The 144,179-nt window shown below is 35.6% G+C and overlaps 2 protein-coding genes across 5 annotated transcripts in view; both read left to right on the top strand.

The window, feature by feature from the left end:
- The first annotated feature begins 46,845 nt into the window (after positions 1 to 46,845).
- LOC110453029 (tyrosine-protein kinase receptor torso-like) lies at positions 46,846 to 108,115 on the top strand. Of its 3 annotated transcripts, none has more exons than XM_021501843.1 (22): positions 46,846 to 46,986; positions 60,548 to 60,796; positions 71,666 to 71,749; positions 73,043 to 73,105; positions 74,998 to 75,085; positions 78,929 to 79,143; positions 79,342 to 79,471; positions 83,929 to 84,027; positions 86,391 to 86,473; positions 90,068 to 90,239; positions 94,011 to 94,225; positions 94,682 to 94,796; positions 96,375 to 96,437; positions 96,612 to 96,739; positions 97,508 to 97,721; positions 98,176 to 98,363; positions 99,582 to 99,657; positions 100,486 to 100,553; positions 100,815 to 101,029; positions 101,268 to 101,405; positions 102,413 to 102,571; positions 104,598 to 108,115. In XM_021501843.1, exons 2-22 carry the CDS (start codon positions 60,659 to 60,661, stop codon positions 104,929 to 104,931), a joined length of 2,985 nt encoding a protein of 994 aa, XP_021357518.1. In that variant the 5' UTR covers positions 46,846 to 46,986; positions 60,548 to 60,658; the 3' UTR covers positions 104,932 to 108,115. The 3 variants fall into 3 exon arrangements, with proteins under 3 accessions (XP_021357518.1, XP_021357517.1, XP_021357519.1); XM_021501842.1 differs by lacking the exon at positions 46,846 to 46,986 and adding an exon at positions 47,634 to 47,869; XM_021501844.1 differs by lacking the exon at positions 46,846 to 46,986 and adding an exon at positions 47,634 to 47,869 and having other exon boundaries at positions 104,601 to 108,115.
- An 18,011-nt stretch (positions 108,116 to 126,126) lies between these two features.
- Positions 126,127 to 144,179, top strand: part of LOC110453032 (glycine receptor subunit alpha-1-like) — a 21,158-nt gene continuing 3,105 nt past the window's right edge. The window contains exons 1-7 of one of the 2 annotated variants that reach the window (XM_021501848.1): positions 126,127 to 126,187; positions 135,403 to 135,473; positions 136,413 to 136,474; positions 137,401 to 137,636; positions 138,711 to 138,793; positions 140,764 to 140,892; positions 143,685 to 144,037. In XM_021501848.1, the coding sequence (XP_021357523.1) occupies positions 126,159 to 126,187; positions 135,403 to 135,473; positions 136,413 to 136,474; positions 137,401 to 137,636; positions 138,711 to 138,793; positions 140,764 to 140,892; positions 143,685 to 144,037 (963 nt within the window). In that variant the 5' untranslated portion in view covers positions 126,127 to 126,158. Of the gene's footprint in view, positions 126,188 to 127,841; positions 127,997 to 135,402; positions 135,474 to 136,412; positions 136,475 to 137,400; positions 137,637 to 138,710; positions 138,794 to 140,763; positions 140,893 to 143,684; positions 144,038 to 144,179 lie in introns of those variants that run through there. The other variant, XM_021501847.1, reaches the window with a different exon arrangement.

A 144,179-nucleotide genomic window follows, 5' to 3' on the forward strand; every position in this document is an offset into this window, starting at 1 on the left:
ATGTCGTACATTTTTAAGAGTGTGATTACAATGTTGCTTAAATACTAGAACATTTTAGTTGTATAAAATTAGAAGGTGGCAGATATGAAGACGAAGTATATCTGGGTCGAAAGTCGATCGGTATTAAAACATTGATACTATGATTCACTGTCACTACATATTCCGTCTTTGCGTATTGCAGAGTTATCTTCTCTTGGGAGCAGGGATTGATTGTTACGTCACTTGTTTGTGAGAGTAACGTCATCAGTTTTTGATAAAACGACGTAACTTTCTCACACAAACCAATGATGTACCAATCAATACCTGCTCCCAAGAGAAGATAACTCTGCAATACGCAAAGACGGAATATACCATCTGCATTTTACTTGGCTAGAAAATTGCTGTTAGAGGCCCTGCATGGGTTTTTGTTTTTACTCAGGAGGTATGTTTTTTACAGTTACTATAGTAAATAGCATAACTTACACGACACAAGCAACCATATTTCTCTTAGAGGCCCTGTGTGGAAAGGTATTTTGTTCACAACAATTGCTGTTTCACAATGACAGATGGTACAGGTGTGAATGATTACATGTTAGCGTTCAAGGCATACTTATCCCAAACAGAAAGTCATTTATGTTTCAGTCAATGACCTCTATCCTACTCAGACATTGTGCTAGCTTGCAGACCTGCTCCCACTTGATGAAAAAACATAAATATCAAAATACCTCCTGTCATTATCAAAACAGGAACAACATATTAAGCTGACAATGCTGATAACCGACTCTCTCTTCTCCCCTTCACTGTCAACTTTTTTAATTAATTGCTTTATCTCTACCAAGCTTATAAGCTCGCCCTTTCAGTTCACAAAGTAAAGGGGACACTCTTAGTCAACTTAACACATAGTAGATCTATATAATATAGTATCACTCCATGTCTACTGCAATGCACAGTCCATCAATTATTACAAAGCAGTCGCAAATAATTGACGATTATATCCCGAAAAAGCTTAATATTGTATATACATGTATGTTTTCACACCGGAGCTTAATAATCCAACCAGTCCAATCTACTAAGTAAAGGTAATATAAATAACATTTAAGTTACAATGTAATTACCAGAGTACCACTTAGCAAAAGGTATTTTTGAATACAAAAAGAAATACACAACAATTGTATCAGACCTTTGCAATTATAAGCTAAACGTCGACAAAATGTTTGATTCTTTGCTTTAGTCTCTGGGCTATAACCATTACAATGAGGCTTATCTTCATTTCGGCCCAGTGCGTGTATATAGGCGATAAACTAAGCACACTTGTAAGATACGTCTTTCTCTGCCATCTTCTCTACTAATTTAACATACATTTACGTAATGTTAATAGGTGTTTTCGATCCATTTGAATAAAATTAGCTATGTATGAAACATGTTAAATGAAATGAAATCAAACGAACGTAAAGGTAAAAGACAACGTCAACCAGAAAAGTGACCAGACCAGTTTTAGGTACAACTGAAGGCCAGAATTGCAGAGATATTGACTGTTTCGAAAAGAGATTTGATATCTGTTATATTATCATATATTTTTTTTTTATCTTGTTTGCTCAAGGTCACCGCAATATAACAATAAGTGGGGTTTTTTTTGCAAATGGCTCGTGGCATACTATGCATTGAGGCTTTTCAATGACCAATCCGGAGACGGCAAGGACAAACTCGTATTGGCGGGTTTCTCTATAGCTTGGCTTCCGTTCACCGAATTGAGGTTTTACAGAGTGTAATTTGTTGTCTGTATTGATTCAAATTATTTTGTCTCTTTGACCTTACACAAATTTGTATTAACTTTGGAAACATTAAAAGCGGAGAAAGGCAATTAAATATATCACTTAGGTAAAGTGCAGCTTTAAAAACAAGATATTCTCTCCTATTTCTACGTATTTCGACATGACACGAAATCCAAGTACAGATAAGTAGTCAGCATTTTAATATCCTGTTTAAACCAAATTGTGTGTTCCGGCTTTTTAATACTTGATGTACTACGATGTATGAGGTGTACTGACAATTTATCAGTCTAGACTATGTTAATTTCACGATGTTTTATTTTTATTTTTTTTTATTTTATCTGAAGCCAATTGAAATACACGTTTAAATGCATCAGTTGTCAAAATTAAGGAATTTTCGATAAACGTCAGAAAGCAGGTATTTTACTTCACCGTTCTAAAAGCAGCGCTTATAAATAAACTCCGATTATTCCAGGACACCAAATTAGTCGTCTTATAAGATATCTATTTTTTTCAATCATTGCATGGAGGACAATCTTTGTTTTAAACTTGGTAATAGATAGTATGTGCCAAAAATAATTACATTCATTTGACCTTTAGTTCCTCAGATGAGTTGTTAAAGAACGACACGGCCATAAAGTGCCTGCTTTTCTGTTTACACTGCTTTGCCTTTTTTATCGATCTACCATATGTTCATACCCATAAATCGTAGCACTACATCACACTAATCAAATAGCATCAGCATATCGATTCCGAAAAATTAGAATCACATTATGCAAATTGCTAATCATTTGAAACGAAATGTTTAAAAAATGGTAGAAATCACTTCATATATTTAAATGAGAGGTTTTTTTGGTAAGTCACTGTATATACTAAGGAGTCAGTACCAACATATAAATTGTAAGAAAAATAAGTATGTACAACCCTGTACTTACCTCACTATTATACGACGATCCAAAATGAAGTGACTTGTTACAAATACATACACACCTCTTTAAAGTCTATTAGTTTTGTCAAAAATAAACTGTAACCGATAAAAGACTTCCAAAAGTATTGACTGTAAACCTGGCATGAGCTATCCTAGCACACAAGCATCAGTCAAAAGTTTAAGTGTAACACATACACGACTCTTAAAATATTGACGTTTATTCAAGCATGAGTTACCCTACCACACAAACATCTGAAATAGAACTAGTTTACTACGATAACTTTAGTTCGCAGTTCCAATGTTTTGAATACATGTATGGTACACACATGACAAAACGAAACGTTCTCATTCAGGCACTGTTTCATGAAGAGCAAGTTACATATTAAATTATTTATTGCAGCCATAAGAATTTTTGCAAGTACAGGCGTATTCCAGCTTTTGCTAAATGTCTTTACATCGTTTGGAACATATTCGACATGAACTCCGTTCTTTTGACTTTAAGTTCAATAGTTACTGAATCTTTTCAATTGCCACATAGTACAGCATCAATATTTATTTTGGATTTTTGCTTCGACAAATCATTTTTCTATTGAATATTGGAGCAAATACGTCACTGAATAATCCGCAGTGTTAGCTCAAAGTATCATGATAGTCATTCTTAAGTTTGGTTTTCAAACCAATCGACAGCTTAAAAACGTTTGTATAACACTAAAAATGTCGTGACACTAAAAGTTTCAGGGTAAACAAATCGCTAGATTGCGAACACGATGGTTGTATTTATATATATCAAATATCGTGGCAAAAAAAGATTTATTTAATAAATATAGTAAAAGAAGAAATTAATGATAAATTAGTTGATCAAATCTTTTTTACGATTTTTTTTAATAGGATTTTGTTTTGTTTAAATGGGTATGTCGTCCTATCTTTTTTACGATTTTTTTAATAGGATTTTGTTTTGTTTAAATGGGTATGTCGTCCTATCTTTTTTACGATTTTTTTAATAGGATTTTGTTTTGTTTAAATGGGTATGTCGTCCTATCTTTTTTACGATTTTTTTAATAGGATTTTGTTTTGTTTAAATGGGTATGTCGTCCTATCTTTTTTACGATTTTTTTAATAGGATTTTGTTTTGTTTAAATGGGTATGTCGTCCTATCTTTTTTACGATTTTTTTAATAGGATTTTGTTTTGTTTAAATGGGTATGTCGTCCTACTTACAGCTAAAGTTATTTGAGGGCGTGCCTCTCTGCGTGTTATGTTTGCATGTATGTGTATAATGCTGGAGGGAGGCGGTATGATTGTTGTTTTCGCCGCCTAGCTATTCCCATTCCGGTCCTTATCGCTCACCTGTATCACAAATGCTGCCAATATGTTTAAATAATCCATATTACTTTGTTTGAGCTTAGCGTCCTCACTAAGGCCGACTGGAGACTGCTGCTACGCTGGTAGCACAGTAAGAAACCTACAAAGGGTAGGGGGAACACATCAGTCCAATCGTTTCCCAAAACTTGCACGGCTACGCTAACATTTACTACATGTTGGTACAATAATTCCGGTTATTTCAGACCATCAAATATTCATTTTTATTACATTATTACCAGCGAAATAGTACCATTTTAAGGACTTTGATAAGTCCTGGCATATGGACAGAACACACTGCATTCCGCCAAATCACATAACACTGACAACGAGTGTACCAATTTTTGTCGTTACCCTTAAAGGGAAAAACGGCATGGGGACAGCGCCCATTACCTTCCTCGCCTGGGCTGTAAAGTAAAATTCATCACGAAATAAAACAAACGAAAAAGAGGTCACTGGGATCAATGATAATTGATGATAATGTCAACATTATATTAAGTATTATTATACTTGTATATACCGCTCAATGGATAATTGGAAAACAGGAAACAACAACTTTGAAAACTAACTCCCGAATATTATGATGATGTACAGACAGATAAGGAATCATTCTAAACCGATAGGAGAGAAAAGAAAAGTAATAGTACACTTTTTGATTCATCAACATATAATTTGAAAAAGAAGCGCTGCACCTGCAAGTATTATATGTACTTGTCCCTGTCCCAACTACAACCACTCTAATGGACTATATCGGCGAGAAAAAGGTCGAATATGGAGGGGGNACCACTTAGCCATTGCGGCCCCTCCAATCATTTTATTAATAAAATATGTTGTCAATCAGATTGTCAATGAAATATGTTCTAAATGAGATATGTAATCAGTGAGTCATGTTGCCCATCAGATTGTCAATGAAATATATTTCAGCTGGATTGTCAATGAAATATGCTTTCAGTCAGATTGTCAATGACGTATGTTTCCAATGATATATGTAGTCAAGAAGTCATGTTGCCCATCAGAGTGTCAATGAAAAACGTTTTAAATCAATTTGTCATTGAAATATGTTGACAATCAGATTGTCTATGAAATACCTTTCCAATCAGAGTGTCAACAAAATATGTTCTCAATGAGAAATGCAGTCAAGCAGTCACTCATGTTGTCAATCAGAAATGTTGACACTCAGGTTTTCAATCAAATGTGATGTCAATCGCATACATGTATGTAAACAATTAGCCATGTTCTTATTCAGCTTTATATTTGATCAAGAGATCATTCTAAAAGATAGGCACACAGTAGCTAGAAGTATAGTAGTAGGGATTAACTTAAGCACTCGTCTCTAATACAAATACAGGCCAGCAACGCCATACGGCCAGGTGTGATATAGCCAACGCAAAGAATGCGGAGATCAGGTTTTAAATATTACAGATATGGGTTTGATAAACGAACGGCGTTACCGGCATACACGTGTACAAACAAATAAAAGCTATCTCTGAAATTAGGTTACACTGATTCATTTTACTTCCAAATTATTCAACGGAGACATATAAGTTTCGATGTTGTACGTGTATAATTGTGAAAATATTTGTGTCATAGTAAGTTTATATGTATATACTCCGGGCTGTTTATCGAAAGGAAAACGGGTCCTCTCCCCCATATTTTTCTACACATTTTAGATAACTACGTGTACCGTAATTTCTATACGAATTAGTCATATATTTAAGGGCAAATACACCACCTAAATATGTTACACTAGTTCAAAGTGTAAGTAGAAATTTCATGTTTTTAATTTAGCGAATTGCCTTGTTTTAAGAACTTCATGAAACGAGAGTACCGCAGGGCGAAACATTATACACTCGTCCCTTGCCATTCTGACATATAAAATCTTTCTGATGCATTTTTTGTATCTGAATGTATGAAAATATGAAATCAACTTCGAGCTTAGACTCGGTCTTTGTTTAACGTACTTGCATACTAAGTCTCATATATGCGCAATAATGTAAAATATATATCAACAGTGAACTAATTAATGGTACATGTAAAACATATCAGAATTATAGAATTTGTCACAATTTTGTTTGAAATCAGCGCATTTTATCACAAAATGTGTTTCTGTAAATAGCTGATCACATGCGGGACAATAAGGTTGGTCTGTTAATGTTAAATGTTATATGTATGACGTAGCTATGGCCTATGTGCAGTCGCGAGAAGGCAACGTCCTCTCTCCGGTCTGCTCTACTTCGTTTTTGCACATGTCGCATAACTTCCTGTTAATTTTTTCCAGACCATTTTCTTTGCCTATTTGTTTTGATAAAATAATAAAATTAAATTAAAGGTTAAAAATGGCAATAATACAGTTTAATATCTATTGAATGTAGGTAAAGAGCTGCGCTGCTTTGGCAGCCCTATCGACTTTCTCATTTTCACTTGTTTCGACATAATGAACGGGTATCCGTATGATTGCCAGCTGGCAGAACACTAAAATCCTGTTAATATGAAGAGCATTGTTAACGTTTCGATTTTTAGTACTTAGTGATAACGGAGATCTTCACATGATTGACTGTAACATGCATACATACCAGGTATATTGTGTAGTTTGTTATAAGGGTTTGTGTTCATTTACAACCTTCTACAGCTGCCTGCAAATATTCAAGTCATGTTCAATGATATGGACTAGTTTTGTTTGGTTTCATTAAGTTTGGTGTACTATTAACAGCAATGGTCATTTCCGGACGTGACTCCATGTTTACAATGCATGTGTTCTTTTGTGCTCGTGACGGTGTGCTGGTGTATTTGCCCTCTTGTGATAGCACAGATCACCATCAATATTGAACGATTAGCAAGGAATTGCCCCATAACTAGTTGACACTATCTTGATAGAACTCAACTGTTACGAGGATCTAAAACTTCAACCATTTTCCCTGGTCGCTTTGACAAAAGTGTATGGTATCAAAGTCCATACAACAGCAAAGATCATTTAAGGACTGTGTCTATGATGATATCAAGTGATAACGTTCTAGTAAAACCGCAGCTAGAAACGGTAACACAAGAAATATCATGATCGAGCAAACCGTTCCTTTTCCCTGTCCATTTCAAGCAGAATGATAAGGAATCAAGCGGTTCTTGACTGTATATCTCGATTCGAGAACGGAATATGTAACCTTTCCCGCGTGGTTTCAGTATTTGTTTGGAGTGTAAGGTCCTCGCAATAGCAGAGTAGGCAGGTGACTAGGAAGACACCGCCGAAATGAAAGACTAAAGATGAAGGAGAGAAAGGTATTATGTCCGAAGTGTAGCAGCGGGGACAGATAATCTTTTTTTTTTTTTTTTCAATGTCGAAACAGTAAAATCATGATTCGGTATTGGGCTACTCATTAGTCGCCTATTACGAAATGTAGCGGGTTACAGCAAGCCTATTTTTTTCGCTAATCTGTATGCTGATGTCTCCCACTAGGATGAACGCATAACACCAATGTCGAAATCCTGCCATGTCAGACGTTTGAAAACAACGTCAGATAGGAGAAGAAAATAAAAAGATAAAACAGGGTTTTACCTGTTGTAAATGTGTCGTTTGTACAAAATGTATATGCATCAAAGAAGCTCGCTCGCTTATCAGTATGTGATCACAGAATCTTTGAACCGCTACAACTATTTACATAACGGTTTCAAATCGTCGTTTTTTAAACAAAAATCCGTAGCTTAAGTGTAAACTAGTATTACGCTTCAAACTATGAACATGTACGAGCGATGAATGAAGGGAAGTAACTCTCACAACTTCAACTAATTTACATACAAACTAAAAATGATAATGTTATGCATAAACAATTTTTCATCTGACATGATAGCATCATTAAGCATAATTATTCAACATGGTCATATTTCACTTTAAACTTTTACATATTCTGGTAATTAATGAATTAATGTGACACGTCTATCATTGCATTGAACAATTTATGAATCAGATTGAAATAGAATAAATTTCATGAAATATATTTCGTAGAAAGGAGGTTGAATTTACTTGACAGAGAGAGACAACAACGTTAAGAAAGTGTATGAAAGTGGGAAAGAAAAAGAGATAAATCAAGGAATTACGATAGTTTCAGTAGAGCAGTTTTGATCTCTAAGCCGAAGGCACTGAAGAAACTCCATATTCTGCAAGACATTCCCTCCTCGAGGTTACAGGAGGAATTATTGGTGAAAAACCTCGTCAAAATACCGTAAACGATGTTAACTGTTGCTTTATTTAGACGAATTTGCGTTCCATGTGGTGAGTAGAACATGAAGTTACGAATTCACATATAAAACATATGTATCTGTATAATACGGAAACCGGTTCGGGTCACCGAGAAAAACATATTATGGCGTTATAACGACAAATAATCTTGTAATTAAGTCGTTATAACGACTTATTACAATTTGTCTATAACGACGTCGTTATTACAACAAAATATGTCGTTATAAGAGCGCAGCTCTCGGGCAGCGAAGGCCCCCGAGCGGAGCTCTTTAATCGTAACACTTGCTTGCGTAAACAGAGTTGCTTCCCCTTTCTACACATTGGTTTTTTTATTTTTCGTCCGGAAGTAGACGTCCAGTGGGGAAACAGGAAGTATATCCTTGAAGCAAAGACAAGAATTGTGTTTCAACCCATACATGAATATCTTCATATAGTGAAAACAATCTTCATGTTTTATTACTTATTTATTACGATAAAACTAATATACATTCTGAGTGAAAAAGAGTCTATCTCATAAAAGATACTAACAGGCATGTAGCTTCGTTTAGAGATTATCATACTATGAAGTCACAAGCACGTCACAAGCTCGTCACAACCAATCGGCCTTCATCGGTTATTTCCGGAAGGATGAAAAATAACCGGAAAATCCTGAAACTGATGACCGTTGCAGACTTTTTTTATTTCAGTTTTTGCCACATGCACAAAAAGTAAAAATGCGGATATTTTCTGAAGATCCTTTTTGTTATCAACCCGATTCTGTTAACATTTTTGAAAGTCTGGTTATAGTCTTTACATTATTTATTTATACATCACAACTCATAAAAGAAACAATGGAAAATGCATTTATGTCGAAATCAACAATAATTTTCCAGACAACCAACCCAAGCGTAACGCCCTTTTTCAGCAACGTATTACTTTTTCACAACGCGTGCCGATTTCCAACGAGTTACAGACAGAAACTGTTTAATTTTATTTGGCATCATCACCTGTCAAACCTTGGTGACAGTTACAAAGTTTGAAATTCAAACTGGTGTTTTAGGATGGAACAATAATTGATACTACATAATGATATAACGACAATCTCAGTTACATCAAAGTATAACAATGTTTTCTTTTTTTCAATTTTATTTTTGCAACTAACCAGTCAGCTTATCTCAATCATTCTGTTTGTGCCCTGACGGTAGTACGCAGAGGATTTAATTCTTAACATGGGATGAAGCTAGAGTATCCTGAGAAACCCGCGGGGTCGGGCAGGTGACCGGAATTAAATCCGCCATCTTGGTGAAGACGAGCGCACTATCCACTGCGCTATACCCGACCTATCATATACAAGAACAAGAACAAATATCTACTTTAGCTTTGTCTGGAAGAAAATTGCGTCATTGATACAAATATTGTATTGTGAATACATTTTTATCAATCAGCAATGATACAAAAAGTCTACATACGGGAGACTGGGGCGAGTTCGGCCACTACTGATATTTTTGTTTTTGAGCTTATATTTACAACTTTAAGGATCTTAGCAGTTTAGTTGGCTAGGTATTGAACGAAAAAATGGTGATGAAAACTCAAATGTAAAATCACTAAACAGGAGGGTAGAAAGATAATCATGATCTCGCTTCTATTTAATGTGTTACACACTGACAGCTTCAAATGATATACATATAAGCCAAGCCAATCACTGAATGATAATTTGATATTTGAATATTAAATTATAGTTTATATACAACAAGTTTTCCTTGCTGCCTTTGTTTGCTGTTTCCATGTAACGTAGGTTGTGTATGTGTATATATGTAGCTGCCAATTAGCATGTATATGTAAATGTTAATGAGATAAGAGGGATGCCGCTGATCGGCCAATCAGCGTCCGCCTGAGAGAATGCGCTGTTAGGGATTTCTGAGCCCCACAGCATAGTTTTCTGAGTCATTGAAGGAGATTGTTGTGCATTAAGCTAACGAACAACCTTGGATTACCTTTGTGATAATGTTTATAACGATATTTGGCTAAAAAGGACACCCTATTTTGGTTGCCTTAACCGCTTTTGCCTTTTTCGAAGTTCCTCCCGAGGAGTTGGAAGTGGTATCGCCATCTTGGAACGTAATTTGTAACAGGATTTCTCAAGTGTTTCTGTTCGTACTAGCCTCCCCACAACTGTTTATGTGACGTGTTTCCTTTATACCACGCTGAGTGCTTCGTATAGCGCTACACTAAGCTAGTGGCGATGTGTACGCTGTGCCCTTGTGATTAAACTTGATGCTGTTTACTGAACTGTCTACTTTATAAAATAATCGTAGACGTTTTTATTACTATGGGGCCAAAACGCAGGAATACGAGGCCTGTGTCGCACGACCCTGAATTACTAGAGAATTGGACTATTGCTAGGCTCCAGGAAGAATTGCGTTCTCTCAACGTTCCGTTTAGGCCTGGATCTAAGAACGGACTTAAATAAAATAAAAAATAGTCGAACTTGCCCCGGTCTCCCCTATTGTTATGTCCGTCTTAATATCATTAGAGTTTGTGTTTTTATTGTTATTCCTCGATTTGCCGACTTTAAAAAAAGGGTAATTTTATCTCATTCTGAAAGCAGTATTCTGAATCAGTACATATCAGAGATTAACAAAAGATGCGCTCTTTTAAGGCTTTGCCTTTTCATATTAACATATGTTGCTATTACGAGATATAGTTATTACGAGAAAGTAAGTCGTTACTACGACTTGATATTGTTTCCGGGTGACACCTACCGGCTTCCATAGTAAAAAGCTTGAATAATTTAAATGACGACATTATGCAAGTCGGTCAATCTTAGCATAGGAGCATTTCATTGTTTGGTCATAATTAAATCTGTTTGGGGATTGCATTCAAATTAATTTTCAACATTCTGTTGCGTCTCCGACGGCTGTACACACTTACTATACAGGGTTTCCATATATGCAGGCTGATGACGACTATGGAAACGTTTATGGTGGTCATCAGGATCTCACAGGGAAGCAATGCAGGTCAAAGTGTTTGTTTATGGGAAACCTGAGTCGTTTATCGATCATTGAGTAACTGTTAGTGACTTTTTTACATGCAAAAGAAGTAAAGTAGTTCTGAACAAGTTTACGTAAGTATATTAACTAAATTATAATTAATAAAATATTCTAGAGATAAATTTATTCATACTAATGAATATTCAATTGAACAAATACTTGTCAATGTGCTTGAAGTTACAACCTTACGCAAAATAAATTAAAAAATAATGAGTACATTTTTGAATAATAACATTAAAATTCAACAAGAGTACCGCGGGACGGAACAATATGCGCCCGTCGAATGCCAGATAGTGTCATATACTTTCTTACATTGAAATAAGATCTGCATCATTCAAAGAGTGCTTAGCTGAGAAAATCTCGGGATAAAATAAATCAATACTGAAATAAACAAAGGGCAATATTTTTGGAATAATTGTCGAATCGAAATTCTTTTAGGGGAGACACAACTACATATCATGATTATAATATATACCAAGTTTCAAAGAAATCGGTCAAAAAATGAAGGAGGAGATTGCCGGACAAAAATCAAATACCGAAATGAACAAAGGGCAATAACTTTTGGAATAATTGTCGAATCAAATTTCTTTTAAGGGAGACACAACTTCATATCATGATTAGAATGGATACCACATTTCAAAGAGATCGGTGGAAAACGAAAAATGATGGAGGAGATTGCCGGACAAACAAAAGTCAACCCCGGCCGGATGGAAGGACAACGCCATACAATAATACTCTCGTCAAATTTGACGGGCGTATAAAAAGCAGACATGATGGTAGACATTAGGTTTAATTACGTATAATGTGTTATGTCCACGGTTATACAGTATAATGTGTAATGTCCACAGTTATATAGTATAATGGGGTATGTCTTCGGTTACACAGTATAATGTGGTATGCCCAAGTTTATACATTATAATGTGGTATGTCCAAGGTTATACAGTATAATGTGGTATATCCACGGTAATACAGTATAATGTGGTATGTCAACGGTTATACAGTATAATGTGGTATGTCCTCGGTTATACAGTATAATGTGGAATGTCCACGGTTATACAGTATAATGTGGTATATCCTAGGTTATACAGTATAATGTGGTATGTCCAAGGTTATACAGTATACTGTGGTATGTACACGGTTATACAGTATAATGTGGTATGTCCACGGCTATACAGTATAATGTTGTTTGTCCACGGTTTTACAGTATAATGTGGGATGTCCTCGGTTATACAGTATAATTTGTTATATCCTCTGTTATACTGATAATGTGGTATGTATACGGTTATACAGTAGAATGTGGTATGTCCAGTTATACAGTATAATATGGTATGTCCACGGTTCTACAGTATGATGTGGCATGTCCACGGGTATACTGATAATGTGGTATATTCACGGTTATATAGCATGATTCGGTATGTACACGGTTATATAGTATAATGTGGAATGTCCACGGTTATAGAGTGTGATGTGGTATGTCCCCGATTATACAGTATAATGTGTAATGTCCTCAGTTATATAGTATAATGGGGTATGTCTTCGGTTACACAGTATAATGTGGTACGTACACGGTTATATAGTATGATGTGGTATCTCCACGGTTATATAGTATGATGTGGTATCTCCACGGTTATATAGTATAATGTGGAATGTCCACGGTTATACATTATAATGTGGTATGTTCACGGTTATTCAGTATAATGTGGTAGGTCAACGGTTATACAGTATACTGTGTTATGTCCACGGTTATGCAGTATAATGTGGTAGGTCAACGGTTATACAGTATTATGTGGTCTATCCGTTATACAGTATACTGTGTTATGTCCACGGTTATATAGTATAATGGGGTATGTCTTCGGTTACACAGTATAATGTGGAATGTCCACGGTTATAAAGTGTGCTGTGGTATGTCCAAGGTTATACCGTATACTGTGGTATGTCCACGGCTATACAGTATAATGTTGTATGTCCAAGGTTATACCGTATACTGTGGTATGGCCACGGTTATACAGTGTAATGTGGTGTTTCCACGGTTATACAGTAAAATGTTGTTTGAGTATACTGTGGTATCTACACGGTTATACAGTTTGATGTGGTATGTCCAATGTTAGACAGTATACTGTGGTATGGCCACGGTTATACAGTGTGATGTGGTATGTCCCCGATTATACAGTATAATGTTGTTTGTCCATGGTTATACAGTATAATGCCAGTATACTGTGGTATGTCCACGGTTATACAGTATAATGTGGTATGTCCACGATTATACAGTATGATGTGGTATGTCCACGGTTATACAGTATGATGTGGTATGTCCACGGTTATATAGTATAATGTGGTATGCTCACGGTTATACAGTATAATGTGGTATGTCCACAGTTATACAGTTTAATGTGGTATGTTTACGGTTGTACAGTATAATGTGTTATGTACACGGTTATACAGTAAAATGTTGTTTGTCCACGGTTTTACAGTATAATGTGGTGTGTCCACGGTTATACAGTATAATGTGGTATGTCCTAGGTTATACAGTATAATGCGGTATGTCCACGGTTATACAGTTTAATGTGGTATGTTTACGGTTGTACAGTATACTGTGGTATGTACACGGTTATACAGTATAATGCTGTTTGTCCACGGTTTTACAGTATAATGTGGTATATCCACGGTTATAAAGTGTGATGTGGTATGTCCAAGGTTATACAGTATACTGTGGTATGGCCACGGTTATACAGTACAATGTGGTATGTCCATGGTTATACAGTATAATGTGGTATGTCCACGGTTAGACAGTATACAGTGGTATGTCCATAGTTACACAGTATAATGTGGTATGCCGAAGGTTATACAGTATAATGTGGTATGTCCACGGTTATATAGTATAATGTGGTATGCTCACGGTTATACAGTATAATGTGTTATGTACACGGTTATACAGTAAAATGTTGTTTGAGTATACTGTGGTATGTACACGGTTATACAGTATAATGTTGTTTGTCCACGGTTTTACAGTATAATGTGGTATATCCACGGTTATAAAGTGTGATGTGGTATGTCCAAGGTTATACAGTATACTGTGGTATGGCCACGGTTATACAGTACAATGTGGTATGTCCATGGTTATACAGTATAATGTGGTATGTCCACGGTTATATAGTATAATGTGGTATGCTCACGGTTATACAGTATAATGTGTTATGTACACGGTTATACAGTAAAATGTTGTTTGAGTATACTGTGGTATGTACACGGTTATACAGTATAATGTTGTTTGTCCACGGTTTTACAGTATAATGTGGTGTGTCCACGGTTATACAGTATAATGTGGTATGTCCTAGGTTATACAGTATAATGCGGTATGTCCACGGTTATACAGTTTAATGTGGTATGTTTACGGTTGTACAGTATAATGTGTTATGTACACGGTTATACAGTAAAATGTTGTTTGTCCACGGTTTTACAGTATAATGTGGTATATCCACGGTTATAAAGTGTGATGTGGTATGTCCAAGGTTATACAGTATACTGTGGTATGGCCACGGTTATACAGTACAATGTGGTATGTCCATGGTTATACAGTATAATGTGGTATGTCCACGGTTATATAGTATAATGTGGTATGCTCACGGTTATACAGTATAATGTGGTATGTCCACAGTTATACAGTTTAATGTGGTATGTTTACGGTTGTACAGTATAATGTGGTATGTACACGGTTATACAGTTTAATGTGGTATGTTTACGGTTGTACAGTATAATGTGGTATGTACACGGTTATACAGTATAATGTGGTATGTTCACGGTTATACAGTATAATGTGGTATGTCCACGGTTATACAGTTTAATGTGGTATGTTTACGGTTGTACAGTATAATGTGTTATGTACACGGTTATACAGTAAAATGTTGTTTGTCCACGGTTTTACAGTATAATGTGGTGTGTCCACGGTTAAACAGTATATTGTGGTATGTCCACGGTTATACAGTATTATGTGGTATATCCACAGTTTATACAGTTTAATGTGGCATGTCCACGGTTATACAGTATAATGTGGTATGTCCACGGTTATACGGTATAATGTGGTATGTCAACGATTATACAGTTTAATGTGGCATGTCCACGGTTATACAGTATAATGTGGTATGTCCACGGTTATACAGTATAATATGGTATGTCCACGGTTATACAGTTTGATGTGGTATGTCCACGGTTATATAGTATAATGTGGTATGTTCACGGTTATACAGTATAATGTGGTATGTACACGGTTATACAGTAATATGTTGTTTGTCCACGGTTTTACAGTATAATGTGGTGTGTCCACGGTTATACAGTATAATGTGGTATGTCCACGGTTATACAGTTTGATGTGGTATGTACATGGTTATATAGTATAATGTGGTATATTCACGATTATACAGTATAATGTGTTATGTCCACGGTTATACAGTATAATGTGGTATGTACACGGTTATACAGTAATATGTTGTTTGTCCACGGTTTTACAGTATAATGTGGTGTGTCCACGGTTATACAGTATGATGTGGTATGTCCCCGATTAGTATGATGTGGTATGTACACGGTTATTCAGTATAATGTGGTATGTTCACGGTTATACAGTATAATGTGATATGTACACGGTTATACAGTAATATGTTGTTTGTCCACGGTTATACAGTATAATGTGGTGTGTCCACGGTTATACAGTATAATGTTGTATGTCCACGGTTATACAGTTTGATGTGGTATGTACATGGCTATATAGTATAATGTGGTATATTCACGATTATACAGTATAATGTGTTATGTCCACGGTTAGACAGTATAATGTGGTATGTCCACGGTTATACAGTATAATGTGGTATGCACACGAATTATACAATATAATGTGGTATGTCCTAGGTTATACAATATAATGTGGTATGTCCACGGTTAGACAGTATAATGTGGTATGTCCACGGTTATACAGGATAATTTAGTATGTCCACGGTTATACAGTACTATGAAGCACAAGTGTTTGACAAATCTCGATCTGGATATTAGATTCATACAATAACAATCTAATTAGCAAGGCGGTTATACAGTATAATGTGGTATGTACACGGTTATACAGTAATATGTTGTTTGTCCACGGTTATACAGTATAATGTGGTGTGTCCACGGTTATACAGTATGATGTGGTATGTCCACGGTTATACAGTTTGATGTGGTATGTACATGGTTATATAGTATAATGTGGCATATTCACGATTATACAGTATAATGTGTTATGTCCACGGTTAGACAGTATAATGTGGTATGACCACGGTTATACAGTATGATGTGGTATGTCCACGGTTATACAGTTTGATGTGGTATGTACATGGTTATATAGTATAATGTGGCATATTCACGATTATACAGTATAATGTGTTATGTCCACGGTTATACAGTATAATGTGGTGTGTCCACGGTTATACAGTATAATGTTGTATGTCCACGGTTATACAGTTTGATGTGGTATGTACATGGTTATATAGTATAATGTGGCATATTCACGATTATACAGTATAATGTGTTATGTCCACGGTTAGACAGTATAATGTGGTATGACCACGGTTATACAGTATGATGTGGTATGTCCCCGATTATACAGTATAATGTGTTATGTCCACGGTTATACAGTATAATGTGGTGTGTCCACGGTTATACAGTATAATGTTGTATGTCCACGGTTATACAGTATGATGTGGTATGTCCCCGATTATACAGTATAATGTGTTATGTCCACGGTTATACAGTATAATGTGGTATGTCCACGGTTATACAGTATAATTTAGTATGTCCACGGTTATACAGTACTATGAAGCACAAGTGTTTGACAAATCTCGATCTGGATATTAGATTCATACAATAACAATCTAATTAGCAAGGCAATCCAGTGTCCCCCACCGGTAATATTATGTCAGGAAGAATAGGTCACAATGAGGCCATAGTGACCTACTTCTTGCATTCCGCCGTCCTTAGATGTCATTGTACACCAAATTTCGTTATTCCAGGTGAAAACGTATATAAGATATGCCCCGCACAAACTTTTTCAAATATTAAGGTCAGAACATAAGTCACAGTGAGGACATAATCACCTTCTTCTTGCACTCTGCTATCCCAAGATGTCCCTGTACAACGTATCTGATTACTCCAGGTGAAATATTGTATACATGTGAGATAAGCCCCGGACAAACTATATTGGCACCGGAAATTATTAAATAACGGTATAATAATATTTCGTGACTTTTTGGTTTTCAGCTGTTTTCATACAATCAACGGTTTGACGTGTTTGAGTCCTGTTCAACTGTTGACTTTGCTAAAATATGGAGCCATTTGACAATAAGCTTGATCGCGTTTGGTTTAATTATGTGTTGCGTCATATTAATAGCTTGTGTGCTGGAATGGTGTAATTGATATATGCATTAGATCAAAGAGAAAAGCAACGTCAGACCGGGGTTCAAACCAGTGAACTTCCTAACTCTAGACGGACGCTCTACCAATTGAGCTAACTGGCCACTGACGCTCTAACCCGCCAATCTCCGCTTCATATATTTGCAATGTATATATATACAGGATATACTAATAGACCAATCACTACCTTTCTAATACCCATGCAACTTTTACAAAGAAAGTGAATATTGTACAGCTGGTAAAATACGGATGATGTTTTTAATTTGTATTTCTCTATGATATTTTTTTTCCAGGTAATGTAGACATGTACAGATATTCATTATTTCAAAAAGGAATCAAAATGCCTGTTCCATTTGTCAAGTAATGTACAGGGTGACATAAAGTTATTGCTCTCAATATGTATGTATATCGCAAAATAAAAATAGTCGTATTTCTTCCTTATTTTAGAACATCGCATGTTTCTTTCCTTTTTGACACTGATAATTTACTTTACACTTTACAAGCCATCGGTCAAAAGGTGCACTTGGAATGTGTTAAGTATGGTAATATGTGTCAATGACAATATCTCTCTGCAAATCAACTTGTGATCTTTTTCATTATGCAAATGACATGGTTACTTCGGAATTATATTTGAACGAATGCGGGATAGATTAACGTTCCTTTCTCATGAAAGTATGACATCTGCCACGTGTCAGAATTCAGCACTTTAACTCATTTTATGGCTATTTTACGTTGTAAAAAAACATTTTTTATGGAATTGCAATTTGATATATCTTTACAAAGCTCTGTTTCATGCAAATATATAACCCATTGGTCTGTCTCACTCTATATGTTAGAAAAATTTAATTTTAATTTTAGTTACTCTGGAAATTTGCATCTGTTACCTTCTTAATATACAGCTGATTTGATTTTTAAAACCTTTCTTAGAAATGAATATAATGGAATTTGATTGTCGAAAGAATATTTTATCAAGGCCGTGTGACTTTTTCTAACAAAATCGCTTTTAATAACATGTGTCTTTTCGTTCCAACAATGAAAAGTCCTATTGCGGGTGCATTCCAACGTCTTTTTTTTGTTTCTACATAGTTTAAATTGCAACTAAAAGCCAAGGCAATTGAAGGACATGCCTCCATTTGTGTAATATATACCAACATGTGTGTTTGGGTGTTGGAAGAAGGGTATGTTGATGAAACTGCCTCTTTGAGCGCTGATCTGGTTCTAACATTCGCAGTATATGGCTTTCATATGGTTGCTCTACAAAAACGAGAAGGTACAAGACATTAGCTCACAAGAGTAGCATTCTTGTTTTCTTTTTCAAATAAACCACTTGTACAATTAGCTGTTTCACGGCTTAGGAGAAGTAGTCATATAAAGGATAGGCGCCCATTAGGCATTCTGTTGGCTTTAATTGATAACTTTTTTTTTTGTATATACATACATGTACCTTGAAATTATGCCATGATGATATGACATGGAAACCATTCCGAGATAGCTAAGTATTTGACCAACATCACAAATAGTCTCTTTTTGACAAAACTACCGGATATTTTTGAAAGTTTAATAGTAATTTTGATCTATTGTGTAACACTGGTGCTGCAAATATTAAAATTGGCCGCAAAAAGTAGCACATTATTATAGTTGATAAGTAAGTCCCTGTAACCTTGTTATATATCGCCTTAATAACTATATCAACCCTTCTTCCTATTTCGTGCTTTAATACACATTAGAACCATACAATAATTTACCAAATGATGTGTGTTAGTATACCTACCAAATCTCAATAAATGGGGCTCGAAAAGAGCAGGGGGGTGTATGTGCTTTATACTTTTGCACAGAACTGTTATCTTTTGTTTTTGACATCCATCCTTCATTCCAAAAAAAATATGTATATAAATACTTAATTTGAAATACTGAAAAGTCGGATGCAAAGAAATAATGAGCTTTAGTTACGATACTTTTAAAAATAGTTTAATGTATTTAATATTACTGCAAAACCGTTAGTACCAACGCTTGATGGAACGTGCATAGCTTGATGACTAGATTTGATAAAGACAGATTGCAAATGATGTAAGAAAAAAAACATATGAAGAAAAGATATCATAGCCTCCTTATTACAATAACTTTGCGAAACTTGCGAAATGCGGCATGGGATATTATTGTTCATTTCCTAAATGTAAAGTTTAACATCAGTATCGTTTTAATTGACATATACTGTCACATGTTGCCAGGCAAATGTGCCAAAATAAACCAAATCAGTATCTCAAAGAATGTCCTTCTAGTTAAAGAAACAGTTAAATGACGATACCCACATTCGTAATCCTGGACAAAAACCCTGTGCTCATCTAGAATTAGCTGTTGCAATGACTTAAAACAGTAAGATTATTATATACAAAACTAACTTGTCATATCATTTCTCAAGTCACGATACAACTATTTCAGAGTGCTTCATACATTTTTTAACGAAAAATATTCAATTTCAAAAACATATTGTCAGATTTTATTCTTCTTTGTGTTAATTCCTCTCTGCTTACGAGAAAATTCACTTCTTTTATTTAATTAAGGCATTGTTAAATATTTCATGTTGACGTGAAATGACACCCAGCAGACAGCATGTAAACGACCCATATAGAACAATACCTGTTTTTCGTTACTAATTAATTGGACACCTGTAGATGTTATGGCCGTCTAGAAGTGGGTTAGTGTATCTCTGCAAAATAATATAGGTCATTTACAGCTATGGAATGGCAATACATTTATACGTTAATTAATCAAAATAGCCATATCATATTTATATTCATGTATTTTGTATAATATAAATAAAAAACCACTTAGCCTCACTTTACGTATAACAGAGAGATCTATTGTACCGTCAAGATTATTTCGTAGTGAATTCCACATTTTAGGAATATTTTCATTTCCTGTAGATTGACTGTCTAAGGTTATTCAGGGGAATGTTAATGCATATGAAATCGTAAAAGCCGGAACAAAAAAAATATATCTTCATTAGGGCAGCAACGATAGATTAACATGACGATACTTAGCAGATACATAAAGTAAAAGTAGAAGCAAAGAGAAAAGATATGTTGCAAATTTTTAACTGGCAAAAAATTGGTCCTAAATTATTTATGATTATTAATAAAGACATTAATATAATAAATTATCAAAATAAACAAAGAGTAATCATACCTCCTCCTGCCCGCAAATACCTTCAGTTCTCAGATAAGTAGGATTTTCTACTGGCCTCTCCAACCCAGATGTATGCAATTTTAATCCAAAGTTACCATCAGATGCATTTTCTGTTGACAAGGCTACACGTACAAAGCCAACAGATACTTTTGAAGGGATTAGAAGAGAATTATTATTAGTATTTGATTCTTTACGGCCGATCAACACAAAAGAGGTAATTAAGGACAAAAAAGTAGATAAAACATGTTAAACGAAAAACATTAAAAGACAAACGTCAACTTGCAAAATTGTTAAAGTGGCTATGATTTAGTTATATCGTTTTTAACAGACCAACAGTTTTGAAGGAAGATGAGAATTGTAGATATTTTGACTGTTTCGAAAAGTGATTTGAGATCTGTTATATTATTATAAAAACAATTTTATTGTTGGCTGAAGGTCAATAAAATATAATAAAAAGTATTTTACTGTAAATGATCCGTGACACGGTTTGCATTGAGGCTGGTCTTCGCTTGTCATTAAATACGAATGGGTTAGGCATGAATGACCGACCTGGAGACGGGCAAGGCCAACCTCGTCTCGGTGGATTTCTCTATAGCTTTAATATTTTTCACCAATTTTCTGTTTAACACAGTGTAATTTGTTGTCTAGGCGTTGACTCCAATTACTCTGCCACTTTAACCCTACAGAAGTTGCCACTAACGGTTTAAAATCAGCAAAATGAAGATTAAAATCAACAGGTTGCAGCAATAAAGCCGTTCTGATGGCGCGATGTGCCCTTTCATTACCTGGAAATCCCACATGTCCGGGAACACAGCATAATAGAATGTGACATTTTGTGGTAATACTATGTAATAGTGATTATGTTTTTCTAATTGAAATACCCATCGAAGATTTGTTGCTACATTGTAATGCTCTCAAGAACAGGAAAATAATCAGAATAGATTATTGACTTTGGTACATTATTTCGATTTAATTTGTTAAAAGGGCAAGATATATAGCGTTGGCTTCTGCAGAAAATATTGGGTTATCGATGGATAGCCGACATCCAATAACGGTTGATGGAAGACCTTATATTTCAACTGCAATTTCGAAAAGGATGAGTGAAACGTGCAAGATTCAGTTTCAGATTTTACTATTTCGCGGAGTGAAAAGTCAACCTCGGGCAAAGTCAAAAGCCATGGAGGAACGTCAATTGTTTCAAATGGTTTGATAGCGTCAACATTAATGTTGGCGTTTTCGAAGAGGGGTGAAATGCGAATACCAAAGGTTGGAATACAATTCGGTTTATTTCTTTAATAAAGTTTCGTAATTTGGATTGAATACTGATGAATAGGGTGGATTTGAAGGATTTGATTTGTATTGCATTGTATAAGGCAATGACAGTTTCTCTCGAGATGATATGACGATGGTTTGTTTCCTTCCACGTAGTTTTGAATGCTTCAAGTGCAAGTCTTAGACCCTGGTGATGTACGGTATCCAATTAATTAAGATACGACTCACTTGCGGATCCATAATCAAGTCTAGATGCTATAAGTGCTCTATAAATTCTTAGCAATACTTTCCGATTAGCACTCCAGTCAGTATGATGATCAGACATAAAACAACCAGAGATCTTACAACAGTGGGTGTATAAAGGTCCATGTAGGATATATGCAGTTTTAGACACATTAAATGCCGGATCTAGTCTTTGTTTTGGAAGAGAAGCAAATGAAACATTGATTAAATGTAACTGGTGTTTCAATCCACATGCGAGAAAACCAAAACCAAAACCAAAACCTCTTTTCGCATTTCAACTAATTTATAGCCAAACAAAATATTTTGCTTCATAGACCCACTATTTTCAAGTTTTTACCAATTGCTTTTCTTTTTATTCGAAGTTTGGTTTGACATCAATTCATTGAAAGGGTTTTCGAATTTATTTTATTTACTTTTAAAACCTTTCTTTAAAATTATTATTTCATCGAATCAGAAAACCCTCCTGTTCATTTTTCGATAAAGCCAAAGTGCCTCAGTGAAATATAGTACATATGTACTTCCTTTTCAGACATCTTACTTGAATATAATATGCCAGAAAAATGACATGAAATTTGCTTTGCATTTACTATTCATAAGAGCCTCGCATCGAAGATGCGGTTACCCTATATTAATCACGGTGTCTGTCCGATCACAATTTTGTTTCTGGAATTTCTCTCAGAATATAAAAGATCTATATTGAGATAGTTATAAAACGTTTAATGTCAGGGTCGCTTACCAAACATAAACAACAGAGTGGGGTATGTACAGACACACGGCGGGGCCTGTTCCTGTCAAAGGCAAAGACCACTGATACTGTAAATAGAAAATCTGTTTCAAACAAATCATACTTGGCTTAGCCTGCCACAAACTTAATCTGCTCTCATACAGAAAGAACTTGCTCGGGATTGCTTTCAGACCCAATTTGCCCTGTGATATTACATGTACACTGTATCTTGGTTGTGGGTTTAGTGGCTCTTCATTTATACGATCTTCTGTCCTGCGTAGATCCATATTGAGATCAGGCGACAAAAATTAAACAAAAACAAAACAAAGTCTGACAATATGCCAGCTCTATAGACTATGTGCAGAAACAGTAAGCCCACTTAAGCAGGGGCCAACCCTGTTAGACCATGACAGATAAGAGACCGTACAACGTGACTCCAATGTATATGTATGTTTTTTTTATGGTTTATTGTAAAGAATATCTTAAACAGGACAATCCTATTTACATAGAATTTATAGATAGAGGAAAACTTAGAAGCCGACATTTATTAAAAACCTTCTTATCTAAGAGTTCACGTATTAATTCGTTAAGACAAGTATGCCCCGCGGTAACGTAGTGACAGGACATGATACATATACGTGTAATGGAAATTGTCCGTTAGGGCATCTGACGCAACATCATAAAAACCGTTCGTCAGATAGATTTTCAAGGTGGAACACTTACACCGAACGCTACGAAGGCAGAGTTCAGATGATCATTATATTTTCCAACAACCTTTTTGTTTCCTGGTGCCTTGCTTGGCAATCCTTCATGTATGGCAAACGACAAAGCGTGGAAGTCAGTAAGAGTTGTCCAATTGCCGGGACATACCAAATTAATTAAAAATGGTAGTTGTTATTCCCTGCTTAATGTTCAGCATTAAGGGTGTAATGTCTGTTTATTTATTTTTGGGTTAACGTCCTAGCAACACTCAGGTTCATAATAGGACGGATGCGAAGGGAGACATCACCGTAAAGAGGAAGTAGGTCGAAAAGAAAGTAGTCAGGAAAGATAGGAAACAAACAGGATCTGAAGTGCTACAATAGGGGTAGCAGATCAGTTTTGGTCCATGTCCTCATAGTATAAGACAATTGAGAAACCCCCTGATCGTGAATGGGGCCCATCAATAGTTATAAGAATAATATACAACATTTGATATAGCGTCCTATCTAGCTAAAATAAGCTACTCTAAAGCGCTTTACTGTACATAGATATGAAATTTATACAATCATTACAATTAGCATATACATTAATCAATACAATTTTTAGAAATGTGCAGGAGCTTCCTTATCGGGCACTAAATATTGTAGTCCTATGCCACCTGGCTAATACTTCCCTATGTGTGTATGCCTGTGTGTGTGCTGGAGATGTTATTGTGTTCTGTCTGCAGCGAGACCATGATTAAAGCGGTATAATTTTTAGTGCCACCTAACTTGAATACTACATCAAAGATACCGCTTCATCCATTACAGACCATTGTATAATCCACCTGGGTTGTTGGAGTTGTGTGGACACTTTCTCTGAATATTCCATGCGTGCGACGACTTCGGGGATGGCCTGCGTCGAAGTCCGTTGTGTTAACCACTCGACCAATCCGCCCATTGGTTGTCTTTTACTATACACATGCAGTATGATACAACAGTTCTAGTTTTGGCTTCTTCGATGTTCAGAATATAAGGAAGAAGAAAACCTGATTCCACAAAGGGCTTAGGGCTATGACAGCAATTGGTTTACCCGTTGTCCGTATATATGACCGGATGGAATACTGTCCTGGAAGCCTTCGGTATGGTATTTCAGTAAGATAGCATCATAAATTAAGCATCAGATCCGTGCTATCGCAAGGAGGCAAATACACAAACATGAAACCTTAACTAGCCTCACGTTCGGTAAGCAGACCAGCGTGTCTTATTCGTTGTTACTGGTCGGCATGTTAATTACGCAAAAAACAATGTAGTCAATCGGGACGGCCAATGATGGAACAATAGCAAAGGCTCGCCTATTTCTTTTGATTTTTACCTGACCTTAACTACATTGTAACCTGTTTGTTTCAATATCACTGTTTTTTTACTGTGTAGATTACATCAACTATTGAATATAGATGACGGCGTTATTTCAATGGTAGAGTTTATACTAAATTTACCTGTACTTTCACCAATGTTTAAATACATGTTTTCACAAAAAGGGTTATGCATCCTTTGAAAAGTTTACGTGCTCGTTTGTATATGTGCTCGAGGGTATGTTGGTCAAATTGTTTCTGAGATAGCGAATATTATTTCACTGAAATGCCATGCAGAAGGCTCCCATGATAGCGCTCCTCTCGGTCTCACGATACTGACATCGGGTGAAGCAGTTGTTGCCTTTTCCCGTTATGCTGCACGTTAAGCATAGACAAACAACTACACAATTTAAGGACTTTTGGTATAACCCGGCATGGGGTTAGAACAGGAATAATCATTTCCCGATCCCCGACCTGCAGTGTATATGTGTAAAAGTCATTCATTTGAACAAAGTTGGTACACGTAGCCCTTTATCCAAACATGCTTCTGTCCAAATATCATTACCCTGGACCTTTAGGTTATCCAGAAGAGGTTATTTAAATTTGAAATATATATATAACCCCGTGACCTTAGATATACCTAAACATCATTCATTTCAAAAGAAAATGTTGGCCAGGCCTTCATCCAATCATACTACTGACCAACTACATGTATCGTCACCCTGGTCCTTCTTGTTATTAAGACAAGAGGCCCATGGACCTTAACGGTCACCTGACATCCGATTCAAATTAGGACTGTCATCGACTGGCCAATTCATACTTTTCGTCGGTCCGAGTGATCTTGCTGCATCGTCCATTAATTTTTCAGTAAATATGAATCGATTTTGATGAAACGTTGTATGCAGCTTTGTACGAATAAGATCTTGGATGAGTTAGAATACCGGACCAATGTGACCATAACTTACATAGTTATTCCCCTTGATAATTCTATTATTGTTGGACCCTGTAAACACGATAACTGAAATAAATGGGTGTGACTCCAATTTTGACTCAAGGGGTCTGTTTTGAACAAACTTGGTAACTGTATGTCTTCTGTTCTTGGTTAAAAGAAACAAGTAAAAGCGTAAATCAATGATTTATTAAATAAGGCACAACATTTTAATAGCACCTTGTTAGTAGCAAAAATGCGTTTGCTTATGTTTAAATTGAATCATTTGATGATTTTCTGTCATCAGTGACCTTTGGCTTGTTCTTAGAATCCTGAAACACAACGAAGTATACCCATGCTTGACCTTTTCATAAAGTGTGACCAAAATCTGTTAACAAGAGATCTTAAAGGATCTTGACGCCCACCATCAATGATATCTATGTTAATTCTTAGTGAATGTCGATTCTTTTCCCTTCTTTTCTCTTCTGATCTATGATCAGTAACGTAACATGCCATGTCGTTTGATAATCTTTTTGAGGAGAATCAGTCCAAAAAAGGTACAATGGACAGTACCGAAAACTTACATACAAAATTTGATTAGGATCCATCCAGTACTGGTCAAGAAACAGTGATAACAAACTATTTCCACAAAATCAAAGTTGGCCACCTCTCATGTTGATTTTTGAATCAGTTCAAAAATGGTTCAAAGTACAACTATTGACTAAGGGGAACCTACTTAAAAAAATTGAGGAAGATCTATCCAGAAATAGCTACAAGATAAAGCAATAACAAACAATTACTGTCAAAATCCAAGATGACCACCTGGCAGCCATGTATTTTTTAAGAATAGGTCTGAAAAAAGGCACAATGCAAAACAAGGGACGGGCCGACCAAGAGGAACCAACATATGGAAATTGAGAAAAATGATCCATGGAGTACTTCTCCAAAAATAGCGATAACAAACTTTGACTACTGAAATCCTAGATGGCTGCCTTTCGGCCATTTTTATTTTTATGTTGGCGATCAGTCCCAAATTATACTATGCACAAATAGGGACCAAGAGGAACCTGCATATGAAATTTGAGAAAGATCCATTTAGTACTTCTCCAGGAATAACGATAACAAACTTTGACTTGTAAAATCCAAGATGGCTGCCTGTCGGCCATTTTGTTTTCCAATCAGCACCAAATTGGACTTTGCACAAATAGGGATCAAGAGGAACCCACATATTGAATTTGAGAAAGATCCATCAAGTACTTCTCCAGAAATATCGATAACAAACTTTGACTTGTAAAATTCAAGATGGCTGCCTGTCGGCCATTTTGTTTTCCAATCAGTACCAAATTAGTCTTTGCACAAATAGGGACCAAGAGGAACCTACATATGGAATTTGAGAAAGATCCATCTAGTTCTTCTCCAGAAATGGCGATAACAAACTTTGACTTGTAAAATCCAAGACGGCTGCCTGTCGGCCATTTTGTTTTCCAATCAGTACCAAATTGGACTTTGCACAAATAGGTACCAAGAGGAACCTAAATATGGAATTTGAGAAAGATCCATCTAGTTCTTCTCAAGAAATAGCGATAACAAACTTTGACTTGTAAAATCCAAGATGGCTGCCTGTCGGCCATTTTTTTCCAATCAGTACCAAAATGGACTATGCACAACAAGGGGCCAAAGGGACCCTACATATAAAATTTGAGAAAGATCCATGAACTACTTCTCAAACAATAGCTATAAATAGAATCGTTTAAGGACGGACACACAATGGTCGAAGGGTTATTTGAATAGCCCAACATCTTATGTTTTACAGGAAAGAGTTGGAGTGAAATTGATGGCAATCTGATGGTCTGATTAGCAAGACTGGCTTCATTGCCACGAACCATCATCGCCTTTGTACTCGCAATTGAGGTAGTATACCGAAAAAACTGAACTGCTTTCACACAGCAGACCAAATGTTCAAAACTTAGCCCATGGATGTTGAAACTGGCCCTAACCAATTTATAAACACTGATAAAACACAATACTTAAGCAGTTACCGATGGGATAATATGTGGGCAGTAAGCCATTATGTATTTTTGTTGATGAAATTGTGATTAATAATTTTGATTACATAACAAATTAAACTCTATTTTCTAAAAATTAAAGTATCGATATGAACCGTATCATGGACTGAAAATTGATTCACCGATTCAACGATGAATTGCTACAACCTTAATGGTGTCATATATGTTGCAACTAGTTCAAATTAAACTGTTTTAATGATTGAAAAAAAAGAGCCCAATGGGCTCGTAGCTCGATGGGTCGTGTTATTATTGTCCTACACCTAAATCAAAAACCAGTATTAGAGAAAATATAATTATTTCAACAAGAGATCTCAGTGCCCACCATACAATGTACATGTACAATATTTAATGGTTTTTTGTATGCAAGTTCAAACTCCTTTACTCTTAATTATTTGTTCCATCAACATGTTTTTGACCCCAGACAACCCTTATATATATCTGTTTTGTTAGGCCTGCTGGTGAAGTTTGTGCATGGGTACACCTGTTCAGGAAAGGTATGAAAACAGGCCTTAACTTTCCAATTAAGCATTGGGTATTTGATCATTGATATGGGTTGCTGATGTTTGATAGGTTGTGGATCATTGATTAAGTATTAATTAAACAGGTATTGATTATTGATTTTGGTATTGATTATTGATCAATAATTGATCACTGATTGAAATTTCGTTATTGATTGGTCATCGATTATTGATTGATCAATTATCAATTGATTAGTTACCAATTATTGATCAGTTATCGATTATTAATCAATTATTAATTATTGATCAATTACTGATTGCACTAGTGATATCAAAGTGCTGAATATGCTCATTTTTCTCTTAACTATTCAAAAACCATTGGATAAGTTAGGGAAACCTGATGTATTCAGCACTTCTCAGAGTATGTCTACTAGTCCTCTGATTATTAAAGGAAACTTTGAAATTTGCCTTGAAAGTAAGCGTTGCGCATGCGCGAAGTGTTGAGGAAAGCCACTGTTGTAATCATTAATGGCGGATGAAATGTTATACACGCCTCGCGCAATAATGTGACCCATGTTTATTGCTGTATTTACTTCAAATTACACTAATGTGTATTATTTAATTTTTTCCAGGGCTTTTGAGATGTAAGCTAATACTTAGATTATCTAGGATTGTTTTTAAACCGACGACCACGATAGCAGTACAGTACGGAGCTTACTGTAGGCTGACCATCATCATATCACGTGTGATCATTTGTCACTTCAAGAACAATTCACGTGAAAAAGATATGGTTCAAAAATGAATAAACAGATAATGAATAAACTCTGTATCAAAAAGATTGGAAATGAACCATTTAAAAGCAATCAAGCAAGTGTTATATGTGTTTTTCTCTCTGAAATTTAAACAATGGTGGCCTCTCCTCACCTCTGTTTTACCGAAACTCCACATTAGCGCTCTCGACGACAGGGTCTTTTAAAAGCTTGAAATTGACTTACGATTCAAACGCAGACGAGACTGCCAGACTTGCACAAGTCCTCCAGTTGTTCCGTACTCATAATGTATAGACACCTTCTAAATCAGAATACGTTTCAAGCACAAACACGAATACACTACATGGCAAGGGAACAGGATTCAAAACTCTAAGATTGAAGACATAACAAACAAAACTCCACAGAATGCCACAAAAGAAATAACATTTTATTATATTACACCATAGGTGTCTGTAGTTATAAATAGAATAATGAAGAACTAACTAATAAAGGATTTTATTCGCGGAGCAGTTGCCAAGTACAGACTGCAGGTCCGTGGTTTTTGTCCTTGTATTCAGGCTTTCCTCCGCCATCTAAACTTAAGCTGGCACATCCTTAAATGACCATGGCTGTTAATAAGACATACTGTACACTGAACAGTAATAAATCACACCTTCATGTACATAATGACCCCATGGCTAAATTGGGACAGAACGTAAAATGGTGCACTTAACTCTGATTCAGCTTTTCAATCAAGCTTACAGCATACCCAGTACCAAATTCCATCAAAATCTATTCATATTTAGTAAACTAAAACTATGAATGGGCAATAACTCCATAAATTTCTATTGAATTTATGTCATTTTCAAACTCATCCAGAATTTTAAATTAATTGATAGAAGACTGCATACATTATATGGAATGAAGATCATATTTATTAAAGCTATCATATTCAAAAGGTTCGATAAAAATAAAATTACAAAGGGCAATAATTCTAAGTACCAGTTAAATAAGTCTTATTTTTGAATTTGTCTTATTGATATGAGGTCACATACAAAGTTTCCTCAAACTTGGTTGATATTCACTCAAGTTATCCTGTTCACAAGGTCCAATAATGATAATATTTATTACAAAGGGACATAACTCTGAAGTTACTGTCGAATAATTTCGATTTTCCAACTCCTCCAATATCTTTCTGATATAAGGCTGCACACAAAGTTTCATTAATCTTGGTAAACATTTAGTTAAGTTACCATCTTCACAGTGACAAATAATAATTTAATGACAAAGGGCAATACCTCTGCAGGTTAAAGTCGAAAAATTAGCGTTTCTGAACTTGTGCGAGATCTTTTTGATAAAGGCTGCATTCAAAGTTTCATCAATCTTTGTTTACATTTACTCAAGTTATCGTCTTTACAGGGACAAATAATAATATAATGACAAAGGGCGATAACTCTGCAGGTTACCGTCAAATAATTACCGTTGTCAACTTGTCCGAGATCTTTTAGATGTAACACTGCGGACAAAGTTTCATTGAACTCCGTCAACATTTATTCAAGTTATCGTGTTTACAAGGTCCAATAATAATATTATTACAAAGGGCAATTACTCTGTTAGCTACTGTCGAATAATTCCCATTTTCCAACTCATCAAAGATCTTATTGATATATGGCTGCATACAAAGTTTCATCAAACTTGGTTAACATTTACTCAAGTTCTCGTGTTCACAAGGTCCAATAATAATATTATTACAATGTTCAATTACTCTGTTAGCTACTGTCGAATAATTCCCATTTTCGAACTCGTCCGAGATCTTATTGAGATATGGCTGCATACAAAGTTTCATCAAACTCGGTTAACCTTTACTGAAGTTGTCGTGTTTACAAGGAACAATTAACGCATGACGCACGACGGACAAAAGGCTATCACAATAGGTCACCATGACCTATGGTCAGGTAACCTAAACAGTTGATAAAAGGTTTATTAATACTTTGTCTTATGTGACCTTGAATATTGGTGAAAGTCAATTCATTTGAATACACTTGATGGCGAGTCATCCAAGCACGCTACTTGCAAAATATCATCACCCTGGTCCTTCTTGTTACTGAGAAGAAAGTTTTTTGTAAAGACAACTGACCCCTGTGACAGTGAGTATGGGTAAAAGTCCTTCGAGCCAGGTGAGCTAACAAGCTTAAGGTCCTTGTCAAAGCCGAATCCGATTCTGTTCATATTTCAAAAGAATTTACAGTTTGTTTAACATTCATACAGTTATCATTATTAAACAGAAATTATCAAACAATAACTTGTAATCTCAGCAGGATGCCTCATTGTAGGGTGATTCATACAAGATTTTATAGCTGTGTAATGTGGGGATATTCGTTTCGTTTAGGCGTTTTAATATGCATTCAACCAATCCTAATTAGCGTCATCCGTAACCATTGCGTAGCACTTGTAGTTATTGTTATCTTGATGCAAAATGCAAGAAGTTTTATGTATCTGTCATCAACAATTGAAACGCAGTACAAGCTCCGAAGTTGCAATCTTGATCAACCTATTCCACGGGTTTATGTATTTACTTGTTTATATTTTGTCATTTCCTTTTTTTATGTGGAAAAAATGTTGTCAGTGAATATTATGACACTATAGCTGAATATGTAGTTATTTTTAAGAAATACAAATTATCATAGATTGATGAATAATATTGTAATAATACGATGGAGTCATTCTTTATGCGAGGAATGTCAAATTTTATAGGGATTTTGGATTTCGTACATGACTTTCAGTACAGCTGTCCATCAGTCTTCTATCAGGAAATGAATTGCTCATATTTTCTAGAGCAATTGTAATATTCGCTACAAATTGTCTTGATTATCAGAGTTAAAAAATAATGCATTAATGCATGATGTGTAACGAGACTAGACACAGACATAAGATATATTTATTAGTGTTATTGTAACTATGACACACGCTCATATCATTTCAGTTTTCTGACAACTATCTAACACCAAACTGACACATTGTGTAATAAATGTAATTGTTTTTCAGTGTATATATCATCACTGCAAAACGGCACAAGAAATGTGCAATGTACTTATAAAGAGAAACCAGGTAAGTATGCAAATTGAACATTAATCGCATCTTTGTTTCTCATTGTAGAATCTTCCACATCTCACAATGCATACAACTTTGAATTGTTCATAAACAAAACGCTTTATTTACCCATCTTTCATTGAAAAAATAACTAATGTGTTTTTTCTTGTCAATTAATTTACTCTCGATATTTCTGTAGTACCGTAATCGAGGATAGACGTACGAACAAGGAGGCACGTCCCCAAATGACATTAATTATCAATAGTTTGGTTTGGTTTTAATCGATTAAATATCATACTAACAGCTAGATGTAAGGTTGGTTCGTTGTAAATGTTTAACGTCTTCCCAATAGCTAAGGTAATTTAAGAACGTTTCTTAATGTGTGTTACGTATGCGTATATGTGTGTAAGTGTGCTGGAGGCAGGATATAATTGTGAATTTGCCTCAGACCTTATAGTGTTATTTCAGTAAATTACTATACCGAAGGCACCCAACAAAGCATTTTGCCCGGTCACAATATACCGACAATGGGTGAACCAATTGTTGTCATTTCCCTAAATGCCAAACGTTTAGGAGGGAATAACCACTACCATTGAAAGGGACTTCGGCATGTCCCGGCCTTGGGATAGAACCCATTGCCTTCCTAACATGGGCGAACGCTTAACACGAAAACCAAAAGTTAGGCACTGCAAAACATAGCGCCAGGAAATAAAAAGTAGTAAAAAGTAGCGAGAAATATCAAAAAGCCAAATATTGCAATGGGAGTAATATTCTTTAGTCGGGTTGTGTCCCCAAATAGAGTGAAAGAAAGATAATCCTCCTCTGCATCGTGTTCCCACATTAGTCGTCTCATACGATATGCAGTAGGTAACATCAGTTGTACTTTTTTCTCGATACCCAACCTGTAGGGATGCAGATGTAAGGTCTTTTTAGGAAGTGTCCGTGTTTGTAACGTATGCGTGTGTGCTAGAGACAGTTTGTTTGTGTATTTGTCTCTGAGATAGCGCAGATATGATGCCAGTTTTAGAGCGATACTCTACCTCACTGATATATACCGAAAGCACCCAGCACAGTATTCAATTCGCTCATAGGACGCTTAACCTACACTAAAATTACAACAACAAAATGTATTTACTATAAATTGTTCTTCAGTTTTATTTTTGTATGTTGTACATGCAATCAATTATACACCATAAGAAGGAAACATTGTAATGATAAACGTCCACAAAAACAATACATTAAACCTTAACTCAAAAGTTGCTAGGTTTAAGATAAAACACAATAGGAAAAGAACTAAACATTTTCTTACACTTTCACCTTATTGTCGAGATTAATTGATTGTTAGTAGTTATACAATAATGCTTACTATACACAAAGCACCCCATCATAACATTGTGCATGTACAATAACTGTGAAAAGTTTTACGCATGAAGGACAATAAGGCTAGTTCTTCTTATTGACTTCATGAAATTTTAGCGTCTAGAAGTGGAATGACTGAATTGCATAATAGCGGGCACGTGCACCGTTCCTCAGTCCGCCATCCCCCATATAACCGAAAAATATTTTTCGAGAAAAAAAAAAACCGAAGCAGTCGTTCCACTCCTAAATCGCAGAGCGTTAAGCAGAAGTAGAAACTACCATTTTTACAGAATCTGGTATGTCTCGGCCAGGGGACAGAACCTCAAGTCTTCCTCACAGGGACGAACGCTCAACTTAACGCCAAAAGTGAGGCATTGTCAAGGGAGACATTAGGAAGAAGAAAGTTGTTTAGAAAGAAGAGAAAAGATAAGATCCCAAACGTAGTCGCCTCTTACGATCATGCAATGGGGGCAACAGGTACAATTCTTACGCCCTACCTGGGGGAAAGGAAAACCTTATGTGCGACTTTATTGCAAAGTATTCTTTGGAACAACGATAAAACAGTTAATATGTGGATATCATATGGATATCCCAAAGCAAAAGCATTTACAATAATCTTCTGACACAACCTGCATTCCAAACATATTTGTAAGGAATATTTCACGAGCATTACTTATGTAATAAACTCATATATATTGTAAATTTCAGTATTCAGGTATTAATTAATTACAGCAGCAGTTTAAATGCAACAGTCTGTCAACTCATAATAATCTATTTTGATGTTACTGTCTGTTTCGTAGGTGCGTTGCATGTCACACTCATGGTATGAAATAATTGATATAAAGGTCCAGCATTATTCAAATGTACTATCATTAATCAGTGTCAGACCGTTTCAGATGATTAATTTCATTATATGTCATGTGGTAATAGTGTAATGTGATTGGCTGTGATGCCCTAGTCAATTTACACACTAATGTGACGCGTCATGCAGAATCAGAGATTTTCTTCCGTGATTCCTGTTTTGGGGACATCGTAGAAATCAAGAATAAACCTGTCGTATTCCTATGTATATAACCGTTTGGACAACAGGGAACATAAGAAGCCAAAGATTATATGCTGCCAAAGTTGAGTAACTTGGGATTTCTGACATTTATTTTTCTCTTCTACAAAGCTCTTTTTTTTCTTTCATTGAAGTAACTAAATGACCTTGACCGTAGATAGGACCATCAAGCTAGAAAAAATAAATATAAAGAATGGAATTATAACAACTTTCCTATATACGTCTGTTTGTAGTTTAAGGTCCTCGTACCAGCTAGTTTGGTTTGATTGTATTTTTGTTTAACGTCCTATTAAGAAGTAAGATCGTTTTATTTTGACCACGGGTTAGCCAGTTGTTGCAAATTCCCGAAATGTGAACATTGGGCAGTGAAAAAACAACTAAAATTCTGAAAGACTTTGGTATGTCGCAGACTTGGGACAGAAAGTATCAACTTGGGCGAACTGAGATTTATTCAATGTTAGAAAGGGTAGAGAAAATGTAAATGTACACAGTGTGACGCCCAATCAACAGCTGAAGTAATTTCAGGACGAATGTATGTTACAGAGGGAGTGGCAACTTAATTTGGTGTCTTTTGTGTACCCAAGAGGAAAACACGTACGCCAATCCCCAATTTTGCAGGGGTTCCACGTTAGTTGCCTCTAATAGCATGCCTTGGGTTGGTTGTTTGTTCATGGTTAAACCTTCTACGTGTATGAACATTTAATGTGTAACGATGCATCGATTAATTGTATATTATCTTCAGTGTCGATGCATAGCGGCATGCAATACTTTAAAACAGTTGTATAGAGCCAGTAACCTTTCTTTTACAGTGTCTACCATTCCTGGGTTGTGATCGATTATTGTTAATATTTCAGGCAATTTCGGAAATATTAAGAAAGGTATTTGAGGCAAAAAAACTGGTATAACGTCACGTAATAGTTCCAAAATGCATTACTTATTTTACCATAACAAGTAAAATTCAAATCCATATTACATGGAAAAATCAGAAAAAAATCACTGATGTGGACCCACATTTCAGGTCTCTCTGGCAATTTGAACTGATAGGTACATCGATTGGGAAAATATGCTGACGAATTTCATGGTTTTTAATCCTCTGAGATGGAAAATGTCGTTCTTGTGTAAACTTTTTCAATCGTTTTCGTTCGAACACGTGGAAAGTCGCGAAGTTCGCCAGTTTTGTGTACTGCAAAGAGTCAGGGTCGCGCTGTACAAGTGACCAGCAGGAACTCGCATGAGACATAATTGCGGATTGAACCGGTAGTGATGTCAAAAGAGTTTTAAAAATAAATATGTAGAGACTGAAAACAGTCAAATACATATCATTTATGTCTTTAAAAAGAAGGAAATGCTGAAATCATAAGAGTTGTTGTGTATGTCTCCATAATTCAGCTGTTAGCTATCCTATTCGGTATCTGTTTGAGTGAGTGCCATAACTTAAACATACTCTTCCAATATCGCTGTCTGATTCAGTCGGATTTGCAGACGCTCAGAAAACAACAACGAATTATGTATTTTTAAAAAAGTGGTAAATGTACCCATCGATAGGATCGAAGTTTCTCTGAAACATTTTTTTGGTAAAAACAACATTTTATATTACAGATAGCACCTGCTCTGCCAATACCAGGTGTCAACATATCTCCTCCTACACGAAGTGATAATCCCAAACTAAGATAAGGCGTTAGTTTGATTAGGTTTCCGAACTAACTCATCACCAGAGTTATTTTTTGGTTAACCTAAGTGAAGGTTTAGTGAAGAACCCCCCGGAAAACATCTCAATATCCCCCACCCCGGCATACATATGGTTGCGCACAATATGCAAATATATTAACAGTATTAACAAAGCAAACAAACCCATTCAACATATATTTAACATATATTTAAAGGTGCTGATCGGGGAAAAAAATAAAAAATAAATGGGTCTAAATGCGTTCTCTGGCCTTCCAAAAGTTATACCACGGCAATATGATGGTCGAGTTCTGCTTGCATTGTCCAGTTTTGACCACGGAAATCTCGGGGAAGCCCCGCGTAAATTTCGCGCAGATCTATTTATAATATGTCACGTGGTTGTTTCGAAAGTGAGGCAGTGAAAATAACAACAAAAGCACGCCGTCATGTGCCATGTCGGACTCAACTAGCGGACAAGACAGCAATACTATACGTAAATAATAGTTTTAAAAGGTCATGTATGATGCAAGTGTAGTATTCCGACCTATATGTTGTTTTTATATATAACGGTATTGATACCACGTGCCTGTCATGATTTTTGCATGCATCTTTTTCTTTCGCCGCGATGTTTACATTTTGCCTTGTTGATGACGCGCGTGCGGTAAAATTACATCACTGATCTGGGTCAATTGAGAGTTTTAGGCTGTCAGGTGACGATTTAGGATTTCTTTAATATAATTATAATTTTTACTCTTAGGGAGTGAATTTCAGCAAAATTTGAATCGGTATATTTCATAAGTAGGTATTTGTGTAGGTATTTTGTATTCATGTGTATGCCATTTTAGCAAATATGACACTTTTTCCCCGACCAGCCCCTTTAAAGTATTAACAAATCACACAAAATTCATTTCAACATGCATTCTTCTTATTCAATCACCGAAAAGAAATATAATTTCAAAAATAAATATGCTATGCCATTTATGCGTTAAATCACTTCAAAACAAATTATTACAGCATGGAATACAAACACTTTCGATTTGCTTCATATCAAGTAATGGTTGTTTCGAATGTACAAAAAGTATCGTGATACGTATCGTATCATCACAACAACCCTTATATATAATAATAATAATAATAATAATAATAATAATGATAATTCGAGGTTCTTATATACCGCTTTATTACAACCTAGTTCGTAGGTCATCTCCAAGCGGTTCCCAAATTATTATCCGTGGTTATACGGCCTTTGCAACCTGACAATATCTTTCTCAACTCCCTGGGGAGCATGCAGTCGGTGCTGCCATTTCGGCGCTCCAGGCTACAATGTAGCATTCAACAATGATATCACTGTCCAACCACGTCTTCATTTACAGCTAAATAGACTGGAACAAGCGTAGTAAAGTATCTTGCTCAAAGATACAACACAGTATCGCACCACGACTCGAACCCACAACCCTTCGGTCACGAGCCCTGCGTCCTACCACTAGACTACCGTACCTCCTTAATACACACCTCTAATAAACAGCTAAGGTCAACAAAGGACGTGCATCCAAGTGTAAGTGTGCTGGAGGCAAGTATATTGGTGTATTAGCCTCCTTATGATAACGCGGATCTGGTGCCGACTTTATAGTGCAACCTTACTGAAATACTATTACAGCACATCATTCTCATTATACTGACAACGGATGGACCAGTTGTAGCCATCACCCTTACAGCTGAACGTTAAACAGGGAATGACAACTTCCATTTTAAAACATTTTGTCCCGGCCTCTTCCTTTCTTCACCCGGCCGAACATTAAACATCGTAGCCAAAAGTGAGGTATTGACAAGCAAGGCGATAGGAAACAAAAGGTATAGAGAGAAATACAAAGACCAAAAGTATTGGAATATGTGCAGTAGATTTTTGTCCTTTTTTCCCCTCAAGTAAATGACAGAAATGCAAATTCCAACGTTAGTTACATGTACCGGGTACCTCTTGATAATATGTATTTGAAAACAGCAATGGCATTTTTCTCTAAACCCCGGACAAGCAGGGGACCACTTTTAAGAAATTTAGTGGTACTTCATCGACATAGCTCTGTAAAGATGGTATCAGATCCGTTACCGTTTTGTGTCAGATCCGTGGTATTGCAAGGATGGTGTTACCAGAACGCTACCAGTAAACACAAATAAACAGATAAAATTCTTAGAATAGTGCCATCGTGGTTATATTGTAATTTCAAAATGGCTCCCAAATAAGATTTTCAGGACGATGCAGCGATCACTTTATTTGGGATTTTGCTTTTTTTATAGTCACGGTAGAATTCGTGTGTATTTTATAAAAATATATATATTTTACCTCTGTTAGTTCAACTTTATTTGATTAAAAGAGAGAAATGTAACTCCTTGTCACTTTACTCTTGAAAATAAAATTATTATTATGTTTCAGGTTAAATATATAGTTGCACTAATAAATGGACACACATGGACTCAACATATTTACCACTTTGACTGCGTGTCTTCTCTCAGCCCCCCCCCCCCCCCCCCCCCCTCAATTTCTATTTCTGTAAAAGCTCTTTTGCTCCTTCCCTCCCCTCCGAAAAATTACAAAATTTGAATTACATATTGGTTGAAGAATGAACAAATGAGTGTGAGTATTTTGTAATGCTGAAAATGTTTCAAAAAATATAATAATGATAAAAAAAAAGAATATTGTAATTTCAAAATAGCTTCCAATTTAGTTTTTCAGGACGATGCAGCGATCATTTTAATAGGGATTTTGCTTTTTATATAGTTAACGGGCTTTGACGAATAGCGCCGTATAAAAACAGCTCTGAATATCAGATGCTCAGGTTGGATTGATTTTTTTATTTAAATGTCTCAATCCTGAAAACTCATTCATTAACTCTTTCGGTATTCGCTAATAGATATATAATGTTTTCAGCGTGAACACTTCTTTAATTTTATTTTATTATTCCCGATGTTCCTACTTCTCGTCGACAGGGGCATACATAAATCGGGTTCTCGTTATGGCTTCCTCTGTTGTGATTTTCGTTAATGGTATCATATGACAGAAGACGAAACTCACAAATGGAAAGTTGTAGTAATGATTACCTGAGGGTGTCGCATCACCAAGGACGCCTCCGTTGAGACCGCCCTATTAACGGATTAGCCTGGCCGTGCTGTCATCGGAAAACTGTTTAAATCTTGCGGAATGATCGTAGAAACAGAGGACACGACTGCAGAGTCTTGTCTTGTCTGATGACATTATAAGGAACTTGTTAAAGCGACCGAAAGGATCAAATAATTTACGTTATCGGCACATGTTTGTCTAGACAAAACTACTTATCAATGATGTTTTGTTAGAGGGGAAGTAATTTACCATACGTCCAACTTCTTGCTAAAAGAATGACATTTTAAGGCGGTAAATGCTTAATAAGTACATGTAGTTCCCCTCATCAGTAAATGGGTAATAAGAAGAAATCGGAAATGGGAGTTGTTCCGTTGGCTGCTTTTGAGACATTATCAGTCATCTGCTGCTTATCTGCAGCTAATGCTGCCTTCTGTTTGGGAGCGCCTCCCTAGAATCGCAATGGTATGACCTTCGCTGTGGCAAGGAGGTTTACATGTAACTGTGACAAAGGAAGGGACCGGACGCCTGGCATCATACACCAGTTACATGTATATAGATCTAGAGCGTTTGATGGTATAATGACAATTATATGAGAACAAAGTTAAGACACATTGAAAAATGGGACATTTTTCATTCTAATGCGTTTTGATGCCGCCAGTGAATTACCCAGTTATATTCCAGAGCTTTCTGTTTTTCTAAATTTTGAAATTTCTTGACATCCCGCCGCCTTTTACAAGCTTTTGTTAAAAGATACACGTAACGCAAACCACAAGACGATAGCGCCTTCTACAATTAGTTAAGATACATTATACCAAGAATGAGTTACATGTAAACTGTGTCATACAAAGGTTTCGCCCTTCAAGAACTCAATGCCAGATCAATTTTATTGTATTCAAAAAAAAAAACACAATTGGATTAGGCACAGGCATTGCCTATAAAAGCCCTTTCCAGAGAAAATACACACATTTCATACATTCATATATACATATATATATAGAGAGAGAGTATTATAGAGAAGATGTAGTATATGTTCGAATTAATAGGAGAATACTAGAACCATTTAATACATGTTCACAGAAAATAATACATGTAACTAGAATATCATAGATTTTACCATTTCAATTAATATAGTCTATTTACTTCAATTATTAATAGCCTAGTGTTTGGTTGGAGGCACTTCAAAGACGCTGTCACTATACACAGTGCCATCCTTCCCAATTACACCAGAGTTATTGTTATAACATAGCAAATACAAACACATTGTAATATAATTTTTAGTATAGTTTAAGTTAAGATCTTCCAGATTTGTCAATAAACTCCAGAACACATGAGAGAATGAATTTATTTGATTCACTGCTAAGGTTCATATCACCCTTAGTGAAAGTAACAGTATTTAAGATGATGTTGTCAATTTCGTTGTAATTAGATAACGTATTGAATAAAACTTGTCTTTCATCTATATATTTGGGGCAATTGAGGAAGAAGTGATTTGCATATTCAATAATAAAACCACAGTCACGCTTAGGGTTATCTGTAAGATGATCATTATATAAATCTGATTTTAATTGGGTGACTTTATTCCGTAGTTGACATAATGTTATATTCAACTTCCTGGAGCCACCGTATTTAAAAATATCCGTACAGTTAGATGGTTGCAAAACGTATGCGCTTTCCTTAAGTAATTCCAGTTTTAACTGACTCAATGAAGTGAGTTTTGGAAAAATACAGTCTGGCCTATTCCATAGAGACATCATTCTAGGAAAAAGCTATTTTTATACAAGTTGATTCTGCACAAGGGAACAATAAAGTTTCTATGATGTCTAAGGCGAGGATTAATATCATTATTAAAATATGGTAAGATACAATCATAAAGATGGTCAGGACAGTCATGCTGCAGTATCTTGAAAAATAATATACATTGGTAATTATCACGTCTTATTTTTAGTTTATCTACACCAACCTCCTTATATATTAAGTTATGACTTGTACCTCTTCTCAAACCTGATATAATTCTGAGACATTCTAATTGGACTGATTCCAATAAGTCACTTTCACCCTGGGTGCAATTATTCCACACAGCACAAGCATATTCAAGTGTTGGTCTTATAAAAGATTTATAAATTATTTCAAGAGATTTTCTATCTAGCTTGTGTTTGAGCATTCGCATTATTTGTAGTTTTGTACAGCTTTTTCCATATATATAATTAACTTGATCAGACCATGATCCACGACTATTAAAAAGCAGACCAAGATGTTTATGATTTTTGACATTTATAACGACACTATTTGAGAATACCAAATCTGGATGAGATGTCTCAGAATTATTTTTATTAGACATTAGTAATGATTCAGTTTTACTTGGATTAAATGATATTCCCCATTTATCAGCCCAGAGAGACATTCTCCTTACATCATCATTAAGAATATCTGCAGCATGTCTGCCATAACCATCTATCAAAAGGTAAAGAGAAGTGTCATCAGCAAAGAGTTCGACATGGGATTGGAGTTCATCTTCTAGGTCATTAATAAATTTTTTCAATTTGTAAATCAATCCACCGTGCCAAACCCTGTCAAAAGCTTTGCTGATGTCACAAAATACTATCCTTGCCTCTTTTCCTTGATCAAGTTGTTTTGAAGCTTCATCATATGAATATATTAATTGGTTAACTGTGGAGTCATTGGGAAGGAAGCCAGACTGATTTTTTGATATAACATTATTCTCAGATAGAAAATTAAAGAGATGTTTAAAAACTATTTTTTCAAGAAGTTTATTAAGTAATGATGTGACAGAGATTGGTCTATAGTTACTGGGGTCACCTCTTCCTCCCTTGCCCTTATATATTGAGGTAACATTAGCACACTTCCAAATATTAGGTATGCAACCAGTGGATATGGATTTGTTAAAAATTAACAGCAAGGGCTTTACAAGAGAGTCAGCAATACCTTTAATAAAATAAGGGGGAAGTGCATCTGGACCAGCAGGTTTTTTTACATTAATAAGTTGGAATGAAAATGAAATACATACAGCCATTCATTTTAATGTGAATGTTATGCCGCGTGCTTTCGGCATGTAATATCAGTGATATCAAAGAGGGCAACAGATTCACATACATATCATATCTCCAGCATACACTCACACATAAACGGATACATAAATATATAGAGCAGTCAGTACCATTTAGAAGTAGAAGTAGAAGTAGAAGAGCACGATGTTAAAAATTCTAGGCTGCTAAGAGGACCAGCATACTAAAACCACAACCGGTCACACTAAAATCCTTAAAAAGGCAGTGTATTCCAAGCTAAATGTTTAGTACTCAGGCTTGAAGGCAACAACTGGCTAACCCTTGTCAGTATAGTTTGACTGGTTGGAATACTCTACTGAACGCATTAGCCATGGCATTTCAGTGAGGTAGCTCTAAAAAGTCGGCATCGCAAGGTTTATACACTCCGATACCCTAGCTCCATTTCACTTGCTTGCATTTATAACACACAACAAGGCCAGTCCTGGAATAGCCTTAGTTATTTATCGTAATGAACCCCATAAAGCCAAATCACATCATATTAAGGTATCCGTCTTCATTCGACCATGAATGTTGCAAAGATATTAAACAAGAGGTCCAATGGGCCTGCATCGCTCATCTCGTATTAATCTCACAATTGTAAACTTAAAAATGGACTAAAATAAAACTACATACAAAATATCAGTGTCTTGACTCAAAAGTCTTTCGAAAGAAAATGTTAAAAACTTTAAACACAATTGACCCCGTGTGACCGTGAAAGTCAACAATGACATTAAGTTGAACAAACGCTATAGCCCTTCATCCTAGAATGCATCTTGCCAAATAACACCACCTTTGTTTATTGAGAAGATTTCTTCTAAAGATTTCCACACAATTGACCACATGTTACCTTGAAAATGGGTCAAGGTCATGCACATGCATTTAGTTGATAGTTCTTCATTTGAGCATGCTATTGTCCATCATCACTACCCTTTGTATTTTGATTATTCAGAAGTCGTTTAAGTTTTGAACATATTTGACCCCTGTGACATTAAATATGATTCAAGGTCATTATTTTAAAAACTTTTCATTACCGTAGCTAGGGGTTAAATGTCATCATCCTAGCCCGGTAGTCTAGTTATAGGACGCCGGGTTCGTGACCGAAGTGTTGCGTGTTCGAGTCACGGCACGGCACTGTGTTATATCTTTGAGCAGGATACTTTACTCCGCTTGTTCCAGTCTATTTAGCTGTAAATGAGTACGTGCTTGGGCAGTGCTGAAATTGTTGAATGCTAGCTGTCAGCGCCGAAATGGCAGCACCGGCTGTATGCTCCCCAGGGAGTTGAGAAAGGTATTGGCTGGTTGCAAAGGCCCTATAAGCTAGGATAATAATTTGTGAACCGCTTTGAGACGACCTATGAACTAGGTTGTGATAAAGCGGTATATAAGAACCTCGAATTATTATTATTAATTATCATTTTTTTAAAAATGAGAAGTCGTTAAGCTGTTTACATATTTGACTCCTGTGACCGTGAATATGGATGAAGTTGATTTATTTAAAGAAAGTAAGTAACCCTACATGTCTGCATGTTACTAGCCAAATATCGCCACCCTGGACCTTTTGTTTATTCAGAAGAAGTCATTTAAATAATTCCACCTATTTGACCCCTTTGACTTAGAATACTGCTGCAGGATATTCATTTGAACAACTTGGTAACCCTTTATTCCAGCCAGCTTCTGGCCAAATATCACCACCCTGGTCCTCTTGCTTATTAAGGGGTTTAAATATTCCAACATATTTGACCCCTGCGACCTTGGATATGGGCGAAGGTCATTTATTTTAATCCAACTTGGTAGCACTTCATCCCAGTATGCTTTTGGCCAAGTATAGCCACCTTGGTCCTTTTGCCTATTAAGAAGTCGTTTAAAATTTAAAAAAACTTAACACTGGGTGTCACGTCGCGCCATGTCATATGCTCAATTGGCCTTTCGTTCCAGGTGAGCTAAAAACCAACAAAAGATATCACACGCATTATCTTTAGTTTCTTTTTTAAATTGATTATGAGGAAATTTTCTGAAAGATGATTATGATACAAATATTTTGATATTCACATTTTGAATGACAAAGATGATGCAATTCGATGCTGGAAACCAAATGATCCATCAATATTCCCTGTATAAGCCTATGCCATCTATAATCAACCTTGAACATACAAAATCAAATATTGTGCCAACATTAATTATCCATTGTGATTCCATGTCGTTTCAACAGAGCATTTGCAACAGAAATTCGAAGTACATTTGAACCATCAAAATATTCATATTATTGAACAACATTATCTCGAATGTCTTTTGTATTAAGCTGCTTACCCTGACATGTTGAAAGATGATCGCAAGAACAGGCTTTTGAGTTTCCCTCAAGTTGATCTTTTACTTCATGATAAAGTAAAATCTGACACTGAATCCTACGCCTTTCATTCGTCTTTTTTAAAACTACAGCAGAACTGTAAAGACTGTCGGTAGTTTAATACTGATGGTTCGATAGCCATGGTTATGAAAGATGCTGCTATTGGAATCCGGTTACCAAATGATGCATGAATACTCTCTACAAAAGCCCATGGTGTTTATGTTACTGCTGAATACATTTAATCAAATAATATACCGAAATCAATTATATATTCTGATTCCTGAGCCTTCGCAACAGAATTTTGAAATGTATCAATTAGCAAAATATTAACCTTACAGCATATTACTACCTCAGAAAGTCATATTGCATTATCCTAGATTCGCTGAAATGTGTGAATATCTGATAATGAAACCCATAAACGGCTTTATTTTTACGTTTTATTGATCTTAAAGTTAATTTTATATATTTTAGCCCGCAAGTAAACAATTAGTAGTGTCGAAGTGGCAAAATAATTAGAATCAAACCGTACACAACATTCTCCCGGTGTGGTTTGCCTAATCATTGCACTGTTTGCACCGTAAATCATGATGTTCGTCGTGTGTTCTCAATCCGAAATGCATGCATCATAAACACAGCGCACTGCAAGAGTTCTAGAGTATTGTCACCAAACACTCAGTCAGGCCTCCTTCAATTTTTCCCTCATCTTCAGGCAAAATTGACAGTGCGTGTATCGTTGTCGTCCCTTTCATTCACTACTTTCCTTGTACCAACCGAACACTATATTTTTAGGATAGTACATTGATTTGTGCATCACATTAGTGTCCTCATATGTCGGAGAAGTCCACACGAGATGAGATAGACGACCGTGGCAGGTAATGGGTCCCGTCCTGTTCCAGTGATCTATCTAAATGGATGTCATCTCCGTTAACATCGGCATTATTTCAATCATATACTTGTTTCAATTACTTTGCCATGTTCCTGGGTCCTGCATTCACACACGCAGGCACGCATACACTACACACATGGAGGCACGTCCTTAAAGGACATTAGCTGTTAATAGATTTTACACAAAATTCAACCAAACCACACCCAAATTACCATGTTACCAAAGACTCGAACTGCCCACGTTGGGTATTGGTTGTGTTATCGTTTCCTCGGCTCTCAACTAGTTCCTTCATTTGCGACTCAGATATAACTTCTTCAAATCGATTATTTTCGATTTTCGGGAACTCCCTCTACTTACAAAATGCCATATGCAGAGTCCATGTCCATGAAGATATCTATCTGCTGCACGTCTACCCGATCAAGATAGCCAGACACGTTCGCCCAGGTTTGAAAGACAATGGGTTCTTTCCCATGCCTGAACTCGCCAAAGTCCTCAACAATTATTAAGCATTTACGGTAGTGGCAAAAACTGAATCATGGCAAAAGATGTAAGTAGCTCTCACGGAACAAACGTCACCAGTGACCAAGCTGGCAGAATGTCGGCGAAACTGTTTTAATAAGAACATCGTTTTTACATAGTAGTGACTTGATGACACTTGCATTAACAATTTCAGTGATAACTGAATATCCTGTTGTTATTGCGTAGCCGGGAGGAACATTTTGATGAACGCCTTCGGCATAGGATTTCAGCGAGGGACTACTACAGCGAGATTGGTAAACAGAAAGATTGTTAAAAAGGGGGAAAAATACAGGTGCCAAATGTTACAATAGGTGCATCAGAGCAAGTTTGGTTTCTTGCATACAATATCCCTCCTTAGCAGAGGCAAGAAGAAAACCCTGTTTCTGCAGGGCGCCCGACGTAAGTCGCCTTTTACGACATGATATGGGGTACAGCAGGCCTTTTCTTGACCCAGGCCTGCAAGGAGTGAAGCTCATGGGAGGAGTAAATACATTGAATAAAGGTAAAGCTTTTTTTTAATGTAAACTGTTGTTTGTACTCAAAAGAGACCATTGCCTAAAAGCCAATTGTTTTTGCTTGGGTATATATGAAATGAGTCCAAAATGAAAAACAATACATTTTGATACAGCGGCTACATTTTCTAAAGTGCACAAGATCAGCCGTTGAAAAGAGCATTCCTGGTGAATTTACGAGAAACATTTCCGGATATTTAGGGATGATTCTTGCAATTGATTTAGGCTACTGACTGACACCAATATATTGGGATATGAAGTATTTTTTATATTTGTTTAATAAATCATTAACTGAAAAAAAGCTGTGGCTTTTGTTCTTATATAGGAATTATTTATTTAAAAGAGAGGCAAATTTAATGAGGAGATATGATTTGCACATGGAGACTAATAATTATTTGAAATAAACATATGAATGTAATTAATTAGTGTGCTGATTGCGTCAGTAAGATTAGTATGTAATGCATCATGGTTGACGAGCGTTTACTGTATAATCCAAAGCGACAAACCTACCTATTTCACTGTTATTCACGCTTTCTACGTAGCGACGACCCAATTTCTCATTAGCAATGTGCGTATATACATCAACCGAGAGACAACTATTAATTTCAATGCTTAGCAACGGTGACAGCATGAATTCTTTATATCATGTATGCGTACTAATATGCACACTTTCAGAATATATAAGATTTTAGAACTTGAGTCAGATGTGTAAAGTAGTTCTCTATATAGATGCCGGCAAGCCAGGTAAAGTGACAATATACCGTGAGATACTCAGTTTACCTACCAGTTGTGTTTTTCATAACGTGTGTGTATATAACCACCAAAGGATGTTATCAACATAACTTCTGTGTCGTTTTCCTCACCATCAAAAAGGTAAGTGTTATTCTGTAGAATTTAAATTTAGCACATACTTTCCTATTCGTTACAATGTATTTACATGTATAGTAAATTATGATCTGTACATGTCTTAATACACAACAGAATACAAGATATTTACTTAGCATTCGTTATGAACTACTTTCATAAAATATACTTGAAGTTATCCAGTGAACCACCGTAACACTGTTCTCATTCATCTTAATTGTATTTAGGTCACTAGGTCTCCATAGTATCGGTTTAGTATATTGTTAGAGGTGACAAAATGTTCACACACGGCCATCCAGAGCACCGTAACAATGTAAATACACTCTCTATGTATATGTTTCCTTAGCTCAATTAGCCAATGACCAATGATATTGACATCTCCCACTCCTGGGAGTCAGGGATTGATAAAATCTGTGCGCATGACACATATACACTAGTTCACCTATCAATTTTGTTAATAGATACAGTGTGTCAAAATAAGATATGCTGCACCATACAGCTGTTTCGAGTTTCCATAACTCATCGGTGAAATTAGGGGTCAAAAGGGAAGAAATATTTCAAATGGTCTAATTGATTGTTAAAACAAAAGGAAGGTACGTAAAATCTCTGAATTATATAAATTGCACAAAATAGATGATTTCTTGTTAATTTCAGATTAATAATAAGTTAGTATATTATAAAATGTGCCATCATTTAGAAAAAAACAAGCTGATTAATGTTACGGCAAACGCCGGGGATCAAGAAATCCTCCAGAATTGTACTAGCCACTTATTTCGTGAAGTATAAGCCTGCTGAACGCAATCATATTATGAGATACGTCTTCTGTTGGGAATTATGTTTGTTATCTCTAGCACGACAAAAATGTCCTGCATCATTTCGGTGTATATAATAATTATGTATATACTGTTTTAAGTAATTCGTAACCTAAGGACATATCTCCATTAGGATCCAGTGTTATATGAGATTTTACCGTCTCTATTACTTCTTTGACCCATATAATTATGTATATGTATACTTGTAAGTGTTCACCCGATGATAATGGGATGCATATAGTATATCCCCTGTCCGTCCCGTCCCATCATAATTCATTGTCACGGCTTACCGACCTCATTTCTTAAGGTAATCATCAAAACTGTATACAGAGGTCAGGTAAGAGAATACCTGCGATGATATCGTATATCATGCTTTCAAGGTCATCGTTGATATTTATACGTCAACCATTGCTATTTTGTTAACATATTTCGTAACCCTTTTATTACTGACTTATATGTTTGTCTTGAATGCGTTTTCAGTTTGTTTCCTTTCCTAATGCCATTACGGTATTACATTACGTTAAGCTTTCGTGTCGAGAGTAGTGCAAGCAAAGAAGGAACTGTCGTTTAGCCGAGACAAACCAAAGTACTTATTATCCATTGTTTGAACTGTTTCAGATTAAATGAATTATGTGTTTCCTTGAATGACATTAAATGTCCTCGCAACACTTAGATCATAGGACGACGGATGCATAGAAAAACACAGATGGACAAATAGAATAAGGGTGTGGGAAATAAATAAATCCCGATTGGTGAAATTAGGGCAGTAGAATAATGTTGGTCATCCCTCATTATTTTCTAAATTCCATTGATCTAACCTCATAGCGTAAGAAAGTATTACCTAAGAATGAATTTGACGTCAATGTGACTTTTGTTATGAATGTAAATACCCAACAGAGGTACGTAACATACCACATTGCCACCCAACACCTGTCCTTAAAATTAAATTGATACACTTCCAGTGATAGGGCAAAAAAAATCGGATCTCTGACATCAATGTTTCATTGACCATGAGGATACAGATTCGATAGAGGTAAGCGACACATCGCCTTACCAATTAAAATGTATCTCTAAAAAAACAATTCAGATAATATCGGTGAACTGAAGTGACCATTTAAGTGAATTAATATGATTGATTTTATTTCAAACAACATCAAGTAACCAGTAATTCTTTAATAGTAAATTAATATGCCTTGATAACCTACTTATCTGTTAACTATCAATGATGATGTAATGAGTTCCATACATTAAAAGCAACATATCCCAGGATCATGAAAGAATTGAAAGCGAAGTCCAAATAAGAATGTTGTAAATTGTTTATGACTTCATATCAAGATACGATTTTTATACCCGTTTCTTTTAATATATAGACTGTTCTATTTTATTGTAAAAATGTTTAAATCTATAATACAAAATTGACTTAAGAGATACTGGCTATTGGTGCTGTGCCAGATTTGTTTTATAAATACCTAACTATCTGTTTCCGTAAGCGGCGTACAATCCGAATTTAAGTCAGGAGTGTGGTGTGTCCTGCTGCGGAAATCGATACATTCCCGAAGGTATAAACAAGATATTCGCTGAAAGTAAGTGTACTCTAAAAATAATTCTAGTTTGATAGGTCCGGAATTTATTTCTTTTATCATTAAACCACTTTTCCCTGAAATCCAAGCCTTTGGCTGTAAGCAAATACAATTCGGAAGAAATTTCTTTTTAAAAAACACAATACCTTACATGTCAGGCGGTTAATCGTGAGAATCCTCGAAGGTATCATTGATTTTCGACATGCTCTACAGCAAACAGTATTATACCGTTATCTTTAACTAGTAATAAATAGGCGCTGAATATAATGGTTAACACATATAAAGGCATTAAAACACGTTGCTACACTGTTTGGAATAGGTTGAAGCACGAAAATATAATCTGTACAAAACATGACATTAGTTGTTTACACCATCGTGACCTTTGATGTATTCCTCTTGTTGTTTGACCCTAAATGAATTAAGTTGTTAATGGCCGGTAAAAGATACGATATATGCTATTTTTGATTATCATATACAGACAGAATCTGTTTAAGGCCAGGTGAGAGTGTAGATGTACGTAACTCTTATCCAACAATCAGAACATATTACACTATCTTCGTCTTAATTAAAACATTTTGTAGCAAAGTATATTGAAAATAATTTGTAACATAGATGATCCGTCCGAGGAAATTGTTAATTTATTCAAATGAAGGTTCAAGCGCTGCAAGGAGACGTGACCAATGAGAGGATTCGTCTTCTTGAGACTACGCATAGACAATATCTACATCACAACGCTTACATTATACGAAGCAAAGATAGACCATATTGGCGTGCATAGGATCATCTATTAACATTCAAACGTTTTATGATCGTGTCTTCGTTTTCGAACAAATGCATGATACATTCTGTAATGTACAAAAATATGTTTTATAGAGTTTCGTTGTCATTTATATATAATTATTAACATTCAGTTAATTTGTACAAACATATACATGTATATGTTTTAAACCAATTTGTTTGCAATTAATGTTTTTGTTTTTAAATATTTCAACCTTTTAGCTCATAGTTGATGAATTCCTTTTTACGAACGTTTTTTCAGCTTTGTATTGCCCCAGAACAAAAACACTTGAACGACTTCGACCTCGCAAGATGATTGACGATTGTTTAACTATATACATCAATAATTACATCTTTATAAAGAAGATCATATGAATATATTGCTCGTTTTTAGGAAATTGTGTTAAATTAATTTCCTTTTTACATATACCATGAGTTGTAAACAAGGGCTCTCCTCTCAGTGTTGATCATCTTTGGAATTGAACGGTACAGTTTCCTGGGTGTTTTTAGGCTGAAAACTGGTCCTGATGGAAACAACTTGGTCAAGTTGACATGTGGTATATATTAGGTCTACTGGTCAATAACATTTGTATCTTCTTATATATCTTTTCTATAATATGTATATTGGAGCTCTGTGCAGCGATGGACATTGTATTTATTTGGTTTGTTTCCATGTAGGCTTTGGTGAACCGAGAAGTGCGCACTGGAGCATTATCATCCTGAAACACATAGGCATGTTAGGACAGTGTCTGGCGTTTTTTCTCAATAACCTTAAACAAAATTATAGATTCAATGACACGATTGATATATCCGACGACGATACGTTTGGCGTCCACCATCATAACACTAAGTATCTGTTGATTAAATACAAGGACTTTTATTCTACAAAATCTCTTATTGCCAATAACAAAATCGTACTAGTCCGGAGGCTTCGCAGGAATTTCAAAATTTACATTAAATCTGCCAAATATGAATATGGCTACCGATATTTGCTTTATTTGCACAATGAAGACAAATCGAAACACCAAAATTTCTGCAAGACCGCTATCTTGGATTTTGACAGTTTAAGACTGTTATCGCTATTTTACAAGAAATGCTTAATGGATTGTTATTGGATGTTATATAGAGGTCTTCGGCGTCTTATTTGTGCATGTTAAAACTGGACAACATAAGATGGATGCCATCTTAAAATACATCTGTTACCGTTATTCCTCAGAAAGAACAGTAATTTTTGGTTTGGGTTATCATTAAGTTGATGAAGCGGACCAAAAATCATAACAAGTACCTGTAGCTATCGTATTACCGTACCAATACTTAAGGTGTCTTTCAAACTATGACAGTAAATGCCACTTTTAAATATTAAATAAAATGTCATGTTAATGGACTGGATGCGTGACAATTGCAATGGTGTCAGTCTACATTCATTAAAAACGATAACGCTGTCATGTTTTTGTGTGAAGTTTATTGCCAATATGTCTTTTTAAAGCTTTAAATCCAAAACATGATTAGTTTTAATAGACATTCGCATACCATAATATATTTGTAACAGTTGCACGCATACATACCTCAACAAAATAAGCTCGTCCATAAATGACCCTAAATGTTAAAAAGCACAATAAAAAGATTTTCGTTGTTTTCTTATTTAATGGATTTTTTTATTATCTCTAAACATTTTCGTTAAAATAGTGGTTAACTTGCCGAAGGATAGTAAAACAGTTATAAAAAAAACTACATCAATGCTGTCATAGTCCTGTATTTTTTCATTGTTTAATAAGTTTGAATTAGTTGACCGAATAACAAGGGTCAACCTATATAAGTATAAAAAGCAGCAGTGATCTTGGCATCGCCATTGGGACACTGAAATACGTAGTTGCGGGAACCATTAAATGGCGGGCAAGACAAAATTTGCTCATTAACACGAAAATAAACATGCCGGCAAACATAAGTATTTACAACAACTTTAGTATGTGTGCCATGTTGTAATTGCATTTTTTAAGTATTTATGATGAATATCTTCTTAAACGAAAAGAACGCCACGGTTTGCTAAATAAATAGCTGTTTATTTATAAAATGACACTTTATAAAATGATACTACCAACAAATGACAGGTGGATTCCTCGGGCTATTAGGAATTTGGTCGTTAATTCCCGGAAGTTAATTTATTTACAATGTAATGTATACATGTTCTGTTTATTTTGTCACATTTAATGCATGTTATTGATAGAGGCCGGAAGTTTATCATGTGCGTCTATTTTAACAAATCCAGGGCGTATTCATATACCAGATGTATGTACCTCGAAACAAGTCGGGAGGACATATTGCATGTCATGCCCTTATGAAACCTTCAAATTATTGTTTTCAGGTATATATAATCCCAACAACTAATTTGACAGGACTGGATGTACCTAAAATCATGTTCTACAGTGTGTAATGTCCTATCAACAGCTAAGATTATTGCATGTTTGTTATGTATACCTTCGTATGCGTGTGTGCTTGAGGCGGCATTTTGGTGTATTTGCCTACTTTTAATATCACGGACCTGGTGCTGTCTTTATAGTGCTACCTCACTTAAATGCCGTGCCGAAGGCCCCCATCATAACATTCCGACTTGTCGAATAGTTGCCATTAATGTAAGTGCTAAAAGCTAAGCAGTGAAGGAACTACAACTTTTTAATAGCTTTGGTATGTCCTTGCCTTGGAATAGAACCGACGTCACCAAATCGCCTAGCTCAGAAATATCCTCAGCTCTAACATTATCCCAACTCAACTCCTAAAAGATGAAGGTGTCGAGGTTGCAGTGGTCGACAGCCCGATACTCCCGACATGGAAACTGCCTTCCTTCGTCAACTGTGCGTCTTTGTCCTATTTTCAATTATTAAACACAATGTATTATACACCTGTGAATGTTGATCCGAAGGTATAAGATATGAACTGTATCTAGCATGTAATATCAAAAGCCAACATTGAGGTGTTGCCAAGAAAGGCGCTAGGAAATAAAAGCTAGTTAGAAGTTGGGAGATATATATAAAGATCCCAACTATTGCAATGGGTGCAGCAGATATATTTTGGTAGCTGTAGTGATCCCAGGTAGAGGGCACAACAGCAAATCCCTTACTACACAGGGGTTTCCCATATTAGTTGCCTTTTAATCAGTAGGTAACAGAAGGTGTATTATTTACTCGATCCCCGACCTGTTTTGATGTACGAAAGGAGATTCGTAATATCTTATATTTTTTATAACAATTGAAGTGTAAATGGTAATACTTTGTAATAGTGTTAACACGTACATTTTACTAATTGGGATATTCTTCAAAGTTCTGATGCAAAATTTAAGGTACAGTTGTGGGACCGCACAACGCACCAAAAATAGCGTGCGCACACCGTGCATACATCGTTCACACACCGTCCGCACATCGTCCACACATGGTGTGCACAACTGTGCGATTTAGCAATCGTTCGCCCCGTTGTGCGCTTCTCTCCGCACAACTGTGCGATTTGGTATCATTTGTAGATCAAAATTACGGAATGACAAAAATACGGAAGGCTTGTATCCGATAATGTACACTGTGTATATATCTGTAATTTCTCATCACAATAATCAAGATTATACAATTTCACAATGCGTGTTACACAGTATTACAGCGACCGTTAGGCTGTCAAGAATGGGTTTGGCTCCAAGGTAACAGAACAGGTAAATAACAATTTTATGAGTGTCCGGAGTTTTACCTGACCAGTGCCTGACACACAGAGCTGATATGCGATACCGTTTGACCGTAATGAATAGTATTTGTTATTTGCATTCGCTTGCCTATAGCTCCCCTTCACCTGGATTTTCACACCCCGGCCTTACCCGACGAGTTACGTAAATGCCCCAGGCGGGGAGAAAACTACGGTCCAGGTACATGTACAAAGTGGTTATGTTTACCTGTATACGGGATTGTGTTGTAATTTTACATGTGTCGATTAAGTTTGTTTAAAAACACAGAAAACACAATTCCTAGATATAAGAATATATAGACGGAAAGATAAGTTTATAGATGTTGCTAGAATATAGAAACATACGTAAACATCAAGTTTATATGTTTAAACACGAAACCGTATAAATTGTTAAGGCATTCCTCAATTTACACCAACCACGATTGTTATCGCACAACGTCCGTCCATCGTGCACACATATGTGCGCAAGCAATGATCGTTCAGCTTTTTATCGTTCGCCCATCGTGCACACACCGTTCACACACCGTGCACACATCGTGCGCACACCGCACATCGTGTAACGTTGTGCGATCCCACAACTGTATCAAAACAGACGATTGTCTTCTGTACAATATCTGTTATAATGTGTTCTAGGGCAAGATAGATAACATAGTTTTGGTTATTTTTTTTAGTAGGGTTTACTGTTCTATCAACAGCTCAGGACGTGCCTCTATGTGTGTTATGTATGCGTACATGTATGTATGTGTGCCAAAGGCAGGATATGCTGGTGTATTTGCCTCCTTGTGATAGCACCGATCTGACGCCGACCTTATAGTGCTATATCACTGAAATACCACGCCGAAGGCACCGTGTAAAGCATTCCAGTCGGTCTTATTATAACAACAACGGGTGAACCAGTTGCTGGCATCAATCTTAATGCTGAACGTAAAGCAGATAATAACAACTTATATTTTTCTAAAGACTTTGGTACATTTATGCTTGTCTCGACCAAGGGACAGAACCCTTTCTCGGCCTGGGGACAAAACCTTTTAACTCTCCCACCTTGACAAACGTTCGGCATTAAAGCCAAGATAGCATGGTCTTCTGCAAGAAATAGTGATGCGCAATTTGGTAAACGGCATCCACATACAGACATCAACATTTATATCGCCGTCTACATTTATAGCAACATATTGTGTCTCATTCCACAGAAAGTCGAAAAACACCTTACATAATGATAAGGTACAGACTGGAGATCTTTAAACTGCATACAAATATTTCTTGTGTTGAATTTCGGTCTCTTCTCATATCACTTCACCTACCTTGGATTTTAAGTCAGTTCAAGGACAAGTGCATGAGGACCTCAAACTATGTCATGTGAAATATGTCATCATCTGCTATTGAAATATTAGGATAACTATTTGTAATAGAGGCATCATCGCAGTTTGCCACTACATGTTCTAGTATAGGTAGGACAACTTATTTCGCAGAATGCAAATATTTCAGTAGAAAATGTAGAATCGATTGTGACGATCATCAGAACCTGGAGTAAGGTGAACATCATAAGAAGTTGGAGAATAAACAGCAAAAGTAAGGTGTATCTTCAAGACTATATAGAATACAAATGTATATGCTAAGCAAATACCTGTATTGTAACAACAAACATCTTACACGACCCAAAACAATCTATTTACAGAGATGTATAAAAGAAATATCTCTTGTGAGCACACTGATTACTCATTGACAAAGATAAGGCATGCAATTAAACATATGGAGGCACGTCCGTAAACTATCTTGGACACTGAACCCTTCAAAATGCTGTGTGCTTTTTACACATATATTATCTCCTCCAGCACACAAACACAGGGCTGCGTCCTTCAAATACCTAAGCGATGTACTGCTCCTTACTTGGTTGTAGTTGTTTTCATGTTTTTGGTGTGGAGTTATTAAACCCCTCAACCCACAATCAAATAAAGTTTCATTAATGAATGATTGGACTTACGCAACCACGGGCTTATTTAGTTGGCAATTAAATAAACATCAATGTTTCAGTTGTTTGTTTGCCCGAGGTTTAAAGCCCCTGCAACAGATGTAAGGTCGTGGCTTAGTGCTCAGGCACCGCTGAAAAGAAAGAGTTGGGTAGCGGGATAAGACAAATAAAGATTCCAAATATTACAATTGGGGCAGTAGTTCGATTGTTGCCTGTTACATCCCCTCATGGCAGAAGATACGGAATCAAACCGATTCCTCTAGAGCCACACATTAGTCGCTTGTTACTGCATGCAGCAACCCTGTTCTTTCTTCGAATCTGTATAGGGTCAAAATAAATATCGTGTCTAACAACAAATCAAAATCAATCAATATTCACATGTATATTGTCAATCGCTTAGTTTAGCTTTATTGGATTTATAGAGGATATTTAATGGTGTCTTCAGTAAAAACATATATATTTCACGAGTGTGGTTAATATTTTTATATTTTTCACGAGTGCGCAGCACGAGTGAAACATATCAAAATATTAGCCACACGAGTGAAATATTTTTGTGATTACTTAAGACACCATTACATTTTCTATTTATTACATTTTAAAAGCATAAAACATGAAAAATGTCATGCATTAAAAAAGGGCGAAAATCAGAAGCGTATTAATTAGCGCCATATCATAATGACGTCACGCTTAACAACAAGGCTGTGCGCCATTTTGAATGGGATACTCAATGCAATTCCGACGTTTTCTGCTTTTATCTTGTGTGATTGCTTATGAAAATGTTATTTATTGTATATTCATGTAAATACTTAAGTGTGTGTATCAAACATTTACCATAACAACCACTTATTCTACCGTCGCTTCATTTGAATCTGAACAAAAAAATCGTTACCCTTGAATGCAGCGAATAGAAGATACCGTTATTATTGGTCATTACCAAAAAGTGATATTTTCACTCACTTTTGATATTTGTCACAGTGTGAAAGATATCAGTTTTATCAAGTTGAAAGAATCCGATATTTCACTGGCAAAAATGTAATAAATGATTTTATTACCAGCTTCAAACATTATAGACATACCTTTGTTTGAAGTGTGCATGGCGAAATTCAATAAATGAAAAGATGCATCATCAATCAGGGATTTACAAAGCAAGTAGGTTGATAAAATAAGTCAAAATCAATTGATACAAAAACTCCTTGATATCAATACTTGATTTGCATAACCCATTTTACAGTGATCCCGCCATCATACCAACATCACACCATCTTCATAACATTAATATCAACTTGATATTTTCTCTTCTTTTGTCTTATCTTTTGAAATTATTCGTGCAAACAATAAATGTACCTCTTGGTAACTTTTGATCCAAGCTTCATACTGTTGTGCTTTACATGGTTCTTTCGAGGTGAATTTATTGTTTAACCTGTTTACTAGCGCAGTGCCTGTGTGTAAAAACGGTAACCGATAGTCGCAATTTGAAAGAGAAAAAATGCCTAGTACTTCTTTTGAAAGAGCGATAGCTGACGGAAACTGTTGGAAACTAAGATGGCTGTCTGGTGCAAAAAGAAACTCTAAAACATGTTGTATATTTACATATCACAGTGAATTAAAATGTCAAAATTAAGAACTATTTGTCGTTCAGCTTCCGAGATAGACAGACACAGGGATTACTATAGGGCACCTGTATCTCCTATATAGGGCCCTAAATAACCTATCAAACATATGCATGTTCTTTGAAATCTATCTGTCCATTTCATATAGTCGAATATATGGGTTTGATGTCATTTTTTAAATGTCTTGTCGTTTTATTCATAAATATGATGTATACGCTCATACTTAAACAATCAGTTTCAAGGTTTTGCAAAGTGTTGAACTTTATTTTAATGATGTCAATATGACAACACTGACATTAAACACAAATTTATTTTAACGAAAAAAACAAAACATTTAGCACAATAAAGCAAAGGGATGATATTGTCAATGTATTAGAAGATATCGATGTATCAAGGTTCTTCTCTTTATGAAAGAACCAGCTCGGTCCTACCGCATTCCGTTGTATGAACGGTATCGATTCTGTGTAGCCAACTCGTTGAGAATGTTTTGTACAGACTACAAAGGTTGTTGCATTGACAAACCCAACCTATCTTTACACTTTTCTTTTCATTGTCTTGGCCATAGTTCAAAAACCGTTATCGCCATTATTTGTTTCATGCCTTGATACTTTTTTCCCCTCATTTCATATTCGATTGACATGTATTTTAATATTTCTTTCGAAGTGTCAGTTTAACCGTTAACAAACACAGAAATGATAAAAGTATGGAAACATATTAGCAAAGGAAGATTTCCGTGCATACGTTTGATGAAACAAATATTAAAAGAGAAACGATATCTTTATTTTTTGTGAACGCTTTTTATTTCAATGTTGCTTGACCCTTAACTACTAAAATTTACATTATATGTACGCTGGAACGTTGAAAAAACATCTTAAGTATTCTTGCTGTTTGGTTTATACTATTCAGGTTCTCGTATTGAGAAAATCATATAACGTTGACCTGTATTTACATGATGAATGCTGTAGATAAAATACAGAAGACACTGATCATAACAAAACACATAGTCCTGTTTAGGCTATCCACAATGCTGTGCTAGATGCATCTGCATGGTATTTCAGTGAGATAGCACTATAAAATCTGCATGATATTTCAGTGAGATAGCACTATAAAATCTGCATGCAGATTGATGACTAAAGACAAGTTGTATGGTCGCCACCATGAGCTCATTGGAGAATATGATATTTCTTGTGTAAAATGAAGGTCGATGTTATTTATAAAGCTGATAAGTGTGCCTTGTGACTTTTTTTGTCAAAACCAGAGTTCTCGATGTGACGACGTGTCATTAAATAGTTTTGATTTACATGGCGGGTGTGTTCGATAAAGCAAAATACGCGTACCCTTCGGGAACGCCTGATCTCATCTAATTGTACCTAATTAATGGTATCCATGTACAGTTTTTTGGTTTATATTTTGCCCTACTTTTATTGACTTTTCTTTCGAATTTTGTTAGTTACCTTTTGGTTTTATGTTGTTTTATTGATACTGATTTACTAATTGAAACTTTTAGCAACAGAACGCAATCAGCAAATTCGGTAACATTGTATTACAAACATTGAGGTAACTATTACCAACAATTAAAGGTGCAATTACCGGTTTGGGTATACAATTGTAGCTTGTGCATGCTCAGGGAAAGAAAAGAACGGCTGTAAAAAGTGTCAAACGTACGCGTGAGGCCCCCTACAGAATCAAGTTTTCTCTTTCGTGTCAACTAGGAAGTGAACATGAGTTAGACCAAACTTGATATGTTGCCCCCATTTTAACTCTTACGATCTTTCTCGTTCCCTTTCTTCCTGTATTATTTCGTTTCTGTCGATTTCCACTTATAGGCGGTATCTCAATAGGCATTAGTCCTAATATGACACTGGCTGTTGCGATGGCGTATAATCCAAAACACAAAAATATGTTCGTATCCAACAAATGTAAATTGTCTCAAACAATAACATGCAGTGGATTACGGCAGATTTGCATGTGTTTTATCAAAAGGGAACATTGAAGACACAAAGTTGTATCTGTCACCCCTATTGCAACACATTAGCTTTTTTTTCACTTCTCTACTCTGTGTTTACTGTGGGGTCTGCCTACAGTTTATATAGCTAGGCACCCGTGTTTACATTACCTTAGTGGTTAGTATGGTATTTACAACCCAGAAAAAAAGTTAACAAATATCAAGTAATATGTTTATGTGTATGATAAATCTGATATATATAATTTGTCTCTTTCAGAAGCCGAGTTGTTATTTTGCGCCAAGCCAGTGCCGTTGACGTATTGACGCCTCTCCGCACATACGTAGGTCCTGTCCTGTCTAAAGCAGATCACTTGATAACAGCGGTAACATGTGTTCAGCCGTGATGCTTGGAATATATATTTTGATCGTTCTAGGATATATCGTTGTTGTTCAATGTCAGGATAATGATTCGGAATATACGCTCGCCCTCTTGGATGCTCAATGCACTTCACGATGCCTTGAACTGGTAAGTTTGAATCATACAATACCTAAAATCTCGGAATTAAATAATATTTATAATTATTTTGAATATTTGTGCGTATGTATTATATAACAATCGAATTATGGTTTTTATGAGACAAGATAGTGTATTGTATTAGAGAACGAATACTATTCAGTATGCAATAGGGTCAACAGGATCGAAATAATTAAGATGGATAGGAAAGCAAGAAAACATCACGTTAAAGTATTGATTTTGTCTGATGATGCCAATCATAAATTGCCCAGGAATCTATCTAGCTGTGCGAAAGCCTGCCAGTCTTTAGCAGGGAATCATTACCAGAATAATATACTTGCCATTTATGTCAGGTGGTAATGATTGTTTTTCACAATCGCATATCGAAACATATATAATTTCTATGATGTGATGCTGATCATGAGTCTTATATAAGCTGTTTGTAAGTTTGTTCCGTGTCAAACGTACAAGCGTATCAGAGAACCCTAAAATACTTATATTAAACACCGTTAAAAGGATGAAATAAGTCATACGCTAATTTTGATATTTTAAGTGTTTTTATAGACGTTATTTTCTACAATATCGTCAAAATTCTTGTATGTCCTTGAATAATTATTCAAAAACATTCTGCGCTTTATATAGCTATATATAGTTCATTGGATATCAAGCCCACCATCATCAAGCAGTTCTTGTCAACGCTACTTCTCGTAAAGAACTGTAACAATCTATCTACAATGTTAGGTTTAAGTGGTCTGTTGTTATGCTTATAAATTTGGGGACTGATATGAAAACCACGAATGGCCGGAAAGCTCCCGTCTTAAATTTTGGTAGGTAAATTAAAAGTTAGCTCCATTTCACGGTAAATACTGAAAGGATTTTTACTTAATAATAAGTAGGTTTCGCATGGTCCCTATCGCTGTACATTTGTAGAACTGTTTTGACTGATTGGAAAACCGAGATGGTCGATAGGCTGCAGTGTTGTTGTTTTGAGGGTTAAAACTTGTAAGCTCTTATATTAAAAAAAGTAGAAAGGATCGTTCTACATTTTCGCATGTAGATTATCCATGCTTCCTAGCGCTGTATTTGAATTTTGGGACTGATCGGATTATTCATCTCAAGTTCCGCATGAATGTTACACATGGTCTCATAGTGTACATTGTTTATATTTAATCATCGGACCGATCTTAAAACCAAGATTGCCTGTAGGCTGTAAGAGCTGAATTTTGGAAAAACGTTATTTTTTAGAAAGTACTGGAGAAATCCTCTCAAATTTCACAAAAAGGCGCTTCATATTCGGTCGTTGTACTTTTTTTTTTCATTTTGAGACCGATCCGAAAACAAAATGGCCCCCAGGTAGTCATCTCGGATTTCGACATTTTCAGTTTGTATTAACTAATTCCCAAGAGGCACTTTATCTTCATCAGATTTCGAACGTAGGTTCTTTTTGTAACACATTAGGTATCGTGCAAGAAAATAGAATAGCCCAATCCACAACCTCACTTTGAAGAAGTAATGTCATACACAGCAGTACATGTATTAAGTTTTGATCAAAGCTTTTAATCAGCTATACATGTACTTATTGTTTACATGACACAATTCACCAGAAAAAAAGAGGAGAAAAGATGAATTTTCCATAGATCAGATGAAGATGGCACAATGGTGAGAGCCAGGGTCCTTATGGGGTTATACAACACAAGCTAATTATTTATATAGAAATATAAAAAAGTCATAAATATCGTTTTACAAAAAGTAAATACCTCTACATTTCTTACCTGAAACATATGGTCTTTGCCAAAAACAACCCATCAACTACCAAAGCCACTTCCTTTATAATGTCTTCAACTATTTAATGAATCTAATAACCTCTTCTGTATTGTCTGGCTGTTACGAAATATAATAATAATTGTAATCAAGGTTAGCATATATCATGGGGTTCTGTACAGAACATTGATGCATTAATTGGTAGCCGGCATTTTTTGCAATAATGTTTAAGGTGACACTACAAGCATCTTTTGAACCATCAGTATATAATTATTAAAAGACAACTTTACTTTAAATGTATCTTCAAAACGATGATTCAAGGGTTACGCAGTCATTATTAGATTGTAGAATTCGTGAAAGGAAATATTAAGCTAAGTTTTAAAACAAAGGTCATGATGACCACCACTTGTTGAAAAACATTGGATTGTGTCGATATCAATTTGAGGATTTGCCAAAAGGGATGCAATATGAACACCAAAGTTACGATAAGTCTTGGTCGAATGTTGTAATTTAGATTGAATACGAGTGCATAAGCTTGATTCGATGGATTTGTGTTTAATCAAAGTGCATACTGCAGTGAAGTGAATGTTTCTATGGCGGTTTGTTTACTTTTACGTGGAGTTCCACGTTTTGTGTGGTGTTGACAGCTTCAAGTGCAAGTCGCAGACCTTGTAATGTACGGTACTAATAACAAAATATCTTATTCTGTTGCAAATCCATGAACAATGGATCCATATGCCATTTAAGATCTTACAAGTGCTCTATAAATTCTTAGCAATATTATCCTACCAGCTCCTCAGGCAATACTGCACCTTTAGAACGTTAAGTGCCTTCATGCATTTTGCCATAAGATATATGAAGAAGGGGCTTTAATTCTCAATAAGGCATGGGAACTTGGTTTGTTAATTTTCAGTATACGATCGAGGATATGATTAGGATCGACATCGATTTTACAAAATTTCAAACACACCATTTTTGGTTCGAAAATAATTAAATCATTTTAATCATTTTAATCAGCCCATATTTGAAGTTTTAAGCAATGCTGCAATTGTGTTTCATCGGTTTTGTTGTTTTTACCGATAGCAAGTAGAAACGCCACCCACGTATAAATACCCCTCTACTGATGGAGCCAAGTTTTGATATGTGCTACTTAAAAGTGTTTCCCTGCGGTACGTCAATTTCCTGTTTATGCAAGTAGCTCGTTTTTTGACCATGAGCTGATTGTTCGCCTGAGAACGAAATGTTATGGGTTCTATCCCCAGACAAAAACAAACAATCACTAAAACTGGAAGCGAGTGTTCTGCTTGACCTAGATAATTAATTAATTGGTAAGATTTTTTATTTTATTTTTAGGATTTTTAGGTTTTAACGATTTATTTACTGCTAGGGGCTATGTACATGTGGGTGTAGTGTGTGCTTTAGGCGGAATTGTATGTTCTTCTTTTATCGTTGTCGCTATAATATGACCGGGTGTAATGCTGTGCTCGGTGTTGAGTTCGGCATCAGTTTTTCACTATACATGTAGCTAGAAGGCAAAATTACGCCTCCAGCTCACGGGTATACGTTACACTCATGACGGCATGTCCTTAATTGACCTATGCTATTAATAGGACACTAAATTCAATAAACTAGACACTGAATGTTTCAGACGCAACATGTGCTCGGCATTAGCATTGAGTGCCATTTTTGAGACACGAGGCGAATTGGTAATCGGCTATAGAACCTTGTGTAAATAAATACATGAACAGTTATATCTGTAATTGTGTTTTATCGGATTGATTTAGAGTGCTCAACGGTTATGTCGGTCGAAACCGCTATCATCCCTAAGATTCCTCGATGCTTAATCGTGGCATATACACACTATCACAATACGTACGAGGTATCACTGCAAAAAGGCATATCATGTTTGGTTAGCGTCCTGTAAAGTGCTAAGGTTACATACTGTCTCCTGTCACATGCATATATTACACACATGAATGAACATGCCTAAATGACTAAGGCTATTAATAGGAAGTTAATCCAAATGTATGTATGTATTTGTCTTCTTTACTGCTTATCAGTGTGTATAAACCTTGAGTAAAACGTAGGTATAAATATGACAATTTCTAGGCGCTTCCAATTACATTAAGGTGCTGGGGAACGTCACACTCGCGCGAACTACCTGTTGCCGTCTATATCAAAGTTATTGTGAGTACGTACTTAAATAAAATCGGGAGAAAGCACTACCTGTAGGTCGGATATTCAGAAAAGAATACATCTGCTGTTATTCACAACTGTTAATAGGACGTTAAACAAAATAAAACCAAATAAAACTGATAAACACTGCATATTGTAAAAGGCAATCCGCATACCTTGCCTGGAATCCAGCACAAATACAACAAAGCAGTGTTTAATGACGTTTTCAAGACTCCCCATTGCGAAGGTAGGGAAGAAAACATGGATTTTCAAAAGTTATCTTGTGCACTGAAAATGGATATTCAGTATATCCTCACTGCGCTAACGCGTTTGTTTTATGATATTAAGTATGTTAATGCCCTTGGGGTTTGCTTTTGTGCCTTCTAATTTGAAACACGTAGGCGATTGAAAGAAACTAGGAGCACTAATTGCATAATGTGTGATCTTTTATTTTCTAAGACTTTTCCAAAAACTCTTGATTCCAACGCGCTGCAAGGCAATACGTACATATTGGTCCCAATGTTGAACGTTCGTCCAAGTGCTGCTGTCCGCAGGCCTTGATATTACACATGCTGGTGGCTTTTAACGAAATTCAAACCAACCTTGTTATGTTTGTGATCAACCATTTATTCTGAACATTTTTTAAATGAGTGTTTCGGTTTTAAATAAATACATGATGCATGTACGTTATATGATTTAACAACTATGAACACATTGTTTATACAGTATCTGTTCTTTATGTATCATACAGACCCGTACACGTTCGCTGTTCCACTTTCAGCGTACCGTTCGCGTAGCATTTCCGTACCGTTTGCCTAGCACTTGCGTATCACTTGCGTAGCATTTCCGTACCACTTGCGTAGCGTTTCCGTAGCATTTCCGTACCACTTGCGTAGCGTTTCCGTAGCACTTCCGTATCGTTTCTGTAGCACTTGCGTCTACATCTTTCCTTTTAAAAAGCGTTTGTGAAACGTTCAGTCGAAGATTTTACGGTATATATATTTGTCGAAAGGAATTGTAAAACAAAAATAATTATGAACCGCATAACGTGAAAATTATTCCAACTATCATAATAGTCTGAAGAAAAAACCCACAAAAATGACGGTTTAAACATACATGGACGTAACAGCCCTCCTCCCATGGGCCAACTGTGTGTTCCCCACACCAGCAGCTAAGCCTTAGGGGTAATTTAAATAACAGGCATACAGCTGGCCATGTGGTAATGACCTGTCCCTTGTTGAAGGTATAAACAACTTTAGTGGCCGTTATAAATGTTGTTAGGGCAACATGACAGATACTTTTCTTTCAATATGATATCTATATACCTGAGAATATAGGCAGTGATAATGAAATGACCATTCACCTGTGATCACATTGGATTCTGATGTGCTGTACCTGATCAAGGTCACATTCTGTGATTTCAAGGCAATTTAGTCCATGTAAATTAATCTATTTCATTGTCTATCCATCACGTACAGCTTCAATTTTTGATTCAATTTATTACCAAATGCACATTACATATAGGCGTACAGAAATATACATATAGATAAATACTTTACAAATATCTTGTACAATGGCGGAGAACAGAATAGATTCAATTCCATACATAATATTTACAAATTATGAAATTGGCATAAGTTTAGAAAACCTTAAAAAGGTAACTTAGCGGACTCTTATGAAGCATAATTTGGTTACATAATTTAGTCGTTTAGGAAATAATACAAATAAAGCCTTAATCAAACCAAATTTCTAGGAAATAACAAAACTTCAAGGTCAATCATACAACCTCAACATGAAGGTAGAACGAGTACTATATATTATATAATGAAATGAGATTATAACTCATTGTGAAATAAAAGACATAGATCTCAATCGCATTATACAGTAACAAAACGTGTATAGCAAGAATTTAATTCAGCTTATATTTCATAATATACGACTTCTCTTAACAGTTGGCTGAATCAAGAACTTACTTAAATTTCTAATAAGTTTAAAAGTTTTGCTAGACAGTAGCTCTAATAATTTAAACACAGAAGGACGAATACGATAATATGGCTTGATATACGATACGATAATTCTAAAATCACAGGACACTTAAGAATGAAATGAAACTCATCCTCGACATCTCCAAGATCACATAAAGTACACAATCTCTGGTTTCGAGGCACTGCATTATATCTACCTGTCTCTATATATGTTAAGGTTATGTGCTTGCAATCTAGATCTATATCAACTGTATACTTAGGCTGTTCCTCGATCAGGAAATGACAGCCTCAGGAACAATTTCATTTCACAACAGTGCCTTTACCAAGGTTAACTAATAGTTTACTTGGAATTCCTAATTTAATATAAAAAAAAAATGTCCCTTATTAGGATATTTAACTTCTCACGTAGATGATTTGTTTCAAAACTAATCTAATTTGTTTTAAATAATCTATCATGAGTTCTGTTATCAGCGAGCAAGGTTGAATGTTAACCCTAATACGTAACAAACTTTTCATATAAGATTATTGAAAATGGTGATATTTTTCAATAATCATTAAAAAAAGTCATTCTGAAGATAACTTTAATTTTATTGTCATCATGTGACTGAGTTCCTGAGAAAATAGAGTGCGCTTCCTTGTTGTCTATAGCAGAGACGTATATATTACAATACGGGTCTGTCTATAGTAAGTTTGTTAACGGAGTGCCCTCTCTGTGTGTGGTAATTATATAAGGTGTCAAAAATTAGTCAATCGGTTCAGGGCTTGTGTACCTATGAGCCTTTAGCAAGTTACACAGTGGACAGTATATATCAGAGGCTGGGATTAACCTGGCCTAGGGTATATGTGGGAATATTATAGTAACGACAATAAGATTTATTAATTAATTAAGAAAAGGTTTGTTGATTTTTTTAGAAAAGAATGTGCACAAAAAAATAAAATATCCTCAAAAGCAAATTTTTATAGATATATTTACGATCATTTTGATCTACAAAACTACCTGCGTAAACCAATACAAAAAGAATAACAAAAAAGATCTCCTCATAACTTAAAATTACAAAAAGGGCGATATCAAAACATAGAATCGTCGAGTGTGTAATGTTTGTAATTTAGATGATGTTGAAGATCATGTCATTCTGATTTTCGAGCAATTGTTTTGAAAACTTATTATATTAAAAAGCCAAGCATGTTTAAATACAAAAGAAATAACGAACTAAGGGAAATATGTTAAATTTGCAAATTCGAGAAGAACCTAATTATTATAAATAGATATAGTTGCACTTGTAATTGTGTTGTGAGTGTGTGTAATGTTGTGTAATGTTATTTTGTATTTTGCACATTTAATATCACAAATTTTGTTACTTTGTAACTGGTGAGTCGAACGGCTCAAAATACTACAGATCTTGAACTTGAACCTGGCGATGAGGCTACGTACATGTATGACAAAATATAAATATTGTAGCACTGACAAACAAAATGTTATGTAGTTTTGCCACTTATCTATTGTGGCGTTGTCTATAAAAAGTCTGACAACGGACGTCAGAGACGTATACTTTAAAGCAAATATTTTGTGCGGGACCATTCCCCATCACCAGTTCCACGGAAAAGTACTTAATTATGGAGACTCCTTAACTTGAAATTTCAGGAAAATGTCATCATCTTCCCTGAACGCCATAACGTGTTCATGTGGAACTAGAGACAAGAGATTGCGAGCATCCTCACATAGATATACATGTATACTCCCCCCCCCCCCCTACCACCATCACCACCAGGGATATAAATGAATGTATCTATCAAATAAACCCCTCCCCTACCCACACCCTCTTACTTTGCTCTACTCTACCATGACTAATTGCCCCTGGATCCTGATCAGAAAGCTATCGCCCTAAGCCCAAACCCTCCTTGATCCACGCCTGTTTAGGTACAAACGTACATGTACAAACGGAGAAATACATATTGTAGATAAATTGAAGTTTGACTGTGGTCTCAGTCAATATGTTATCTGACATCAGACCCCTATACCTTCTGCAGTACACACCCCTCAGGGTGTGCCAGACAGTCATAGTTTCTCCAGTACCAGGATACAGACAGGTTGGATTTACTTGTAGAAAAGTCAGTATAGATACCTACATTTTTATGATTGATAAAGAAAACCTATATTCTTATTAATACTAGTGGTGCATATCATGAATGAAAAAATATATTTAGTACATATTATTTTTCTTATTCATGATAGTTTTCTACTTGCACGAGCTTGCCTTTCAAACTGAAAAAATATATATAATAACTCCCGTAACAATATACACGTACAATGTAAACAAGAATGAACTACATTTTCATAATAAAATAAAAGATGTATAACAAAAAACCTGTTAATCTGTGAATGAAATTTAATTAATAGACATGGTGTAACATGTATATATTTCAAATCTCCGATGCACATGTATTTGCATGCACTAAAAGAATTAAGCACGTTATCAGTCTCCAAATCCTACGAAAAATCTAAAAGTGTATGGAAGTACTAAAGTCGATATAAAAAGTAGAAATAGAGGTACTGGATCCTTAACACAGGTGTCTGAAATTATATCATTTCTTTTATCATTAGGCTTATTAATTATTACGTTTCTCGTTAAAAAAACCGTAACAAGTTTACTTACTGTCAATATTAATTAGTCTTTTATTCGGTAAGCAGGTGGAAATACTTCTGACCATAACTTCAGGTCTTTGTGATGGATATATTACATGTACCAATATTTGATCGACCTTTATATTTATAAATCACGAGACATTTCTGTTTGTTTCACACTCATCCATTATGCAAACGAAATGGCAAAATTTAAAACTTTCTTATGTGCCTCCTCGTAGCCTACAGTTTACTGACGTTTCTTTCTATGCATTGTGGGTATATTCGTTTCGTTTAAGATATTTTATATGCTTCCGCTTTTTATGTAAACTCGTTCTTGTCACCACAAACGAATCACCGTTTGTAATCGTCATCCGTAGCACTTCCGTACCGTTTGCGTAAAACTTGCGTACCATTTCCGTACCGTTTGCGAAGCACTTGAGTACCATTTCCGTATTATTTGCGTGGCACTTCCGTACCGTTTGCGTAGCACGTCCGTACCGTTTGCGTCCAAGGTGGAACAGCGAACGTGTACGGGTCTCTATTTAGATTCAATTGATTTGTACAGAAAACTTTGGTACCGTGCCACAACTAATTCGTTTGCTCTTGATGTGTTTTTTCATGTTTTCAACATTTGTAAGTAGGAGTTGTTTTCCTTTTTGTTAACGTTTCTTTTAGTAATTTTGGCCTCAAATTACAACAATTGTTAATAGGCCGTAAAATAATTCAAAGCAAAACTTGACAGTCCATACAATTGGGTGATTCTATCCTGCTAAACGTTCAACGTCCACGTTATTGAAATGAGGCAAATACATTAGCGTACTATTTTCTTGCAATCTTGCTCATTAACAAAAAAGAGGTCATGAGGGCTGATAAAAGATATTAAAATAAATGACATAAAAACATAAAAGAACAGCGTCAAATTGAAAAGTAAAAGGGCTATCTATACATTTTTGAACATTGATTAGAGATATTTTTTGTTTCGAAATAAAATTTGTCATATTATTTTTAAAAAAAACACCAGGTGTTGACTAAAGGTCAATGCATTCTAAAAAGAATTGTTTTACTTTAAACGGTTCGGGGCATGCTACGCGATGAGGTTGGTCTTCGTGCTTCAATATACGAAAATTGATTCTAACTCATTTGCCCTTTGATCTTACATAATTTCATATAGAAAATAAAGTTTAAAATCAACAGGTGATAAGCACACACACATGGAGGCACGTCTCCTTATATGGCCCTAGCTGTTAAATGGATTCTAACAGTTCTGTAATCTAAGAAACCTAACCTTGGTACTGGCAACATAAAAAAACAACAATTATTCATAGTGAACACTGTCATATTATTGTGGCCTTAGGTTGACGCGTTTCGGTAAATATAAAAAGCTATGCTGAATAGGGTTAACGACACTAGAGATGAAAAAAATGACAAACAACCCTCCTGTCAGTTTTTAGCGAGGGGTTTCCTGGTACAATTGTATTATGTCACACTCTCGACAATAATGTGTATAACTACCCACATTATGTAAATCTGGATCTGGTTTTTTCCTATTCCATATCTAAGTTATATCTTTACATTCTGTATTGCGATTATCCGTAACGCCTGCTATGATACTATGATTTCACTTGATTTAATACTGTGCTAGGTGCCTTCAGCATTGTATTTTAGTGAGATACATACTATGTAGCAGTCAAACTGCGCCATCTTAGCTATTATCAGAAGACATAAACAACATACATGTACATCCTCCATTACACACACATACATTACATGCAAGTTCAATATCCTTTACTCCCTTACTTTTAATACGACAATAAATCAATACAATCGAAAGAAACTTCGATAATAAATTGTATTTGTTTTACAACAATAATGAAACAGGATCAACGTAACACACCACGTGTGATACAACTATAACATTAAATATTGAGATACTAATAAGATATTATAAGCAAATACGTTCTTCAACGACATCTACCGTTATAGGTCGTTATAGGTCACACGTAAGACCCCATTAACGACTTGGCGATAGGCTGCTTATTGATTAACGGCTTGACGCACCTGTTGACGCACGTACACAGATACAGCAGGTGATGCACGGACGGAAGTATTCAACCGATCTTCAATACATAATGCTTCTGCTGAAACAAATTGATCCATATATTTATCTGGCCTTTATACATCACCGGAATATGTCATTGCAAAATTGAAGGTACAAAGACAGCTGTTAGATTGGTCTCTAATACATTGTTGTATTGATAACGAGTAAGATCAGCTTATTGCTGATTTGATTTGTTTTGAACTCAAATTATTAATGTTTTATTTATATATTTTTTACAGTACGGGGATCCCAATCCATTTCCAACCAGTAAGCTTTACAACGTATATTCCGCAAAAGGTTGTACGAATGGTAACTGCGAGCAAGTATGTATTAATAAATAATAATAATATACAGCATTTATATAGCGCCCTATATAATTTGTAAAACTACTCTAAGGCGCTTTACAACATATGGATAATAGTAATGGTTATAATTGTGGAAACAAACAACAAAGGCTTGCAATCACTTTCATACATTTAACAAGCAATGTGCACATAATTGAACAAATAAAAGGGTGGTATTTACATGACGTCTTTGCAAAGATTCTAAAATGCAGACGTGAAGAGGTGAGTTTTTATGTCCCTCTTGAACTTGGCCAGGGTATTTGACTTCCTAATAGCAGATGGTAAGCTATTCCACAACGTAGCCGAAACCCTCCCAAAGCATCTGTTTCCGTAGGTCACAGTACGAGATTTTGGGACACACAACAAAGATTCTGACTCCGACCGCAGTGATCTTGACGGCTGATACAGGGTAACAAGTTCCTGTAGGTACTGAGGAGCTGTTCCATTCAGTGCCTTGTATGTGTATACCAGAATTTTGTACTGCGACCTGTATCGTACAGGTAACCAGTGCAACGAATAAAGCGCAGGTGTGATGTGCTCTCTCTTTCGAGTACGAGTAACTAGCCGTGCTGCAGTGTTCTGGACCCTCTGCAGACGACTAGTTAGTTTGTCAGATATACCACAGAGCAGGGCGTTACCATAATCCAACCGAGAGGTAACAAGTGAATGCACCAAAATCTTGCATGCATCTGCAGTTAGAAACTGCCGAATACAGCCGATGTTCCTGATCTGGTAGTAACAGGATTTGGCAATAGCGTTCACTTGTTTCTCCATGTTCAGAGAACTGTCAAAGTATACCCCTAGGTTTTTAACAGCTGGAACAGTCTCAATAGTTCTGGCACCGACCTTGAGCTGGATAGCCATTGTTTGCTGACACTTTGAGGAAAAAACGATTAGTTCCGTCTTTTCCTGATTAAGTTTAAGCATGTTGGCGTTCATCCAGATACTGATATCTGTCAGACAAGCTTCCAGACTTTCTGAGACTGTATTCCAACTGTCCTGTGGTTTTACGGTTTGTATGACTACTCCCTGAAAGACCACATTTCTGCTACAAGTAATGATTTGATTTTAAATGACGCAATTGCTAAAATGCAATGTTTAAATGTACGTTGACTAACATACAAAGCTAGTATTGACATGTATGTTTATGGCTGCTATCATAATGATGGTAGGATTAAAAATAACATCGTATTTACAAATGTTGTAATTTGAAAAATTTATAAAACAGCATAACAGGTTAAATATTGTTAATGTTTTTTATGTTTATTTCAGTGTAAAAGGACGTGTGAAGCCACTCTTAAAAGACAAACAAACACCACATGTGAGGATGCTTGTGTGAGTAAAATATTAAAGTATGTCATAAAGCAATTTTCACCCGTGTTCATATGACCTTAGCTGTTAATAAGACGTTAAACACCAAAACACATCCAAATCTAATGCATTTCAGCAGATAAACAAAAAAGGAAACGTGCACATAGAATATCACAGAAAAAAAGGCTATATAGACTGGTTATAACAGTTTTGATATATTAGTTCATCACATTCGTAACGTTGGATAGCAGGTGGTCTAGTCGTCTACTAATGATCTTTATTACGGATTATGTCTACAAGAAAAAGACTTTATATAACAATATGAATTGCAATGAATACCTTTTCCCAAAATATGTTTTGCAATGCCATGAGACGATTCAGAGATGGTTTCACATCCAGCAATCGATTTGTTATGCTTCACTATATCAATGTAATACCCCATCAATCTATGTAAAACACTAGCAGCCATGTTGAATCAATGGAAAACTAGATGCCACCAAAAGCATTGAGTCTAATGATCGTCGATGAAATCGAGTTTGAAAATACAAACAATCTAAAACATTATTTTTTTTCGAGAGTGTCTTCGCTTCATCAATATTAGACATCCAATGACATACATGCTAAATAGTATGTCATTATGCTATCGAACATATTAAACCGATGAAGAGCCTTCACATAGCTTACCCATGTACTTTAGCCTTATGAGTCATATTGAAATTACAAATGAAAACCTGCAATGTTTCAAAACAGTACAATATTTGTTTTTGTGTATGTTTGTTTGGTTTATCTCAGCTTACCTGACCTGAAAGGCCAAATGACCTTTTGCCGTAATGTGGCCTCCGTCCGTTGTCAATTTTCAACTGTAAACAATTTCTTCTGATTAACCAGGATAACTAGAAAGGGGGTGCTTGCTACGATAAATTGCTACCAACTTTGTTCATATGAATGACCTTTGCCCATATTCAAAAGTCCACTTTTAAGTTTACAATTTTGGTTCATTAGGTTCATTGATTTTGGTCTATCGTACCACTTGTTGGTCCACTAATCTAATTTTGTGTTTAGTGTCAATTTCTTACTCGTTACCCACCATGTCAAATATCGGCATAATAGCAAACATTGAATCGATGACAAGCCTTGAAAATGTTAAGCCTGTTCATTATGCTCACGCTTGGATGGGGGATGAGATTTAGTATAATCTTTTATCTGTTAACAGAACAGGCAGTTTATCGTCATCGAATTACTTTAATGTTCATATAAATGTTTACTGAAATTAGTTCAATATTTTGGAGGGTTAATTTTTTAATTGCGATATTGAACACTTCTTACATTTATGCTCCCTGCATCTTGTCTGATGTTTAGACTTGAATGAATTGCGTTGATGACTGGTAAACTTGGTGTCAGTTCATTTAGACAGTCTGAATAGTCATACCCTGTGTTCAGATTACACCATTTACAGTAGTAAGTAAGAGTGGTTCCATTATCTTCATATGACCTTACCTGGTGCTGTAGGACAAAATCCTATGTTGAGTTTTGAGCGTTCGCCCGAATGAGGAAGGCAATAGGATCTGTCCCCAGGCAGGGACATACCCAAGTCCTTAAAAATGCTAGTTGTTATTCCCTGCCTCACGTTTAGCATTGAGGGTAATGGCACCAACTGGTTCTCCCGTTGTCAGTATAATGTGACCGGGCGGAATGCTGTCCAGCATACACACACACGTGCACGCTTACACATCACACATGGAGGCACGTCCTTAAATGACCATAGACGTTAATAGGAAGTTAAAAAAAATCAAACCAAATTAAACCAAACCTAAAATAACAAATCGTGTTTGGGACATCTATGATTTTATAACAGAAATAAATGTCTTAATGTGACTTAACAGAAACGGTAAAGCGTATGTTTGTTTTCTTTTCAGGCATCATCTTCAGTTCTGAATGTTTGTCAGCTCTCCTGTGAGTTTGTTAAAATGCAACAGGCACATGCTGATGCAGGGATTGTAAAAGGTAAAGAAGTTTTTAAATGTTTCCTACATTTGAAAGTAACAAGGAAAGAAGCAGAACCTTAATGTCAATAGCAGTATCCATTGATGTTAAAACTTTGCATTGAAATTAAATATACTTCTTTTAAATTCAATACCTTACTAGAGTTTAAATAAATTCTGCATGATACTTTCAATCAACAGTTGGTACAGATTGTGTCATTCATTCGTCCATTCTTGACATTTTTGTTTATTTTAGTTTGATGAATTTCTTTCGGGAAACGTCTGTGATCAGTGATTGCTTGACTTAAGTACTTTTGCTGTTAACAAGGCGTTAAACCGTATAAACCGAAATCCTCAATTTCTGAAATTAGCTATTGACGTAAATCAATACAAATTACTAACCGGACCAAAACACATATGTTAGAAAAACAACAACAAAAAAGGAAAGAGGTAAAACAATTCAGTGTTTAAAAGGAGTGTCTATTTTCAAATCATTACATAGTTTGTTAACGCAAGCTCGTACCAAATTTTAACAAGACATGATGTTGGTAATTAATCCATGAACAGATTGTGTAAGATGTCTACACCTATGTATTCAACGTTAACACTGCATATACTATATTATGACATTTATAGGGCCCTCTTATAAATCATAACTCTGGTTTGTGATTGCATCGTAAATTATAAGCATGTCCCCATACCACAGCATTTTACATAAGCTACTAATGAGCAACGATGCAAATACAGTTTGGAGCAAACTTGGTAGCCAAGTGCACCGGAACTTACTAAAAAAATGTAAACTAGAGATCACAGGCTTGTGCACTGGGCTAAATAGGAGAGCACAATTCTCTTTGTCATAACAATTTTCTGGTTTCCTTTAGTTAGTTTATCTTGTGAATTTCGCCTTGTCGCTCTGCTTTAAACAAAAAAAGAACAAAAGAGCGCTCATTTTTTAAAATATTAGTATATGTATATGCATGGATTTTTGGTTTAAATTTTAGTATATTCTGTCTTATAGCGGGATATATTTATTAGAGTTCGTTTACCGATTAACATCTTTATGCAGGTAAATAAACCCGTCTTATACCTAATTTTGGAGAAATTGTGGCTGTCACACATTGAGGGCGCGTGTACTGCAAATGGTTTAGGGGTCTGACGTCAGATTACATAGACAATTTGACCTTAATATATCTGCAACACCACAGTCGTACCTCAATACAAGTTTCTCAGTTTGTACCTAAACAAGCGTAATGTAAACGTTCCATATAAAATTATCATCTGACCTGGTGAAAATCTTACACTGGTGTCAGACTTTGGGCATGAAATACATGAAAAAGAAAATAAAAAAAAATCACACTTTATATGCGGTGCCAACATGATAGTCGGTGGCACAATTACATGAACCTTTGTTCATCTGTGTTTAATACAATGTACATGGACGTTTTTACATCGTAACATTTCATCCCATATTTTAAATGGACGTAACTCCATCGCCAGGTAAATTCAGGTCTCTCAGATTGTCCACTGTGACACTAATTAAGTGATACTAATTATTCAGCTGAAATAGGTATTTATCTCTTTCATTGTACAAGGTCAGAGATACTGTAGATCAGAAACTCTTGTCTGGTTTTTGACACTTTTAAATTTACCAAACACCAAGGGCTCTCCAGGTTAGTCTGGTGAATGAATAACCTGACTACTCACCATTAACAGACGTTTAAAAGTGCACTCTATTTTGTCAGTAAACCAGTTTTGATCTTCATTGATACATCATAAATTTCTAGGATATTAGTATAATGAAAATGCAGTTATCGTCATCATGATTTCTGAAAGGACATACATAACGTTTTGCACTAGAGTAGATTAATAATACAAGCCAAATATAAAGTTATCTCGGTATAGACACTTGTGAAATAAACTTGTGACTGGGGCTTTCAATTCCTGACCAAGGCACAGGGAATCCACACTATTTTACCTGTAAATGTGTATAGTGTGTACTGATTTACCGGTACACAGCTGTACCTGGTGGATGAAAAATGATTGCCTTTACACAAGGTAACCTTGAATAAGTACAGCCAATTTTAATCTAATGTTACCACAGGCGAAGGGTCAATGAATTCTTACAGCCCATAAATTCTTACAGCCCATATTTGTAGGTAAATTGCATATTAATTGAAAATAAATAAATATATGTCGGTGCGTGGTCACGTTGCCCTAGCAACATTTTGAGTTGCCACTGAAGTTATGTTGGAAATGTTATATTAAAAAATGAAACTATTTTAACTCGTTTTTCACTGAACTAATTTGATGTGTATAACATTTGTACTTACCAATGACTTACGTCATCTTTTAATAAGGGACAGGTCATTACCGCATAGCCAGCTCTATACCTGCTTTTAGGATTACACCTAAGTTGCGGCTCACAGTGAGGCCTAGAGAGGGGGTTGTTTATGTCCGTGTATATAACAAATAAATTGAAATCAAACTAACCGTTCTGATAGTGTTTTATTTTCTTAAATAAAGAAACTCGTATCGATTGAACACATCTTTTCTTGATTTGTTTATGTAAGCAAATTAAACGTATAACTTATTACATATGATGGCAGCTATGAACCAAAAGCAATGCCCGTTATGTATATATAAGATGTCATGTGTATTACACAATCTTTGTTTGCATGCTTTTTCATGTTCATTGACACTGTTCTTGTTCCTATTTTTCATCCAAGGTTAATGAAAATTACACATGCAGTCAGTTTTAAATCATACCAATGTTCACCTCCATATTGTCAGTAAAACTAATGATCATAATATCATAATAGAAAATACAATGCTTCAATTTTGAAATAAAATGCGATGCGAATTAAGATGTTTAAAACTGTATCATTAAACAGTTTCCTTTAATCCATGTCTGGATTTTCTTTAATCACAAAAAAATTGTCCACACTTTTATTTTTTTTGTCACATACCCAATTGAAATAATGAAATAATCAGAAATAATCTGGAGTTCACTACAATGTTAGGTCTAGGTCACTACCTTGTTCATTATATGTTCACTAGATACAACGTTAAGTTTGCTCCCAACTGTAGACTATCGCAATAACTTGACATGAAATATATTTACTTCTTATATCATTATTAAACAATGACACGAGAAAATGCAATTTGAATTTGATCAGCCCATCATCTGATTAAGACGTACCAAAAAACATCTCGGTCATTTACTACAAAATGCTTGAACCAATCTGCAATACCCTCTTGGGCGATGTGTGAATGTTCGTGGGATATAAACTTCTGACAGGGAGAGATATAATAACAAAAGGATATATTTGTCAATTTTGAGGTTTCGGTTTTAGACTTTATTAAAGTTACACAATTAGTGAAATAATGAAAAATAAGATCGAAACTTATTTTAGTGAGTATAATTAACCTAATAACTTACGTTCCATAAGAAGGTCTAGACGGTAGAATGTTCTGTGTGTCATCGCTTTATTGTCTCATTATATATTATTTATGGAGTGTCCTTGAAACGATGTTTCATTCTGCGCGTCTGTTAACTTATACAAAGGTGTACCTCCTCAGTCATACTGGCGCCCTAGTGAGAAGTAAACAATAATAAAACACTGCATCAGTTTCTGTCAACGTGTTGCATTATTTTGCTTATAATTCATACTGGAAATAATAAATAGTTGTTCTGATTTTGTAACAGGTCGCTAGTTAAGTGAGGAATTGTCATTAATCATCATAAAGTTTATTATACACGTGCAATTTTAATATGTTGCTGATATCGTTATGACATTAATAATGTATAGACACATATATGTCAGTTATATTTCATAAGACATAAAACATGCTAACATGCTTGCAGACGAAACATCTCGGATCTCGACGTTTGACCCCACAATCGTCTGTATGTACACAGATGACAGCAAGAAAGCAGGCAATCGCCATGTGTCAACTGTGTATTTGAGGTGGGACATACACAAAAACAACCAGAAAGAATTACCACAGATGCAGTTTGTCATATCCCTGCAGCGGTTCTCAAACATCTCGAAGGAATCTCAATGGGCTTCAATAGGAAAGGTTGCATATTTTAATTAACTATATCGTAACAACTTAACGAGAAATATTGTAACAACTCACACGCGCGCACTGGAATATCTTAATTTCCAATACCAGTTTACATCTATCTTAATATAATTGAAAGGAAAATGGGTTCACTATCTCACATGTACTTTTCTAATTAAAATAATGACTCAACAAAACCACTTGTTTTTTCAGACGAGTTCTTCATTTCTACCGATACAAAATCTGACGTTGAATAAAACCTACCGGTTCAAAGTGACTGCTGTATCAGAGAAGGGAGTGGTGGATGATGCAAAGATGACGCAGTTTATAACAACACTCCCTGGTAAATATATACATCGTATCTTATCCCAGTATGAGACCCTTGGAAATAGCTTATTTTAATGCCTTAAAAAAATTTCATCATATGTACAATTTGTTAAATTTAAGTATACTCAACAAGTTTGATAAGTGTAGAAAATATATTTAATTTGAACACCAAGAGTATATAATTCATAATACTGCGTACGTTTGCTGATTTTGTTAGCTTTTGCTTTCCTAATCACTCAAACACTGTATTTTATGTGTGTAGACAAAATTCTGTAATGATTAAAGGAAAACTCTTATCAAACGAAAAATGCTTCAATAAAAGCTGATGTGTTGTCCCTGTACACCCAATAAGTATATTCAAAACGCTGCCTTCAATGGGAATGCGTTATGGTAAAGCGAGTTAAAGAGAGAAAAAATAATGACAAATTAAGCCTAAAAGTAAAATTCGATTTAAAGTACAATTTTATACCCCGGATTTGATCCAGAAATCTATAAATTCTCGCTTACATAGGATCAATATTGAATTTTATAGGATCAATATTGAATTTTCGGCCGTATACTCTACAGAGCGTTTATGAGACAAAAAATGATCAATTTTCTCATTGCAATATTTTACGGTTCACTTTTCTTCACCACAGGTCTTCACTACCGTGGGAAGACCGATGCAGACATACCACCTCATGCATACATGTACTTATGTAGGCACGTCCGTAAATAACCTTGGTTATTAATATGATGTTAAACGTTATTAAACCAAACCAAAACCACCATCCGAAAGTTATAATATCGAAAGGGTTCCCCTATTCATATATACAATTTGGTGAGAATGAAGATTTCTGTAAACATATGTTAGTGTGACCCTAGTATCTAACATCAAGACACAAAGATGTAGAAATGGTAGGGATAGGTGGCAGAGTACAGTAGAAATGGCTTGACCCTAAAAATAAAGGGCATGTCTCGGATAAACATGGATAGCGGATTCATCCTGCACAACACACCTACATATATATATATATTTATAAACTACATGTTTAATAGGTGTTTTTTAGAAGAACATTTTTTTTTTCAAAAAGCGATTTCCCCAGATTTGGGACTTCTGAAAACCATGGTTACCACATCAAAAAACACCAAAATATGCAAAAAATCATGATTTTTAACCCAGAATTTGACCCCCGCAAGTAGAATTGTTTTTCTTAAAACCTGTCTGAAATTAAATATCGCCTACTCGGTAACAGAAATACTCACGTTTTAGCATAGGTCATTCCGGTGGATTTTTCACAATATTTACACATGTGCTGAGTACAAAAATAGACTACCTGAAAAGCTAGCTTTTGTTGTGTAGACACAGATTCGTAAATGCCCAAAATTGTAGTCTCAAACCAAATTCGACTTTTCTTTTTTTTAAATTATGAAGCCCACATAGTCCACTTCATCATGTATATGCCAATTTTAGTGCTGATTTTTTTTTTAAATTTTGATACATGTTATATTACAGGGGTTATTCATTGTATAAAAATATCACCCATGGCCACCGTACGCTACTGTACTCTGCTACCATAACCAAACATATAACCACATATAAAAAAGGAATTGAGACACCCACTCCATAACCATACATGAAACCCCATGACATAAAAAGATCGATACAGATTTATTATAATAACCACGATTGGTCTTTGAAGCTTGCAACAACCTTAGTAATATAGGGATGTATACGTCATAACACTTAAACAGTTAAGATCCCGACTTAATAGCATTACAAATGTTATTGCTGAGTAATACTGTTAAAACACATGTGCTACCAAGATTTTTGATACGCATGTATAACTAAATATACAGATGAGCAATACAGGCCATTTGACCTTTGTATATTTATTCCTTTACATGGCACTTGCTGTGTACTGATGTGTGTAGTTTTTAAACGTTTACAACTGTACCGTTTAGTTTCCTTTTGGTGACATGACTTCACCGTTGCTTTACCTGGTCAAACAGCATACCTAGTAATTCCCATGAGACCCCGTACAAAGCTCACAGTCGATTTTAATTGGATTCATACATTAACGGACAGAGATACTCGTCGGATATCCATATGTTACTTTGCTATCGAATTTTAAGCATTGCTATAGTGTATCTGCTTACCCTTTATCCCGTAGGACTTGGAGCGAAAGATACAAAATATCAACCCCGTGAGCTTTGCTTCTTGACATTTACATACATAACAACAATATTTGTCACACATTAGCAAAAACTGACGACTTTTGTCTTATGCGGTTTTACTTATATTTCTTGAGTAGCAAAACAGATCTCTCTGGCTGATGGAGTTTACTTGTCGTAATTGGTTTATTACATTCACTGATCCATTTAAGCAATTAAAAAGCTATTGTCGTCATATGCACAGTTATAATGTAACAGAAAACCCCTTTGTAGAAATAAAATATTTATGAAATGCTTGCAATACCAAAAGTCTATGTAGATCTACTAGATAACATATAGATAATGACAAGCTGAACTAATGACGACCGTCACAGGTAGGTCGCATCAATAGAAGCTTTAATAAGTTCACCAACTGAGGTCATGCCAGTGTCATTACATAAATAAGTCTCCATTAAGGGGGAAAATAACGATTCTTAATATTACAAGCGTGCCGTTCGGGTTCCTGGTAAACTTAAGAAGTGAAATAAGGAAATATAAAATATGATGCTTTCTGATCGCTTTTCGAACATTTTCAGCTTTCAAGGGAGGAGGGTGTACCAATGGACAGAAAATGCTTTAAAAAGAGCATAAAGCATTATTTTATTAAAACACCTATTTGCGATTTTATTGTATATCATCAAAATTATATAACGTCACAATATTATATATTACATGATTTATTTGCAATGATTTCTGCCATTAATTTATTATCTTTTAAGTGCAAATTACATGTACAGAGGTATCTATCAGTTGGTACAACCAATTCATTTGCTTTGCTATTCAAGTAATACTTTTGTGAATGGCTAATTTTAGAGTTGTTTGTCTCAAAATGGGCCGCAAAAAATACCTCCCATTCTAATGACATTTCACTGTGACTGAGATCATTAGTAATTGACATATTATGATCGGAAAAGCCACGATGAGAGTAAGATGCCGTGCATGAAAAGCTTACTATATCTTTTCATTTCCTGTTTGCATAAATATATCTTCCTATTGATATCAAGTTTTTTTCTCCCATTACATTGCATGGCAATTTAGCTCACCTGAATGATGACCATGTGACCTCATGTCGTGGTTTGACATCCGTTTTGTCTTCAATTTATTACCTTTACATATAAATGTTTACGTGTCCAGAATGATTTCAATTTGTATTTTTGCATCCTAGTCCTAATCGTTAATTCTAATCATTTTGGACATACCACTCCGTAAAACAGGATATTTACGCAGAAAGAAAAACATCAAACTTGAACAAGGTTCTATAAATAATGCACAAAGTATTTATGGCAAACGAGTTTTTAGTGTAATATATAATATCAAATACTAAAGATCAACTTTATGAATATGATTTATTTCAATGATACGAAAACTGTATTATACAAATGTTAATAGATAGTTTATTATGAATGAGTTTTAAATTTGACAATGGAGTGTGATGTGAACACGGTGTAAAGACCCCCTTGTGGCGGATACGCGGATACACACGCCCAATAGGGATATGTTTCTAGTGTGTGTATTGTCTTTGATCATCAGCGTACATATTATAGGGCTTCAAGTGTACTGCAAGTAAAGGAATTGGTAACTTAATATTGACAAGTCGTTAATCAATTATTGTTGTATCAATGAGTTGTGTGTCTTGACCGAAGTAAATAGTATAAAATAACTAATGTAACCAAGTTACGTCAGTCCAATTTGATAAAGAATGAATATGGAAATGATCATCATTTGTGCCGTACCATATTTAAATATTGTAGTTGTGTTTTTTTTAATGCATGACGACCAATCTGCTGTATGATCGAGACGTATTCGAATTATATCATAATTTCTACCAAGCAAATTTTCCCACAAACATGTTACACATATGAACAACTATTTTAAAGTTCTGAAATCCAGAATCTCGTCCTTTTGGTTTGTATCTGTCATTTGAAAACCTATAACTGTTCTGAGCACAAAACAGACAAAACACCATAGATCAAAAGGAGCTATTGCAACAAAACGCATCAGACAAAAATGGAAGTTCGAGTAGAGGGGATATATTACAATTTCAAGTGATGCATTAGGTGTACCAAATCTATTTTATGTCGATTTCGCGTTTCCAAGAACCGACACAAAGAAAATTCCGAAATCTGCAGCGGTTCATTATAGCCGCCTCTTGCAAATAAAAGAGCAGACTCATGCAGGAGATGTGTTTCGAATTTTATGTTTGTGGAAAAATTTCCAGAACTATTCAAAAATAGAAAAAAAACATACATTTTTGTCAATTTTTTTTCTTTCTTATTTTAGACGACTATGTGCCAAGTCCTCCAGCAAATGTGGAAATTGAAATGCAGACTTACTACAAACAGGCAGTTAGTGCAAAGATCAGCTGGGATGCTGCTAAAGGTAAATCCTATAAACTGCAGAACTATCTGTAGTAAATTGTAATATTAAATGTCTGTTACTTAAAGTAAAATACCTGCAATTTACGTTAAGCTTATATCTATAGAGTTATCTACAAACTTCAAAAGATATTAAATGTCTCAGATAAATTCCATATAATATACTGTTCAACTGTGTCACCTATCAAATGTACTAACAATAATGTTCGTAAAATGTTATGATACAGGTTTCGTGGTGAATATAGTTCTGGAATAGTCTGGAATGATATTTGTAACAACGTAATGTAGCATATACCTTCAGATACATGAAACACTGTGTTCGGAAAATCGGTTACATTAAACTTAATGTAGAGCAGTAAGGGTAATGGCAACAACTGGTTCACCCGTTGTCAGTTTAATATGACCGGGCGGAATGCTGTGCTGTGTGTATTCGGCATGGTATTTCAGTGAGATAGCACTATAAAGTCGGCATCGCGCTATCACAAGGAGGCAAGTGCACCAACATTCCATGTCTCCGGCACACATACACATAAACACACATACACACATGTACGCATCCACAACATACACGGAGGCACGTCCTTTAATGGCATAAGCTGTCAATAAGACGTTAAACGAAATCAAACAAAATCAAACATTGAAAATGTAACTTAGATCGAATATGTCGATAACTAGACGTCTGTCACGAACCCCTTTTTTCTTTGTTCCTATATGTAAACTAATGGAATTACAATTATGTTGAACCCGACCCGTTCTCATATTGCGATTGGTATTGCGAAGACGTTACATAACAATCCCATATATCTGCACTATTGCAAGATGACAAAGCGTCATAACGCCTTCAGTACATATTTCACTCCTAGATATTAATAACCTGAGCAATGAACAGGACAGTGAAATAAAAACAACCGTCAGGGGGCTTGTGTTACTGAAGTAATGTACAGGCAGCTATTATTTCCTAGATACCACACGGGTTTTGCAGCATGGTATTTATGTGAAATAAAACTTTCAAGTACGTATCCCATTTATCCCTCATCTCAAAGAGACAAATACACAAATATACCGCCTCCAACACACAAACGTATATATTATACACAAGGAGACACGTCCTTAAATGACCTTACCTGTTTATACGACACGAAACCAAATTTAGTAACAGCGGCTTGTGTTCCAGTTACACAGTTCGTCCTGGTGACGTCCTTATTTACATCCTTCTATTTTAACATCTGAATATTTGTTTATTATTTTTGGTATGAAAAAAATAGACCCCAAAATCGACTGAAATCGCAAAGTAAATACAAAGTCTAAAACTACAATTTAAGAAAGCTGGATTGCAAAATGATTCAGTCAAAGCTGCATGTACTGATAACTAACAGCCTATTGGTATGAAATTATCATAAATAGATTTAAAATGGTTGCGTGTTGCACTGAAAATATTTGGTAACAAAAATAGTCCGAGTATGCATCAAACATACTCCATATTGTTCCACCTATTATACGTGCACAGTTTCGTTATCTTATAAACAGCTGGAGAGTCTTTCTTCCTGTTTTGTCGTTGTCCAGAGTTTGTATTGTACCATCCATGGTTACCTGCTTACGCATGCAGACCGAGCATAATGCATCGCATGGGTAAACCATTCACTGTTGAACAATGTATGATCAGCTATGATGCAAGATGTTTTCTGATGTTGCAAATATGAACGTTCTCATGATGAAAACAATTATCATAACAGTGATCCTTCAATACATTTATGAAGTTACATCATATAATAATATTTGTTTATTTAAAATATAATCGTGCCCTTTTTATATAATGTTGTGGGTGCTTGTGTTACTTTTTTTGTCGATGAGCCATAATTTTGATGACAATTTGTTTGTCCTATTTTAATCTATGGATATGTAACATATTTCTACCTCAACATTGTTTCGGTAATAGAACAAACCGCAATAATTCTATATGACCTTATACAGTAATTGTTGAATGCTTAAATACAATTCCACGCTAAAGATGGGAATCTTTCAGTTGTTATTGTCAACACATTCAACTTCAGCCTTATATTTGTTTTATTGCTTATACCTATCAGCGGTGGTCCCGGTGATCTGGTGTTTTCCTGCTTGCATCTGTCATATCAATGTCTGTCAAATTTTGACGACCAGTATTCGAGAGATCACAAATGATATGTCATATGAGAGCGACACTGCGATGACGAATGCACAGGTTTAAATTGTAATTAGTTTTTGTTGTTCAATTCATTTCCGCAATTTTTCTTGCAATAGACTGTAGCATGAATTAACAACTATAAAACATTCGTTTATGTTTGAAATAGATATTGTACTTATATGTGTGTCGTTCGTTTTCCAAAACAGATAAGTCCTGCTTCTACAAAATATATTGGCTACCTACGTGCAAGCAGAGTAAGAGGGGAGATTTTGTTGAAGAGGAAATAAAGGTACGCATAAACGTTTTGTCAATTTCTCTTCATGCGCATACCAATCATGACCGAATATATGAAATTACACACGGCAGGACACATTGACCTAAAACAATACATGGGCATCAACTGAAACAATGAGCAGGGAGGTTATATTACTTCAAATAATCAAATAAAACTAGAAATCAGACACCGTTAGATATATTTGGTACAAAGTTTCATATTCAATTTCAACTTTCATCCATTAGTTGAATATTTAGGATCAACTTCTTATTTAAAAATCGATAGTGTGTATATTTATGTTGCCATTGATTAGTATGTATGCCTGACACATCAAACTGTTACATAGTTAAATGTATATATCCATATCTGATAGATAAAAAGCAACAGTTCATCATTACTTTCAATGTGTTATCAACTATATAAGTGTTACAATCATCTTGTAAGTTACCAAAACACCTGGACCCATATTCATGAAACCTTCTAATGCTCAAACATGGATTCATACTTGCTCTAGTCAACTTTCTTGTAACTAGTTTTGAACGTCTGCAAGATCAAACTGACCTTTGCAAAACACTGAAAACGGTATTTGTCTCCTTTAAGTCGGATTTACCAACCACCGGAAAAGGACTTTGGGCTCGGCACAGAATCTGATTTTGAATAGTATTATAAATACGACCCCAGATCCCGAGCTACCTTATAGAAAACTATGGAGAAATTAAATCGGCGTTACGTTCTTGCAATAGCCAAGGTTATACAGTGTACATTTTATGCAAACAGGTGTCGAGCCGGATATGGATCCTCTGTCTTTGAACCTGCACAAAAAAGGTCATTAGAGTCAAGAGCTAGGTTGTCGATAAAAGGTTAAAAATGTACATATCATAAACAAATTCTTTCAAATAATGACTTAAATCTACAACATTGATCAACTACGACTCAGTATTCCTGCTCAGACGAGATTAAAACTACAATATTAGCTGCTTTTATTGAAATTGCAATTAATCCAGAAATGTTACACTGTGGATGACGGGTTACTTATAACCACAACATATAAATCATTATGTAAACACGTGTGCATGCAATTTAAACTTGTTGTTTAAACTATTAATATAAATTAAATTGATACCTAACACACTTATCCATAAGACTTGCAATGATTTATATTCTATTGGACCTGATTTATCGTTTGCACTATACATTTCAACTCTTTCATTTTGAAGCTCACATTAAATGTTATTTACATCAAACTCTCGTTACAGTCAACCTACAACGGCTTTGTATTTTCATAACTCAATTATCCAAACTTTATTTTAATAAATCACATTATAATTCAATCAGTGTCATCTAACAGGCAATTATACGTTTGAAATTTCGTAAAAGTACACACACGTAATGGTGAAGTAATTTGTTTATTATTACGTTGCTCTGCGCTTGGAATAACTCATTTTGACAAAAATGAAAAGTGCATTAACAATGTAGCTACCGGGATTAAAAGTGATGTTTTATACTGGATAACTACAGATCACATTGCAAGTATTGATATTATATTTCTTTTCGGGAGAAACTGAATAACAAATATATTTTTGTACACCAATCTTCATATGACCCTGGCTGTTGCAAGAACGTGAAACTCAAAGTTAACAAACAAAATCAAGTTATTTCAATCATAGCATGTATCTATATTTCGCTGCCTGCGTGCTATTTGAACATACCAAATAATATATGAATATCAATGTGATGCTTGACATACTTTTTCACAGTGACTATCTACGGTGGCATATACACCAACATACCGCTTCGGCTTACACGCATGCATTACACACATGGTGACACGTCCTTAAAAAACTTCGTTAACTGGACGCTATTCTCTAGAACCAGAATACAGGTTTCAATCATTTCCTTATAAATGACTGCGATCTGCCTTATTAAATAGTCTGCATTGTTTTTAAATGTCTGTACACAGATTGAAAAATATTTTGAGACTTCAATACCAGTGTGATCTGCCGTGTATTGCATACAAGTTATAATTATTGACACTCTTGTGTATCTGTCTGGCTTATCCTATGTTCCAGGCTATCACTGTACGTATAGATAGATTACGTACTTCGGGTTCAAGGTTTTTATCTAGAAGGGAAGTAAGTCTGGTTTGCTTCTTTTTATAAAAGGTCGAACCCTATTCCCTTCTCTGATCCTCCCGATGTGGTCTGTTGTTGAATGTGATGTTGCATATTGTCTCTATAATAATTTCTTTATTTCACCGATTATAAATTCATTCATTTAATGAAGCCCTTTTTATTAACCAAAATACAACTTTTACATTAGACGAAAACGCTGTTTGACAGTATGATTGAGCGTTTCGTTTCTGTTCATAGATTGTATAGACCCTTACGTGTGTCATTTTATCCCCTTAAGACTACAGAGACTGTTACAAATAACCCTGGTAATTTCATAACTTGTCGTCTGTATTGCCACTCAGTAAATTACTAAAAGATAATTGTCACGATCTCTAAAGGAGAATACGCTAATTTATAAACACACATCATATGGTATGTGATTTATTTACACATTTCTTAATAAACCGTTTCTGCTACTATCATAACTGTGCTGATACCGAGGAAAATAGACATGAGGTATTCCACTTTATAAAAGTATAGGGAGACATAAGCGGGTCCTATTTGATCGAGGTATTTTCTCCACCACTTCTGTATGATACTGATAATAGTTCAGACCATATTATTGCTCCCTAACGTTTTCAATTTCATCTAAAGCTAAAATTTAAGCCAGGAAGTAGAAGAATTATTGGGTTTACTATGCCGTTAGTTTCCACTCGCAATTTTCATCTAACTGTACCTCATCCTGAAAAGGCATAGATCACGTATTTTAGTGAACGTTACAGTGACAGCAAAGTGAATAGTTTGATAAAAGACAATACCTCATTAACTCGCTTGATATACAGCTATATTTTTAAATATTTGTTTGTCGCCTGTTGACTATTGTGATATTGTATCCTTGTCTTGAAATGAATGTCTTTCTCTCTCGGTCCCGCATTAAACCACACTCTACGTCGCTGTTGTACTATCGGTTTTAATCACTTGTTACATTTTGTGTTGTTTTAAATATACCGCTGGATTTTTTTAAATGTCTCAAAAGGAAGTTCCTCTTTCAAGAAAAGGAATATTTTCTGTCAGTTTGATATTTCATTACTTCTTAACTATTAATTGTGGTCAGGTTCGATATAACTTTACCGTTGCAAGGCCGTTAAGTAAGTAACTAAACTCAACCACTTTCTTCTACTTAACTATCAGACGCTACTCGCTGATATATGACTAGGTTATCACATCATCTGCAGCATAATCAACAAATTATGTTTAACGCTACTAAGCTGATACTTGTTATGTAGCAAGAGTTAAATTTATCACGAGGAGCTTATACTCGGACACACATACGTTTCACAGGAAGATATATATAAAAAAAACTCAATAACTTTTTTTTAACAGTTTTTTTATATTAACATTGCCGGAAGCGTTCATGAAAAAAACCTCAAGACATAATTCATATGCGCTACTGTAGGACGATGAAACGCATCTATTTATTACTGTTTTTATGTTTTAGACTCCTCCCGACTTCGTCTATTGGATGAACAGACTCCAGTTTGATTGCAATTACACTGTTAGTATATACAGTTATCCCACACCAATGTTTACGAGAGGAAGTAAGGTGACCAAGATGTCGTTTCAAACACTTGAATGCCTCAACGCTACGAAATTCAACTACACAGTCTGTAGTAAGTTACCATAGCATGAATTGCTTCTCGTCAACTTCATGTTCACTAAAAGCAAACCACAAATGCATCTATGCATCGGATGCTGGGTTTCTTTCAAACATGTCTTTAGCCTTCATAAATCTTCACATAAATCAATACCTTGTAAACAATTTTTAGTTCACCTGGCCCGAAGGGCGTCAGTCGTCCGTCCGTCGTCCGGCGTCAATATTTTACTTTAAATAACTTCTTTTTAATAACCAAAATGCCTAGAGTGATGATACTTGGCCAGAAGCAAACTGGGATAAAGGGCTACAAAATTTGTTCAAATAAATGACCATCACCTATATTCAAGGTCACAGGGGTCAAATATGTTAAAAACTTAAAACAACTTCTTCTGAATAACCAAAATGCCCAGGGTGATGATATTTAGTCAGTAGTATGCCGGGATGAAGGGCTACCAAGTTTGTTCAAATGAATGACCATGACTTATGTTCAAGGTCACAGGGGTCAATTGTCTAAAAAAACTTAAAACAACTTCTTCTGAATAACCAAAATGCCCAGGATGATGAAATTTGACCAGTTGCATGCTAGGATGTAGAGCTACCAAATGTGTTCAAATAAATGTCATTGAATTATATTCAAGGTCACAGGGGTCAAATATATTTCATTTTAAACAACTTCGTCTGAATAATCAAAAGGGTCAGTATGATAATATTTAGTCAGTAGCATGCTTGGATGAAGGGCTACTCAGTTTATTTAAATTAATGACATTGAATTATTTTCAAGGTCACAGGGGTCAATTGTCTTAAAAAATCTTTAAACAACTTCTTCTGAATAACCAAAATGCCCAGAATGTTGATATTTGGCCAGTAGCATGCTGTGATGAAGGGCTACTAAGTTTGTTCAAATGAATGACCTTGAATTATAGTAAAGGTCACAGGGGTCAAACATGTTTAAAATCTTTAAACGACATATTCTGAATAACCAAATTTCCCAGAATGTTGATGTTTAACCAGTAGCATGCTTGGATGAAGGGTTATCAAGCTTTTTTGTTTGAATGCCATTGACCCACTTACAAGGTCACGTTTGGTCAAATATGTATACACATTTTAATGACCTAATCTCAATAAACAAAAGGATAGGGTGGTGATATTTTGCAAGTTGCATCCTGCATTGTTCAACGTCATGACCTTGTTCGACTTTCAAGGTCACAGGGGTGAAATGTTTTAAATCTTTTAACAGGTTCTTTTGAATGACTTATAGTCATAAATACTGATAATGTGCCTGTAGCTTTATTTTTGATCACTTTTGAGGTTACAAGTGTGAGATTAATACCAGGTGAGCGATGGAGGCCTATTGGGCCTCTTGTTTAATTATCAAGATGAATACAAAAGTAAATAACAAAAGCCTTCTTCGTGTGACAATCACACGGGAACAGACCAAGATTTGAATCCTGGGCCATTGATCATTATACTGTCGCTTTAATCAACTGATATACTGGTCACTGGTGGCTCCCTGGCCTGGTCGCGCTACAGATATATCCAAAATGCATGTACAAAACTTACAAAGGGATTATAGATATGTATGTATGCGGTGGAACAGGGATCCTTAATGTGTTGACAATTTATTAGTCATAGGTGACTAATTTCGTTGATTTATGCTTGGTTTCTGCCTTCATATAACACTACATATAATCGACCTGCCATATTGTTGCATATTTACATGAATTCCCTAACAACTTATTAAGCGGCAGCCAAAAACTCTACGTCGCTTTTATAACTGGATCATGTTACGTTAATTGATAGCTTAACCAAAAATACCTTAAGAAGAGGACATGTGTTTTAACTCAGCAAGGAAATCGTGTGCAAGAGACAGAAATAGAACATTCCCGAAAAAAATAATACCATTACCCATTTAGAGTAATGGCAATAACAGGTTTATTGTTTTCAGTATAATATGACCTGGTCAAATACTCTAGGTGCCTTCGGCATGGTATGTAGAGAGGTAGCACTATACAATCAGCTTTGGTTTGGTTTGGTTTGGTTTTATTTTGTTTAACATCCTAACAGCTAATATCATTTAAGAACGTGCCTCCATATTTGTGTCGTATTATCGTTTCTGCCTCCTTGTGATAGTGCGAATTTGATGTTGACTTTAAAGAGCTATCTCACTGAAATACCATGCAGAAGGCACCCAGCAAAGCGTTCCGCAACATTATACTGGCAACGGGTGAACCAGTTATTGCCGTTTCCCAAAGTGCTGAACGTTAAGCAAGGAATGACAACAATCATTTTAAGGACATTGGTTTATGGCCCAGCATGGGGACAGGTAGCGAGTGCATTCATTCTCGAACCCCGACATACATGGATATATAAAGTCAGCACCAGACCCGCACCGTCGCAAGGAGGCATTAACACCAACATAACCTGCCTCCAGTACACATACATGGATTTACACCCTTAAATGTCAGTAGCTACTAATAGGACGTCAAACCCTATACATAAACCAAACCCTAGAGACAGCGTATCGTACAAGACTGCAAACAATGTTAAAGACAGCAACCATTATTGTAAGTAACAGTGTTGTTAACTAGGTCAATTACGCCTTATTTTAGTGTAAGAAAAATAGAGTTGTGTGACTGCACACCTCACTTAAAATAGCGTGCGCACATCGTGTAGCGTTGTTTGATCAAACAACTGTATGCTATCCATAGAGTGATTAACACAATTAAATACATTAACAATAGTATAGAACTGTTTCCATATCCAGGTAACCCTACTAACTTATGGCGTAGTATACTAAAACCTTGATTACGACCAAGAAAATCGACAGGAGTATTCAAAGAGTTTTAAAAAAGAACACTCGACACAATATTAAGACGACATAATTGGTAAGGTTGAACGCTCAACAATAGCAAGTGCATTCAATACATAACCGTATCCATATGATTCATATCAATTACATTCGGACCATAAAAAACATTCAAAAGTATTTGAATTTTTTCTTCGCGTAAAAAATGTATTTAAAATTGATTCCGACATGATTGTCTGGTTCATATTGTGCATACGATGTATTGTTTAACCTTTTTCACAAAGTGAGAAATATTGTATCATTATCTGAAAAGCAGCGAGTCTTATTATGTAAAAGTTTGTTGTTGTTTTTATAAAATCCAGCGAGTCAATTTCGGAAGGCATAGGTAACGGGCTAACGATTCAAAGTTTACTGTAGTTTAGGTAGGGAAATAACCCTTTTTGGTAAATCTATTATTAGTGGGAAAGAATTCAAAATGTGTGGTAATTATCATAATGTGATGCAGCCCATTGTGCCTGGGGGCGAGGACAAACAGGTTTAAAATGGCAAAACAACACTGCAGATCTAGTGAAGCATATCGGAAATTGCTACAATACTTTGTATATAAAAACCTTCTTTTCCATCGCTTGCTTGCTTTTAGTGTCTTTACACACCTTTTATTTCACTTCATTGTCCCATAAAACCTAATTGTAATAATGAAATAATTTCTATAGAGTTTAACCCTTCAAAAATTAAGCAAATCAATCATTCAATGTCTTCTGGTGTATCAAGCCTTGGAAATGTCCCTCATTTTTATTGTAAGTCCAATATGACGTCTCCGTTGACGGGATGTTAGGAAACCAGGTAACCATAGGAAATTAAATATGTATCAAAGAAATATGTTACAACAATTCATATCAATAGAGAAAAAGAAGTCGTTCGGCTATAGTATTATCACTTTGATATATAATATGTGTTTTATGAATTATGACTCTGTTGCAGAACCGGAAGAACCACAAAACATCTCTGCGACAGAAAAAGAACCGTACATGTCAGACGGACTTCCGAGAGGAAATACAACGCTCGTATGGGAAGCACCACCTCATGTCGGTCCAAATAACAAACTGACAGGTTATATCCTTGAGTGGTCCAAAGAAATCCCGTTACATATGGGTCCGCTTGTGGATCCTGATAAAGGCAGCCTTACACTGTTTCCGGTTAGTCTGCTTTAGATGTAATTGTTAAGGTTATCATAATACTAATCGAGTTAGTTAGGCTTTGCCAAAAGTGGGTATGTTTTATTTTTATTTGTTAAAGCTAATTTGATATTCATAACAATATTAAATTAGTTATACAAATATACATATCAATACGAGTAAACATTTTTAAGAACAATAAACATTCTGACAAAGGTTAAATATCAAGACTATAATGAATTTGTGCGAATCAATAACACGTTTTTTTTTATTATTTCGTGTTTCTTTTAGACAAAAAAGTATCTGTTTCAGACCCTGTTTACCGTGTGGTGAAACAAATGTCAAAGTATTGAGGCATTGAACATTTAATTAACTGGTTATTTATTAGACTTAGATTTAAAACATCATTTGTATCTTGAACAATTTTTATACAGGTGAATTCTATGCTTACATCAGTTACCGAATGTCTCTCCACAGAATCAGTCCAGTTTTATGATAACGGAGATGCACTGGAGTAGTAAATACCGGATACATATCCGTGCTACATCTGTGGGTGGAACAAGTGACCCCATAACTACATTTGTCGACCTCGGTAAGTTGACAGTTACACAAAACTGGTGATAACACCTCGTAATATAGAAAGCAGATCGGGAATTGTTTTCCTTGTCTTCTATGTAAGGGAAGAAAACAAGAATAAACCTGTTTTATCCCACTGCATGTGTATCGTAAATGGCAACGTATAGTAGGTCCCTGAAGAATCGGGGCTTTTCTCCTGCGTCTTTTGCAAAAATAGGTTATACACGGGATGGGAGGAATGCCATTCGTGAAGTCCCTCTCCTTCGACCTTCCGTGGTTTGACGTATCCTGCATAGCTCTCAGGTCAATCTTAACGACTTAGCCTTTCGACCATATTTTGGATGATTTGTTGCAACTAACCGTTTGGTGATATAAGTCCGCCCCTGCAGGTTGGGGTGTGAAGTGGCCAGCTCATCTGTGATCACCATCTTCATATGAAATTAGCTTTTGCGAAAACACAAAAACCTCAACAAACAAAAATGCAATTCAGCTTGAAATTTCCGTTTATTCGATTTTTTAAACATTATCTTAATGGATTCAACGTAAATTGGGGATCTCCTCGGTGTCTGGTGTCGCTTGATTTCATTGCCTGTGCGTACATAATCACGTTGTAGTGTATTTCAACATCCGTTTAGCTCTAATCAATATGGCCTTTTCTACCAGTCTGGGTTTGTATGTACGTCCTTAAAAATAAGGTCATAAACTTGACAATTACTGAATGTTGTATAACATGTCTCATTCCTCACATTTTGCGCATTGTGCTGAATGCATCATGATATGTGATAAAGGTAAATATAACGCTACGAACCAAAAGTATGATTAAAACAAATATTTCTATAAGATGAATAATTTGGACTTTACAAATGTGAAAGTCAACATTGATTACAATATATTTTGTATGGATATTTAAAGACATGTGGTGTTGGTCTAGATTGACAAAAAAAAAATATTGTGAAAGAGACATTGTTTAGCGCTTCATTAGAACATAAAGGTTTTAATGTTAAAAATTAAAATAGAAAATAAAAACGAAAACAAATGGTGATAACAAAACAGGTACCGTAACATTATTATGTTGGCAGTAAGTTAGTTTGCAAATAAAATTATGTTGGATGTTGACCGTATATTTACTAGTCTTAGACTACCGCTGAATTCGGTTTTACATCCCTGTATCTACATTTGTAAGACGTAACACTTCAGTGTGCCCGTGCTGTCAAGGGGTCGTTGAATCCCCAAATGGAATCTACGGTGGTAGACGACGAGTGTTGATCACTCCCACGTGTATATACCACAGACGATTGATGACAACACTATGCAAGTGTTTACTGTGCTGGAAATTAATGTCATAATTCAGTCATGTCAATGTTATCTACATCACTGACTAGAGTTCAACGTAATGAATTTCACGACGCCTTTTTGTCCGTTATACAGGTTGATCCGCATTTTGAAAGTACAGGTTTGGACTTATTTTATATGATGGTGTATTTGGATGTATTGCTGACGACAGTTCTTTGTATATCCTAACTATATATATTCAAAACACAATGATCAGCCAGCCGTAGTCAGATGACTTGTCTTACTTCATTTATTCCGGTAGGTGCTGTAGACTACAATGATGAGCTTAAGAATTCAACGTCAGCCATGGTTCTTGATTTGTCCGGTATGTATAACATTGGTGTTTCATAGTTCTTACTCCAAAGGGTTGATTATTAGGTACGTATCTAGTGGACTATGTACGTGTAATTTCTGACGATTTAAAGATACAATGTTCAGATAAACTGATAAGATACAATGTGCTTACTCGTTTTACGTTGATAATACGTTTTATTTTCAGAAAATAAGGTTATTATTGGTTCTACTGTGGCTGTTGTAATAGTCATCCTGTCTGTGGGAATTCTACTTTGCCGTTACACCAATCGGCAGAAGCGTGCATTTCGGGTACAACGGACCATAAGAACTGAGGTAGGAATGAAATGCACTTAATTTCTACCTGGCCCGAGATGCCAGATGAGCTTATCTCCTAGATAGGGAACCCAATCTTTCCTTTAACATCCTACGTAAAACGACTGATTAAATTTTGTATAAATATGATCTGGACAACAAAAGTGCGAAATGAGAATATGTACTTCTATCGGCAAACGGTAAGGCAACATTAGGGCAAAATAGTTACATCATTATGTAAACCGAGACAGGAATCCCTTCAATCTGGCAGGAGCGGGGAATAATAAGGAAAAGTAAAGTTGTTCTGACACGTACGGCTGGATGTTTCTGATCAAATAGTAGAACATGCTTGAGCAACTGTCTAAATTAAAGAGTATAAAGATCCCCGTTAAAATATCCATATGCACCAAAAGTGGTCATGCTCCTACCAAGACTGGCGCCGGGGTCACGCCCCGCCGCTGATACAGGTGAACGATGCAAATGTTTTGGAACTCTTGTTTAAACACGTATAAGGGCAACAACGTGTCGGTGTTTAATACAACGTACGGTAAATTACGCACTAAATCAATCCCCACTGATAATTGAGAATACTCTTTTAAAAACAAATATGTCATTTTCCTAGGCTATACACAATACGACGTTACATTTTAAAAATGGTAATTTACGCTGTTATTTCCCGTTTAACTGAATCGGCGCAAAAACGTGCATGCAAAACAATAACACTTTTGCAGCAGTTCCCATACTTAGCTTTCTTTATATCTAAAACGAAAATATGTGTTTTTGTTACAGGAAACAAATCCACTTTATGACAATGCCTACGCAAGCAACGGTTGTGGTGTTCCTATTATTCTCGACGAATACGAGGTCGACTTTTTAATGCTGTCTCTCTTAAACACTTTGGGCGAAGGTGCGTTTGGTAAAGTTGTCAAAGCAGAATTATCAATCCCTGGAAAAGACGGAAAGGAGGAAAAGAAAGTAATCACAGCTGTGAAGATGTTGAAAGGTTCTTATTACAATGATATAACACTTATTACTTCAGAACGGAAACCACATTTAATTTGATTTGATATTAAAGGAAAATAAAGACGCCAATTTTGTTCATGTATTACTCATTAGTTTTTAGATGTATAGATATAAGATATAAAAGAAAATTAAAGTATAATGTGTGTCAAAATTATCTGAAATTGATTATTTAGGAGTAGTTGCCTATTTGGTTATGTTATTAGGTGATGACTCAAGTCTACGGTAACAATGATTGCTTGAGTGATACTAAGTTAGTTTCCCAGACGCCATGCAAGAATAAATCTCTTAATCGTGTGCACCCCCGAGGTTGACCTTTTCGGGGTTGTTAAGCTGATGACATGCAGTGTATTATTCAAAACCAAAAAGGTGTGGTAATAGACATAGCTGACCTAATGATTTGTTCTATAGAAATGACAATAAGGTTTATTTAATAGATCACCCAGACATTGTTGAAAGACGAAGCCTTTTAAAGGAGATCGAGGCGATGAAACAACTCGGGCATCATCCTAATATCGTCAGTATTATTGGATGCTGTACGAAGAGTGATAACCATACTTGTCTGATAATGGATTACTGTCCACTTGGGGACCTGCGGCAGTACTTACACCGACTTAGACCACGGGTGAGTTAGATGATAATTATATATGTACTTACACCGACTTAGACCATGGGTGAGTTAGATGATAATTATATATCGACGTTGCCTCTTAAAGCGAAAACATTACTCGAAAGGACAATGGTTATAGACATTTTACGATCACTAGATACTTTCTATTAAAACCCAAACAGCAATACCCCCACCTCACTATTTATTGGTGTGTGGAAGTAAGTAAAAATAAACTATTTAACAACAGTTATGAAACAAGTTATTTCAACTAATCCTTATCACTCCTGTTGGCCCAGAGTTAGCGTGTGGGGTCGTATTGTTGGAGGAAACCGGCGTTTCAGGAGAAAAACCCACGTGGCTGGGCAGGTAACCCTCTATCTTTTCACGTCCACGATCGGAAAACAAAACCCGGACGCCTTGACGAAAGGCAAGTGCGCTATCCACAGCGCAACCCTCCGTTAGTAGGAACATTGTTTCAATCTCAAACTTCATATGTACGTCCGCCTTGTTCAGTTCAGTAGGGGGAGGGGGGTCCCACATAAGTTGCTTCTTAAGGTACATGCAGTGGGTAACGGCAGGGGTATTCTTTTTTCGATCCCGACCTGCAGGGAATTTGCTTTTGTGCCCTCTACTTGGGGACACGAATGCGACCGAAATAAATCTGTTGAACCCATTAAAATATTTGGGATCTTTATATTTCTTTCTACTTCGGACTACCTTTTATTTCCTATCGCCTTCCTTAGGCAAGACCTCACCTTTTGCTTTAATGTTGAACGTTCGACCTGGTGAGGAAGGAAAAGTGATAAAATGGTAATTGTTTTTCCCTGCTTCACGTTCAGCATTTTTTGGGAATGGCAACAGCTGGTTCACCCGTTGTCAGTAAAATATGACCGGGCGGAATGCTGTGCCTGGTGCATTCAGCATGGTATTTAGGTAAGGCACAAAATTCGGCATCAGATCCGCGCTATCACAATGAGGCAAATACATCAACATACCCTGTATCCGGCACACATAAACATCTCTTTGTAGATCAACAAAACATTGCGTTAACAAAGATAAATGTGTTTTGGCATCTTTAATAAGTTTGAAAACGCATGTATATTTCAATACGAAAGTATATTGATACTGTCTATTTCAATTATTCGAGTTTTGTTCTATAAAGTTTATATAACAAAGTTCAACAAAAGTACTCAAATATTTTTTGGTTGAACGATTTTCGTTTCTCTGTTACAGACTCAATATCAAGCTAGCTCCATGTCCAGATACGAAGATAGTGGCATGTTCTCAAACATAACAGAGGATACAAATGGTAAGAATTTCAAACAAATATGACTGAGGATACCAATGGTAAGAATTTCAAATAATGTACACCGTGCATATTTCGATGTCCTAGCCAATCCCCGGCGAACATGTCTACCATTGACAAGGTACACTTGCTTGTTCAGTATGATGAATACTGTATCAACGAACGAAACCAAATGCTACAGTTTGTATGATATGTTAACATAATCTGCTGTCTCTTCAATCAGAAACACAGGAAAACAATCCCAGCAAACCCCTCACAAAAAAAAGGATTTAGAAATAGCTCATTCATTCCTCTAAACGGTATAGGACATGTATAGGCAATTATCTAATTAATAAATGTCCAAATACCTCAACAGTTGAACTCTAATACACTTAAAGCAGGTCACTGCGAAGAGGCCAGTTTATATTATTTAATACGGCAGAGAAAGTGTAACGTCCCAGTTTCTGGGACAATTAAAATGTTCTCCTGAAGTCTTGTAGATGAATTTACTTTGATCGTACTTCCACTTTGATAGTCGATGTTATCTTTAATTGATAATAATCGGGGTGGGGGATTCCGATAAAAATCGATTTAAACGCTCTTTGAGACCGTCGGTGTTGATTATAAAGATCGGCCGTAGTTACCTAGCACTGGTCGACGTAGTTCAGACATACAAAATCAGGAAATAATTACCAATATGTATATCAGAAAAACATACTAACTATACATGTGACTCTATTTAGGTAAAAAAATCATCTATTTACTAAAATAAATGAAAGATAATATTGCATTGCGAAAGCCTCTGCGGACAAAAGAACGATATGCGATAATATTTCTTGTTTGATCACACAGAATCTGACAACCAGCCAATAACACAGGCCAAGTTATTGTCTTACGCGCGGCAGATCGCAATGGGTATGGTGAGTAGTTGTATATTTCTTGTGTGACATAACGAATTCCATATCATATTACTTACTTATATGACTTTAATGTTATTCTTGTTTATATGTATAAAAGGATTTTAAATCAAATCTGTATAAAACGTTTGCATAGAAATCTATATTGCATTACACAGAGAACTCGAGGTGGCCTTTTAGCCAATTAACATGTTTTTAAACTACATAATATCACTGTAATGAGTTTTTTATAATATAGGATATACTTGTATTGGCTTTCTTTAGGAATATCTGGCAGAGAAGAAATACGTCCATCGAGATCTGGCTGCTAGGAATATATTAATGTCTGATTTTGATCGTCTGAAGCTTTCTGATTTCGGCCTTACACGTGATGTGTACGAAACTAATATGTACCAGCCGACTTCAGCGAGAAAGCTTCCTTATAAATGGATGGCCTTAGAGGCAATCTATGACCAAATCTTCACAACGAAATCCGACGTGTAAGTTGTTATGGTGTTTTTTTTAGCAGTTTTAAGATCAAGTTTAGACAAGTTTAGTTTACACATGTAGTACCATCATTTTTTAATAAACTCATTTTAAATCCTTAAATGAACTTTAGCTCAATTTGATCATATTATATTATAAAAACAAGTCATTTCATATGTTATTTGAGTGAATTTAGAAAAAAGAAAAGCAAGACTGTAAGTTTTTTGTATGTTGTATGCTCTTTTTATCTAGGTGGTCGTTTGGAATTGTTCTTTGGGAAATTGTGACCTTGGGAGGTAGCCCATACCCGGGCATTCCAAATGAGGATTTGTTTCGGCTGTTAAAGGATGGATACAGAATGGAAAATCCAGGAAACTGCAGTACTGACATGTAAGTAATTTGGGCTATGTGAAGTCGTACTTTGTGAATGTGCACTTGAAAAATATTTTTATTTATTCTAGCTTAGGTACAGGTATAGAACAATTCAATGCAGGTGCAATTTGGATCAAGAGATGGCCTTGTGCTGCTGTAAACATCTAATAAAAAAGGCGTCAGTGATTAAAGATAATTCCCTTGTAGCCAAAAATTAGTCCCTCTTCCATAATTGATATTAACTAGCTGGTGCAGGTTAAAATCACGTCGTTCTCGCCTGTCTCCGGAAGGCTTATACAACATTACGCATTTCTATTTATTAAAATACGAAGACCAGCCGCAACGCATAGCATGTCACGAAAAATTTACAGTAACACTTTACTTGCTAGATTGCATTAACCTTCAGCAAACACCTGGTTATTCTACAGAAGTATAAATATGTCTTCAATCTCTTTTTTAAACCGTAAATTCGTCTTCAATTCTAGCAAACCTGAGGTCTGCTTGTCAGTTCCAGAAGACATTATTAACCATATGCACTTTTAGTATTCTTATTAACATCTATCGATTCTTTTTCATCTGTTTGACTCATATCTACTGGCCCTAGTGACCTGTTCCGCGTTGACGGGTCATTAATTATGTAATACAAATAATGCTAGATCTTCTATGTATAGAATAATCTGCCATGACCGGGCGAGATGCCATATGGGTGCCGTCGGCACCGTTTTTCTGTTAGATAGCACTATAAAGTCGGCATCATATCCGCGCTATAACAAGGGGCAACTACACTAACAAAGCCTGCGTCAAGCCGCACGCATGCATGCATTACACACATAGAGGCACATCCTAACATGAACGAAGTTTTTGATGAGACGTTAAGCCTTATATCTAGCCAATACACTTGTTATCAAAAGAATGACCAGTAAGATGTTTCAGATCAAGTTATACTCTGACAACTCATGAACTATATGTTATCATAACAATACATCAATAATGTTTTTCCAATTAATTTATTAATGAATCCACAGATATCAAATAATGTTATCGTGCTGGCATCCGAGACCCCACAGCCGTCCTTCCTTTGCTGACTTACGACAAAAGCTGGAGGCTATGCTGGAAGTTACAAAAGCCTACATCAATTTGTCTGTTTCTGTGTCTGACGATTACTACCACTCCGACTCATTCAGGTAGCTATTTTACATGTATTGCTAATTCTCGCAACAAAACATCCACTATACACCAATTATTTTCGCACGCACGTAAACCGTTCTGAATAAATCCAAATGAAAATTCGTGAGATTGTTCTCAGATTACGCACATGCGAAATCGACTACGTTCTTAGGTTGCCCTTCTACCAGCAATAAAACCTTTCACACCTGCCGTGCTTATTCAAACTTACCTTTCTGATTTAATAACATGCCACTATTTTATCATTTCTTCTTTTAATTGCATTTCTGTTCAGTTTTTAAACAATTAACCATTTTACCTGATTTATTTGGTCTACTGCAGTTTATTTCGAGTTATTCCCTACCTGATTGCCGTCTACTCACACACACCTGCGCACAATACGAAAGATAGAAATATTTTGAGAACTGCTCTAAAATGACGATTACAATGACGAGAGTAGTAACAATACTTTTTAATATATACGTCATTTACTAAGAAAACCGCTGAGACGAGGTCGCCTTGACCATGAATGGCTCTTTCATACATTACTCACTCGTTTGCCTCAATGCATAGCATATCACGAGCCATTTACAGTAAAACACTTGTTATTGTATTGCTTTCAGCCTGCAAAAGACAATCTTTGTATAATAATTTCAATAACATAACAGATGTTGAATCAATTTCGAAATAGTAAATAGATCTACAGTTCTAACCTACCTAAATATGTTGATATGTTCAAAACGATATAATTAACCTCGGCCACTTTAATTTCGCGTTTCTCTTTTACCCTTTTGTTCGTTAAAAGACATATGTTAGGAATCAAAATTGAACGATGATGATACCATGAAATCGACGTTTTAATCACCACCTGTTTGTGCTATATATATATGTACGTGTGTGGATGGACGGGTGTGGTACTAAGTACTTAATGCACACTCATAAAACTGAATGTGGTATTGATGCTTCGTTTGACAACAATAATAATAATAATGATTCGAGGTTTTTATATATCGCTTTATCACAACCTAGTTCGTAGGTCTTCTCAAAGCGGTTCAGAAATAAGTATCCGTTGTTAAAGGACCTTTGCAACCTGCCAATAATTTTCTCAACTTCCTGGGGAGCATACAGCCGGTGCTGCCATTTCGGCACTCACAGCTAGCATTCAACAATTCTAGTACACCCCAATTACGTACTCATTTACAGCTACAAATCATCTCTGAAGAACGCAATTAAACATCGTTTATATGGATATAATAAACTTAAACGTTTTTATTACATGTATAATGATACAGACAGAGTGTAGCTTAGCCTGTAATGAGGCAGATGTCTTCATAAATATAATAGTCCGACGTTACATAGTATAACATGCTAATCTCTTTAGCAACCAAACTGACTGGTACGAATGACACATTATCTGAAACTGATTTATATAACTGGGTAAAGCGGAGCTACATATCCCCATGAATGTGAAACCGGGGTCGTATTTTCTAGATTAAGATATTAACGTCATATAATGTGTCTTGTCATTTTATAAATATGATGATACTTTCTATTTACAACATTTATAATATATCAGTCTCATCCATAAAAACACTAAGTGTTACGAAGTGACGCATGATCTATAGTTTATTTGTTTATCTACTTCACCCAACAAATATACTTTTATATGAAGTTATAATAAGTCACCAAAAATTAAATAATTGTTTTGTTAAGACCGGCTTGAAGCCTATTGTTTTGAGCGGAGTATGCTTGCTAAAGAGTAATTTCTCTTTACGTGTATAATAGTATAGCATTGCTTCTACATAAGCTGCCATTTCGTAACATCAAGTTTGATTATAAAAAAACATGGTAGGTCATAATGTCGATTAACAATATTTATGAAGAAATCCGCATTAATGCCTTATTTCAGAATAAACTGAATTAGTCGTATATTATTTTATAACTTAAGTTAACGGTAATATCTACAAATACATTGCCATCATGTTAGGGAGCCTGTTGACCTTAAATAGATACTAATTTTGTTTTCAATCTCCATCTCTGTTTCAGCAGTAAAGATGAGCAAAAGAAAACGAATTCGTTTAAAGAGGACGATTCTGAAATATCCTACCTTGAACCAGAAAAATATGAAAAACATCCGATGTATAATAGAGATGTCCCGGAAACTGAACTGCCGTCTGGAGGAGGATACCACAGCGTGGCTGTAAATGAACGGAATGATGGCCTACAGCACGACTTGTGTAAATCAATGTGTCGATTCTGTAACATTCCTATGAGCCCGAGGGCCGATTCCAAGCTTTTATCTGACTGGTCATCGAATCTGTATGAAGAACCTATATCCTTGCTGCTTCACTCTGTGCATCAGGATCTAAACGGGAATTAAGCAGTGAACCTTAGATCGGGATGCTATCCTTTAGGATATCTCAGGCTGTGATACAATACGTCCATTGGGGGGATTTTTTTTATATCATATCGATAATGTTTGAAGCTCATTGGCTTGTGATATTTGGTTCACAGTTTTATTTTTTTAAGAACATTAATCAACATGTACAGTAGGACATTTAATGGTCGACAATATTTTTTAACCATCTAAGCAGACTTATTTTCCTTCTTGACATTGATGATAAAAGGTTATATTGTTGTTTGCTTTTTCCGTTTTTGTACGTGGAAATGTTTACAATTGAATAAGAATATATCTTTTACCATTGAATAAGTTTATATCTTTGACCGAGTTTTGTTGATAGACTGTCTGAAACAAAAAGATGACTGTACATAAAATAAGATTGAAGGATTTTTACTTGTATTAATGTATGACAAATATATTTTGCAATTGTTTTTTTCCTTATGATTTGTACATATGTTAATTCTTAAATCCCAATACTATTTGAAGATGCAACAAGCAATGCAATTTAAGTTAGTCAGCTGGGAAATGTGAAGAAGACAACACAAATTCGGTCCTGATGCAAGATTTGTATCGATAGAGCAAGCAAAATATTTTATCCTTCCGTTTTCCAATAAAATAGTTGTTGTTGTTGCTCTGCTAAGGGACTCGGTAAAGACCACAATAATATCTGCTGCAACCATATCAACAGTTTGGATATTTATATTTCCTCTCCGCTTCATGGAAACAATTGTTTCGTAACACCTTACTTAGTAAAACATCAGTTATGGCTTAAGTATTGAAGGGTCGCCCGAGTAAGGAAAAAAATAGATCCATTTGTATTCATTGAAATGCAAAGAGAAGCCTCAATTCATGGGATGTAATGAACCATTAATAGTAAAGTACTTGCTATTAGATTGCAGTGACCCTCAGCCAACAAAGGATTTTTTTTAATAATATAGCAGATCTTAAATCTCATTTTGAAACTGTCAATATCTCTACAATCCTTACCTACCTAAAATTGTTGGTCTGTTTCAAAAGATATAACTAATTATAACCATAGAAACTTTCACATTTCAAATTGACGTTTGTCTTTCACCTTTTCGTTCGTTTGATGTTATTACCTATAACATGGTTTTTTTACATAATCTCGGTTCAAAGGACCTCCCTAATGTTGATGGGCCGTTGAAATCCAATAAGTCACTAATTTACATATCAAAGTCCGTAAACTTGATAGTTCGTATTTTCCGTTCAATGTTAATCATTTAGAGTAAAGGCAATAATTGGTTTAAACCGATGACAGTTAAATATGACTGGGATGAAAATGCATTAAAATCGCCTCCAGCACACATACTTATATCATGCACGCCAACAATTAGCACACGGAGACGCGTCCTTAAATTACCGTAGCTGTCAATTGGAAGTAAACACCTTAAAACCAGTAGAATGATGATTGATTCAAGGGTCCCGCATTTTTCAAGAACCTTTTTTTAGGATTTCAATGGCTGTCACATACTGTAACTATTTTCTATTTATATCTGAGACGGTTCAGACTTTGACATATTGCCTTGATAACATTTGTATTTCATAGTTTATATAAAAAAAATAACGGATTTTCCTGAATCTAGTCACAAAGGTTTCAGACAAAATCTCCTGATGGACACATACTTCAGATACAAAACCAAATATGAGCTCCGGACTACCAGAGTTCGGGTCAAAGGAGTTTCACTGTTCACTTAAATATCATTTCCAGTATGAAATTAGTGCATATTTATCTTTTCATTTAAACAGAATTCCATAGTACAGTCGTATGTACATATAGATTGATCGATAGATGTAGAACTTCAGACAACAACGTGTACACATTCAAATGTCAATGTATTTTAAAAAAACATATGACTTCGAGAGACGAACAGACTCATGCCATTAAACTTTAAACGATTAATCTAAAATTCAAAATATTTATATTTCTGGACCGATCAACTGATCTCATAAATACTTCAAGCAATATATTACAATAGGACTATTGAAGTCAGTCAAAATTCTCAACATCGTGATCAACAGGTTGAGACATGCATTTCCGGTTTAAACAGTATATTTCTCTCAAGAGCTTTCTTAAATATATACCTAGATGATATTAAACAGGGACAAATTAAAAACAAAACTGCAAAAAGGTCCTCCGAGTATTCATAGCGAAATATCTCGTAACGATTTTTAATATGTGAATCGCTATTGAGGCACCCTAGTGTATGCATACATCTATATATTCATAAACATAGCGTGTAGCTAATCTGGGGATTGACGAGTGGTGTGTTAAATGTGTGTAATGTTGTCGAGAAATGTAATAGTTAGAGTAATGACGCCAAACTACGGACACCTTATTCACGGCGCATTATGACGTTGTATCCAATTGGTTTTTATGACGTCATCTATATATGAGCTCATCTATTTGAATAAACAACAATGAAGTAGAGTCGTATTCCGGACCTCATTTATAGCAAACCAACACAACCATAATCTAATACATTGGTGCCGTGACCAGAATGTCGGAAATTTTTATTGTTAAGTGTACATACATTTGAACTTGTATATTGAAGTATTATTTAAAACCATTCTGTGGCCCCGAGGATGTCGAGAAATTAAATAGTTAGAGTAATGGCTCCAAACTACGGACACCTTATTCACGGTGCATTATGACGTTGTATCCAATTGTCTTTTATGACGTCATCTATATGTGAGCTCATCTTTTTGAATAAACAACAATGAAGTAGAGTCGTATTCCGGACCTCATTTATAGCAAACCAACACAACCATAATCCAATACAAATGTCCTGTTGCACAGTTATAGAAGTACCCAGACTTCTGCGACCTTTATATAAAACGGGAGGGACACTTAGTAAACTTCGTCTGCTGGATACCCGAACTACTCGGTAGTGAAGCTGACGTAAAACCAATCAATCAATCAATCAATTAGTTAGTGAACTTAAACTGTGACATTGACATATATAGCTTCATCACCGCGTCTCTTAATCTGAGGTATGCATAAATAAGTTGATAATAGACGTCAAAATATTTCACAATTGATGGAATGTATAAATATTCGGAATGTTCAAAATAATCGTATTTATTTAAAGATTAACTTGAATATATTTTTTATGTTATGATGATATAACACAAAAAACTGAGTGTACTCTAAATAAACCGCGAAGCGGTTTATGATCAGTATAGCTCCATAACATAAAAAATAATCTACTACGCACAATCCCTGTGGAAATCCACTTTTATTGGTGGACTCTTCTCTCTTAGACATTGTTACGCCGCTGTATCAGCCAATCAAAAGCAACATTACAAACGGCGACGTAATTTTTTACGTTATGGGCTGATACCAATCTGTTAAGCAAATTAAAATGCTTGTTACCAGCAAGATTGAATTATAACTTAATATCCGGTTGCTGTAACTAGAGAATAAGAGTTAATATCGGAAACAAACACGCCGGTATTGTTTTAGTTCCGCTTTACCTTGTTAGCAGGTGTTCGGAAATATTTCACCGTCAGCAGATCTGAATTAATGGGCTTCAATATCTGTCATTGCAAACACGAATACAAAATTGTTTCAAGGAAGTCCTCTGATGTGTGTCTCAACATGTACAGTGCGCACAATGCTATCATTTGCTCAATAAATACCGTTCAGGACAGTATCTCTGTTATGTTGATGATCAGTTAAAGTCAATAATTTATACCATAAATGCCCCTTAATCAAATCTGTGAATATTTGTTTCTATGTAAACTATTACGAAATGTTTGGTTTTAGGTGATCTAATCCGTACAGTTTATCAATAAATATGCTTCATATACAAATATGGTTAATTGTATTTTACGTTTTTACTTTGTAAGTTTTTTAGTTACTGTAACAACACGAATCGCCTGAAGAGCTCCACGATGAGCGAAAATACTAACGTTATTTAGTCTTCGTTGTCTTGTTTTATAAATATATATATATATACAGTGTATATCTGGCATAAGTCTCACAGATCAAATACGGTTATATATTTTCTCACTACTTTTCACATTTTTTTCTCTATTAAGTCACTTGAACTCATGTCTTCAAGATTATTTTTTTACCATAATAAGCATACGGTTACAAGCTAACCGAGAAATGTGCGATAACACCAGCATAACTGTTCTGTCTTTCAATTTTGATTAAGGATTTTATGTTGTAGTGATGTTTCCAAGTGACTATGTACATGTTTCAATTTATTTTATGTTGTGATTTATAAGGATTTATGTTTCTGTCTTGCAAAAAGGGCGGATTGCCTTAATTTGACAAATTACGTTGTCTGCACTGTCGTTACTTCTTCTTTGCATATATATGTGCAGCAGATATATTTAGCATGTTATTAATATGTTCAAGTCAAACATGAGAAAATCAGGCTTAAACATGTGACAGCTTTTACATTTAATACTGTTACACTTAAAGTTACTAATACAATTCTTAATTATTAACGCAACACCATAAAATTGTAACTGAAAATTAAATACGGCTGTCGTCCATTGCGACCATATTTTTATCAAATACAGGCAGTGGATTTTCATTATAAATGGCACGTGACATTTATGTTTTACCAGTTCTATTCAGCTTCAATAGGTTGTTTATTTAAATGTGTTGTGTAACTGATTTCATACATTTGTGACATTATTGGAAATAATTTGTATACCTAGATAATCAGAATTTTCAATTTATCGCGTTGGCTAATCAAGCCCAAAAGCCCAAGTTAGAGTCGGCCATGGTGTGGCGTGCGTCGTCTGTCCGGCGTAGTTTTATTTTCAACTAATGCAATATTTTAGAATAACCAAGTAGCCAAGAGCGATGCTATTTTGCCAATACCACGATGGGATTAATGGTAATCAAGTTTGTTTAAATGGATTACCTGGACCATTTTCAAGATGACAGGGATCAAGGCTGTTAAGATATTCACCATCAATTCTGAATAACCAATAGGCTAAGGGTCAAGATTTCGATCTGCTGTCTAGTGTTACACGGTCTAGTGAATGACATAAACTTTCTGTCAACGACGAATGGTTGATTGTTACTAAGGATCCTAAATTACTTCATCTAGATAGCCAAGAGGTTTGAGGTCGTGGTACCAGGCACACATTTTAATAGTGCTAAAGTTTGTCAAGTGTAAGACCTGAATTAATAACCTAGATAAACTGGCTTTTAAAGACAGATTAGTAAGATAAGTTAGAATCATCCAATTAAGATTCAGAAGCTAGATTTTGTTAAACTATTTCAACAAACACTAGTGTAAAACTATGAGATTTATATTATTTAAATAACCTTGACCATATCTGAAGGTCACATATAGGAAATGAAAGACAGGTGATCGATACAGGCCCACCGGCCCTCATGTTGCAAAAATACACAATATATTTTGGAACAGTTAAAATATATACAGTTTCTAATGAATTGTATAAGTTGACGATATTGTGATTATAAATGTTAAAATTGAAACATTATGTTTAAGAAGTTATAACATATTTATTACACATCTACAAAATAAAAATAAAGTGTTGTTTAATGTATAGGTTTTCTTTTTTGTCTTATATGATGCAAGACGTTATATTGCATATCTAGAAGAGGTTACAGGTGTAAAGAGCACCGCTACAAAATTGCCCAACATTGCCCCCGTTATCTCAAATGAATTGGAAAGAGTTTGCAATGCCTGTAGCAAAAACCGGCAATGCAGAGGGACCAATGGCATTAATAGTATAAAGCTGTCTGCGGGGAAATGTACGGAAACCATTGGCGGACGAAAATATTAGAAGAGGTGAAAGAATTATAAAAAGTCATAGGGACCGGGGAGCGGTCCAGCAGTTCCGGGAACTGCCCCACCAAGACAGAGTTTGTTATTAACCTACATACAAATGTACTAAATGTGAGCAAATTAGGAACAATTTCTGAATTTTGTCGAATTTGATGCCAGTCCGCGGCAGCGTTTTGGGTAATGACAGCACGGAGTCGCGTTAGAACTTACAGTGTCAAATTAACATAAATACAACAGCAATATAAACAAATCTCATTCAATCGCTATACGGAAATCTAAGATAATACACAATTTGAGCGAAATCATACAATGTGAGAATTTTAACCAATCAGAAGCCATTTAAAAGCGGCCATTTTTTCTCAATGTCCAAACGGAGGTCGTTTAAAAGTTCGCAGTGTCATGATAATCGTAAGACCAAACTTCGACCAATTAGAAGCCACTTTATGCTTATCATTTTGTTGAAAAAGCCATAATCTTGTTTACTCAATTGTAGAGTGTTCATTTTATCATCTCTTTCAACAACTTTCATAACATTCAACCCAAAAAACAAAAACAAATAAAATGCGTTACGCTGATCTACACATGCCCAACAATTACTATGTGAAGTATCATTAGTTTATCATGTAGGTAGTCTCTGGGAAACGTATGGAAAGCAATTCGAAGAAAAATCATAGTAATAACAAGTTTCTTTCAACTATTTAAAAAATCACAACTTTAAGAATATTACCATACAAAACGCACTTCGTAATAACATGAATTTTAAGTTATGTCACCTGATTTAATTTGTAAACATGGTATCCGGTCTGTTTGAATAACTGGACATAACAGAGTATTTGAGGTCGCTACAATATCCAATAACCTACAGCCGGAATGTTTAACAAAAACAAAACAAAACTGACAAAGCATGTTTTCTCTCCCTGCACCTTTTCTCATACAAATATAAAAAAAAAGTCTACATTTGGTCCCGTGCATCACTGCAAATACCAAAGCACGCGTAAACATCATAATTACATACAGTCTACAAAATGCATCATCCAACGATATCAATATCTCTGCCGTAACGAGTTTTTTCGTTAATATGACTCTTCGTTAACAGATATATTTGGAAACCCCTCAGCTTTGAACTTTGCATTATTATAGAGAAGGTGAACTTCAGACGAATTATAACTTCGCGCGGTTTTGCTCTTCTCAATGGGACGCCGGCGTGAAGTCGTTTCATTTCAACTCTGTGCGATCGTTCGATATCAGAGGCCTGTAAAATAATATTGGCCTTTGCGCATGCTCCGGGAACTGAATGGTGTCCTGTTTGAAATTGGTGTCAGCTGAAACAGACTCTACAAAGTCAGAAAAACGCACCAGAGGCATTTATTTATTTTGTTCCACGTCGTAAATTGTTTTACGTTGGTGATTTTGTACCTTTTACTGTTTGATTTTGCAAACTTGGGGTTTTAATTTTCTCTAGTATTATAGCATCTAGGTTCTGCTGGGTCATCAGAAACACTGCGAAAGCGATACGCCGTACATCATTGTATGAGAGCGACACTGCTTGACTGTCCTCAGATCTAGACAGGATAGGGTGTGGTACACTCTATAGAATATTAGCTGATGATGGGTTAATGTCGGACGGTGTAGACCTTAATCATGGAGAAGAGGCAATTCATAGCGAGCTTAGCGAGCTCTTTTTGTATCGTATGCGCACACGTGGTATATATATATAGTTCAAGCAAAAATCTATATATAGCAACACAAAACGAAACTACAATATATACTATGCGATCTTTTTTCTTTACATCGTGCAGAACGGACTTTAAAATTTGCGACGCTCTGATTGGTAATTAATAGACCAGAAGCTAAAAAAATCACCGTTTTAAACATCACTGTGGGAATAGAAAATATGTTTCACATCGTAACTTATTTGCGTGAACTTTGCAAACGTATTCGTTATGGTTTGAAATGTTTCTTTCATTAAAACGGGTTTAAAAAAAGTTTTCGACGTTTTTGACGTGGGTTAAGTAATAAAAATATTTGTGGGCTTCAAAATTTGCTACATTCTGATTGGTTGAAAAACGGAACAGATCAACTTCGCCGGGAATAGGATCACGGGAGGATAAAGGCCTACAGATCGACAAGAGTAGCTATGGTGGGAATTTTACCAGTTTTGACCTCTCACAGACAGGTTTTATGTTTGACTCAAAAGTCTACTGATTTCAATATGTGTATGTCACTCTATCATCAAGAAAACAGTCGCCAGCTTCACGAAAGCTAGGCATGTGCAAGTCTAGTCGGTTTCAGTGCAAAGAAAATGTTTATCAACGACAATGCTGATGTGCCGCCTGGGGTATGTACGCGCACAAATGTGTACTTTTATGTGGGTTAAAGGTCAGTGAAATAATTTATGCTTCGCCTACTTTGTCAGTTCGTGTCGGTGTCACAATATGCCCCCTCCCCGAAGCAATTTCACAAATGTAGATTTGCCAACCTATTGTTTCTAACGTAACATAAATATGCCCCCTAGGTAAAAAAAAAATAATAACACTTGAGTGTCAATCATCCTTTGAGTTCTTTCTGATGAAATTATTAGGTCTTGTATTCAAGCAGAATAAGTTTATTGAGCAAGTGTATTGGCTGAAAATGGTAAATGTCAAATGTGTCGCATTGTATGCACAGTAATAGCATCTAGCTTCATTAATTAAACATCCATGTTAGAAGATTTTCTACACTGTAAATATTTTTGAGAAATCTTGTCTTAGAAATTTAGGAAATACATATATAAACATTATAATTTTGAAACATTTTAACATAAAAAATTTTTATTCAAGAACAGAGCAGCCTCAAGATTTTTTAAATGAGTCAACATTATTACCAGGGTTTTTGCCAGCTATTTTGGGAAAGGGTCCCTGTCAGCAGGAATTCGGAAAAAAATAACATCGGCATTTGGCAAAAAAAGGAATATCTGACAGATTTTCTTAATTAAAATACATTTTTTTTTTTTAAACTACCATTCATTTCATTTTCATGGAAGAATATCCAGCGCACTATGTCCTAAGGAGGAATTCTTTTTGTTTTGTTACCTTAAAGTTCTTGGCTGGGGGCGCCGCAGGCGCCCGAAATCTACACTTTCATCACAAAGGTTACTTAACTATGTGCGCTCGCTTATAGGCAGTGCCTATTTCATATTATATATGGCTTCTGTCTACTGTCTCTTAGTTGATATAATCGCGGACGTCAAATATCGACGACTTTCTCTTGTTACGTTTCTGTTGCGGTGTTGAAAACATTAGATATCATGTACGTGCATAGAACCGTGGGTTATCTAGTACACGTGTGTATACGTTGTTTACAGATGAACAAGTGCTCAACTGTGGCAAAAATTGAATTTGGATATTTGTGAAGTTAACAGTCTCACAGTTTGCACTGACAATGCACAACTAGCATAGTTAAACAAATTCATGTCAACAACTCCATACCCAGGTCTTGAATAAGTAATTCACCACATAGCTCAGTTCCAAAGCATAGTAGAATGTTGCTCCGTGTCGCCAATCAAATAATGTCACATTCTCCGAGCCAAATTGAGACGTGCTTACACCTCCGTTGACCGAAAGTTAAAATGTCATACTGGTTTGAATGAAAACGAACGCATACTTTTGTGCAGGTACGAACATTTTGATAGTTTAGCCACACCGGATGTGCATAGGTTTCTCGTCGTACATAGATGTACTTGCACGAGTTTGACCATTGTTTAGGGTAAAAGGCTTGTTGAATTTTCAAGTACAAATTACATTACAATTTTAGATGTTGCAGTTCTTTTTCGTTTCATTTTTTTCTAAACATTTTCTTCAGGTTGGTAAGTATGGATTATGAAAAGTTCTTTTACACAACCAATAACATTTTCTATGTGGCGTTCCGATGACAAGTTCAAAATGTACATTGTCACCTTCATCAGGCAAATGACCAGTTAAGCGTATGCACACAAAGGTGTAACCTGTGTACGAGTTGTCCACAAAATCGCTGTCGATTTCGACTACGCTGTAAGCGTATGCACAAGAGTTGTTATATATGCACCGAAATGACTCGATTCGTTTCAGTATGTAAAGTTGTGGGAACGCGCAAGGTTACACGATGTGCGGTGTACATGTGCGCGCGATCTGTGTGCACGATGTATGCACGATGTGCGAACGATTGAAATCTGGACGATTATTGCTTGCGCACATTTGTGCGGACGATGGACGAACGTTGTGCGATGACAATCGTGGTTGATATAAATTGAGAAATTGCTTAACACTAAATACGGCCTCGTGTTTAAAAATATAAACTTGATTTTTAAGTATATATCTATATTCTAGCTACATATGTCAGCTGATCGTTCTATCTATATTTACTTAATTTAGAAATGGTGTTTAGGTGTTTTTTAAGCGACCCAAATCGACACATGTAAAATATATTATAGCACATACACGTATTGACACGGTCACGTATACATGTAAATATAGCCACTTTGTATATGTACTTGGACCGTAGTTTTCCGCACCTGGGACTCTTACGTAACTCGTCAAGGTGTGAAAATCCAGGTGAAGTGGTCCGGTGCTATAGACCAAAACGAATGCAAATAACAAAAACTTAACGTCCAGTTGTGCTTTCATAACGGTCAAGTTTCAAGTTTTTTATTTACCAAATGCAATACAGCATATAGGTTATACAGTTACATCACACATGGTTCATAATAAAGTACAATATACAAGATGGCGGAGGATAATTCATGGTTCACATTTAACATATAGATTTTTACTGACTCACAAGGGCTTTTCTTTTGGCAGTTGCATGCAATATATATTTACTAAGTTTACTTAAAGTTTTGACATTTTTACATGAAAATTAATCAATCAATTTATAGACACTAGGATGTCGATAATATTATTGTTTTAAACATGTATTTCCTAACTCAGAATAAGCTGGACAAAGTAGTATAAAATGCATCTCATCATCTACATCATTTTTGTTACAGACAGTACATACTCTTTGTCCTCTTGGGACGGCATTGTAATGTCCTGACTCAATATTAAGACAGTGTGCTTGCATGCGATATTTACTCAATGACTGTTTGACACTAGAACTTAAGGGCTTTGTTAAGTAAAATTGAATTTGAAAATTATCAACAAGATGTTTATGTAAGTCACATTTTGAAGATTTATCAAATGCACTACGTAATTCTTGAATGAATATATCATGCAACCGTTAATAATACAATTCCAAAAACTGCCTTTCATTTTGTACAGTTTGAGCAATCCAAATATGGTTAAAACCAATTCTACAGAAATCATTTTCAACTTGATAAATCCAGTTTAATTTACAATTTGTAACTCAAATAAAGCATCATAACATGATTTTAAAACACAATTGTTAGTTTTTATCAATTTTAACCGATATCTTATGATTGTAATTTTATGCTGTACATATAATGAATATCTGCCCGTTTCAAAATACACCATAGAACTATTAACGGTTTTCTTAAGATTCAATACTTCTTTCAGAAAAAGAAGGTGAACATTTTCAATTTTTGGTGCTGGATAATGACCTCACACCTCACAACCATAATTACATTGTAAGTATACATGTTACATACGTGTCAAATAGTGATATCTTCGTTTCAGTATCAAACATATAATCCTTTATTCTATTCTTCAAAAGATAATAAGCTTTCCTTCCTTGAGATGCTAAAGTATTCTGAGCCACAGTAAACCTTCCGTTATAATAATTGTTTTCATTCCGTAATATTGTTCAACCAATTCTATCAAATCGCACATTTGTGCGGAGAGAAGTGCACAACGCGCGAACGATTGTTAAATCGCACAGTTGTGCGCATCATGTGTGGACGATATGCGGACGGTGTGTGCACGATGTATGCAGGATATGCGCACGGTCCCACAACTGTATTTGATATGTCCTTCCAACCGGTTAACATGTATGACAATTACAAGTCTTAACCAGTTGTAACATAACCTTAACAAAATAAGTTACAAAAATGAGACACATTGCAGGAAGTACATGAGTGAGACACTGATTTGAGAAGTGTCCATGACAACTCTCCGTTCATACATTTTGACTTGTTAAAAGAGCGAAGAAAACCGACACTGTACATACAAATGTAGTTGTTGAACTATCTGCCTACGAGACGGCTAGAAACCCACCCCTCCCCCAAGAAAACACTACATGTTAAACAATGCAAACCTCATGTTTATTATTATTTACAATACGACAGTAGAGTGAAAGTTACACACTGTTTTCAGAGCGTTTCCTAGATAGACTTATACCAGCACATTGTGCCGTTCTGCTTCCAGAACGTCACCACGCAAGATGGCCGTCGTAACCACATATTACCGAAGCAGATTTTCGTCAAACCAGACAGAATGTCCCACCGAAAACCCTTCGCTGTACCCCAAAAGTACTAATAACATCGCGACTAAAGGTACGTACACCTAGTGTGAGCCAAAACCACTACAGGTTCACTCCATACTACGAATTTCAGTACAAAATAGAATGTTACTTCCAAGTCGCAGACGACGAAAATCGGCGTATAACTCACATGATACAATATGCTTTTCATATTTATCATAACGAAGTTATGTTAAGATACTAAAACCTATCTCTACAACTTTAAACTCTCTGAAAGCTGTTGATCTGTTCCAAAAATTGCCAGTCTCCATAGCTAGTTTTGATATTGCAATAAAGTAGGCCGATAATAAGGCGATTAATGATTAAGACTGGAACCATCTCATAACATGTAAGATAGCGGGTATCAACAGAAAGCAGCACTTTGGTCAAAAGTACATTTGAGATCAAATCTGTAAGATTTTGGTAACACCGTGCATTGATTGAAGGGGGAATGTTGAATTGAAATTAGGGCTACCAATTAATGTATCCATCTAGTGGCGACAAGATCAGTCGTTTATTGACAAAGATAAGAACCAGAGAGTAAACTCCCTAAACCAGAGGGGGGTAACTGTCATTGCCATATGTTGGCATTATGGTACATTGTGTAGTGTTGTTTTGGTTATAGAGAGGAAAGTTAGCTTAGAAGTTAAATTATAAGTTAGCTTAAAAGCATATATGTACAAAGGGGTGGTACGGGATCATGAATAGTTAATCAGATGTGTACTATGAGGTTTGAAAAAAGGACTTTCAAAGGGAATTTTGGGAGATGCATCAATAGACTTTTAATTGGGTACAAAACATATCTGAGTTAACTCAATAGCTCCCAGCACGATTCAGCCTGTTTCTGCCTTTTAAAATGATTTATCGAAAAGAATATACTCATTATATCGACAATGGCAAACATAAGGTGCCTCATATTTAGCACAGTTTCCACAATCTTTACGTTGTTTATCAAACGTATTCGTAATCAGAGTATGTGTGTACGAGACCGTCCTTGAATAAACTTTCAGTCTACAAAAAAAAAACTCCTGGGGGAAGCGAGACCACTCTTCCAATCGCATGAGTTGATCTGTAGCTGCTACCTAACGACGACCAACATACCTAAACATTTAGACCTATGCATTTACACTATACTGATGAGTGAATGTGAGCCATGTTCTTTGACGACAAAGAACGATGTCCTTATTAAAGAGAAAGGCGCTGCTGTGAGGTTGGCATTGACCGTCTCCGGATAGGTTATTGGAAACAAGGCGTTGACAACAAATTACACACACGTAAATAAATATATAATATTATAACAAATCTCAAAGCCCTTACCGGACCAGCACTGTTCAAAAAGGTATACGTATAGCCACTTTGCTTTTCAAATTGACGTTTTTCTATTCCGTTTGTTCGATGTCATTTCCTGTAACATGTTTTTATCAAGCATTCAATTACCCTAATGACCTCTGTGTCTATGGCCTGTCGTAAAACACCACTATGTGCTTACCAGTACTCACTTTGTTACACTTTTTACTGAGGCCTCAAACACCTAACACAAATGTGTTGCTGTGAACTCAAACCGGGAAAAACGTGTCTGTAATATCAGGTCTTTTTTAGCGAGAAAACAGATAAAATTGTAATTATCTTGTATATCGTGTCGTTCTCCCGCCCTTGGGGGTAAGTAACAATGATGAAAATTGTTTGTCTTCAACACTCCCTGTATCTCCCAACCTGCCATCATCGCTGACCAAGGGCTACGATCCGCTACGATCTACCTACTCCGGATCGTACCGGATCGTAACCCTTGGCTAGCGAAGATGTCATCCTGCAGGAGTAAACCAGGAGACTCATTAGCTTTGTTTTATCTCTTCAGTGTAATTCATAATTCTGGAAAATTAACTTTGCCTTAACGTGTTACCTCTTCTAAATAGCCTCGAGCGATTTTTGGATTCCATTATTGAATTAAAACTGTACTATGTTCGCGATCTTGTATAATAGTTTCGCAACTTATTTTTGTTGATTTTTATTAGCCCCAGTGACATGGTCGCTTTCGTTTATTTCGTTTAAATCAGTTTGACCGGTTGGACCGGACCTGTTTGTTTATGGGAACGGACCTAGCTGCATTCCAGTAGCCTCCAAATACTTCCAAGTATCATCTTTGAATACGTTTTCCTGTATTGTTAAACTATCACTCATTAATAATGACACAATTCAATATAACTTGAATGACAACGTAACATTCAAATCACCCCTATAACGGCTGCCGACACTCGCGGACACCTGTATCACGTGCATTAGCACTTCACTGTCCCGCTTGTCGTGGTCATTTGTGTATCTTTGATGTCACTGTTGTATCTATTTGACCTAACAACCGTGGATTAGTGTAGATATGATACGTTGTTAACCAACAAAGGTGACCATACTAACACATTTTGATAAAGTTTCGGTGCCAGTGTTGTATCATTATTTAAACTCAATTGATCATTACCACAAGATACAGTGTATAATGCAATATAATATATGTTCTTTCCTATAAAGGTATTACTTAAGGAATGATTTTTATTTTTTCAACATTTATGAGGTCATAACAACAATGGGTTTTTGGACATATTTTGCATGAATCGCTAACGCGATTCATTCAATATGTCCATAAACCCATTGTTGTTATGCCCTCATAAATGTTGAAAAAATAAATATCATTCCTTATATTTACATTGACGAATCCTTTCAGTGGATCGATATAACAACGAATAAAACAAATAAACAGGGTTTGTTCCTGCTTATACACGGGTGCAACGCAGTGGCGAGAACAGTGTCTCTTCGCGGGGAAATGTGACACTATCGTGAGAGATCTTAGCAACCGTCAACAACAATAACACAACAAAATGTAGTTCCATATTCAATGTTTATTTGAAGCACAGGACACGTGAATACGTGGATATTTCACCGAGCACAGTTCAATAGTATTTTAAGATGTAAGAATTAAGCATCTAGGTCGGTCGTTCCGAGTGAGTAGTTTTTGTAGTGTATTACTACGCAGTGTGATCAGGTTACTATCAGTTCCCACGTGCTGAGATTCTATGAACACCTGTGTTATGCATTTATGAATGTAATTTTTGTCAATGGGTCTAAGCATACAGAATGTAAATATTTAACAATGAACCTTCATAGCTAAATGTGGTATTGGCTGCAATCATAAGCTTGCTTTAGACAATTTCACCTACACATGTATCGCTGTCTCCTTTGCAAACAAGTAGGCGATACCCAGCGTGCTTTTCCAAGGTAATTTAAGTTAGTTTTCTGGAAACTGTGCAGCATATTGGTGGACAAAATCATGGCAGGGGCAATTTTAGCTTAGTGTCCCTAATTTAAAAGCGCCATAAGCTGAAATGTTTGTCGATAAATTAAGAGTCATGAATAATGTGATGACATAGGAAAACTTCTACTAAATTCTAACTTACTTTTAGATAGGAAACGACCCATGATCTTACTATTTGGTACGTAAAAATGACAATGCGCTTTGTTTCATATACTATTTATATACCTTGCGTTGAACGGCCAACATCATTATCACAAGGTAAATAGTACAATGTGTGTTATTTTGTTGTTGGAAGTATTTCTTTTCTTTTTATTCCAAATAATGCCATCGGTGCATAGCTTTTTCAAACTTAATAACAGAAAACATGAACGTTCTGCCGTTTATATATTTACAAGATGTTACTTGTTTTATGTTGAATCAGACCCCCAATCTCTATCTTATAGCATGGCATTTTCTTGGGTGCTATTTTGTGGTTTGAAGTTATTAGATCGACTTGTGGGTACAAGCTTTAATCGATTCAATTAATCAAAAGGTACTGGCTATGAACAGTGTAACCATGAAGTTTTTCTCACCTCAATGACTTTGGACAGGTAAAATTCAACACCGACAAACATATGTGGTATGTATAAATTATACAAAAAGCACACATCTGTTCAAGTCACACAACTCAAATTTGTTGTTAGATTCTTCCCGGCCAATCAACAAATAAATGGCCAGTAAAATTAAATTGATCATATTAAAGGAAATGACATCAAACGAACTTAAACGTAAACGACAAACGTCACCTTCAAAAATGAAATGGCTATGGTTAGCTAGATCGTTTTGAACAGACCAACAGTTTTACATTATTTTAAAAGGCCTACTCAATATAATAATAATTATTTTACTATAAACGGTTTGTTACATACTATGCTTTGAGGCTGGTCTTCGCTTTGCAATGACTAATCCGGAGACGGGCAAGGCCAACCACGTCTCGGTGGTTTTCTCTATAGCTTCTATTCCGTCTTTGCGTATTGCAGAGTTATCTTCTCTTGGGAGCAGGTATTGATTGTTACGTCACTTGTTTGTGAGAGTAACGTCATCAATTTTTGAGAAAACGACGTAATTTTCTCACACAAACCAATGACGTAACAATCAATACCTGCTCCCAAGAGAAGATAACTCTGCAATACGCAAAGACGGAATATCAGTCATAGAATGACTGACCACTCATCACTGACAAGAGAAACTTGCCGTCTCACATGGCTGCTTAGAAAAAATTTAACCTCTTTCAGCCTTCGAACATTAAAAAACAGGGGTCCCTGCAAAATCGGGGATTTTCTTCAGCGTCAGAGAAAGCTTTGTCAAAATTGACTTTCACTAATACTTAGTGATTGGTCGCTCGTACATGTTGTCTATGTCTTATGTAACAGTTTGCACATTTTGTATTGAAATAAAATACAAGCTTTACATTTTCGTTGTTAATAGTCTTTTAGAGCGTAGAAATAGTCGTTATGTTTATTTTCGTAGCTCCACGGCTACCACGAAAGTTTGTAAATAACAAACAGTTCATGCTATGCAGTATGAAAGCACGTATAATATTATGTAATAGAACAGCGATTAATTATCTATCATATTAGATTGTAAACACTTAACTTCAAATTGTTTTTCTCTAATCACTTTTTGAATTGTTGTTGGTGTGCGTTGGAAATTAAATAGTTGGACCTAAAAGGTTCATCAACAGTACAAGTGAGAAACGATTACCAGGGTTTAGGTGTGTTAAATACCGGTATGATTACAGGTAGCCGACTGGTTCACCTGTTGTCAGTATAATGTGACGGGGTGATTGCTGTGCTTGGTGCTTCGGCTTGGTAGCACTACAAGGTCGGCACCAGGTCCACGTCATCACACCATGGACACATATGGAGACACGTCCTTAAATGACCTTAGCTGTTGATAGAACGTTAAATCCTAATCGGAACTGAAGGAAATGCGAAATACATTCCAATCAAAGCATTATCACCTATTTGTTATCATGGTAACAGTTTGCTATAATATAGTAATTTTATTAGTATCACATAGACATGAAGACTACACGTATATCTGAATCGATAACATGATCGATATCTCGAACCTGATACATGTAACCAGTTTTCTGTAATTGCTATGCATGCAGAAACTCAATCCCGCTATCATACATAACCAATGACAAGCTGCTGCAGGGGTTTAATATTTCAGAAAGTGTCAAGTAAGGCCTCAACTGAACAAAAGTGATAACCGCGTGTCACGTAGATATAAATGCCATTCAACATTATAAAAATATCACATTCATGAGAGGGCATTATTGCATATTTTCACCCCAAGGAAGCATTGTTATACCGAGTGTCATGTTTAGGTGTTTCACCACTTTACCATTTTTAAAGGTCGACAAACGTTTCAGAACATTTTTCACTGGGATGAACCAGTGGCGCATACATTCGGTGCATGTAACAATTTTTTGGAATAACACCCTGGCACTGGGACGAACCGTGCACGCATACGTTTGGCGATTGTGATATTTTTTGGAATAACACCCTGTCTTCTTTATCTTTGTAAAACGAGTAAGTAACATTGAAAATGTTCACATCTTTCTCAACCAATCAGATTACGAGATTTTAACAGAAGGTATAATAATTCATTATACACTATTATTGGATTATGTTATCGATTCAGATATACATGTGGTATTCAGCTTCATGTCTATGTGATACTAATAAAAAAAATATAATTCCTGAACATGAATGCGGTGAAGATAAAACATATTGAAACATCCTCGAGGTTTGGGATTTGTCATTCGACAAAATCGCTTCAATCAACCTTACCGGTATTTGTTTGTGGAATCAGCCTTGTTTGTTCTACTGAATAATGCTATTTGTTCATTTACTTTCTACGGTCCAACAAGAATAATGTCATTCGGAACTGAGGGAAACGTGAAATACATTCCAATCAAAGCATAACCGCCCATTTGTTATCATGGTAACAGTTTGCTATAGTATAGTTTAAGGGACTGCCTGACAAAATATTACGGTTATTGTTCTTCAGCTTTGTCTTCCGTTTTTTTATTATTGTAACCAAATAGTTAGACTATGATTTATGTGATTGTTTGACAATATCTATTGTAACAATGGTCGGTCACTTTACGATGCAAACCATGGTAAGTCATGTGTAAGCGTGCATGTGTGTATGAGTGCCGGAGACGGGGTATGTTGGTTTGATTGCCTCTTTGTGATAGCATGGATCGGATGCCGACATTATAGTGCTATCTCACTGAAATACCATGCCGAGGCAACCAGCTCAGCTTATCGCCCGGTAACATTATACTAGCAACGGATGCACCAGTTGTTGCCTTTACCCTTAATGCTGAACGTTAAGCAACTACTACAACTACTATTTTTAAGGGCTTTGGTATGTCCAGTCTGGGGACAGAACCCATTGCCTTTCTGCACAAATGAAAAAACAGAATTTGGATTAAATGAAGCAAGACAATGCTTGAATACTAATACTTAAAACAGATCCACAATTGAATAATTTAAATAAATGATGTGACTATCCATGGTTTACCATACAAATAGGACCGCTATATACTGTTGGACATTTCTATCCTACTTGTACACAACAGATAAAAGCAAAAATCATGAAATCTTGCTGTAAACAAGTATGTAATAGATGTTGCATATAGCAGCATTCATGTACAGAATATGTGTTTTAATTTTACACGATAGGACGTCCTCCTAGTTGTTCTAAATTAGTCACTAGAGATGAATCTTTAGTGTTTATTTATTGATATGTTACACGATTACTCCATGTATGTGTTGCTCTAACAACTCGTGAAACGTACAGAAAAGGACGTCATTAACTGTTATGGGTGTTTCGATATTGTCACGAGTGTTTCGAGTTCTAGGAAAACCATACATAATACTAAATTTTAAAACAATGTTCGAGGCCTAAAATCAATACGTTTTTTACGTCTCTCTCAACAACTGTTAATACGATAATAACATGTACTCCGTTCCGTTCAATGTCATGTTATGAATATCCAGCCAAAGTTATTCAGATGTTTCAGTGACTATATTAATGTTTGATAACATACATGTAACATACCTTTAACAACAGGAATGAAAGCACAGATCGATTCTGTCAGCAATACGTGTCTATATGTGTAGTCTTTCAGGTAACTATAGCACAAATACGAACATCCAGTGAGCTCTCTACAAGCTATTAGCCCTGTAATATTCACCTCTCATTGTTCAACGTTTTTGAAACAATTGACAGACGATGTTTCATTTCTTATCCACCGATAATCAGTAATTACCACTGTATATATCTAGGTAAAGTTATGAAACAAGTTTTCTACAAAATATACTAATCAGTCTTGTTATATCTAGGTATGCTTATGAGTTTAAATGGGGTTTTTTAATATGCACTATGAACATTTTCGAAAATTGTCGATTAGTTTACCATGCTTTAACAACTTGGCCCTGGTATTGGTCATTATATTTACTTTCATTGTATTTATTATCGTCAATTTCATAAAGATGTCAGTCCTTTGCAAGATCAGGCTTCATTGCAACACTCTTGTTCTCTCGTTGCCATAGCAACGTGTTATTCAGTAGCAAACAGATGTAATAAACACCTATTATGTCTTTTCATTCCATAACAATGGTATATATTGTCAGTGTTGTCCTTGACATATAAACCTTTACTGGTCCAAATATCACGGGGCCCTCATTATGATAGTCTGTCTGGCAAATTAAAAATGATAATTAGGTAGGTCACCAAATCATAAACCATAAACCCCAGGCAAAACACGCTTAACTCTCTTCTAAAACAGGGATATCCCACTGCATGTGTATCGTAAAAGGCGACTAACATTGAACCCCTGCAGAATTAGGTTTTTTCTTCTACAAAGGGGACATACATGGAAGAGCCCAAAATTAATCTGCTGTCCCCATTGCAACACTTCAGATATTTCCTGTCTTCTTTCTTTTTTTATCTTCTTTCTGTTTCAGACGTTGTCTCCCTAAGCACCCGTCCTCACATTTGACTCTATTGCAGACTTTTCTGCTAAAGTTAGTTAAGGTCATGCAAGTGTTAGCTCTTATTCTGTTCATCTTGCTCAACTTTCAGCATTTATGGTTGTCGCAATAACTGGTTCACCCGTTGTCAGTATAACGTGTCCGGATGAATGCCTTTAGTATGATATCACATTAAGGTAACACTGAAAAACTAGTTGTTCTTGTACACACACATTCATTATGCACATGGAGACACGTCTTTATAAGACCTCGGCTAAGCAAGCTAAAGTCAAATAAATGGAGAAGGACGAAGCCTTGGTGTGCCAGTCTTTAAATTGCAAAGTTCCTTAAAGCAGAACTTAAACAAAAACTGACAGGCGGTGCTCATAAACCAGTCTATAAACACGTGTGTTTAAAAAAGCTGCATTAAAATCAATTTCAACAGAGATAACAACTGTGATAATTCTAGTCGAGGTTCATAATTGCAAAATCTGTAATCAATAAACAATGTGATTTTGTTTATCACAGCACTATAATAATTAACATACACAGATGACTCAATCGAGTGTGTTCATGTACGTGTATCGGTAGTAGAACTGTTAACCGACATCAGGTGTGTTGACTGAATGCAGGGGGCTGCGGATGTACGATTACAGGGCACTCACACAATGGTCTGTAGTTGTAACTCCTACTGTTTTTACTGTACTTTACTAGTTACGGTTTAGGAAAGCAGCCCGTTACGTTGGCAGTGTCCATACCTCGTATTTGACTAGCTGTAGATTGTCCATTTCGGGAGCATTCACTTATTTATCTGTGTCTCCCTAGGTTTGGAAGCCGGTGATGGTGATCGATATAGATATATAGATCTGTTCAAGTTTTAAGGTATTCAATATATGTTAATGGTGATTATGATACTAATATAAAGTGTTGATGTAGTGTCGAAAATATTAACATGAAATATTAATTCTTCAATTTTAGCAATGAATGTGATACAGAAGATGCGTTGTAACTGTGTTCTCTTCTACAACATGGGACTGTTTCAATGTACATGCATGCAATCATTGTCATAAAGAACTTAAAGTACAGTATAGCTCTCATGCCTAGTGTGATATTTGATGGTATGTTTGAAACATCACTGTGTTTTGATATTTGTGAGTGTCGATTTTGACTATCTTATTTATTACTCAGTGTTAGGAGTGCTTCTTAGTTGTCTTATGAAATAAGTGACAAACAGCGCATTTGCGATTATTGTTTAAATCCTGAGTTATGAATGTATATTCCACCATAATATACAATGTAAATATCTATTCTACCAAGTAAAACGCAATGAAAGTTTTTTTTTGTGTTTAGCTCAGGTCACATACGCCTTTGATAAGCAAGGTGATCCAGATTTAAATGAGGCTGTTCTTTAGCACGCTAGCATTTGTTACATGCTGTTGATATGTCTGCATTTCACAACAAGCTGCGCTTTCAATCATTTCTGACTATATGGGCACATGGGAGGAATTTTGAATTTGTAGTCGCTAATTGGTCGACAAACAATAAACAATAATCCCTGACGTCATGTTATATGTCAGATGTGTATTTCCATCTATCACATCCATCAATATATCGACTCGCCCATCAGCACATGAAATCAGAATTTGACAGATTTAAAAGTGATTGGTACTAAATAATATATATCACAACTGATATAATTGATCGCAGTCCACTACTTTGTGGCCAAAAGCATATTTGTATTATACTACCCAAAGCAGTATAGGCTCTCAGTATTCAATAATGCTAGACTAACTTATGTTATCATCTATTAATCTTAGCCGTTTATAGGACGCTGTACCCAATATACCAAACCAATCATCAACGCATCAGTAAGTATCAAAATTAGCGGTTTTAATGGACTAATCAATACATTTTTTGCACACCTACATTTTCCTGTGGTTTTTTTCTTAATTGTTTGTGATATATATAGTTAATGTAGTTGTCATTTTGTTTTAGAAACGGTTAGGAGGAATGGAAACGGTCGCCTTAGACAGGTGGGCGTTTGAGGAAGTTTGATTATACATGCATATATCCGCACTAATTTAAATGTACTTCATTTTCATTCAGCTGTTTTCAGTCTTTACTATATGTATCGTTTCAATGCTAGTTTACTCATATGTATTTAATATATACACAAATAACAAGAATAAATATCCGTAGTTATTTGAGATACCCGTATTAAAATGCAGGTAAATATATATGGGTAATTGGACGAACACTATCGATTTCCACAGTCTATACAGATATACACTATGAGTTCATGATTCACAATAGGACAATGACAGTATGAGTCAGGTTCACTGATTTCGCAGGGTGCTCGACGTTATTAGCGGTATTGTAAAGCAGTCGGTGTCACGGATAACGTAGGCTATGGCGGAATCCTTCGCTTTATTGTGTCTTTTGATAGTTCCGCACATAGCTGAGGCTGTCTGTGATATCAGGTAAGTCTACACACCATCAAAGCGTGTTACACACACGTGTCTATTGTTGTATATAATCAACACAGACCTACATATACATACCATTGGTATTGGAAGATATGGTCTGTCTTGTTTGTATTTCAACTCCTTACAATTTGTGTAAATATCACAGATCACAGTCTTGTCAGGCTTTAAACCCCTAGATGACTCATAAGAAAACGGGTTGATCAGCCTGCGTTGAACAAACATTGCATCACTATATGCTCGTGTAAAGGACTACGTATTTTTTATATTTATATAGAAATCATTTTGAAAGTTACATCTGATGTATACACTAATGTTGATGCATACTGTGCTTTCTTCAATGTAAGACTTTGGTCCAAACCCTCTACGGTTATTGGTAATATTTTTAAGTAAAATGCATTTCTAGTTGTAATTCAATTTTAGTCAGATTTCCAGTGTTAATAGAGATGTTGACCACTCATGGTCAACCATGTGTTCCCTGTATATCTGACAATCATCTAGAGTTGGGACAGCTTTCCAAACACAGCACTATACATTAACTTAATTGAGTTACATGTCCCACGATGTCTGCATGTGACCGAACCAGCAGCTGTATTTCATTATGAACTCAATGAGACGTGACTAGGAAAACAGTGTGAACTGACTTGATAGAACCATCATGGAGGTGTATGAGAAAGGGTAAAATTTGTGTGCTTTTACAGAGTTTAGCGTCCTATTAGCATCCAAGGTCATTTAAGGACGTGCCTCCATGTTTGCAATATTTCTGTATGTGTGGTGGAAGTGATATGTTGTTGTATTCACCTCCTTACTAGTATTGCTCAATATCCAAAAACGCAATATTCATAAAGACTTATACTTCAGTCTTGTGAAATAGAAAACAAACCAATGGGTTACATTGTTCACAGTTAAGGTAATAGGATTGTGTCGCCATTTCTCAGAAGAATTTCTTCAAATTTTGTAGATATTGCTTTGAAGTAAAGAAAAATTTCTGCCCCCAAAAAAATATAGGTTGTCAGAATTGTAATGATTTTAAATGGAAATCATTGTAAAAAAGGGGTGAATTTTGAAAAAAAATGAAACACGCAATGTTTTGCAAAATAATGTCAATCAAAATGATACTGACATAGATAAGTATTGCATTAATGTATATCAATTTCAAAAATGCTGAAATTGTGTAAAAATAATTATCAAAAAACGATTAAAAATTGACATTTTATAATAAAACCATATACACATAGGAATTACAGGTAAGAGTTATCGTTCTTGAAAAACTTCACAGTAGTGAAGTAGCCGGTTTCCTGAAGTACAGGACAACGGATGCATGTGACTCATTAATTAAAAAGCAACTGAATTAATGCCTGGATTGCTTTGAAATACTTTATTATTGAAAGAACACACTGTTCTGTCAATAATAAACATACAATATTCATCAGTTTATTATTAAACATTAGAATATTCAGATGTTGTAATACTGTCTCCCTACATTGGATTTTCAACTAGGGATGTACTTCCTACTTTCGTTTAGCAATACACTCCTATGACCTTAAGCACTGATTTTGCTAAGGCATCGTACAGATCAATTCTCACAATGTACATTGTAATCAGTCCTTAATTACATTCTGTTCGGCATTAATTAAATTGAGGAAGCACTCTAAAGACGGCATCAGATATGCACTATTGCAAGGGGGCAAATGCATCGACATACCGTCTTAAGCTTACATATACACATGCATGACACATATGGCGGCATGTCTAATACGTCAGTTCAACTGTTGACAGAACGTTAAATAAAATAAAAGGAATAACAAACAAATCACTCTGTTCTCAAACCGGTTACATGTTTTACACTAAGTTGTAAAATAATGTATAATCGGTGAATATTAATTGAACTCTAACTTTATTTTTCTTATAACAATGATGAAATATTTGTATATAAGATGATTCAAATCAACTGAACTGAAGTACAAATTGCTTCTTCATATGTATTTTTCTGGAATACTACAGTTGTGTGATCTCGCAACGCACGAAAATGTCGTGCGCACATCGTGCATACATGGTACACACACCGTCTGCACATCGTCCACAAATTGTGCCCACAACTGTGCGATTTAATAATCGTTCACCCCGTTGTGCGCTTCTCTCCGCATAACTGTGTGATTTGGTACAATTGGTTGATCAATATAACAGTATGAACAAATCCGAAAGGCTCGTATGGAATAAGGAACACATATTAATAAGGATTATGTTCAATTTTACAATGTGTGTTACACAGTATTACAGTGACCGTTAAACTGTCAAGAATGGGTTTTGCCCCTAGGTAACAGAACAGGTAAATAACATTCTGATCATTGACCAGAGTTTTACCTGGCCTGTGCCTGACAAAGAGGGATGAGATGTAATACCGTCTGACCGTCTTTGTTATTTGCATTAGTTTTTGTCTATAGCTCCCATTCACATGGATTTTCACATCTTGACGAGTTACGCAAGAGCCCCAGGAGGGGAAAACTACGTTAAAGGTACGGCTACAAAATGGCTATGTTTACCTATATATGGGACCGTGTTTATAAGTGTTGTTTCACATGTGTCGATTTAGGTCGTTTAAAAAGCACCGAAAGCACGTTTTGTAAATTAAAAAAAATATAGATAGAAAAATCAGCTTTTATTTGTAGCTAGAATATAGAAAATATACAAATCAAGTTGATTTGTTTTAATACGAAACCATGTAATCAACCACTTATGTCATAGCACAAACTGTATAAATTGTAACAGTTTACCAATAGGCACTATGGATTTAGTGATTTGCTATCTGTTTTTCGAAACCTAAAGCCAGTGTATTGTTTTGATTGTTTTACGGCCAATCAACAGAAGTTTACAAGTGAAAACATACATTAACAAAGAGCAATTGGTCGAAAACTATATAATATGTTATTATCAAGATCGATTAAATGTAGATATTCATATATTAATTGTACAGAAATAGATGATACATAGTAGAAGCTGTCACGTGTTTGTTTGAAATCAACGCAATCAATCATAAACCGTTAAATTGTAAAAGGCTGATCACACGCGGATGAGGTTTTTTGTTGAAGTGGCAATACAATGACTTTTGCGCGATTAACATGTCTGTAGCTTATTAATAAAACCGATGCAAACAAAACCGGAAGTGGTTAGTCAACACGTGCAGTTCGCCTTATGAAGAAATAATAATAGTCAAGGGGAACAAAGACCATGCTGAACCCAAAATGAAATACTTAAACTGTTTTATGCTACCAATACGAACCACATAACATATATTCAAAACAAATATTCCGAATCACCAATGCCAAAAACCTATAAATAGCCGAACATGTCCCAAACAACGAGAGGTCAAAGTCGAACCCTATGTCCACCACCTTCTTGGCTCGGTCATTTGGTTGTCATCAGTTTGTATTAGTCAATTGGCATATGATCTTAGCCAATATTATTATTGGTTTTATTTATAAAAGATATATAGTCCTGAAACTATTCCCCTGTAAAATGAGCCCCATTTTGTTGTCATAGCAGTGTTAACAGTAGTAAAACTTCAATAGGAAGGTCCAATTTTGTCTGATAGTCAATATTGTGCAGTACGTAGTCTTTAATATCAACACGTTAAACACCATCCTTTGCATACACTAATATATATATAGTATATATATGTATGCAGTTGAAGTTATCTTTCCCTATATATATAAACTGCTCAGCTTAAGGGAATTTGGTCAACCACTGTAATCACGATTGTTCCAACTGTATCGGGCTTTAAAAGAACACGGAGAAAAATGAATACACTTTATTGTAATTTACTTTCATTTACTGGGTGAAGTAAACTTGCAATTTAACGAAAACACATAGATTGGCGGAGGGACTGCTTAACAGAATTCTGTGATATATTTCGCTTCTTTGAAACCAGATTTCAATATCACACTTTTTCGCCTTTGACAATTCACACACTGACGCCAACCATTTGCTCTTAACAAATATCCAGTAGGATGATGTGAAAATTTCCATGATAATCGATTGTTCAAATATGTGCCTGTGAATGGATAACACGAAAGTGTCAACAGTCGCTGATCATATCACAGCTCACATGATGCCATACACTTACGTTATTAGATATACAATGAATATTAGTATCTATTACGGCTTGCAAACGGGTTGGGGATATCCTTTAATGCCCTGTAGCTTCGAGAACAAATGGTCTGCTGTTATCGTAAGAGGCGGCTAATTCCTATTACCCACCATCCTCCCTACATAATCGTGTATTTTCATCTGCTGAGTGCACATTGAAGAAACAAAATGAACCTACTGTCCCCATTGCTTCACCTGGGATCTATATCTTTTCTTTTCTTACTTCTCTATTCTTACTTTTCCGTGTTGTCTCCTACATGTAAGGCAACGCCATCATATAACATTAGCTGTTGGGAAGACGTTAAATCGCAATCAAACTAATAAGATTAACTAAAGACCTGGTCGGCAATATAAGGTCCAAGATGATTTCCGTTCTACTTCTAGGATACCTGTATTCATATGTGTCTCATACGTATGTTCATATGTACATGTATGTCGAATCAAAATCCTCATTTGTCTTAAAGAGGTCGTTGACGAAAAAGAGAGTGTCACTAAAAATTTGACAATCCGGTTTAAAAGTCTGTTTCAAACTACCAACATGTAATTATAACGGTACTTATAAAAAAAAAATGTAATAAGACCTAGTTTGTCTTGTACCGATTATGACAAATGTTTCTTGTTTTAGACGAGGAAAAGGAAGTCAGACTTATCACGCTGAAATTTTGAGTTATTTGAGACAATTTATGTGCAACACCTGCTTTCATTTAAGCCCTTTACCTAGGCACACAAAACGATAAAGAGAACTCTCAAATGGCAGAGAATACGTACAAAATGTACTAGTAAACTTGGAGCTTTTAATGGGTGGATGTGATGCCTTGTAAGCGCGTTGTCAGAATAGTGTGACTTTGAATTGAGTGTCATTTTTCGATATCTTGTAATGACATTTTAGTCAGATAACACGTTCTAGTATCCCTGGAGTGTACTTTACCTATCATCAGTTGACATCGTTTTTATTGACGTTAGCTGTTCAAGGACGATCCCTGTCTGCCATGTTTATCGAAACGTCCAAGAAATCATAGTTGAAAGCCAAAATATTCAGTTCGGAATTTTGATTTTGAATGAACCAGCCTAGATATCTTAATGAGCATGCCGCGACTTTAAAAAGAAAAACTTGTGAATGTTCTCGCTTGATATAGACGACAGATGATGGTTACACAATACCTAACGACCTATAATGTGGATGACATGCGGGAATTGATAAAGCATTAAGACCGCTAATGATTTTTACCAGTACACATTGTGTTTATGGACGGTAACAGCTCTTTAATATTTGATTAATCTCTGTAACTGGGACTTCAAAGGCTAAAATAGTACATGATCAATTAAATTGTATGATAGTGAGTGAGTTTAACTAGTAAGTCTAATTGTGTTTACGGGGGATAAGTTACGTTTGTCAGGTGTAGTCTAGACTTACAGTGATCTGCACTGAAGTCTTTTATATGATGGCAGAGAAGAATCGTATAGATATAGAAAAGAATAACTTACACTTCTTATTATTCTCCACTTGTTGTCCCTGATGTTTGTTGCCAATTGTCTGTTTGCATGTCCTGGTACAAGCGTCAAGCTTCAATACATTCCCAAACATCATTGTATAGTGAGGGTTGTATTTTTTCTAAATAAAAATATTTGTCCTAGTGGGAATACCTGCGTCAGGTTTAATACGGTAACAAATCAATTATCTCCCCCGACCTACCGTGCTACCTAGTAAATAACTCGAAAATCAATAGCACAAACATTTGCTGTCGAGGAACCATAAAATGTACAGAGTAAAAGGTTGATGATATATGAAAACTGTCCCATGTATGGTCTCGCATAAACACGTTGGGACGCCATGCATGACATATTAATGCACAATCGAATACTCAGGGAATCAAGGAACCATTTTAACATGTTTTATTAAAGTGAAGAGTCCTAGCTCTGTATCATACAGTGTCTCCAACGAAAAAGAGTTTCACATTGTTAGTTGTTTTCCGGCCAGAGCAATAAATAGACGCCTTTGTATGGAGATAGAAGAAAACAATTGTAGGTTGAACGTAATTGAAAGGTATTGCAGACTCAAAACATTACGCAGAGATCACGAGGAAATTTCTTCAAGATATACACTAACGAATGTAGATATGTACAATGTAGCACTGGAAAACCTTATATTTTTGTAAGAGATAATTTACTATCAACATTAATATAGCATCCACTTTATCGCAAATGAAATCTTCTGAGACATGGGTAAACGCGTAGATAAAGTATTTTACAGTGTAGCACATGTACATGTATATACCAGGGGTACCTGTTACATAGAACCTTACATGACCTATTTGGTCTATGTTATGTTGGATGTATTATTCAAAGTTTAAATTGAAATGTGACTTGTTGAAACATACGTTATAACATAGACCTAAATTAACGGGACCTTTACTTTAGGTCTCTGGTTATAACGTGTTGTGCAGCAAGAATGATATTTCAGTAAACATACATGTATCAACGTGATTCATTGTGCAAGCATTATGTATTGAGTGTTTAATATGTACGCGAATTCCACTTAAACACGACCTGTCAGCATGCTATAGAATATGTCAACCACATTGAATTATCTTTATTCTGGTTGTTACCGGCCCGATGATCTAAACTTATCTAACGGCTTTTTTCCTTAATGTATTTTTCAATTAAATATATTGGTTATATTATTATTTTTACAAATGTTAAATGATTTTCTGATCCCTAATAGACGTGTTGTGCAGGTAAATTAAGGAGATATTTTCATTGCGAGCAAGTCGATACAACAACAGTTGTAGAGAGTGTTTGAGGTGCGGAGTTTGCCGTTACATAATCTACGTATATATTGATGATAACCAATTTCCACACAACTGCTTATACCGTCGCAACCACATCGACTTACACATGACCAGAATTGACGTAATAAATACCATATCATATCAGCAGTGTTGACCCAATATGTAGTTTCGTTATATTCGTGCAAGATTTTCTAGGTTTTGATATTGAATAGCCATGTACATGTCTTTATCAAAATGAGCAAGAAAAATAATTTGGACAATAAGTTGAGCTCACGAAACAATGTTACATTCCCCTTGTTGTCATTTTTAGTTCAAAAAGGAAAACACAATTTTGAAAACAAGATTAACCCTTTATATATTAGATAAATGATGACAAATTACACTTATGTTAACACCTCCATCATATCGTTTTCTTTTGTTATTTAAATTGATTTTGTCAGTATGTATCTTTTCTGTTTGACTTTTTAGTTGGGAGACGTTGAACGAGAGGATTTCCCAGGAGACGTATGACTTCTATAACCCACCGTGGACAGTGACTGGTAAGACAGTACATCTTTATGTCATATTAACGCGCATTCACTGGGTGAGCGTCATCTGATGCATTTCAGAAGGCTTTTACGAATTCAACTTGACGGTAATAACTGAAAACAGTGTGTATTTCAGCAAATGACTTCAATTATCTCCTATTCCATTTGACATCGTGAATGATTAATCATCATTTTGTTTTGATAAAATGTCGAATTGCTCTCTTAAGCCACTAAACAATTACGTTCTAATTATTTTTTTTCAACACAAATATTGCCGAAACTGACATGATACTAACTAAATGATAAAGATACAAATTTAGCTCCACGTATCTTTGATGGCGTCCCCATACTCCTTCTGTACTACTGGTACATGTAAGGAAAGTGGTTATCGCAGCACCGTATTACACATTCAATACAAACAGCTTGTGAAGTTGTTCCCGTGTTCATGAACAATCCAAATGTATCAACATATACGGTGATGTATGTTTGATCAGTTGTGTCACCCTGAATATTGATTTCCGTTCCATATCTTTATAAGCCATTGGTGTTGTTGTCAATTGGCATCAGTTTTTTTTTACGATACACGTGCAGTGCAATACACCTGGCTACTGTTCGTTTTTCCAGTGTCCCCTGTCCCCGACCTTACGGGTTGATTGCATTTGATATATGTTATTACTAGTTGAAATGTTTTCCTTGTATGTTGAAACTTTGGCTTATTTTGCTTTCTATTTTACCTTTTAACACACTGCTGAACAGTTCCAGCCCTTTATTCTGATCGATACGATGTGGAATCCAGCTTCAGCACGATCAATTTATGTTATCTGTGCTTCATAAAACAGCGTATCGATCACAGCAAAGATTCATCGTTTTTCAATTAGCCTGTGCAAAAATGTTGCAATTGAAAGAGGCAATTAGTAACTAAAACAAGTTTTGCAATTTCCTCCTATGCAGGTGACAGTATAGAAGTGGGTCTCAAAGTCGGCATTTCTCAACTTAAAAGTGCAGGTGTGTCTGTAAGTAGATTATTTTTCTTATTAACTTTAGTGAATTAACATCAGACTAGGTACATTTGTGTAAGCTCGGTGCAAAGCAGTATCTGAAAGTAATAAGCGACCATATACATTTAATTTTAATTTTGTGTGAGGTCCCTATCACGTAGAAGATCGTGTCTACGTACATGTATATACATGTACACAAATCCAAGAAACGAGTTTTGAAACTAGTGTTATACCATTGCACATGCTTCCATAACATCCAGCTATGTGTCACACTATGTTGTACCTCTGTTAGGTAGTGTTGTTTTGCATGTTGTATTGAGTCTCTGTCTGGTGTTAGTTTCCATACAACATTGTACCTCTGTTAGTGTAACATTGTATTCTCCATTGAATCTCACACTACAATGTTCCCGGGTTAGGAGTAATATTCAACATAACGTTGAATACCTATTGCGTGTTACTTGTTACCTCTGTAACCCACTTTACACACCACACTTTACCTTTGAAAAGTGATTTATAAACAAATTCATAATTGTTTTCGAAACACTATTCCTGATAATACATTTGCTCTCAAATCTCTCGCCTGTGAGTACCGTGAACATTCTATTGATCATTTAAGATGCAAATTTACAGTTTTATAACTATGTTCAATCTATCTCGATTCATATTCCTTACCTAATACTGGATACAAATTCCCATATTGGAAAGGTTTATAACAAAGAACTGGAGCCCCCTCTTAATAATTCCATATAAATCCTATGAAAATGTTAAAGCAGTATTATTTTGAAGGTTTCATACTTGGAGATTTTAGAAACACAAAAATAGTCAAGAATTGATTCCCCGGAAACAAGTGTCGTTTATGGAAGCTACAATCTAATGTAAACAGAAATTTGTTAAAAATATTTTTTATCATGTTCTATACAAACTATTTCGGTTATTTGCAGGATTTATCATTGACCATACATGTACTGCAGACCTGGAACGATCCCCGGGTATGCTTCAATGCATCCTCCCTACCTTCAGGACAGACCACGGCACCTCTGGCCTATCGACACCAGGGATTAGTTTGGAGCCCGGATGTTTATCCAGAGGGTGCTGTGACGTCAACACAGCATGATGTCATTCTCCCTAATGTCTTTTTGAGAATTCAACCAAATGGAACAATTCTCAAAAGCAACAGGTGTGTTTTATTTACTATTTGAAATTGTTTACTGGTATATAAGGCATCATAAAGATGATAAATAAAAAATATCTTTTCATGTGATCCTTCTGCCGGTTTTAACAATATACCTCTATCGGGGTCTGCTTCCTGATATTCCAATCACCTGCTTTTACTATTGATGGTGTAAATTGGGTTTGCTGGCATTATTCCTTAACCTGTTGTGAAGACTTCCTGTATATCGTCAGCATACCGTTTCCGCAGCAAGCCATGCGAAAAATTAAAAACGTTGAAACAGCGGCTAGTCCTGATCCACTTATTCACAATACCGATACTTTACTAGCATATAGCCCGCTGTGGGAGACATAGATCTTCCAGAGATATATCGCATCTATTTTTTCATGAAGTCATGCGAAAACAAATATATATATTTATTCGATGTGTGACTTGAAAGCACATTTTTATCAATTTGGTTTTCGCACGAGACCGTAGAGGTATTGATCACATATCAGTTAAAGACGACAACCGTCGCATTAAATGTATTAATATATTTATAAATCGCTTGTGATGTATGTTCCAGAACTGTTCTCAGCTGAAAGTGTTTAAGATTGTAATAGTCAACACATCATAATGCTAGGTGACATGGTTCTTTAGAAGAAGTCGTTCTAGGTTTCTGGCACCTTTTACATGTGTTACCTTGTAAAGGTTGCAGGACGTACCAAAACGTTCCATGTCAAACATGATGAATCTAGGCATTATGGTGCAAAGGATATCATCTAAAATGTGAAATATTAACGGTGAACAGACGGACGACACCGAACCATCGAACAAGCTCATAATGGCCTTTCGCCAGGTGAGCTAAAAATAACCGAAACGTTTTGCTGTGACGTGAAATGTAAATGTCAGGAGAGCAGCGTTATATCTTACAGTTAGTAATACATATAGCGTAGATAAAAAATGCTAGACTCTGTGTAAAACAAACTGCGTACCAGATACATATCTGAGATTTATATCATAGCCAAAACGATGCCAAGGACAGATTGCCTTATTGCAAAAGGTTATGCTTATTTCATTTATATATTTTTTCCGTTTCAGGCTAACTGTCCAGATCCAATGTCCCACGTCTGACACAAAGTTTCCTAAGGGCAACCAGCGCTGTATCGTCCGCTTCAAGAGCTGTAAGATCTCGTAGTATTGTTAAGAGTCGTAGTGAATTAGCCTTAGTTGTAACAGGCGTGATGCAACACAACCCTTTGCTCACAACTGTAGTCATTAAGAACGAAATACATTAAAAACACAATGGCACTCACAATTTTAGTTACTACGGGCAGAATGTAAGAAATGGCAAGGCTTGCCGACAGTATAGTTAGTATGGGCGGTTGCATTTAAATAGCATAGCTCTCTCAACGTTTACTATTACGGGAAGGATGTAAACAATGGCATGACTTTCGCAACAGTAGTTAGTATGGGCGGTTTCTACGAGCAGGATATACGTTTATAACATATGTACAATGGCCAGGCTCTCGCAACGTTAGATTTGTTCATGCAAAATGATAAGAATATTATTCCTCTTAAAACCTTAGTTCTTTATTGAGGGCGAGATATGTTGAAATATTGTTACTCTCACTGTCCTAGCTATTACAAGCAAGATGAATTTAAAATTAATTGTTTTCACAATTTTAGATACTACACATTAAACGCATTAATATAGCATTGCCCTAACAATCTTAGTTATTAAGGTTGGTATCCATTATGATTATGTGTATATCATCTATACAACAGCGTCACTAATTGGATTTTTCATTACTCACACGAGTTTAAAATAAAAAGTTAAATTTTCCAAGCCAAATTTATCTCGATCTCTACAAACAAATTAAGAGATCCAGAGTTCCGTGTGTATGAAGCAGACAAAAAAAATCAAAAGTTTGAACATTTCCTTGGTGGGCTATTGTATCATTTTGGTATACTATGTTATCTACTGGCCTTGTTGTAGAGAAACAGTGTTCTTTTTATCCTAGAGATTACATGAAATTATGTTTTACGAAGGCAAAGTTCTCGTAAATCATTATTTTACGTGACTTATACACAGTAGCGGGTTGTCACCCACATGATTTACGTTTTACCTCAGGAGACAATAGAATTGCATTTCCCTATCTCACAATGGTACATGTACCCTAGTTAATGGGCGGAATGCTTTATGTATAATGACTTTCAAAACATTAGATGTCCAGGACCGATTTCATGAGAATCGCTGCTATATGTACAAATACCAATGGTGGAGTTTGTCAGCGTTTACGAGCGGCATATTTAGCCTAATGTGTATGATCCAAACTACATAACAGAGGCCAACCTACTATTTCTAAATGGTGGTAACCAATGTTGATGTTGAGTGTGTGATGGGGATGGGTTTAATATGAGTACAAAACAATGAGGTTATGTGAGGGTTGTTGACATGTCACTAATATTTACTGCTCGGTATCCGTTGTTGATGCATCATTTGAGCCAAATGCAGTGCATAGCCAATATCATTTTACGGTCAAATGTCTACCCATAGTTTTCATCAGAAGTTGACAATTAGCTCAGCGAGGATGTTTTTTGTGTTTCTACATATGGACATATTTTGTTATTCTGCAAATTTTATATGAAGAAAAACAGCATAGTTATAACTTGTTTTGGAACATTTCAAATGATGCTGACCTCCATATTCTATAATATAATAAAACAATGTAGATAACAGGTATAGTGACAAGATGAATGTATTTTAAACAGACAATTTTTTTTATAAAATAATATTTTTCTCAATTTCCCAAAAAGTGCTTCATCATGTGATAAAAAGAATATTTAGTTTTCGTTACCATGTCCTTTAAAATTTAAAAACACGTTACAATTTATTTTTTCATGTTAGCTCGCCAGACATTCACTCCACCTAAAAAATCTGAGACTCGTTTCAATCCCATACTAGTATGAAACAGAAACTCATACATAATCATATATAAATAAAACAATGAATTAGCAATATCCGTTATGAGGTCAAATTTTAATCGCTTGAAACACATTAATGCTGTACATTTGTTGTTTCCCCATGCACACAGAAAAAAATGATTCATATCAAAGTACACCTTTAAAATGGCTTACTTTGTTATCCCAGATTCCTTCACGACGGACGAGGTTTGCCTGAGCTGGCTGAAAGAAGGTTTCACGAAACTGGATGATTTCTCTTCAAACGTTGTTGTGGATGAGATTGCGATCGACACATGCAAACACACTCTGTTTTTAGGTACGCTGGTCAAGAACATTTGTTTTAAGAACATGCAACCGGATTACAAAAAAATAAATTGTTTATCAATAGTCTTATATGGTAATGAATGTCTAAATGAATGGCTTTGCGTAAAGGTATTGACTATTGAATCAGTCATTGGTAACGAATATAGGGAGAGTAGGAGGTTAATCAGTAAAAACAAGTGTCGTAATAAGTGAATCTCTAACTAGAGTGGCTGTTCCTTACATTCACTTTCTGTAGATTTTTTGTTACTTTACTTTCACATTTACATCTGTCGACGCTGAAAGTCAAGATTCTTAGAGAAACTGAAAATGTAGCTATTCATGTTTTTGGATTCATAGCGGTCCTCGCCAAGCCTGGGCAAATCAAAACCAAACAAGTGACTTTCTTCTTCCGCGGAAGTTCATTAAATGCCGTCTTGATTATTTCATGGTATCATTAATGCTATAAAATGATGAAATACATATGAAAACGATCAATAAATCAAAGAAAATATGTTAAAATTTTGCGAAAAGGCTAGTTTTTTCAGTGAGCATCATGAACTATATCAATCTCGAATTAATACGCTTTTTTGGACCGAATAATTCTTCACAAAATCAAAAGAAAGCACTTTATCTCCTTCCGCGAAACACCTTTAGATAATGTGTTCAGTATTTCATGAAATGATCAATTCTATAATATGGTTAAATATATCTGTATAAGACAAAAAAATCAAAAAAATATATAAAGATCTTTAACAGTGGGAGTTTTAATCAGTGAAAGTTCCGAACTATGTTTGACTCAAATTACTACTCCTCGTATTCCAATATTATTAAGTGTGTGTGTAAGAATTTTCTCTTCTTGTCCATTATTGCGTAGTTTCATGCTCGCGACTTGTTGAACGACTGTTTGATAACTGTCCTTGATAAAGTAGGCTTCGTGTTTTCTTTGTTTCAATGGAAAGTCTCCAAGTGAAAGAGAATGCTAACGTATACTAAAGTAGCCGTCAGGTAGCAGTGTACAGTAGCGTACGGTGGCCAACGGTGATATTTTTGTACAATGAATAACCCCTGTAATATTACATGTAACATTTTTTTTAATCAGCACTAAAATTGGCATATACATGATGAAGTGGACTATGTGGGCTTCATATTTAAAAATTCGAATTTGGTTTGAGACTACATTTTTGGCCATTTACAAATCTGTGTCTACACAACAAAGGCTAGCTTTTCATGTAGTCTATTTTTGTACTCAGCACATGTGTAAATATTGTGAATATCCAGTTGAACGACCTATGCTAAAACGTGAGTATTTCTGTTAACGAGTATGTGATATTTAATTCAAGGCAGGGTTTAAGAAAAAAAATATTCCTTGCGTGGGTCAAAATTTTGGTTGAAAATCTTTTTTTTTTTTTTTTTTTGGTGTTTTTTGATGTTTTAACCATGATTTTCACAAGTCCCAAATCTGGGGAAAACACTTTTTGAAAAACAAAAATCATTCTTCTAAAAAAAGATTATTCAAAATTTAGTTTATAAATATATATATATGTGTAGGTGTGTTGTGCAGGAGGAATCCACTATCCATGTTTATCTGAGACATGCCCTTTATTTTAAGGATCAGGCCATTTCTACTGTACTCTGCTACCTCAGCTGCTGTTCCTAACGAGTTTATAGATAGCTTCCCAATGCGACAGCATCTGTGTCTAACGAGTTTGTAGATAGTTTCCCGATATACAGTCTCTAGAAAATGGCCCAATTAGTATAATACAAGTAGCATATTGAACATCAAAAATTAAAACCGTATATACATATTATTCACACTAACTAGAAACTGACTAATTACATAGGTCTGTAACCTTCGTTACAATATCGAGAGAAGGAGAGATACACAAGGGACTTGCATGATTACACGCACTGGAAATAATACGATCTTGTTTTCATTTTTTGTATAATTAATCATGATAACAACAAAATGTGTTTATTTAATCGTAAACTTTCCCAGTATCTTACGGGACAATTTCGGTTTGCAGGGTTGTCTGGTCAAGGTCACTGTTACTATTTTTTAAAAGATTAATGCCTGCACTGTAGCAGCTTCATTCCCTGAATGATTTCCATCGATTTGAAAAACTAATTAAGGATTATAATATCAGACAAGTTTCAATTTCAGGGCTTTTGGGTCAAGGTCATTTTTTATACTGCTAATGGTAGCCAGCAAGGGACCTAAATTGTTTTAGCACTACTCTGGTTTTTATATATATTTTTATAGAAAATTCTGATTAAGGGATGGGCTATTATGACCCTTACTCAACAACATGTTCTTTATTATTTACTGCCATTCTGAACTCATATACCAACTCCTTTATTCCATTATTTAAATCCTTCATACACAGCATCCCTGAGTGCTCTCGGCACTTTGATTTATACGTCTTGTTATAAAACTTAAACTCGACAAAAATCTATATTTGCCAAATATTTCTTCATTTTACGGGATATAAAAAGGAAAATATTATTTAAAATTCCTGAAAGCAGAATACGTGTTTTATAATTATAATGAAACCATTTACGAAGAAAATAACTGCAGAAGATCGAGTGAAGGTTTCGCAATGAATCTTGATCCCACTTTTGAAAAAAGCGAGTGTAAGGAAGGATACCTTTGGTTATAGATTGGTAATGGGAATACAAATGAACGTACAGGACTACACAAGCTTCGCTGGAAAGGCCGTATTTGATAAGTAAGATTTAGATACAACTACGTATGTGTTAATCCATTAACCACAAATAACAAATATATAAAAGTGAAATACATTTCAGATGAACAACCTTGCATTGAGCTGAGCTTGTCTCTGGAGAGAAATTTTGATGTGTACCTGACCCGCATTTATCTTCCGAGCGCCATTGTTGTATTTCTGTCCTGGATAAGTTTATGGATAGATGTCCGCCAGGTACCAGCACGTACGGGGCTGAGCGTCGTTTGTGTGCTGTCACTCATGACTCAGACCGTTGGATTGATGGTGGTTTCTGACGATGACGGAAGCATTTTGGCGGTGGACGCGTGGATGATAGTCTGTCTGTTATACACAGTCTGGGCCCTAGTGACGTTCATTACGGCGCATTACCTAGACAGCACCTGTCAAAGACGAGCTCAGAAGACCGCTATAATGAATGTAAGACGTTTTTGTTGATAAGGTTAATGTCATTGGTGTGATGAACGCAATATAGCGTTCAACGAGTGTTTAGTAATTGTTATCGCCTTAACTGACATTGTTAACGTATGTAACATACACCGAAAGCCCAAGTGATAATTTC

This window comes from Mizuhopecten yessoensis, unplaced genomic scaffold (assembly GCF_002113885.1).
Source record: "Mizuhopecten yessoensis strain PY_sf001 unplaced genomic scaffold, ASM211388v2 scaffold7065, whole genome shotgun sequence".
NCBI lineage: Eukaryota > Metazoa > Mollusca > Bivalvia > Pectinida > Pectinidae > Mizuhopecten > Mizuhopecten yessoensis.

What these genes read in the sequence shown, in the direction of transcription:
- LOC110453029 (XM_021501843.1), top strand. Translation starts at nt 60,659, where the DNA reads ATGTGTTCAGCCGTGATGCTTGGAATATATATTTTGATCGTTCTAGGA. An exon ending in CCACATGTGAGGATGCTTGT is followed by an intron (nt 73,106 to 74,997) that starts GTGAGTAAAATA and finishes TTTTCTTTTCAG; the next exon opens with GCATCATCTTCAGTTCTGAA. An exon ending in CATAACAGAGGATACAAATG is followed by an intron (nt 99,658 to 100,485) that starts GTAAGAATTTCA and finishes TTGATCACACAG; the next exon opens with AATCTGACAACCAGCCAATA.